This window comes from Bos indicus x Bos taurus, chromosome 27 (assembly GCF_003369695.1).
Source record: "Bos indicus x Bos taurus breed Angus x Brahman F1 hybrid chromosome 27, Bos_hybrid_MaternalHap_v2.0, whole genome shotgun sequence".
Lineage (NCBI taxonomy): Eukaryota > Metazoa > Chordata > Mammalia > Artiodactyla > Bovidae > Bos > Bos indicus x Bos taurus.
In genome coordinates, this window is record NC_040102.1 from 20,065,801 (window position 1) to 20,209,979 (window position 144,179).

Genomic DNA, 144,179 nt, shown 5'->3' on the forward strand with positions numbered 1-144,179 from the left:
GCTTGGTGGGCTGCCGTCTATGGGGTCACAGAGAGTCGGACACGACTGAAGCGACTTAGCAGCAGCAGCAGCAGCCGTGTTGGTATAATTATTTGAAGCCATTTAAATGGCTTACCTACAAAGCAAAGTTGATATTCCATTCACACGTAAACTTTCTGAAAGTTTTCCAGTACCGATGATAATTCTATAATGTATGACTCCTATTAGGCACTTTGAGAGGTTTTATGGCTCTGTGATTTATTTACTTATGTAAGTGTTGATGAGATTAATTTCTTGGCCTGTACTGATATAGCAGACGGCATAAGATCAATGGAGGTTTGGTAACCAGCAAAGATTTTCAAGGTTTATATGTGACATTTTTCAGAAAGACGTTATTTAGTTCACAAATATACATAGAAGCAAAGTACTACATTTCTTGATTTGAGAGCAAGTATATTTATTTTATGATAACATAAGAATGTAAGACAGGTCACTTTACAGTTAGTTTTTATAATAAGAACAACAGACTACAACTTAAGTTAAATGAAATTCTTAGTATGAAACGATTTTTAGCAGACCATTAACCTTTTATCATAGTCTCCTGTAAACAGTATGATACTAAAATTTTATGAATAGCTTCATCTTTCCAAAGAATAATTTGCAGAAGATACTGAGAACTGCATACATGTACTTAGTACAGTACTATTTTCAAAGCATTTAAAATTTCTTAAATTGATGTAAACAACAGTCCAGTGAGATATTTTTACCTCCCATTTTATAGATGATAAAGTTCAAGAGTGATAACATGGAGAATCACCATAGTTTACTACTCTTTCCCATTTCAATTGATCAGAATACTTTATTTATTTGCAGTTTAATATTATGCTGCAGTTTTAGATGAATATCATTGTGATAAGCAATAATGAGTAAAGTTTGCATAGGTAGTATTCCTTGGGAGAATGGCAGAATTATTAATAATCATTAATAATCTTAATGAGCTAATTCAGTTTTAATCTTTATTGATAGGACTGTTCTAAATATCAATTTTTCCATGTATGCAAGGTAACTTAGGTTATAATCAAAGATAAAAATAAGTTGCATTATTTCCATTATTATAATTTTCCATTAGTTCCATAAATTCTTTGCATATTTTCCATTATTTCTCCACTATTTTAGATAGTAAATAATATTGAGGACATTCAGTGTAAGGTAAAATCAAGCTGGGCATGTTAAATGAGAAGGTATTTTCATGTAGTCAATCACAACCTTCAAAGCAGGTGAAATTAAATTATACTATATGAAATCCTAACACTTATGAGTCATATATTTCTATATCAATATAATAAATAAGTCAGATAAAGAATATAAAAAGTCTACCAAATGCACTGTCAATGCTAACAGCATTTTCTTGGAAATAATAATAATACTTTTATAAATAGGCTGATGCAGAACTATCAATTTCACATTTAATAACGTACAAAACCAAAGTCAGTATTTCTTATTTTCCTGTGCAAAGCAAGGTAATAGTTGGAGTGTGTGCAATTTATATTTAATACATTCTAGAAAAGAAGATAAATTAACCTATCTTCCACATACAGTATATAAATTAAATCCATTGTTCTATTTTTGTATAGTATCCTTTTATAAACTACACTCTTTAAATTGAACAGATTTCCAATAAATAGTATTGAGTTATTTTCTCCATGTGAATATTGAATTTTGTTGTTTTTCAAAAGAAAGTTTTTCTTTTATTTTTAAAGACATTTAAAAATAATGAATTATATTTAAATTATTCATCATTACTGCCTGTTGGGCTCACTATTCCATGTGGTCCTTTCACAAGAAACAAAACATTAACTTCTACCTAATACATACATCAGTCTTCTAAACCATTTTATATTAGTCTTTATAGTATTCATTTTGACACTACAGACATATAATAACAATATGCAATAAGTTACAGTGCCATAAGATACTAATTTTATTACTGTTATTAACATGTACCATCTGCTGTCGGAGCTGCACCGTGTTTAAAACAATAATGGCAATAACAGTGACTACTGCTACAAGAACTACCACTGTTTCCACCATCAATGTATGACTTTTTGAGAAAAAAAGATCTACATTTTAAATTTCTTCACTGTACACATAAAAGAATACCAGATATTCTGTTGACCTTGGTAAATGAACAAAAACTTAAAAAAAAACTTTATATGATTCAAACAATAATGCTAATTAAGTACTTTTAAAAGTTAAAAGTACAATGTAAACCATCATATTGTACAGTAGCTTAATTTCTACTTGTGTTTCAAAATTATTTCAGTGTAATTAAAAACCTGGTAAGTAATGGAGATCTATTAATGATTCTAATGGCCCTAAGATAAATCTCAAAGAATATTCACTTTCTGAAAATAAGTTCACAGTCCAAAACCAAAGGGAATATGTTGCTGTTCATTTTTAAGTTATCTAGATCCCAGGAGTCATACATTATTCAAAAATGAGACAAATTTCTAATAAATTAAAAAAACATTTAAAATACATTCTTATATAGTCACTGGAAGAATCTATACATTTATGAAGGGAATGAAAAAGTGCAGAGTTCAGTAAGTCAACACAGAAGCTCAACATAACACGCAACGTCTGTAATTAGTAAGAAGATGCATTTTATGTGTCTTATGTTCAAGAATTCAGTTCAAATTATATAATTAAAAATTATAATTAGTATTTCACCTTTTCCTTCATTTCTACGAGTTCTGATTTCAGGTTTGCTTCCGCCCTCTGAAATGTTTGCTTCTTGCATTTTCAAGTAGATAATAATCCTTTAAACTCTGCTGTAGCAGTATCTAATTAAAAAAATATGTAATAACATAAAAGTAACATTTATTTAGGATGAAATTCGGACATGATGGCATTGATCAGTTATTATAATAATGACAAGAAACAGTAAGGGGCATAATAAAAACACCCAACAGATAATATAAGAATCAGACTTATAAACTATTTCCTTTAACTTAAAAGTTGAATGTTTTACTAATTTATCTAATCCTCAATCTTACAAAGTTCTAGAATCTATGTAGTCATTTTTAGCTATGGTTCTATATTCTACTACACAGAATCAATGATGTTAATGGGACATTATTTTAAGTTGGTTAGATACACTATCTATAGGAACATATAAATAGTACAATCCTACTGCTTTTTAAAAAAGTGTTTAGTTTAAGTTTTTATAGTAAGGGCGATATAAAGTTCCCAGAGATTAGGAAGACCTGACTTCTGTTAGCTCAATCATAACAGTTACCACCTTAGCTAAGTAAATAAGCCTGGTGGTGCTGCTGCTGCTAAGTCGCTTCAGTCGTGTCCGACTCTGTGCGACCCCATAGACTGCAGCCCACCAGGCTCCCCAGTCCCTGGGATTCTCCAAGCAAGAATACTGGAGTGGGTTGCCATTTCCTTCTCCAATACACGAAAGTGAAAAGTGAAAGTGAAGTCGCTCAGTCGTGTCCGACTCTTAGCGACCCCATGGACTGCAGCCTACCAAGCTCCTCTGTCCATGGCATTTTCCAGGCAAGAGTACTGGAGTGGGGTGCCATTGCCTTCTCCGAAGTAAATAAGCCTACTTATCACTAAACATTTTAGACCAGGAATCTCCTAATTGAGTTCCATAAAACATTAGGCTTCAAAGCTTTGCGAAATATCGAATACTGCTGTTTTCTTTCGAGAAGGCAATGGCACCCCACTCCAGTACTCTTGCCTGGAAAATCCCATGGACGGAGGAGCCTGGTAGGCTGCAGTCCATGGGGCTGCTAAGAGTTGGGAATGACTGAGCGACTTCACTTTCACTTTTCACTTTCATGCATTGGAGAAGGAAATGGCAACCCACTCCAGTGTTCTTGCCTGGAGAATCCCAGGGATGGCAGAGCCTGGTGGGTTGCCGTCTATGGGGTCACACAGAGTCGGACACGACTGAAGCGACTTAGCAGCAGCAGCAGCTGTTTTCTTTTAGGGAGACAAATCAATAGTGGCATGTTAAGATCTTAGTCCTATTTAAGTAATGTATTTAATCATGTTTATTATGATTGTTTATGTTTCTCATAGTTATTTCTAAATAGCTTTTGGTCTTTTAAGTAACATATACTGATATTCTATGCATATGGACCTCATTGGTAATGATGCTATAGACAAATACAAATGCTTTAAGCTTGAGAAAAATAGGAAAAAACAGATATTTGCAAGCATGTAAACGAGCAACACTTTCATTTCCGAGAACTAATCAGCACTCACAACTGACCAAAATTTTATAGTTGACTTTTTAAAGAAAAAAGAAAAAAACTGAAAGAAAAAAGGAAAACCAAATCTCTCATTTTGGAGATCATCAGCAAGTTTAAGGTATTTCTTTGGGTTGATACAAACTGAACAAATCTCCTGTATCTTTCTCAACTATTTCATTCTCTGGTGATAGTGCAGTAAATAATAGCTAAAATGGTTTCGTCATCACATAGAATGAGGTTCAAATCCTGTTTTGCAGCTGAGTAGCAAGTTATCTTGGGTAACTGACTCACCAAGTCTCTCTTTTCTCTGCTGTTAAATGGGATTTCTGTCTGTAAGGATGAAATGAGATACTGCATGTAGAAGAACACCTAGAATAGCGCCAGGCACCCAAAATAACTCAACAAAAATCAGTTGTTATTATTGTAGCAGATGTTTGGACTCATGATTCTAAAAAACAGTAAAAGATATCCCTTAGAGGCTGATGATCCTTGATTTTACAAATACAATCTGGATTCATTCTACTGTACCTGCTCAGATACAAAACTGCAGGTTAAACAGAAAACTTTTCAGTCAAGACACTCCATGAGAATTTCAGCTGGATGAGTATTCCAGTTCATTTTTAGATCACAACTTAATAGTGGCAAACTAATGCTTTGTTATAACAACTATTCTTGAATTATAGTCCAAAATGAAATCCTTAAAAGACTGACTCTGAAATTGAGTCAGTGACCTAAGATTTAAAAAGAAATTATAATTCCATTTCTTTTAGCTATTACCTAAATGTTATAATAGAAAAATAAATGACCCCTTTCTTTTATTGTTACTGAGCAAATTTTGACAAATAGAGGTGCTAACATACTTATCTGCTATGAAGTTCCTTCTTCAGACAGGATTTGAAAGTGGGATACTTCTGAACTGTTTTATAACCCTGTAGAACAGAGGATTAAAAGTAAAGTATAAATAAAATATGGGGTCATAGATATGCAATAAATAAAGTAAAAATAAAAATGCATAACACCTGATAGAGGAAGACAGTGCTAGGGGTTTATAGCATATACATAATTTATGTGTTAATTTGATCTTGCTACTCTAAAATATTTGAGGAAAAAAATGATTTTCACTTGACTTGTGCCACCAATGCGAATGTTAACAACTAACCACTAGGTGGCAGTTAAATACACAGTATCTTTATCAAGGCAGTTTGGACGAAAACATTGTCTATGATGAATCTTGATTTTTTGTACATATATTTTTTTCTCTTTTTAAATGTATAATACTCAGAGATATTCTTACCAAAGAAGGAAGACTGAATATTCTAGCTGAATAGAAAACAGTTTTTTTTTTTCTTTTTCTATTTGTGGCACCATTTCACTCTTTAAAATATATTTTTGAGATAAAAATCATTGAATTTCTTGAAATTATTTCACAGTGTGAGATGTGAACAGGAACAAACAGTTCAACAAACAAAAAAACACTTTTTACCTATTTTCCATATAAAAAGTACTGAATATGCAGTGACTTAAGAACCTCATGTTGCCTAGTGGAAATCTGCATCATATAAAATAAGAAATGGTGATATTTCTTTGTATATTAACAAGTCTTAAACAGCCAGTGTTCAGACTGAAGTAATAAAAATGTTTGGCAACACTTCCCCCCTCCCACCCCAAACTGGGATAAATACATTAAACTAATTGAATATGAAAACAAGTTTTTGAAATTTAAACTTATTTTGTATTTTAAAAAGTATGACCTTTTATCACCTCAAATTATTTTTGAAAGTAGGTAGGACTTTATGTTTTACTTTTCAAATATATAACATTTCATGTTTATATACTTAAATACTCATATAAACTATTTCTGAAACTTAGATGGATTTTTTTCCCCCCAGTTTTTAAAAGGAGAGCAATAGGCTTGAAATGTATAGGTTTACCCGGAATCCTCTATGGAGTCTGTCTTTCATAATTCCAATAAATTCTTTATAGCTTAATTGATCATCTTTGTCAACATCAAAAATCTTGAAGACTGTGTTCACTAAATGTGGTGAAAGTTTGAGGCCAGTGGCTACATAGACAGCACGCTTAAATTCATCTAGATAAATGACACAGAAAAGGGGTAAACCATTAATATTATTTTTATAATATGTGTTAGTTATCAACAAAGTTACAATGGAAGTTTTTTTTTTTCCCCATAAACGTGGGTCATGATCTTATGTTAATGCAACTCTTTTCATTAATCATCCTATCTTTCAGAGAGCAAAAAATTTTTGTGGTTTTGGTTAAAAGGGCCTGGTATCAACCACAGACACTTTAGAGGTTATTAAAGTGAATAAGTTCTCAAGGAACTTACATTTCAGATGGGAGATGAGACACCTGCCCAAATAATCAGTGCACAGGATCATGCAAAAAGCAGCAACAGAGCACCATGGAAATTTGGAAATATATGGTGAGTGTCCTGTAGTGTGGAGCCGGGGAAGGATAGAGAAGAGAGCCATCAGGGAAGCCTGCCAGTTTGTACATGAGCTGAGCCCTGAATAGAGGACTTCAGCTTGCAGTGATGAGAGGAAATGGCAGATGAAGACGTGGAAGACCACAGGTGGGGGCGGGGCTGTGGGGATGAACGGGAGCACAACGCACGTTCAGAGCATGCGCAGTCTGGACACACATAGGCTGGGACGCTCTGACTTTGAGGCTCTGACTTTGAAGAACCTGTGTGTTCTTCAACAGACAACTGGGGAACTGAAGAGTTTTCGGTGTGTCAAGAGTTGACAAATCTGTTTTATAGGAAGGTTATTCTGTGCGTTGTCCAGGAAACATGGAAGAGGAGAGTGGATAATGGCGGGAGTACCACTGATCTGGCTACAGCAATAGTTGTTTTTAAGTGGTAATAACCTGAATCAAGGTGCTAGAAGTTGCAACAGAAAAAGAAAAAAAAAAAGGCAGATCTATTCCTAGCACCTGCCAAGAATGATGTTTTTCATTTCCTAGTTCCACAAAGTAAAAGAGCAGCCTTCCATTCTGAACAAGGTAAGTAGGTAGACTCTTTTCCTCTTTTTAAGGTTGACTCTCTTCCCTTTTTAAGGTTGATTAGCAGATTTATTGGGCTTCCCTGGTGGCTCAGATGGTAAAGAATCCTCCTGCAATGCAAGATACCTGGTTTCAACCCCTGGGTTGGGAAGATCCCCTGGAGAAGGGAAAGGCTGCCTAATTCAGTATTCTTGCCTGGAGAATTCCATGGACAGAGGAGCCTGGCGGACTACTTGTCCAGATTTATCATGGCAATAAAACACTAGTGTGTTAAGGCAGGGCTCCCAAAGGTTTTGGTTTTAATTTTTGATAAAAAGGTTTTTTGGCTGCACTGCATATGAGATCCTAGTTCCCCAATCAGGGATCGAACCCATGTCCCCTGCAGTGAAAGCATGGAGCTTAACCACTGGCCTGCCAGGGAAGTTCCAGGTTTTGGTTTTAAAACACTAAAATGTGTTAAGAACATCGAGATCAGTCAAAGGGTGAAATACGAAAAATTTTCAGGTTTCTTTTTACTCAATGAAAAAGTGAATAAAGCTATGGAAGGGATTCACTGTGTTTTGGAGAGAGAATTGTCATGTAGGGGCTCCAGTGTACCCTCTCCCTGGAACTTGGTAATAAAATAATGAGACTGTCCTCTGAAATTAAACTGGGGGATTAGCACTTACTAGATATGACATAGGTAAAATCACTGTAAAGATATAACCAAAAAGTCTATGGCAAGAATATTTAAAAATGATATGACCACAAGGGAAGGGAAAATGGCCACAGAATCCTGGGAAAGGACTTGACTTGTAAAGCCTCCCCACAGGGAAGGAAGGAGCTGGCCCTGAGGACAACAGCATTCTGAATTCTAGGGCAGCTGTAGTTTTTGGTAAATTAAGTAAAACTGTCATTTTTATATAACATTCTTTTCTTTTCTTTTTTTTAACATTTTATTTATTTTTTGTATGATATTATACATGTTTTAATGCCATTCTCCCAAATCATCCACCCCGCCTTTATATAACATTCTTAAAACTTGGTTAATTTAAGTCCATCTCTAAGAGGTGGCATTGCTGACAAAATTCAGGTTTCTGAGCCAGCAGAGAGTATGGGTCAAGTCAGTAATACAAACAAATAATGTGAATGTCAACCTGTGATGATGTGTGTGGCATGGCTGGCTGGCCCTTGTATAGGGAGACACATACCCCTCTATGTTACTGAGCAGCCATGAGGTTTTTTCCTCTTTGAACCTTTACAAACATCATTAGCTTTTCCTCATAATGTGCGATGAAAGGCAATAATAAGTTTAATACCAAAATTTAGACTGTGCTTAGGGAAAATGAATTTCCCATTGAAGTATACACCAAACTTTCAGGCAAATGGATGATGAATATGACAGACATATCTGTTAACTTGTTGTCAAAGGTTGCTAAAGAATTGTGGTATGCTTTTAATTTTTGCAAGTTTATTACTTACCTTGTCCTATAGAACGACTTGCAAAATTATACATATTCAAAGCTATTGCAAAGTCTTCTAGGTTGTTCAAAAACTGGAAAAATGACCTGAATTCATCAAATGTAATGCCCTATATTGGGAAAAATACATGTAAATATATTTAGCATTGTCAAATTAATTAAAATAAATATCCACACTTACTAGAAATACAGTAAGCCTCAGCAATATATCTTCTAAGTAAATATTTCCAGGGTACTTTCTGAAACCTTCTTTCTTCAAATGGAATGTAAAATTCCACTCAATTTTTTCCCATGGGTAATGTTACTACTATTAGCAATGATAGGTGAAAACACTGTCATATCAGCACAGAATTTAAAAAAATGCTACAATAAAAATAAACTTAAAAGTTTCAATTTTATTTCAAGCCTGGGTTTTTTAAGCCTTAAAAGTAAATATGATCATTAAGAAAAAAAATTTACAAACTTTCTCCTGTACATGTATTATTTAAACATATTTTGGCATTAGGTCATTAATGCCTTTATAATGACAATGAAAAATAAAAATGTCCAAAACCCCACAGGAGTGTGTTTTTACTTGTTCGTGCTAGATAAGGCTGCCAGGACAGTGGAAGGAGGTACAATGCAAGTAGAGCTCTGGGAGGCCCAGCACGGGGCTTGGGGTAGGATCATGTATAGGATTCAGTAATGTTATTTACATAAAATGAAATTATTACCACTGTTATAGCTTCAGTTAAACAGGAGAGCTACTTAAGGTAAGCACAATGTATCTCTGATAATACAAATTTGGACATGAAGAGGTGTATTTAATTAATGTGTTGTTCTTAGCAAAATGAACAAAACTGAGAGAGAAAAATAAACTGAGAAAGGAGCAGAGGGCCAAGAGCTTAGGCTTAACAAATTCTGACCTTCCTGCTTAACAAATTCTGACCTTCCTGGGGTAGCAAGGGAGGGGAAACTTATATAAATAATATTTATATAATAGGTAAGTATGTATTAGGTTGGAAGGATAGACCTCATTGAGAAGTAATGTAGTGAGCCATGTATATATCTAAGAGAAGAGCTTCAGGGACTGTCTATCTCCTTTTCTAGTCCTCATGACCTTTGGTCCTCTTCATAATATTTACCATTATCTGAAAAGATATCATTTACTATTTTTCCTTTACTTCTTTGTTGTATCTCTCCAATGAAATGTATTCCATGAGAGAAGGATCTTGTTGATCTTATCACTTTATCCAAAGTGGCTAGAATAAGGCCTAGTAAAGAGTAGAATAAAACCTAGTAAATACTATAAATAATAGCTTAATATCTCCTAGACAAATGAGTGGAAATGAAAAAGCATTTTAGAAATGTAAAGTGCTATTGAAATACTATTAGTTGTTATTCTTTTGGAGAGATGGAAATGACAGGAGAAAGGAAAGGCAGAAGTAAGATGTGGTAGGAACAACACTGGCCGAGAGTCTTGGGTTTGAATCCTTGCCAAGTGTCTTAAGTGCCTGAGAGCCTTAGGTTTCCATTTTCTAAAAGAAAGTTGTCAATATCTGGAAGGCTGCTTTAAGGATTGATGAGATAATGCAGAAAAAAAAAAGAAAAAATCAGTGAGAATCAATGCTGGTTCACCTGCCATATTTTCCTTTTCTCATTGTAATGATTTGTTATGTCTAAGATGTGCTATGCTTAGTGGCTCAGTCATGTCTGACTCTTTGTGACTCCATGGACTGTAACCCACCAGGCTCCTCTGTCCATGGGATTCTCCAGGCAAAAATACTGGAGTGGGTTGCCTTGCCTTCCTCCAGGGGATCTTCCCGATCCAGGGATTGAACCCAGGTCTCCTGCACTGAAGGTGGATTCCTTACTGTCTGAGCCTCCAGGGAAGTCCAAGAAAACTGTATGTTTAAGATATCTCTATCAATTAAAAGTTTTCAGAAGCTTAATTTAACTTGAAACTTTGTTTTTTTATTTTTTTGGCTATCCCACGTAGCTTGCAAGATCAGAGTTCCCTGACCAGGCCATGGCAGTGAAAGCACTGAGTCCTAACCACTGGAATGCCAGGGAATTACCTAAAGAAAATTTCTTATTTTGAAATAATTTGATATAAAAAAATAGTTACAAAGAGTTCAAATGTAAAAATGTATATGTAAAAAACAGTACAGAGAGTTCCCTACACACTTCACCCTATAACTGAATTTTTTGAATTATTTTTATAATTTTCCACTGGATAAAAGAGAAAAAGCAGATACCTCAAGGCCCTAAATAATACACCAGTAGCTTGAGAAAATAGTACAGTTTCCAATATTTATTCTTAGGGAAGTGTCTATGAATTGGAAGAAATTTAGTTCAACATGTAAAACAGATTAAAAAAAAAAAAAACAACCCTAAGAGATTATATAAACTAATAGTCAAAAACATCAAGTCCTTTTTTCCTCATTCCATGGGGCCTGCAGAATTGTTAGCACCGTCACAGTGTATTCATTTTAAACAAAGTCAAACTGTTTGCAAGTTTTCCTTGGATAGATTAACTTGATCCTTCTACAAACACAAATAGAAGGCAATACATCCCAAACATCCCATGCGTTGAGAGGTGCTTGTAACACCAGTTCTATTCGGTTGCAGCGATGCATTCAAATACCACTAGATAATGTAACTGCTCAGAACTGCTGACAAAATATGTGCCACTAAACAAACAGACACTCAGTTGTCCCAGGTTCTTAACCATCATGCCGTCCAAACTCTTTGAAAAACCTCACTTCAGTACTGATAAAATCATTCACTCATCAATAGCTGTCTTCCAGTGACCTTTTATTAAGGGTATTAGGGAAATGAATAAAGTGTGACCGAAATGATGTCAATATAAACTATTTTATATGAGGTGATGCTTACATAGTAGCCAAAGCATATAGCTCAGCAGAATTCTCTTGAAAAATGATATTCATAATGTGAATAAAACGACTGTTGATAACATTAAAGGTTTTCAACATGTCTAAGAAAAATAAGGGTAAAAATAAAAATTTAATAATTTTTAAAAAAGAAAAATAAGGATATGTACCCAGAATTTTCAATTCATCAATTTTTAAAATTTAGCAGAGCACTTAAGACACATAGGAACAAAGAGTGGAATATATTCAAAGTATGTATGAATCCACAGGGGAGCAGAACTAACAGGACAATATATTTTACAGACCTATACAATTACAAGCTAATAACACACTGTTAACAAAATAAAAATGAGGATCAGATACCTTTTCTTCAGGTATACTGTAACGCACATTTTCCAAAAATACTGATGTATTTTCCACATTTGTATATCGTAAAAGAATATGAGCAAAGTCTTCTTCACTGATAGTATTCATCCCATTAGAGTAGGAAAGAAATTCTATTTCTAAAACTTCTGTTTGGAGGTTATCCATGAACCTATGACAAAAAATACATAAGCAATGAATAAGTGAAGAGTGATGGTAACAGATGGTACTTGCCTCTGAAGACTTTTGCTCCTTACTCTGTAAAATGGGCATAACAACAATACCTTGCAGGGTAGTGATCAGACTTAAAGGAGTTCATGTGTCCTGCCTAGTATTTACTATCATAAACACTGTATACATGCTTATTACTACTTATTGTTACTATGGCTTACTAAGACTAAGGAATTGGTAATATTCTTTCATCTGAACACACAGGGAATAATCCAGATATCTAGACTTTTTTTTTTTATCATTCAGTGACTTCCTATTATATTTATCAATATGACTACTGGTACACAGGCACTGATGGAAGTGGATATTTGTTGTTATAGAGAGTATCTTTAGCTAAAATGAAAGCAGCAAAGAGGTGAGTGTCACTGCATTAGATGACTCCTTTCTGACTTTAGCATGTTAACATTTTTCAATATGAGTATAAAAATTAAGCTCACCTATAAAAATCTTCAAAGTTGAGCTCAGCTTTTCCTTTCTTCCCAAAAAAGTGTACAAGAAGTGTAGTATCTGTTACTAAGTTTGTAATGTCATCAGCACGCTTAAAAAAAAATCACAATTTGAAAGTTAGTTACAGCAAAACAGAATAGGAATATCCAATATTCCCCAAAGAATGTAAATATATTAAAATTAGAGTAAAAAGCATAAAGATGTATCAACACATGCCATTACAATTAATAAGAAGTTCAAAATGTGAAAACAGAATTATAGATGAAATTGATGTTTATCTTCAAAAAGCTTAAAGCTCTGATTTTATAAGAAGTATTCAACCTCACATTGTGGTTTGAGTCTTTCAAGGCCCTTTATGTGACAATACAGATACTAACATGTTAGTTGCTGAGTTGTGTCTGACTGTTTGCAACCCCATGGACTGTAGCCCACCACACTCCTCTGTTCATGGGATTCTCCAGGGCAAGAAGACTGGAGTGGGTTGCCATGCGCTCCTCCAGAGGATCTTTTTGACCCAGGGATCGAACCCAGGTCTCCAGCATTGCAGGCAGATTCTTTACTGTCTGTCACCAGGGAAGCCCCTATGTGACACTAGGTTAGTACAATTTTTGAGTAGTGCTTGAAAGGCACTACTACTTTTACCCATAACTTTAGGTTGAGGAGATAGACTGATGTAATGGGAAGAGGACAGGATTTGAAATCAGAAGACCTGAGCTTACTGACTTTTTTGATCATCGTCTTCCTTACCTGTAAAATGGGAAAAACCCTATCTGTAATAACCATTGTGAGGATAAAACTAGAATGTGAGTGTAAATGAAATATATAAATGTCCTTATTGGTAGTCATAAGATGTTTTGGCAAAAGCATTAAAACCTTTGGAGGGGGAGAGAAGATATCTCCTGTTAATTACAGACATTCTTCTCTGATTGTGTATAATCAACTCTAGTCAGTTTATTATCCAAGGAACAGCTTAACTTAGTAGGGGGAGGAAATATCAAGATACTGAGAAGCATGCCTAAATGGAGCATAAGAGTGGAGGCTCAAGCTGATCAGAAGTCAGCAAGAAGGACTGGAGTATCCACCTGCAGGCCAGAGGGATGGGATGTGGAAGGGGTCAGGATGGCTAAGAAGAGGAGCAGGGGACAGGTTTTAGAACAAGTTGCTACTTTACAAATAAGCAGTAGTGTGATGAGCAAACAGGAGCAATGAACTCAAGAGTCAGATTTCTGAGCTTTAAATCCTGACTTTTCCCCTCATTGGTTAAGTGGCCTTGGGGAAGTTAATCTCACTGAGGATATTATTATCCTCAGGAATAACAACAGTACTTACCCTAAAGGGTTGTCATGAGGATTAGATAACCCCTGTTAATCAGCACTATCACTGGCATATTATAAATGCTCAACAAATGTTAGCAATTATTATTCATTTCTGTCAAATCTGTATATTCCAAGAAGTTAAAAAAGGACTAGACAAGACAGGAAATAATATTGGAACTTAATGCAAAAAAATATTTTTACATGGTATACTCTTACTTCTTTTGTGTTACTGAAACTACATATATTATACAGATCTAACTAACAAACTGCCTTACAATGAGAGGATATAGGAACACTAAAAGTTAGTGAACTCGGGTAACACAATTACGAATGTTTTCCTCTGGTGTTGTCATGTTCCTGACCTCGAGACATAATACACTGAAATGAGATGGCTTTGTTTCACACAGCTTCTAAATAATGACCTCATTCGGCCAGTTTTTCTCATGCCCATTGAGCAGAGCAAATCTTCATTTACAGTCTTTCATCATCAAAATCTTATTAGACTTAGGTTGCACTTATCCAGATAATCCAGATCCACAGAGGCATAAATAACAGTTGGACATTAGAGAGAAAAATTAGAAAATGGAAATGGTGAAAACCTTTTCCCCTCATTCAGTGAAACAGAGTACTGTTGGCAGTCATTGAAAACTATACCAGTGTCCTTGGTATCCTAACAGTGTTATATAACTTAAATCACAGGAGCACTGAGACAAAAATAGAGACTTTATCCCTTTGATTCTTGTGCTTATTGTTAAAATAAAATGAATTCAGGTGTTTTCATAACAAAGCAAAAAAAGAACCCTATGGGCCATTTACATGAAGAGCCATTATCTAACTCTGTTTTGACTAAAAATTACTTTAAATGACTTCATCAAAAATGAAATAAAAAACCTGCATAAAATACAAATATGTCAAATTATTAAAGAGTTTTAAGAAATTCTTTCAATGTATTTTTATTGATTACTATGTGATAATAATCTTATCAAGCTCTATTCAAGGGCTGGAAGAAATCTTCAAACTCTTGATATGTTAGTGAAGGTTTTAAATAACCTACTAAAACTTATTAAGGGTTAGTAATGTTTAAAGTAAATAAGAAAAAAATCTAAATTTCATCTGTAAAGCTCAAAACAGTTTGTATAATTCCAGTACTCACAGACTTTACTCAACAGTTGCACAATAGACATATTGTACTATGAATTTGTTATCTATTATTTTGGCTAGAAAGTGGTATAATTTTTCTGAAAGCGGCATATTCAGATTTTCATTATCACAGGGTTTTACTATCATTGAAAAAAAATCTATGGTTAGAAACAGCTCTGAAATAAGCATATGAGAGGCTAATCTCAAGTTTACCTACATTATGTAAAGAGACCTGCTTTACTCTCAATATTTACATTTTAAAAATAAAAGAAACAAAGAAATACAAATATATACAGATCTAAGCTTTCTTTCTGAACTAATTTGAATCCTGAAATACTGATACTATTAACAATTCATGTTAATAGTATGTTACAGTGGCATCAGTAATAACTGATAAGGAATTATAATGGGTTGGAATTTAACTACAGCTAATTCTCTATTATCCTCTCTAATGTTAGGAAGGTAGTAACACAGATAATCCCTCAATAATTATTTTACCTGAAAACACAAGTTTTGTTTTCTTTTCATTTTTCTTTATACTTCCCTCCATCCAATTTATTTTCATGATGTTTTAATTAAATTAGCCAGCTTATGATTATAGCTGTGGATTGATTACAGTCAATGGTGTGCTAGTAAACTAGCTTGCAAAGGGGGAAAAAAAGCCAGATTTGTGGTGTTTCCAATGTCTAATACACTCCTATCATGGCCACTTTGAAGGTACCAATGGGATGTCACAGAATGCTGAGTTGGGAAGAGATGTGCTGTAAAAGCCAGCCCCAGCACAAGTCTGAAAGAGCAATAAACATCTTTAAGAGATCCTATGCGAATCTTATATATAAGATCTTTGAGTATATGTATGAGCCAACTGGTCTTCTGATATTAAACCTCCCAAGATTTAAATTAAAGCAGATTGTGTCTAACTGTGAGAATTTCTTTCTAGCAGAGCTAAATGAGATTAAAGATAGGCTGGAGGCTGAGAGGCGAACAGTCCGTGCTGGAGAGACAGCAAGACAGAACTGCTAATTTGAAGCTGGGCACAGCTGGCTTGTAGGAACTCTAAGGACTAGTGTCCCCAGTTGCTCTTACTTTTAGGCACTGACTACTATGTGCCTACATAAATGATTATAGAATTAAGCACTTCTAAAATATGTGTAAGTGGAATATCCATTAGCACTTTATGACCCCAAATAGCTAGAATTTAAAAAGGTGATTTTTAAACATTAATAATTACTAGCCATAATCACATCATATTTATATATCACATACAGACCAAATATAGGGCAAAATGCTTTATTTACTTGTTTTAGGATTTTAAAATTGAGCACAAGTGGCAAAATTAGCATTTCTAAGTGTCTACCATGCTCTCGAGATGTCAGTTGAGTAACACTGTATATATGGGTAACAGAAGTCATATCTGATCCAGTTTACTTCTCTAGATATTTTTAAGTGTAATTTTTAAAAACAAAACTTTAGAAAAAGAAATGAGAAGCCAACTTTAAAGACAAAAAGATAATGAAAAATACATTTCTTAGTATTTACTGAAAAAGTCCTTTACGATAAGCCAGCCAGCCATCTCTAATAAAGTTCTTAAAAATTCTTAATAGGAAACATAGAACAGTATTCAACCTATAACACATAGCCCATCTTTTAAAATGAAAAATTCCTATTAATGGACAAAAAGAGAGTGGGGTGGTGGGAGCCGTCCGCCTGAGTGCAGCAAAAAGGTACATGTCTCTATGGAATTCAAAAACAATAATGAGTGATGTAATGGTCGGTCTGCTTTTAATTTTCCATGCACTGGCAATCCTAACCAATATCAAGGAAAAATGTTCCTCCCTTCCTGGACGGACTGCTCTTAGCACAATTCCCCCATGCCCACCCTTGGTAAGCTGCTCACTATGAATAGTGGGAAACTGGATTGTTTACATATATTGTAACTCTAAAGCATTAGATATCTTTTACTAAGTTCATGTAACATTGAAGTTTATAAGGTTAAAAGAGTCAGTGAAACTATAAATAGTATTTTCAAATGTCCTAAAAGTGATCCTAAAGTGAAAAATAATATTTCCTTTTAATTAGGTTGGAAAGTCAAGTTTTCTACAACAAGCAGGTAGATTTAGACAATTAAAGGTGACCTTGCAGCCCCTGCCAGCACAGCTGACATATTCAAATATACCAATTTACATATAGGAATTATTGCTTTCCTAGAGAAAAGGGAAAATACAAAATACATTTTTGGTTTCATCACTGTGACTCTAAAATGAAACAAGGACCAGATTAAGAAAGTGGCATGTGGTACAAGGACCTGGTTGAGGTCCGATTATACCTCTGCGAGGTCTGAGAAGAGTGCTTGGCTTGTGTTACGTCTCAGTGTATCCCAGTAGCTTCTGGAGACGAGTTCCTCAGCATCTGTTTTAAGTACCTGTGGAAGTTTTTAAGAAGCACAACTGAAATCTAAAGAACAGTCCCAAACAATGATAATTTATAGACTCTAATCTCTTCTAGCCAAACTTGAAAAGGAAAGAAAACACACTAGCTTACCTTTTTTGTTTTCTGCTGCACACAACAGTATTGTATTACATCGCCGGTAAACCCAGGCCATTTTCAAAGCGGTAACGTATATAACCACTATTTCTAAGTACAATGTGGCTTTGTCAAAAAATCACCTTCTTCACTCCTGGGCCCATGCCCTTCTACTGAGACACACATCACTTCTAAGAAAGTGTGAAATAAAAATTTTATTCACACCTGTGTGAAGTAAATTCATTTGGAGGAGATTTTGGCAATTTTATAGCAACCCAGGAAAATTCTGCTTAACTTAAAAATGAATTGTTAGCTAGCATATGTTAGTGCATCAAAGAATCAAAATGACCACATCCATACGTTAGAGAAAATTTAGATTAATCCAAAACTTGTCAGAAAGAAGTACGTGAGTTTCAGGCAAACCACTCAGAGCTAACCAAGGATTTGGTAAGTGTGTCTATGGTAAACAGATCAGGTACTTTCTGGTTTATCCCAGGGACACAGCACCAGCTTCCACCTCAGCACAGGCTAGTCTGAAGGTGATAATCAAGATGAAGAAGTGTTGTCTAATCTTCATATGAACTGTAGAACTTCAAGCTTAACTTGGACTATATAAACAAAAGTAATCAAATCTGGTCTCTGTCAGAATTTATCAGGGAAGATTTCACAGATTCTCAGGCTTGGTCTTCTTTGGGTTACTGTAAGAAGAAAAATGCTGCATAATGAACTTAGGGGTGAGTGGCTGACGATGAGAGAATTCTCATTTCTTGTGTGTGTTAATTTTCAAAAGTCCAGTGCCCCTAATGAAATTATAAGCATCTGGCAATTATTTCAAAGACCTATATTTTAATTCATAATTATGAACTAGAAAACACTGCCTACTGCCCATATTTTAATAAACTCTTAATAAAATGTTTCTAATAAGGTATCATTAAGCAGGAGTCACTTATATAACATAGATATATTTACTACCATAACAGTAAACATAGTAATATGGCAAGAGAGTGTGCTCATCACCCCCTTTAGTAACTAAATAAGCTTTCACCAAGTAAAATTAGCTGAGTGGAGAGCTAACACAGTTCTTTCTCTTTTCCATATATATAATAGAACTTCGATAAATGGTTACTAGATTAAATACTTTGCCAAGTTATCTAAATATTTTGACCGTGGATATATTTTTAAACTGTAACTAGAAAGTTGGTATACCATAAAGAAAAGGATTGTTAAACCAAAGAAACTAGAAAATAAGGCTTACTGCACAATTATTAGGAGGATAAAAGGAGATTTGTTCTATGAAGCCAGGCCTCTTCCCTACTTTGAAACACTGGTCACCATCACCCCTTCCAGCCATCACACACAGATTTTGATGACATTAAAAATATTTGCAACATATGAAGGGATAAAATTAGTTTGACAACCTATACTGACATGGATTGCTATAGGAAAAAATGTATGTTCTGAGAATAGAAAAGACAGGAGGAAGAAAGGAAGGAAAAGAGGAAGAGAGAGAGGAAGGAAGAAGCTAGAGTGTGAAGAATTCAGGTACTGGAACCCTAATCCCCAAGGTGATGGCATCAGGAGGAGGTGGGGCCTTTGGGAGGTGATTAGGTCATAAGGCCAGAGCCTGCAAGGATGGGATTGGTGTCCTTAGCAAAGGGGCCTGAAAGACCTCCCTTCTCCTTTCCACCACCTGAGGATGCAGTGAGAGAGGAAGGAAGAAGCTAGAGTGTGAAGAATTCAGGTACTGGAACCCTAATCCCCAGGGTGATGGCATCAGGAGGAGGTGGGGCCTTTGGGAGGTGATTAGGTCATGAGGCCAGAGCCTGCAAGGATGGGATTGGTGTCCTTAGCAAAGGGGCCTGAAAGACCTCCCTTCCCCTTTCCACCACCTGAGGATGCAGTGAGAAGGTGCCAGGAAGTATGCCCTCAGCAACTACCGCACTGAGGCTGCTGGCTTGCTGACCTTGGACCTCCAGCTCTCAGAACTATGAAAACATGATCATTCACCATAAGTCATCCACTTTATGGTATTTTTTATATTGCAGCTCAAGCAAACACAGAAGGAAAGAAGGAAAGAAACAAAATAAGGGAGAATGGGAGGACAGAAGAAAGGAAGAAAAAAGGTGGTTAGAGGGAAAAAAGACTGATTTAGAGATGAGAATATACCACTGTGGGAAGCAGAACAGTGGTGTCCTAAGGTTGTTCATGTCCAGATAGGCAAATAAACTATATATATAGTATATTTGAAAAAGGTTATACCCAGAGATTAGGCAAACTAGAGGGGAAAAAATCCCAAAACAGCAGCCCATAGAATTGGGCAGGAAACTGTCTTTGCTACTAGTGATATTTAAAAACACACAGAAACATAGAACACACAGGAACACACAGAAAACACACAGAAAAATAGAAACAAAGAAAAGAAAATTACATCTTTATAATTTGGGCCAATACAACAACTGTGCCCTGAGACACCATAATCTGAGAACTGTAATTTAAAGTCACACGGGACTGCAGGTCTCTGCAGTGTATCACAGAAATACACCCACACACAAGTCTTCCTGGAAAACACACACCCTTAACCCAGGCCTTCAAGAATCACCACAGACACATTCCAACAAATACATGCTCATAATTTGAGATCGTGTGTGTGTGCTAAGTCACTTCAGTCATATCAGACTCTTTGCAACACCATGGACTTGTAGCCTGCCAGGCTCCTCTGTCTGTAGGATTCTCCAGGCAAGAATACTGGAGTGGGTTGCCATGCCCTTCCATGAAAGAACATAAGTCATCACAAGTAGGAACTAGCAGAAAAAAACAAACAATAGAACCAGAGCTGCAGATTTCAGATGTTGAAATGATTAAATATGGAATACAAAATAAGCTTAATAAATTTAAAGAATATGAAGTTGCATGTGACAGGATTTTTTAGGAAAAACAGACTACTGAAAATTATTAGGCTGATTAGAAAAAGTAAAACTTCTAGAAATGAAAAATGAATCACTGAAATTTAACTGAACTGAATTATATACAGCTAGAGAGAAAATCTAGCTGTAAAGGTAATATGAATGAACTATACAGAATGCAGTGTGAAAAGAAACAATGTGGCAAATTAAAGAGGAGTTGACAGACATAAAACATGAATATCTATGAAAGCTCTAGAAAGTCACAGTTGAGAAAATGGGAGGGAGGAAACATTCAGAGAGACACTGGCAGTAAACATTCAAGAAATAATGAAAGCAAACAATCCTCATATTTGAGAAGCCCAATAAATTTCATGATAAGTAAAAGCAGAAAGATAGATTGTAAGAAAACTGTAGAATAGCAAAGGCAAAGAGAACATTAAAAGCACCCAGAAAGAAAACAGATTAACTACAAAAGAATAATTAGACCCAGAGCGGACTTTTTAATTTCAACAACAGAAGCCAGAAGACTAGAATGACATCACAATTTGCTGAGAACACATGTCAATCTATAATAATATACCTAGTAAAATTATCTTTCAAAATAATGGCATGTATACATATATCAAATAATTATACACCTGAAGCTAATATAATACTATATGCAAATTATGTCTCAATTAAAACAAACAAACAAATCCACAGAAACGGAAGAGACTGGTGTTTGCCAGAGGCAAGTGGCTGGAGGTGGCAGGGAACTGGGTGACGGTGGTGAAAAGGTGCAATCTACCAGGAATAAGGTAAGTCAGTCTTGGGGATGTAATCAACATACAGCCTGGCAACTACAGTTAACAATACTCTACAGTGTACAGGAAGCTGCTAAGACAATACATCTTAGTTTTCATCACAAGGGAAAAAAATTGTAACTATGTGATGGGACAGATGTCAACTAGACTTACTATGGTGATTATTTTGTGATAAATATATATATCAAATTATGTTATACATCGTAAACTGATACCATGTTATATGTCAATTATATCTCAATAAACTGGAAAAAAAATAAGGGCGGAATAAAGAGATTTCCTGAGAGAGGGTTTTAAAAAAATTATCAGAAGATCATCACTTGGGGATATACTTTGTGAGTATAAGATTATGAGATTTAAGAAGGGAGAAATTAAAGAGGTAATTACTGAGAAAAGAATAGCAAATATATAAGTAATTTGAAACAAACATGGCTGATACATATTTTAAAAGTCTAACTTGGTGGATTATAAAATACAAGGGTAGACATTATTGTTTTAAGTACACATGCCAGGAGCAGAAAGAATGGTACTAAAGAAATTTTAAACTCTATTTTTGAGAAAGAGAATAAAGATACAGTCCAATCTAAGACTTTATTATTTTAAGTATATTTACTAAATTATCAAGAATAACTACATAAAGAAAAGAAATACAATGAATGTCTTCTAAACTAAAAATAAATCCAGTTTGTATAAATACAAATGAAGAAAGGAGAAAAAAACAGTATACAGAATGGCTAAAGTAAATCCAAATAAGTTAGTCATCACAGTAATATAAACTGAATTTCCAATTAAAAAGCCCATGTTATCTACCCAGAAAAAAGAAACCAATAAAGTACACAAGATACACTTAAAAAAAGACATATCCAAAATATAAGGGAAAAAATAGGTTGAAAATGATAAACCAGGCTTCTAGTAATGAAAAGCGAGAAAACAATGCCAATCTTCTCACTGAGAACAATTGAAAAAACTAGACAAAATATAATACAGATGTACCTTAAAGCATCTTAAAGACACTATCTGCCTTTTGTACTATATTTTCAGGTACAAAAGCAATGGTGGGTAAAATTTCTGAAGCCTTAGTACAATGACAGCAGTGGGACCAAAGGCCAAAGTCATTACATTTTTCAGAAACTGTCACATTCTCAGTTTCATATACTCACATTAAAATAAAATTCACTTAAGAATATACTTGCTGAAGAATAGAACTCATAATTTTGTTAATTTGATCTTTGAGCACACATCTTTTTAACATTCAGTGTGAAGGGAAGCAAGCATAAAGCACTTCTGCTAATGAAGTACTATGGTTGTCTTGAGAAAAAACATCCAGGTGGTGATTTGTGTTGCAAGGTAAATTAACCACTTTTTTCATGAACCATCATTTTTACTTGAAAGAACACCTGGTAAAACAAACTATGGTTATTTAGACCTTGGTATATGGAAGACATCTTTTTGGAAAATGAACCCAGTGAGCCTGTCGCTTCAAGGGAAACAACTGATAGTATTTGTTGCCCAAACAATATACTGAACAGATTGAATACAGAAGCATCTAAGAGAAACTGGCTGTCTTCTATTAAGTCAAGTGTTAGAGATTTGAAACAAATGTAAAAATACTACTTTTCTCATTACATTTTTGAAGTTATTTTTCATAAAAAATGTTTAGGATAACGTGAGTTTTTATTATTTTTAAATATATGAATAACTACCTTAAAATTTCTGAGTTTTAATTTCTAATATGGTAAATATAGATAAATATATCCAAAATATGAACAAAACTTCTTTGGATTCTCAATAATCTTCAACAATGTAGAGGGGTCCTGAGACCAAAACATTTGAGCACTGTTGCTTATAGTAATTGGAGAAGGTGATGGCACACCCCACTCCAGTACTCTTGCCTGGAAAATCCCATGGACGGAGGAACCTGGTAGGCTGCAGTCCATGGGGTCTCAAAGAGTTGGACACGACTGAGTGACTTCACTTTCACTCTTCACTTTCATGCATTGGAAAAGGAAATGGCAACCCATTCCAGTGTTCTTGCCTAGAGAATCCCAGGGATGGGGGATCCTGGTGGGCTGCCGTCTATGGGGTTGCACAGAGTTGGACACGACTGAAGCGACTTAGCAGCTTATAGTAATAAAAATGAATGAACTAGAACCATTCATTAGATTCAATAACATAGATGAAGCTGACAATCATGATAATGAGTCAAAGAAGCAAGACACAAAAAAACTCATATAATATGATCTTATTTAATTGAAGATCAAAAGTGGGCAAAACCAAACTGTATCATTTAAGATACATAAAAAGGTTGTAAAATGACAAAGCAGTGACTGACATAAAGGTCATGATTGTGATTATCTTTTCCAGAAGGATTATGACTGGAGATATATGGAGGGGCTTCTTGGGGCATGTTTAATTTCTTGATCTATATTATATAGTAAACTTCTATTATTTTTTATTTGATATTTACATTCTATCAGCAGTAAATTTCCAAACTAAAATATATATTTAGAAAAAAATCAAGGAAAGCTTCATCATTACTAGAGGCAAAAATAGATAGTAAAAAACACAAAAAGGGAAAAGTCATATGTTAAAAATAAAAGGTAGTATATTTGACAACTAAAATAGATTTTTAACACAAACACATTTCTAGAGATCTAGGGATAGTATTTAATTAAAGATTTAATTTGCTAAGATGATTTAAGTGATCTAAATATATTCCTATAGAGGCAATAACAAGGCTTAGAAATATATAAAATAAAACTGGAATTACAGGTAGAAATTATTAAGTCTAACATAGGAATGTGTAATTTAACACACTATTTGACCAAACAAGTGGACAAAAAATTAGTAATGATAGAGATTTAAAACACATACTTAATATGTTTGATCATGCATATATTACAACCCTGTACCCCAAGTTGGAGAATATACATTATTTTCAAACAAAGATCATTTATGAATATTGGCACTGTTTTAGTTCATAAAACAAGTTCAATCCGTGTTAAAAAATTATAACTGGTACATTTTTGGACTCCAATGAAATCTGGATAATAATCTTTAAAAATTTGCCAAATGTAAGGCATGTCAAAGTCATGCCTTGACTTTGCATTATTGACTTCATGTTTGCCTTACTTGTTCTTCTGGATGTTTTACATTTCTTTTCACCATAATAAGATAATCAAGAGTTGACTATATAAGAAATATGAAAAGAAGTAGGGTTGTTTGGAACAAAGAAGGCTATAATGTAACTGTCTTCTAGAAAATAAAGGAGCATGTTCAATCTTACACTGTAGGAAGGGATAATCTGACAGAGTAGAGGCAAAATCTACCATAAGAATGATTGAATTTTGGAACTGGCTACTGCAGACACCACAGAACTTCAATCTGTAATAGTAAAATCCAGAGGTACTGCATTTCCTGAAAGAACCTATTCCTAAAGGTAGAATCTGAGGTTATAATTAGTTCCATGAACTACACTCAAATTAGATACTTTATCACTCCAGTTGATCTACAGTTCTGGAAACTAGCAAATAATTGCCAGCTAATTCATAACATTATACTATTTTTCTCTTAATGTCTAAGTAACTACAATTTGTTTATGTGGCTTAAACTAGAACCATATTAGTACCTGTTTCCTTTTAACAATACTACTCTGAAATGTATTATTTAAAAAAAATGCTTGTCTCTTATACGAAAATTATTTATGAGTTTAAAGGAAGTATATAAATTGCCACAGTTGGAAAAATGGCCCATGCAATGACAGATTAGAAAAATAAATAACAAAGTCATAATTATTATTAACAAATTTTAAGCTTCATAGGGCATGTGGCATTAGAATCTCTGAGATTTCCATCTTTCACATTCTATTTTTGAAATAATTAACAGGAATCTTTAAAAATTTTTAAGAGAACAGTAGGCTTTATTCCACGGAAAACAGTGAATTTTGCAGAAAAATTTTAAAGTATCTTGTAAGGAATCAAAACAACCAGTCAGTCATAAGATTCCCATGGACTTGGCTTGTTTTCCAACCCATTCTAGGTCCATTCCTTATGACTTAGATATTTTACATTTATTTTATGCTGCATCAGCCTTTAGTGTATACTTGAGTCTCAAAGAGAATTAGTTTTTATAGTTTGGAATTTTTATTAAATATCAATTTCAGGAGGCACACAGCTAGAGTCTACACTATAATGGAACCTTTCAGTAGGACAATACTGAGTAGCTCACTGTAAATTCGAGAGTTTCTCTCAGGTGGATTTGTATAATTTGAGGGCTCCGTCTAAGTGACTTAAGGATGCCAGGGAAAATCAAACGGACTGTGCCTTTTACATTTAGAAGAGACCATGGCCTATTCTCAGTTGTGTAGCAACTGGGCTAATCCATAAGCTATGACTTTCTGGGAGAAAGAAAAGAACGAAAGCGTAGCATGAGAATACATCTGGAAGATCATTTGCAAGAACTCCCAACTTTTTCAGGAAAAGACGAGTTTGAAGATCATAATCCTCTTTGAGAAACAACATGATACAGTGATATATTGAACATATCAAGTGCCATCTTGTACAAGACTTTTGTAGAGACCAAAGGCAGTAGGCAGGCATCAAAAGTTTTAGGAAGAAAAATGGGGAGAAATACTGAGAACTAGCACAAGTTTATCCATTAATATCTTTGGTATTAGAATTAAGACAAGACTGTACATCAGATGGAGAGATCTAGCTCTTAAAATACCTGTGTCCTGCAGGAGCATAGCCTGAGAATCTGCTCCATAAATTGTACTTAACTCTTCAAATACCACTGAAAAATATAAAAGGTCAATTACTCTACCAGAGTTTTGGGTTCTTGTTCACTCACCTTCACCTTATTTTAATCTAAAGCTAAAGAGAAAGAATTGCTCTGTAAATTTATAATTTTCTTAAAAATCCAGGAAGGAAATAAAAACTGGGGGCTTGGTTTCACATTATTATATTCAATCAATTCCTAAACAGTCTCGATAGTAGATCTGGCTTTATAAAAGAAATAGCATTGTCAAGTATAACAGGTGAGGGCTATTTACATAAAGAACATTTAAAGGGTTGTACATACACTATTAGTAGGAGAATGGTATCCATAAAGTTGAAGACGCTGACATAGAGCACAAAGGGCCAAATGAAGTGTCACATTTCAGAATGAACCCAAGTATAGCAAAAGAAAAAAAAGAAAAAGACGACAAAATAATCAATTAGGAAGGGCAAATCATTATGCTACATTCTCTATAGAGCACGCACACAGTACAAGTGGGATAAATGTTAAAGATGAGTAGCAAAGTTTTTTAAATCTCGTATAATTAAACATTAAGTGAACGTGTGCTCATTTCAACCACTTTCATTATAACTTTTTGATGGAACTATTGGTTTGAATTAAACATGGTACTCCGAAGTACGCAGTTTTCCTGAGACATGCTTCAGCAATTCCATGTGCGATGAGGGGCAGACCTGGATGCAGCAGCATGGCGGTGGGGATGGCATGAGACCTATGCTGGAATACAGTTCAGCGCCTATTAGTGCCATGGACCCAGGCAACTTAATGAACCTCTCTGAGATGGTTTTCTCTTCTGTGCAAAGGTGTGAAGACTTACCTGAGAGAAATGTAATGAGGACTAAATGAGAGTAACATGTATAATGGAGATAGTACAGACCTTAGCACATAGTAAGTGTCCCAAGAAATATTATGCTCATTTCTCTCTTCTGAAGGAGTTCATTTTGATATGTAAATATTTTAAAATTTAGTCTTGCCTAATTTTTGATTTGGGGATGTACTATTCAGTTTAAAATATTCTACTAATTAAAAGAGAATTTCATGTTTCACAATTAGCTAATCTTTTTGAGTATTTATTATATTTCAAACCCTGTTAAGTGGATACACAGTTTAACTCATTTAACCCCCATAATCATCATATGTGCTCATTACTCCTATTCTTGTACAAATGAAGAAACTGAGGCACAGAAAAATTTAAGGACCTAGTTCAAGGTCACAGAGGTAATGAATGGCAGAGCTAAAAGTCAAAACTTGAAAAATCTGACTCCTACAATGTCTAACATAATCTATATATTTTCACCATAAGCTAAATTTCAGTTGTTTCAAAACTCAAAAATCTCATCAGTTCAGATATGCATTGTTTAAAATGTGACAGTTCACATTGTTAAAATGTGACAGCTATTAACAATGTTACCACTAATTATTACTATTATTGTAAAACACAATAAAATATTTGAAGAGCACTGTATTGTCCTAGAGTGTTGCTTAGTTCAGAAGCTGCACTAAAGATTATTTCTGGATTGTTTTAAGAAATAGTTTGGATAGCTAAATTCTATAAGTGAGATTCCAGGAGCATTAATTGAACTGTAAGATAAACACCTCTGGGATACCTATGGAGATCAGTGTCTTTAGCAACATTCATTTCCATATAAGTAAGTGATAGAATACTTAAAAGTTATTTTTATCTGTTCTTTAAGTCTCCTTCCCCATGTATTTGCTAGATAATGTTTCACTGATCTACGTACGTTCATATAAAATAACCCAATTTAGGGTATACTGATATAATTTAGATTTCATAATTCAGATAGACTTTCCCTAAATAATCCAAGTTAATAAAGTTTTACCGTATTACTGTTATGAACTTATTTGCATTATATCATCGGTATTAAATTTACTTCACCTGGGATGCAATGAAGCTTTTGTGCTGACATGGTAGCTTTTCCCAATGTGGGTTGACTGCTATTATTATTCCCTTTCCTCTCTCCCTTTGTTACTCACTTAGGTATTTTAGTAAAGGTTACTGATTAGAATAGGATTGTTACTTTACTGGAAGATCCATAAGTCTTTTCTGGAATTAGTATAAATAAACAAACAATTAAGTGTGTATTCATTGAAACACTATCTACTTTATCATTGAGGTATACCAAAAGATTTATTAACATAATTCAACCTCCTAAATGATATTTTATCAACAACTTGCCTATCCAGTCAATCATTGGCAATCCATGAAAGTTAAAATAATTGTTTACTCTTTTAGTATATTATCAGTAGAGAGTGTCTTCTACAAGTGTCTTCCATAATTTAATCTATTGGGGAGGTTAAAAAAATACTGATAAATATACCATAGTCAAATATTCTGAGAAATAATACACATTCATAATCCTGATAATCTGCTTTTATTAATATAAATACACACTTTGTAAATCTACTGGGATGAAAATGACACCCATCTGCTACAGATAACCCATGTTTTAAAAAACCTAATATATATGGTTGTAACAGTGAAAAAAATAAAAAGTGTTGCAACTCTTTGAAGTTAATTATTTGATTTCCAGATAAACCAATTAAACTATTTCACAGGGCCACTAATTTGCAAATGGAACAATTATCAATTACATACTAGCAAAATTCACCATGTTTCTACTCTCTAAGTACCAGAGGAAGAAATATGATACAGTGGGTAGAAGTATGGGTTTGGAGTTGGCCAGCCATGGGTTCAAATCTTGGCTTTGGCATTTAATAGTTAGGGAATTTTGGACAAGATACTAACCTTTCCAAGTGTCAGTTTTCTCATCTATAACTATAGATAATAACAGAACTGTTTGGTAGATTAAAAGAGAAAATGCATGCAAAGCGTCTAATATAATGCCTCATACTAAAGTCTTAGTACCTGTCTGTTATTTTTATTAAGTGAACCTAGGATGTTGTCAGGCTGAAATATTTACTTGGGACAAGCAAAAAGAAAACTAGAAGGAAAATGGAGGGAAATGTTGCTTAACTCTACCTTCAAAGTGAAATGAAACATTACTCTTCCCAGAAGAAGAATCTATAATACATCTTTCTATGAATGCAAAGAAACATATTATTTCCTTGTTTTTGCTTCAATGTTCATATTATTATAGTACCACTAAATTTACTCACATGTATAATTAAATCTTTGCAATTCACCTTTAAATTTTTATATGCATAATGATCTGTATTAACCTATTATATGATATACCCTTCAAATCTCATGGATAACAACAATATGGATGAAAATGATTTAATGAACATGGTTATGGATACACATGTTTAATATCAATACTTGATATAAATATTGATATCAAAGCATATAAATACTGAAGTTTTTCCACATAAGAACTTTAGAAAGTTTTCAAGAAACAGACAGATCCAAAGTTACAGGCTTTAATTACTATTTCTCAACATGAATAAAATAATTCTTACCTAGAAAACCCACCTGAAACCATTATAAATTATTCTTACCAGCATTGCACGCTTTTCTTCATCTCCTTTAGTTTCTCTCTTTTCATTTTTTTTCCTGAATATTTCTTGAAGCTGAAAAGAAAACCAATCAAAAATCAAACACCTGATAAGAGTTTCTGGGAACCTATCTAATACCCCATGCAAGATATATTCTAAGAACAAAGAAAATAATTAGCTTCATATACACCAAGAACATTAAAACTAGTATGAATACATTTTCTGATACCAGTTTTTTTCCTAAGAAAAAGTTTTAGGTCCAGCATATAGTTTTACTTTATGATAGTATCTCCTACAGTTTAACTTTATTGCTAAGACACAAAGACATGGAGCCTGTGGCATATACATAAAAAGAGATGAAGCCTACTGAGGAATAAAGGACACTGGACCAGAAGTCAGGGGTCTAGGCTTGAGCCCATCTTCTGTCATAAACCAGTTTCATGGATGGGGGACAGGTCCTCACTGGGCTCCAATTTGCTCATACATGAACTGAAGATGGACTGAATGACCTCTAAGGTCTCTTTCAGGTAATGGTAGGAACATGGGCTCTGCATGTCTAACCTTTTGAGCAAGTTACTCTAATCATTTAAGGCTTGTTTTCTATATGGGGAATATGAATAATTTCTTACCTTAAAGCAATATTTTTTTTCCTCTAGCTTTACTGAGATATATTTTTTCCTCTAGCTTTACTGAGATACATTTTTTTCCTCTAGCTTTACTGAGATATTTTTTTCCTCTAGCTTTACTGAGATATAATTGATAGGTCTTATACAAATAATGTTGTGCAGAGTAGACATTACAAGTAATTACTTAGCACAAGCACATTGCCTGTTCCAGTATTCCTGCCTGGGAAATTTCATGAACAGAGGAGCCTGGTGGGCTACAGTCCATGGGGTCAGAAAAGAGTCAGACACAGCAACTGAGCACACATACTCTGTTATACATGGCATTATTTCCTGTTTAAAATCTTCTTTTACACATGGAAGCTTAATTTTATCTTTATCTCAGTTTTCTGGTGAGGTCCCTGTTCTTGTCTGTGTAATTTGAACCGCTATCTCAATTCTTTTACTTCACTTAGTATGGCTAGAGCTGAAATTCAAAATGTATTCTCTCCCAAGATATATAATAACAATTTAAAACTACAGTACAAACAGTAAATTATTTTATTAACACATATATTCCATACTTTATCTTAATGAAAAGTTTTTCTTTTTAGCAAGCATTATTAATATTCGCTTTATAAACAGGCAGGAGGATCATAGATTTTACAAATCTATTTTACAAGTCTACAAGTAACTCTGCCCAACTCCACCTCTGCTTTTAGGAACTCCTAGCTGTTGATGTGCGTGCGTGCTAAGTCACTTCAGTCATGTGCAACTCTGTGCGATGCTATGGACTGCAACATGCCAGACTCCTCTATCCATGGGATTCTCCAGGCAAGAATACTGGAGTGGGTTGCCATTTCCTCCTGCAGGGGATCTCACCAACCCAGGATTGAACCCTAGTCTCTTACATCTCCTGCATTGGCAGGTGGGTTCTTTACCACTAGCACCACCTTGGAAGCCCTTAGCCATTTACAAACAACAACAAACAATAAAACAGTATGGCCACTGCAGAGTAGACCATTGCTTTAAAGGAAGAGCAACTTTTTTAAGAGTGTAGAGTAGAAACAAACTGAAATTCTACAAGAATGTTTTACCTCCCACCTCCACAAACAGACAGGAGTCCCACACACATCTACACAGGCAGCTTCCAATGCACTGAGTTCCAAAAGGGAACCTTTAAGACAGTGGGGTGGAACTTGGCCGTGTTTCCATAGAAAGTCTGTTGAAGGCTGTTTCAATTACAAGGCCCATTCTTAAAGTCCTAAAGTACAGCTGAACACTATCATGACAGAGCTCTAGTGAACTAAGTCTGCCCATCTTAGGATGTTAGCAACGTCTCTCTACTGCAACGAAACTCCCCACCTCCGCACCATCGTGAGCAGCACTACAGTAAGGGATCCTTGGTGGGCCCAGCTCCCCAGACTTGCTCAGGGGCTGTACTTGGCCAAGGGCTACACAGAAGCCTTTTGACAGATCCCAGTAATTAGTTCCCTGCTTCCTTTTGAGCAGCTGCTAATTTGTTCTGGTGAGGATTTCCCTCTCGCCTCTTTCCTACCATGGGAAAGAATGATTTCATAATTTCTCTTCTGTGCTCCAGCCTCTGAAGAAAATACTAAGCTATCTAAGAGGTTTTCCAAGGGATTTTTATTGGCTTGTTACAAAGGAAAAACAGAAAATGAAATGGCTATTTATGTTATTTTCTGCTTCTCTTTTTGCTAAGAGAGTAGAGGTAAATATTGAGTTGCACAAAAAGGCTAAAGCTAGACCTTGTTACTGGGAGGAGTAAACCAATGTTAATCTCTGTTTTGGAGAAAATCAGAAAAGGCATTTTGCCACAGACATAGATATAGGATACATGGGTAAAAAGAGAGAAATTCCAGAAGGAGAGGGTGGTTAAGATGAGTGAGTAGCTGATGATGCTGCCAGACCAGCACCAACATGGGACCAGTCAGGTAAGAAAGCCTGAAAGACAAATACCAAGAACACGCTTATCAGCCCTTGGTCAAAGACAAGGGAAGGCAATGGGAGAATGGGCTAAGACTGGAATACAAGGCAGGAATGAGTGGAAGAGAAAAAAAATATTGTAAATCCTTTAAAGAAAAGGAAGGGAAGTTTCCACAGGCAGGCAAAGAGCTGCCTATGGCTGGGTGGCTGATATGACAGGGTCTGGGTGTGTGTAACAGCCCAGGATTGCCTGTCTCTCACTCCGTGGAAAATATACATTTCAAACCTCCAGAATATGTGTAAACAATTATAATCATCTTCATGTGTGTGTGTGCTCAGTCACTAAATCATGGATGACTCTCTTGAGATCCTATGGACTGTAACCACTAGGTTCCTCTGTCCATGGGATTTTTCAGGCAAGAATACCACAGTGAGTTGCCATTTCCTTCTCCAGGGGATCTTCCCACCCAGGGATCAAACCTGTGTCTCCTGCACTGACAGGTGGATTCTTTATCACTGAGCCACCTCAGAAGCCCTATAATCATCTTTATACACTGAATAGATTTATATAGTGTAAAAATAATTCAAAATAAAGTACATGAGTATAATATACTGTATTAAGGTAAAAGCATAATACTTTTACTCTTTTTTCAACAATGTGCTGTGCTTAGTCACTCAGTCGTGTCTGACTCTTTGCGACCCCATGAACTGTAGCCTGCCAGGCTCCTCTGTCCATGGGGATTCTCTAGGCAAGAATACTGGAGTGGGTTGCCCTCCTCCAGAGGATCTTCCCAACCCAGGGATCAGACCCAAGTCTCTGGCATTGCAGGTGGATTCTTTACTGTTTGAGCCACCAGCGGAGCCCTTTTTCTACAGCGGTATTCTAAATAATGCAAAAACATAAAAAATATAAGTAAGCAATATATGTATTGATAAAATGTAACCAATAATATACATACCACCAAAAACTCCTTTTTATCCACCATCTCATTGCCATCTGTGTCAAACATGTTGAAAGCTATTCTAAAACCTGCATGTGGCTCTGCCAGACAAAAACAGGGTATTTGTGAAATGGAAAAATGTTTTCAAAGTTCAAAATCCACATTAGTTGTAAACAACTCATATTCTGTGCAGAAATGCTTTAACCAAGAAATTAAAAGCAACATGTTACTATTAGTTAACTATAATAAAAGCTATAGGTAAGTATATATACTTCTGCTTCATATATTAGCACACTTAGTAACACAGTTGATAATACACTTGAAATCTACTTGTGTGATACTTGCTGCATATCATTAACAGTAAAATCTGATTACCTTCCTTCCAAAAATAAATATTCTTTCTTTTCCAAAGTCTGTCAGTTTGTTTGAAAAGAAAATATCATCTCAGTACATTTGAAATATTTTTAATATGTCAGCTAGTTAGAGCAGAAGAAAAAAAAAATACAACACAATGGCCCAGCCTAAAATCCTGGGGAAATTATAACAGAATGACCCACACACAAAAAAGTCAGGCATGAGAGATTACATACTTGGGGCTGAACTTCCAGAGGCTTCAAATACAGAAATATAAAATAAAAAGGACTTGAATAATTAATTCCTTATTTCCCCCAAATACAAGGAAAAACTGCTTTTCTGAGAAAGACTTTCATACACTATGAACTGCTGTAATTGTATGAAAATTATAATAAAATTCAATACCTCTTCTCCTTCCACTTCTAAAGCAAAAAGAAGAATGCTTGGACAGAAGAAAACTTGAACGCATCCTTCAAAGCAGATCTCAGTGTACATGCCTTTTTCAAAACATTTGACCTGTTTTGAGATGACTGGCAAAAAGTTTAAAAAGGGACCTCCCACAGGTACATTTGCCACTATGTGTTTTGAAATTGTGAACCCAGCAAAGCGAAGCACATAGACTTGCTTTCTTAACCAGTAATAGCTGTCTCTGAAAATAATGGAAATGAAAGCTTTTTATGCAAGTTCATTTTTTGCATGTATTTTAGGAATCTAAACTTACTTTCATTCTCACTCACTTGAGGAAGAAATAAAAAGTTACACCATTTCCAATGACCAAGGTTTAAGCTTTAAAAAGATCTTGAAGATACACACAGAAAGAAGTCCTCACAAGCATTGTTTGGAAGGGAAAATAAAGTCAAAGTAATAAAAAGTAAAGGTGGGGGGGGGTGGGAAACTATAGACAGCTAACATGGATTATCTAGCTCACTTCCTGTGTGCTTAGTCATTCAGTTGTGTCCGACTCTTTTCGACCCCATGGACTATAACCCGCCAGGCTCCTCTGCCCATGGAGATTCTCCAGGCAAGAATACGGGAGTGGGTTGCCATGCCCTCCCACAGCGGGGATCTTCCCAACCCAGGCATCGAACCCAGATTTCTCACATTGCAGGCAGATTCTTTACCATCTGACCCACCAGGAAAGCCCAAGAATACTGGATTGGGTAGCCTATCCCTTTTCCAAAGGATCTTCCCGACCCAGGAATTGAACGGGGGTCTCCTGCATTGCAAGCCGATTCTTTACCCACTGAGCTACCAGGGAAGACCCAACCAACACCCATAATTACAGAAAAGTTAGGGTCTTTGAGTGCTGTGACTTCATTTGGAATTCAGAACTCATCTTAGAAAAAGAGTTTAAATTGAAAAATTATAATTAAATAACACCCATAATGTTTTTTGGGTTTTTTTGTGTGTGTGTGTTAAGAGTCACAGCACTCAAATATCCTAACTTTTCTGTAGCAAGCAAAAACCACTATATGGGATTTTTTCTAACATGCTAAAACCAATCCTGTCCAAACTCAACATGTGATTTTCCTCACCAGTTTTGTTTTACTTGTACCTACCACTATGCTGGTTCAGAGACTTATAACTTCTAATTTTGCATCCAAAGTTGTTCTAGCTAACAAGATAACTTTGGAACAAGTCTCTGAGATACTCCTTGGCACCCACTCCTCTAATTTCCATGGTGGCATTCATCCTTGACTGGACTCAAAATCCATGGCTTTCCAGTCTGGAACGTCCTCAGGCAGTATTATAATTAACTGCACAATACTTACTTTTCTTCAGTCATTTTAAATGATTTTGAGCCAGGAGAAAAAAAGCAAGGAAAAAAAAAAAAGGCAGTAATTTTTGAAACAGACATGTGTGCACACATACACAACACATTTCCCAAACTTCCGGTGACAGAACTCCAACATAACATTATCCATCACTAAATTCAGAATAAAACAGTGGCTGTGTTATCTTCCAATCATAGAAGTACAGGAATTTTAAGACTGGTTTCTAATGATGCAGTTTTATTGATGTTCTTTTTTCCAACACATCTCCATAAATATCCACAATTGGAAATTCCAATAGTCACTTTCTTGTGTTCATTTGCCAGTTAGTTTCTGAGAGGCTACCATGCACCTGACACTGTTCTTAATACAGAAATGAATGAAAAAGATAAAATCTTTGCTATTGTGGACCCACACAGACAAAAACATGTAAACCAATAAACAAATACTTTCAAGTAGTTTCCATGCTATGAAGAAAATACAACACTGGACAGGGAGAAAAAGGGAGAGGTAGAAGAGGGAGCTATATTAAGGAGAGTGGTTAAGTAGGGCTTCCCTAAGCTTTCATGTTTCAAAGAAAACCTGAATTATTTTTATTATTCGGAGGATCTTGAGGAAAAGCATTGATGGTAGCAGGAACAGAAAGTACAAATGAGACTTCAGGGATTTAAAATGTCAGATAGATGGTTGGAGCACAGTGAACTACAGGGTGTAAGTTCCCCCATTAAATGCAATGAAACTTAACTGAACACTTTAGTAAACTCTTCATATATTTCAAAAGAATTGCTGCATATGAAAAGAACAGAACAATGAAGCTGGTGGAGGATGTATGATGGGTCTCCTGATAGACTCAGTAGTTAAAAGACTCATTCTTTCACACTAATCTTGCAGAAAATGTGATTTGAATGAATGTAGCAGAAAATTTACAAATTATTACCCGTCCTTACCTTTAGGCTCCCACATAGATTAAACCACAAGGATTGATGTAGGATATTAAATTCTTAATTTATGAGCATTTTATTACTATACCATAAGCCGTAATCATATTTATGGTTTTGACACTTGACAGTACTATTCTTAGCATTTTCCACTGGCATTTAGACATGAATTTTGCAAGACAGCGTGGATAGAACTAAACTGATTTTCAAAGTATGAGAATCTAAAAAAAGATTTATTTCCCAAGGTTATGCTTGAGAAAGAAAACTGCATCAGAAATAGATTTAAGGAGTACACTTACTTGTTAAAATACATAAAAGAAAAAGATACTCTGTGTAAGAAATCACACCTAGAAGAAAAATAGTATTAGTTATGCTGTATATAAAATATTTCTTTCATATTTATCAAGTAAAATATTATTCTTATAATAGCTGTAAGTAATAGTTACAAAAAATTCAGACTTTAAAGAAGATGCTAAATATTGTTTTAAATGAGACCAAACTATTACCATAAGATCAGAGCAAAAGAAGGAAAAAAATAAATTTTACTTTGTTTCATATGCCCTCTTAGAAACAAAATTCACATTAATGCTTCCAGATATATTGACACAAAAGCAAAATTATTAATAATATTTACATATAGCTGTAAATTTTAAACGTGTTGCTAGAGCTTTCAATATATGAATCTAATTAAAGATTAGAAGGTTGAAAATGGTTAACTCTGTGAAGTGCTTAATGACATCTTAGACCTCCTTAAATAAAACATTTAGATATTCTTGCTTAGAGATTTGACTGCTGTATTGCATTCAAAAAACACAACTCTATAGCTATTACTTTTCTGCCTTTAAGTTATCATTCATTATTCTTGACACATTTCATGCTTCTATTAAGTCTAAGAAATTTTAATTTTAATTAAATGGCTTACACTTTCTGCATATTGCATCCTGAGTTCTCTGTAATCTCATAATTATAAACTTTAAAAGGAGTTTGTTAAGTAAATAAAAATATACATTCTGTTACTCAAATTCTTGCTTTTGAATGATAACACCCAAAACTAGAATTAATGGCTTAATTGATTTTCCAAGCAGATCCTGAGAAAATTAAAATCAGGAATAAGGCAATAATACTTATCCAGATATGAGACAGTTCTCATGTTTGGTAAAACAGTATAAAAATGATCAGATCGTGAACCTTAAAACTCCACTTTACCTGATGCTCTTTGAGGCTATCCTCTTTGTTACAGAACAAAGAGAAGAGGAGGCACTGTCAGGCGGTCTGTCAGGAGAGGTGAAGGCACTGAGCTAGGAGGCCTGAAAGCATTCCCGTCTTTTGTTTATACTAGAATATTGTGACCTATAGACATAGTTCTGGTTGATTGCCATGAATGTTATGGGAGAAAGATTCTGGAATGGTCAATGTGTATAAAGATACAATACCTAGATTCCATAGGGATCCCTCAAAAAAAAAAAAAAAAAAAAAGAATTGGAAATGGGCTCTGTAGCTCCACAATCCAGTCTCATTGACTGTTGTTCTAACTGATGTGGGGGAATACACAAGAGATGCCAGTTAGTGAAAAGAAGTTCAATGCCTGCTGTACATCTTTTAATTGATAATCAACACAAGAGTCCCCTCAGTGAAGGATTACTTAACAGTAGGTATCTTGATCATGAGTACTACAGTAGACACTTGTTGGAAGTAAGGAGTTTTTGAGGTGGTGTCATCCACAGCAGAGAAAAACAAAGTGAGAAGCTCATGATAAAATTTAATAGAAATGGTCAAGGAGAAGAGAAAATACTACTAAACATGAACTGTAGATTCATGCTTTTAATTACAAAAATGGAGAATCATAGACTAATCTTTCAATTTGTTTTAAGGTCACCCAGAGTCAAAAATAAAATAACAGTAAATGCTAAGCATATAGTAAACTTGTGATCTTTAGAAAAAGAGGATAAGAAAGATGCCAACTAGGTTTCCTTTAAAAGTTCAATTTAAAAAATTCTAAGGGAAGTTCCTTTAAAAGCACCACAGTGTTTAGTTCCTATATCCTGATACATTACAGCTGGCTATTATAACTAAGTCTGTGTAATTCATGTTTCCATAAATGTTACATACCAATTAAATTTTGGTAAAACTAACATTTTCTTGCTGGGTTGTATTTTAAGCTGATAGAATTCTTTGTAAGTTAGTCTTCAACAGCTCTAAAAACTTAAAGATTCCTCTTCCACCTAATCTCTTTATTAAAAAACAAGACTATAACTCTTTACTTTACCTAACCCAATGGTTCTAAAACTTGGGTACATGGATTACCTTGATAATCCCATCACTATGACATAGATCTGCACTGTTCTACAGGGTAGCCACTGACCACACAGGGCTACTTAAATTTAGAAATAATTAAAAGTAAATAAAATTTAAAATTCAATTCCTCAGATACAGTAGCCCCATTTCAGGTTCTTCATAGCCACAACTGACTCAAGGCTATGGACTCTAGGGATATGGACATTCCAGCCACTGTAGACAGTTCTATGGGATAGCATTGAATACATTACCTTCCCTGAAAAAAATATACAAATCTGCACACAACTTAAGTAGGATTAGGACTTGCCTAAACCTATAGCTTCCAGATTTAAGCCTCCCTTTAACTAAAAAGAATTTCCTTCTTCCATCCATTTATCTTTCTTAGATTGTATTTGATCCAATTTTATTTTCCCATGAGAGGTATCAAGGAAATACTTTTTACATTCACCAATTTACCCCATTCTTCTGAGCTTTGAACTTTCTTGATCCTATCATTCCACTCTAAGATTTGAATGGCAATCTTTAACACAACTTCCAGAAAAAAATTTCTAAGAACTTTAAAGATATCGTAGCCCAGACTTCACAAAGATGTATAAACCCTAGTTATGAAAAGCCTACAATTAAAGATAAGGTGTCTCCTCCATCCAGAGTCCATGAGATCTAGGTACAAGCAATTTGAATTTCTAATTCTACTTAGATAAACATATATGATTTATAATTACTCTTTTAAAGTATTTATCTTCATGTTAAATATATTATTTTCAAACCAGTATTGGTTAAAAGTGATAGAAAAGAAAAAGGTAAGTTTATATAATTGCTTTATATTTTTATTTTGTATATTCTTGTATTTGAATATAAAAATATATATTTCTAAGAAACATTCCTTGCTAAGATTAAAAGAAATTATATTGATTAGTTTCTACTATAAATATTTATAAAAAGTACACTGTAAAAGAAAATTGCAATTACAGCTATATAATTTGATTGCAAGGACATACATGAATTAATGAGTTATATAGATGTGGGTAATACAGTAAGTTGAAACAATTGGATTTTGCAGTGAGTTTTGTCTTTAAAAAATGCTCAAATTGTACAGCCAAAAGATATATCCAATAAGCTTTTCATACTGATTAAATTTAAGAAAATCTGTAATCCCCTGGAAGTAAACGGAAAGAAGAAAAAATAGATTTGGAAATCAGTATTTCTGAACAATGCTTTCTGTAGGTAGATATAATACTTCTCAATATGGTTAAAAAAGGGTTTTTTTAAACTGTTAAAGTTCACTTTGTTGGAAGATATGAATAATGTATCATAAATAAAGTAACCTTAACCTCACTATCAAGAAACATTCATTATTAATATTTTGGTATTTTTCTTTTTAGTTTTTTTCTCTCTGTACACAGACACATATATAACTGTAAAATTATTTAAGCATGAGGAAAATATACATGTATAAATAGTATAAGCAATACAGTGTCAGTACTAAAATACATAAATACTAAAGTTAACTTACCTTTTTCTTTAAGATTTCGAAATAGCTTTGATGATCCTTTCCAAACTGGTGGTGTTTCTGATAGCATTTGATTTAATTCCTGTTACATAAAGTATCATTATACTGATTAACATAACACATATATAACATAATATATAACATAGTATATATCATTATACTGATAAACAGGTAAGCCACTATTTATAAAATAGACCAAAAATATTTAAATGCCAATGCAAAAAAAATTCTCTGCTTAGAAGACCTCAGATAATGGCTGTATTTATACTACTATCTCTGTGGTCCATTCAACAGTAAAACCCAATGACCAAAAGTGTAAAAGTAAAAATGAGTGATAAAGATGCTACATTAAATTCAATTAGAGCTACAAAAAATTTCAGATAAATGTATTAATTGGGGATATATAGTACTCTTGCCTGGAAAATCCCATGGACAGAGGAGCCTGGTAGGCTGCAGTCCATGAGGTTTGCTAAGAGTTTGCTAACAACTGAGCGACTTCACTTTCACTTTTCACTTTCATGCATTGGAGAAGGAAATGGCAACCCACTCCAGTGTTCTTGCCTGGAGAATCCCAGGGACAGAGGAGCCTGGTAGGAGGCCGTCTATGTGGTCACACAGAGTCGGACACGACTGAAGTGACTTAGCAGCAGCAGCTGCAGCAGGGCTTCCTTAGAGAAGGCAATGGTGACCCACTCTTGTACTCTTGCCTGGAAAATCCCATGGACAGAGGAGCCTGGTAGGCTGCAGTCCATGGGGTCACTAAGACAGAACTGAGCGACTTCACTTTCACTTTTCACTTTCATGCATTGGAGAAGGAAATGGCAACCCACTACAGTGTTCTTTCCTGGAGAATCCCAGGGACGGGGGAGCCTAGTGGGCTGCCGTCTATGGGGTCGCACAGAGTCGGACACGACTGAAGTGACTTAGCAGCAGCAGCAGCACCTCTTTAGGCTAAGTGGAATGACTAGATTTTTCTTTAGGGGAGAACCTTAACTACCTCCTAAAAAATCACTGGTAAGATAAGGCACAGACTGAATTTACACCAAAACCATTTTTTTTTTAACTTTGTGTTGTGGACATTATGAGAGAATAATATAATTACTTCCTACCTTTAGCAGCTATTAACACTTTACCAATTTTGTTTCACTTATTTCTCTTTTCCCACTTTTCTTTTGTGGGGGACTGCAGGGCTTCCTAGGTAGCGCCTGTGGTAATGAATCTACCTGCCAATGCAGGAGATGTAAAAGACGCAGGTTTGATTGCTGGGTAGGGAAGTTGCCCTGGAGTAGGGAATGGCAACACATTCCAGTTTTCTTGCCTGGAAAATCCCATGGACAGAGGAGCCTGGCTGGCTACAGTCCATGTGGTTGCAAAGAGTTGGACATGACTGGGCACCAGCACCACCACATATATATATATATATATATATATATATATATATTATAAATGTGTATATATGAAATCTAATTAAGATAAAACACTGAATTTAAGTTCTGGGGCCAGTTAGAAAAGGATGGTTCCGTGGAAGCCCTAGAAATGGTGCCCACCTAATGCAGGTCAGATATGATCAGCAGGTTTCACATACTGTCTGTTTTCTGTAGCCCATTTGGATTTAGGCAATTCTGGGGTAGATGAAGCAACTGGGCGACAGATTATACTGGGAAAGAATGAAGAGTATTTTATAGTGACTTAAAGAATGATGACATCAGATGAAGTGGGAAAACAGGCTATTGAGTTATTACGGTCACTGTTGAAATTTTTTCCTAATTTTAACCTAAATATTCAGTAAAGAATACACACTCCAATTGCTGATTAGTCAGCTTTTTTTTTTTTTTAATCAAGCAGAAGCGGGACTATTTTGCAAAATTTAAACATTTGACTCATGGCTCAGATACTAAAACAATTTTGTATTTATTGTGCATACTTGTGTTAAGAGCAACTAAGTGAAAATTATAAATAGGTTAATTGTGAAAAATTATTAAGGATTTGGTAAGATAACTTGAAATAATTTGAAATTAAAAAAAAAATTAGTCTGCTAAGTAACACAATGAAAAACAAACGAAACTCTAGCAAGTGCTTCTTTTCCAGATCTGATTTTTGCTACTTAAAAAGTGTGGTTCCCTAAAAGGCCCTGGCATCATTACCTTGCCAGACAGCTTGTTAGAAATGCACAATCTCAGATCCCATCCCAGACCTACCGAACCAGAATCTACTTTTAACAAGATCTATGAATGACTTTTATGTACACAAGTTTGAGAAACACTTTAGATGAATCCTTTCTGATGTGTGTCCTAAGTCACTTCAGTCGTGTCCAATTCTTTGCAACCCTGTGGACCATAGCCCATGTATATCAAAATGCTGTCCATGGGATTCTCAGGCAAGAATACTGGAGTGGGTTGCTGTGCCCTCCTCCAAGGGATCTTCCCCCCTTTCCCAATGTCGTTGTACCTTAAAAAGCCCTGTGACATTTATAAACCATCTTTTTCATTACTGAGCTGAGTTAGCAGACAAATAGGGAATCTCTGGGATGCCAAAGGCAGGAGAGGTATTTTTAGGGGATTTATAGAGTCCCTGAAGTCCATCTGTGAGTTCTTGCTCTCACTTCCTTCATACTGTTATTTCCGCACGGCAGGTAACAGATGCCACCAATGCTGAGTACTGTCTCACTAGGATAGCAATGGCACAGAGGTCAGAATTCACAACGACTAATGATGCTTAATGTTTAAACAACAGTAAATCCATAAAGATTTTTGTTAAAACAGGAGATTAAAAAGTATTTTGAGTATTCTTTATACACTTTCATTTATACTCTCTCTATTATATTGATATTACCTCTCTTTCTCCCTTTGAACTCTTTCCATGTATTAAACTCCATTTCTTCTACTCAGCAAAAATTTAAGACCAAAAAATCAGAGCTACCTTTTATTTGAGTTTCTTCTGTGTGCTTTTTTTTTTTTTCTGTGTGCTTAACAATAGCCTAATACACACTTCTTTTAATTCTAAAAATTCTCATTATGCATATATTACTGTGTCTTAAGATAAATAACTTACCCAGGATCACACAATTAATCAGTGACTGGCCAGATCCTTACTCACTCTAAGCAGTTTATTTTTGTAATAATTTAGTTCTGTCTGGTCTAGATCATCCAACTGACACATTGATCTTCTTTCATATCAATTTTAGGGACTTTTAAATTTTATTAAAATTTGTATTTCTGCTCAGGCTCGGACTCTCTCTCCCCACTCCCAGTGCCTATCTTAGTCTCTTAAAGGCAGTAGTATTGAAGACAGAGAATTTGATTGGCTTTTGTCCCTGGTTTCTGGGAGAAAGACTCCATATCCTTAGACCACACCAAAGTTTATGCTGAGGAGAAGAATCAGGATTGGGGCTGACCTTCAAAAACAACCCCATGACTCAAGGGTTGGGGGTGTGAGCTAGCCTGACCTCTGGGGAGGGAAGAAGAGAGGAGAAGAAACGGAGATTGAATTCATTTGTGTGGTCAATGATTTGATCAAGCGCAGCTATGCAATGAAACCGCCAATAAAAACTCTGGACACCAAGCTCAGAAGAGCTTTCAGGTTTGTAAACACATGGGTGTGCCAGGATGGGGCCATACCCTGATCCTCAGGAAGAAAGCACAGAAGCTGTGTTCGGAACCCTCCTACACCTTGTGTGTCTCTCCATTTGGCTGGCCTTGATTTGTTCCCTTATAATGATAATTATAAATTGGAAATCGAAGTACAGAATGTTTCTGAGTTCTATGAGTCGGTCTAACAAATTATTTAACTTGAGGGAAGTTGTGGGAACTATCTGAATTTGTAGCCACTTGGTCAGAAGTGTGGGTGGTCTGGGATCCCTTGAAAAGCAGCTGGCATCTGAAATGGGGGCAATCTTTTGGGGGATTGGGTCCTTAAATCTGTGGGGTCTGATGCTAACTCTGGACGGTGAGTATCAGAATTAAATTGCAGTACTGCAAGTAGGGACTAAATAAATATTTGCTGGATTGAATTCATTTACCTAGAATTACAGACCTTTGTTGGCAAAGTAATGTCTCTGCTTTTGAATATGCTATCTAGGTTGGTCATAACTTTCCTTCCAAGGAGTAAGCATCTTTTAATTTCATGGCTGCAGTCACCATCTGCAGTGATTTTGGAGCCCAGAAAAATAGTCTGACACTGTTTCCACTGTTTCCCCATCTATTTGCCATGAAGTGATGGGACCAGATGCCATGATCTTCGTTTTCTGAATGTTGAGCTTTAAGCCAACTTTTTCACTCTCCTCTTTCACTTTCATCAAGAAGCTTTTTAGTTCCTCTTCACTTTCTGCCATAAGGGTGGTGTCATCTGCATATCTGAGGTTATTGATATTTCTACCGGCCATCTGGATTCCAGGTTGTGCTTCTTCCAGCCCAGCGTTTCTCATAATGTACTCTGCATATAAGTTAAATAAACAGGGTGACAATATACAGCCTTGACGTACTCTTTTTCCAATTTGAACCAGTCTGTTGTTCCATGACCAACCTAGATAGCATATTAAAAAGCAGAGACATTACTTTGCCAACAAAGGTCCGTCTAGTCAAGGCTATGGTTTCTCCAGTAGTCATGTATGGATGTGAGAGTTGGACTGTGAAGAAAGCTGAGCGCCGAAGAATTGATGCTTTTGAACTGTGGTGTTGGAGAAGACTCTTGAGAGTCCCTTGGACTGCAAGGAGACCCAACCAGTCCATTCTAAAGGAGATCAGTCCTGGGTGTTCTTTGGAAGGAATGATGCTAAAGCTGAAACTCCAATACTTTGGCCATCTCATGCGAAGAGTTGACTCATTGGAAAAGACCCTGATGCTGGGAGGGATTGGGGACAGGAGGAGAAGGGGACGACAGAGGATGAGATGGCTGGATGGCATCACCGACTTGATGGACGTGAGTCTGAGTGAACTCTGGGAGTTGGTGATGGACAGGGAGGCCTGGCATGCTGCAATTCATGGGGTCGTAAAGAGTCGGACACGACTGAGCAACTGAACTGAACTGAACTGACAGATGCCTTTTAAAGGATTTATACAATTTTCTTGAGTACAATTTTTTAAGTAAATACTTAATATATATGTTATAGGAAAATTAGGAAGTGCAGAAAATAAAAACAGATTGTGATCCAGGGATTAACCATAATTAAAATTTTTATTTAATCTCATTTTAATTTCATTCTTTATCTATTTATTTTTTGTCATTCTTGTTGCAAATATTGAATAATTTTCTATGTAAAGTTTTGTAAGCATGATCATATTTTCCTGCCAAACATTCTTCATTTTCATTTTAATGGCTACAGAGCAGTTCTGAGTAACTTTTTATATTCTTAAAACCTGTGAACCCAGAAGAGATATTGCTTATGTGAATTATATTTAATTATATTTAATGCATGTGGAAATAGAAATGATACTTTTCTTATTGGTCACACCCCATAGCTTGTGGAATCTTAGTTTCCTGACCAGGGATTGAACTGCGACCTCAGCAGTGAAAGTGCTGAGTCGTAACCACTGTGGTGGTGGGAGTTTAGTCACTAAGTCGTGTTCGACTCTTTGTGACCCCATGGATTTAGCCTGTCAGGCTCATCTGTCCATTGGATTTCCCAGGCAAGAATATTAGAGTGGGTTGCCATTTCCTCCTCCAGGGAATCTTCCTGACCCAGGGATCAAACCCAGGTCTCCTGCATTGCAGGTGGATTCTTTACCAACTGAACTACCAAGGAAGCACCCTAAGCACTGTGCCACCAGGGAAACGATATATTCCCAAGAAATGATATATTTTTAAAACACAAAAATACATAAGCACATATTCTATTATCTCTCAGAGTGATGATGTCATCACTCATCATGAAGCCTCTAGAAAACGCCACTGTACCCTTGTGAGAGAATGAGAGTAACAGAACAAGCAACTTCTCCATTCATTATGAAGACAGTCTTGACTTTATGGATGCCCTGAAAAGGTCTTCGCATGTTAAGAAAAATCAGTTTATATTATTTTACAATGTGCTGCTTTATTCAACCCTATGTTTTTAGGCCTATTCATGTTGATAAACATAGGTCTTATGTATTATTCATTTTAGCTCTTCTTCATTTGTCCTTCATATGCCTACTTCACATTCTTTTATTAATCTTCTACTAATTGACATTTATATTGTTTCTGATTTTTTCAGGACTCCTGGTATAAGCATGCAAATGTTTCTCTTATATCTAGAAGTAGAATTTTTGATATGCATAAGATATTGCCAAATTTCTCTCAAAAGAGAAAATACCAACTTACATTCTCACCTGGTTCCTCCTTTCTATCCTTGATAATTACTGGTATTGTTAGATTTCTGGAAGCTGACTACTTGATGGGTGTAAAACAGTATCATATAATTGGTTTAATTTGCATATCCCTGATTACTGGTGAGGTTTGCATATCCCTGAATACATACATTTATTGGCCTCTCTGGCTATGTCCATCCATTATTTTCTTATTATCTTTTTTATGTTGATTTACAGGACTTCTATATAATTATAAGATACTTAGCCTTTTCTGTTCATAGGTTGCAAGCATATTCTCCCACATGTCATACCTCTTTTAACATTGTTGACACTGTCTTTTGTGTGCCAACATTTTTAATATTTAATTTAGCAAAATTTGCCAATAATCTCCTTTGAGTTTAGCTTTATGTATATTTATACATGTACATATCACAATGTATGCATCATAAACATATATATATGTGTGTGTATATATATATATATATACACACACACATATTTAATTGTGTGCATGCCTATGTATAGCAAGAGCTTTAACTTACCTGCTTGGAAAGTGACTTCCATGTTTTAGCAACTATAAAAAACAAACATAAAAAAGTGGATAATAAATACTTCATGTAATGTATATAAAAATCCAGTAACCATCTACATCATAACTCATGACACTGACTTTTATATCTAAAATGCAAAGTTTTTTTTAACCTCAAGATGTGGACCTATGTATGTTATACATTTTGTATTGGTCTCATGTACTATAAACTATTCATAATAATATCAGTGGAGTAGAAAACATATTTTCCATAATCATCATCTCACTTTGGAGATTTCTAGATTTAAAAAGTAAATTAACTTACTCCAAGTTAAATATCCTATGGGCTTAAAACACAAATAATGATATTCATTAAATGTTTTTAGAATATAAAATAATAGAGAAATTATAATTTTAAGGTGTTACCCGTGATCTCTGCTGTATTAATATCTCTGATTACAATTTGAAGGTTGGGTTTCTCTACAGTGAATGGGAAGGACAGGGCAAAGATAAAAAGAAATGAAGGAGAGAACAGGTGATGTTCTAGAAAGACTTGGCCTGTTCTCCACTCTTCTCTAAGAATGTTACAGTTGAATAAAATACTGGAGGTCACTTTCTCTTTCTGATTTCTCCTCACATCCCTGAAGACCTCAAACACTATAAGTCTTATAATATTAAAATAAGTGCAGTCAACAGTGCTGTTTCTTTGCTCAGATTTGAACACTGTGAATATATAATGCCTGTCCAAGAATTATCTCCAGGTTTGAATGTGATTAAGTCCTATAATACAGCTGTGTTAGCAACTAGTAAATATTAACTATTTCAGCTACAGCACAATAATGACAAGTAATATTTTTTCTCCATGGTCATGTGGGTTTTTTTATATAATTAACCATAGTTAATATAAATAATATATCAAATTCAAGATTATAAGATAGGCAGTTTTTGCTATGTACTTTTCTCTCTTTTAAGCAATGTAATAAGTCATTTTAAGATCACGAGGGAAGAACTATATTCTAAAATTTAGCAAACTGATTCCTATGAAGATAGTTTTCTTCTCTATGCAGTAACAACATCCTTTCTTTACCTAAGATAGTTAATATGGAACCCTGTAATCAAGTGATTAAAATCACAGGTCTATAAGGTAGACTTCAGCATTTAACCTTAATTATAATAATATACATTCACTGCGTAGACATCTTCATTTACATAGTGAACATAACAATGTAAATAATTTTATTATTCTGTTGCTTTTGAAATATAGCAGTAAGAAAGGAAGAAAAGTAAATGGTACAAAAGTACATGCATATGCTCTTATGCAATGTTCAGAAGGTATTTATCAGAAGAGGAAGTTAGACACTCTTGAGTTTTGTAGGGTTTATGAGATTTCCAGGGTAAATTATTCACAAAAGACATATTCATTCTGCCGGATATGTCATCATGTTCAGTATTACTGGCTTTTTAAAAAATAAAACTAAAGAGCCATTAAGATTGTTCTTCAAAGGATTCTCTGATTTTCTAAATTCTTTATTTCAAATGAAGTTACTGCATATATAAGGTAAAAAGAAACTTCATTCTTTTGGACATATTTTATTTCTTAGGCTATAGGTTGATGTTCATTATATTTTTAATACTTTTAAGTCTGAACTTTTTAAACAATAAATTCTTTAAAATTAAAAAGTACTTGAAGCTACATGAAAATAATTACTTATTTTAGCTCTAGATGGAAAATTTACCTTTTAGGTTCTATATAAGTAGGTAAAATAAATTTTCTTGATTTCAAACATAAAGTTATAATCAGTGATCTGATGTATATCTCAATTAACATTTATTTGAATTATAATTATTAAGCAAATGTTTACATGGCATAGCATTTTCCTGTTAATGTTGCCATAAAATTAAGGATTTTAAAAAATAATGGTTCTGAATTCAAGTGATAATGATGATGATAACAATGACACCTAGCAAAGCGTATTAAGTGCCTACTGTATATTGGTATTACACTAAACATAACTGATATCATTCAATCCTCAAAAAACTTCCTAAGACTTTGTTACTTTCACTTTTATAAATGAAGAAACAGAAGACTAAATAACTTACTCAGGTTCTCAAAGCTCATAAAAAAATGCCAAGGTCTAAACACAAGTCTGTCTAATTTTAATAGGCTACTTTGGTATGTATATGATTTAATATTCCATCTCTGAAGCATATTTTCTTTTTAGAGGTAAATATTTATTTTTAAAGTCCTATACTTTAAAAAAAAGTTTTTACAAATATCTTGATCTTTAGTTATCATTCTTAATTACAGCTTAGAAGTACTGATTAGAAATTAACTGATGTTGACAGAGAAGGAAAAATATCATATGACATATGACATCTCTTATATGTGGAATCTAAAAAGAAATGATACAAATGAACTACTTACAAAACAAAAAGAGACTCACAGACTTAGGGAATGAACTTATGGTTGCCTATACACACTGTTGTTCTATTTAAAATGGATAATCAACAAGGTCCTATGTATAACACATGGAACTCTGTTCAATGTTATATGTCAGCCTGGTTGGGAGGGGAGTTTGGGGGAGAATGGGTACATGTATATGTATGGCTGAGGCCCTTTACTATCCACCCCATCACAACATTGTGAATCAGTTATACCCCAATACAAAATAAAAAATAAATTAATTAAATATAAAAAATAAACTACTGTTAATCTGAGTTTCTTGCTTAAAGAAAACACCTGACAATATTTGTTGTCAATAATAACATCTGAGATTTCAAGTGAAAATTAAAATTTTGGAAAGCTTGTATACACCATGCATTTGACAGCTTTCCAACAAGCAAAGACTTTTCTGATAAGATTCTGATGGTATTAGTGAATGTGATTTTTTAAAAAACATTGTACAGTGAAATATGGCAATATTTGACAGATCGATGTAATTTAATGAATCAATATTTTCTAGCTGATAGTACAAAATTATATTAATGTAAAGAAAAAAGAGCCATTCAAATATGCAATGTAGGCCAATGGATTTTAACAAAACAGATGACAAAAATGTCAGAGTCCACATTGCAACTAAACTTTAAGAAACTACCAGCAGCCAAGTATTGATATAATACCAAAGAAGAATATCTATGATTATTTGAAAAGGCTTTTGTAATACCCTTCCCTTTTCCTCCTTCAATATCTGTTAGGCAGATTTTGTTCATTTGTGGATACTTTCTGAAAACAAACACTGCAACAAATTGAACACAAAGGCAGATATAAGAATCCAGATGTCTTCTATTAAGTCAGACATTAAAGTGACTTTGTAAGAATGTACATAATGCCAGAAAGTTTGAGAACCACTGCCTTAACACATGGAAAAGTGAGAAACAATCAATCTACATTTACACTGTAGGAACCATGACATATTCAGAAAAGACACAGGAAGAATTCTTGTCCAAGTCTAACTGCAAAGCCAGTTCTCTGAGTTCTTCTGTCCAGGCTGGATATAAGAACTGATTTGGCAGAATAAGAACCTTTATCAAGAATATTAAAAATAAGGTGGGTGTTTAGTCTGATGTACTGAGAAAGAGGGAACAAATGAAATTTCTGAAAAGAAAAGATACCAGAAGGGGTTTATAAGAAGTATTAGTCATTGTATCTTTTGATACATAGTATCACAACATCGTATCTTTTGAAGTATTACATTACTTGGTTAGTTGTTCTGAAAAACTTACACTGCTCCACAATTTTAAAAAATAGAGATAAGAAAAAATGTTATAACATTGTTGAGATAAACTTGAGAAATATACTTACTTTTGGGCTCATCTGTTGTAACAGCCATAATAAAATCATATGGAGTCATGAACAACTGCCCTTCACATTCTATAGAAGCAAACAAACGAAATCGCCTTTCCCGAGATGTAGCATAGAGGTCCAGGTCTTCGACTTCTGTTCTGCCAACAGCAACCTGAAGTTAAGAAAGCAAGTAAGTCTGGACTGTGTGAAGCGACACTTCCTTCTAGAAGATACATGTCTTCAATTACGTTGAGAGGGAATTAACAGAGCAAAAGAAAAAAGGTGAAAATACATAATCATAAACAAATATCCACATGAATAAAATGAATTAACACTCAGAAGATCCTACTATGAATATCATTCAGATTCTGAAGACTTTACACTGGCTCTTTGAACTCGTGATTTCTTTCTTTAGTTTCAGTCTCGGAGAACGTTAAATTTCTGAGCTAGTAGTTTCTTCAGAAGGAACACCAACACTTGCTGAATGCCTACTATGTACTCTCTATATAGGCCTACTTATTTAATTAGAACTCTTTTTACTGTAGTCTATTAATCTTCTAAAAGAAGAAAGGGAAACCCTGACAAGCTGTTCATGGCAACAACTAAGGAACCATTTAACAGCAGAGTTTAGATTTGTGCTAAAGTCGCTAACTCTAGATCACTAGGGTAGAGTTACCACCAATGATCACTCTGAATTCTACCCAAAGTTAAGATAAGCAGAATGAGGAGTGTGTGTGTATGGGGAGAAGGGAATCTCTTTTGTTTTCCTTAATTTTTAAAATCTTTCCTGGTAGATAGATAAACAATTTCTATTATTTATTTTCTTTGAACTGTAACAAAACTGTTAATATTTTTCTTCCTGATTCCAAAAGCAATGCATAGCTACTGTATATAATTCAGAAGACAGAATTTAAAAACTTGTAATTGTTTATGAATTTTTTGCCAAAAAATCAGGGTTATACTAAACTGTCTGGTTATCTGATTCTTTTTACTAATTAATATATCATTTTTCCATGGCACTAGTCTAGTTTTAGTAACAATGCAATATTACATAGTAAATGTTTGTTGCCTAACTAAATTAATGAATTCCACATGGTTGAATATTTAGGTAATTCATAGTACTTCACTACTATAAAACAATGTTATTAACATAATGGCCTGCCGTGAAAATATTTAGATGTATCTATAAATAGTTCCTTGGGATTAATTCCTGGGAGTAAACTTATTGGTCAAACAGTCATTTCATACACATTATCGAGATACTTCCAGGAAGCTTATGGCAATTTACATGGCTATCAACAATATAAAATTATACCTTCACACATTTCACACAAAACATTTTATATCAGAAAAAAATTCTTCTTTAGGATGACAAACTTAATCTCCTTATTGCCTCTTCTAAGTCATTCCAAACTGTGTACAAACTTAAAATTATTTAAACATCCACTATTTTGAGAAGTTGTATCAAAACAGACAATAAGAACTTTCAGTAAGGAAAATACATTTTATATTTCTAAGTTACACCTTATTAAAAAAAAGCCAGGCAAATTATTAATCTTTTCTACTACTCTGAAGACTAAGACTTTTAAAAACATAATGGAAATAGTCAAATACAAAAATTTTTAAATGCCTTTTTAAAATGGCCTGTACAACAGGTAGAATCTAGTCTCAGCCCTTAAAGAATATATGATCTATATAGGTGGACAAAATGCTAGTTGGAGGGACAAAAGGTACAAACATGGAAAAGAAAGTCAGAGTAAACAGAAGAAAAGCACAATAGACTGAGGTTAGTAAGAAGACTTCCCTGGTGGCTCAGACGGTAAAGAGTTTGCCTGCGATGTGGGAGACCAGGATTTGATCCCTGGATTGGGAAGATCACTTGGAGAGCATGGCAACCCACGTCAGTATTCTTGGCTGGAGAATCCCTTGGACAGAGAAGCCCTGGCAGGCTACAGTCCATGGGGTTCCAAAGAGTTGGACATGACTGAGCAACTAAGCACAGGAAGAACAACATATGAATTTTAATGTCAGGAAGAGATATGAGCATTCTAGGTTTACACAGCATATGTGAAGGTGGAAATCATCTTCCTGCAACAAAAGTTTTGCATTCATGGAAAAGTGTAGGTAAACTGTTAACAATTTCTGAGTGAAAGACTAAAGGACCGGGATTTAATCTGACAGAAAACAAAAATGGCCTTAGGAGATTCTTAAGTGAAGTAATGACAGAAAGTAAATGGTACTTTAGAAAGACAAAGCAACCTGGTAACAGAGATAAGATAGCTCAGCAGTATATTAATAGCAAAGTCAGATAATCCATATATTGGGAAGTTATCTGGGCTCTACCATGGGTAAGGAGGGCTTCCCTCATAGCTCAGTTGGTAAAGTCTGACAGCAATGCAGGAGACCTGGGTTCAATCCCTGGGTTGGGAAGATCCCCTGGAGAAGGAAATGGCAACCCACTCTGGTATTCTTGCCTGGAGAATCCCACGGACAGAGGAGCCTGGCAGGTTACAGTCTATGGGGTCGCAAGAGTCAGACACGACTGAGCGACTAAAGTGCACATAGGTAAGGAGTCACTCAATCACTCAGTGTCAATAATAAGCAATAATTTCCCTGAATACTCCTCAGGGATCCATCTACCATCTTAAGTCTGCTTCTACATCTGTATCTCAGGGGCTTTTTCTTCCTCTCTGGGCAGGGGAACCAATCTTGTCTGTGACCATAGTTTATTCTCCTGTTTTCTTCTCGCTAAGCCATTTCCTTGGGTTGAGGTGGCCCCCATCAACCATGACTCATCTCCAGTGAATTTCCTAAAGGACCACTCGATGTGGGGCACTCACTGCTTCTGCACCATAATCTGAAGTCATGCTTCAATCTAACACCCAGAACCACAATTTTTGCCTATTTCCTATAACCTAACATGAACTTTATGTGTGACTTCCGCCCTTACCTGGTGCTGCCACTACTGCTCATGAGGTGCCTGCTGCTTTCTCATCAAACTATCCCTCCTTAGGCCTGGTCCCAGCACACCAAGCCTGCCTGCCTGCTGCAGCTGGCAATTTGATCTACCTATGAACTAATGCTGACAAATCCTCCTTTTCCTTAACTTCTACCAACAATCAATTAACAAAGCCTGTTGTTCTCCCTCTGATTTCTCACATCCACCCACTGCTACTACGTTTGTTTAAGCAATCACTACTTCCCTAAAATTTTAGTCATGGCCTGTGGTTTTCGCCTCTATTCTATGAGAGAAAGAAAGAAAAAAACACGTGGAACTGTGGAACAATTTGTATTCTTTGAACACAAGAAACAGTTTCAGAAGTTAAAGGTTTTCATTAAAACATCACTGTATGTATGAGTTCTACCTCTTGTTGCCTTAGCAGAAGTACCCGTCATTTTTGATAATGGCACTAGGTGCCTACTGGTCTATTTATCACCTTAAAAGGAGGTGTGGGGAGGAGTTTGGGAACGGTTTGTGCCACAAATACATATATTTATAAATATATATTTCTATCCCTAAAAGGGATATATACACACACACACACACACACACACACATATTTGGTATACATATATATGGCATATATATATATATCCTAAAGGGGAAGAATATAATTTACATATAAAAAAGATAACCAGAGCCTGAGTGCTTAAAAGGGCCTCCAGCTACTGCAGTTGTGTGGGTCCCTCCATTGCCTCTGCTCAATTTAGTGTGATAAATCACATGGTGTAATAATACACATTGTTGTTGTTCAGTCACTAAGTTGTGTCCAACTCTTTGCCACCTCCTGGACTGCAGCATGACAGGGTTTCCTGTCCTTCACCATCTCCTGGAGCTTGCTCCAAACTCATGTCCATTGAGTCGGTGATGCAATCCAACCATCTCATCCTCTGCCACCTCCTTCTTCTCCTGCCCTCAATCTTTCCCAGCATCAGGATCTTTTCCAGTGAGTCAGTTCTTGGCATCAGGTGATGAAAGTATTGGAGCTTCAGCTTCAGCATCAGTCCTTCCAATGAATATTCAGGGTTGATTTCCTTTAGGATTGACTGGTTGGATCTCCTTGCAGTCCAAGGGACTCTCAAGAGTCTTCTCCAGCACCACAATTTGAAAGCAACAATTATTTGTCATTCAGCCTTCCTTATGGTCCAGCTCACATCTGTACATGACTACTGGAAAAACCATAGCTTTGACTAGACGGACCTTTGTTGGCAAAGTGATGTCTCTGCTTTTAATTACTCTGTCTAGGTTTGTCATAGCTTTTCTTCCAAAGAGCAAATGTCTTTTAATTTCATGGCTGCAGTCACCATCTGCAGTGATTTTGGAGCCCTAGAAAATAAAATCTGTCACTGTTTTCACTTTTCCCCCATCTTTTTGCCATGAAGTTGGCATTGCTCAAATGAACCATAGATTGGTAGTAAGCAAAAAACAATTTTCTCATGCCATCACAGTAAACTGGCCTGATCCTAGAGCATTCTAGTTATCATTAGCTGGTAGGACTGGGCTCATCTGGCTGGAGGATCTGATGGGATAGAGCAAAACAGAAAATCAATACTTGGGTCAGTTTTTATACTTTCTGTTCACTTCCACTGACTTGTCTCTTCATACTCAAATACCATAATGCTTTAATTGGTATAGCTTTTGATCATGTTTTTGACTTTAGGTAAAGCAAGACTCCATATGACTGTCAAGCCTTTAAAAATATTTTTGCTGACTGATATGCAATCTTTTCTTCTATGTGAGATTTGAAATTAATCTATGAGGTTCTGTTTTTAAAATTCCACTGATACTTTGGGAGTACACTGAGTTTTGGTGCAATTTAGGATGACTTGACTATAACAAAAAAGCAGCAGACTCACAGATATAGAGTACTAACTAGTGGTTAACAGTGGGGAGAGGGAAGGGAGGCACAGTAGAGAGGTGCTGGAGTGTGAGATACAAACTCTTGGATGTAAGACAGGTTACAAGGATGCACAATCCAACACAACACAAGGAACACAGCCAATATTTTGCTGTAACAGTAAATGGAGTGTAACCTTTAAAAATTGTATAAACTGAATTTTTTTCAAAACTGCCTTTTCATTTTACAGCTGCTGGGAAATTGCATTTTACACATTTTAGGAAATTATTTCATGGGATTTGCTTAACATTCTTTTCAAGTTTGCTGAAAATGTTTAGGGAATCTTCTTCTAGCTCTAAAAAAAATGCTATCTTTTATTTTACTGAGAAATTACAAAACATTCTACATTTGAGTTCTATAATCTCAGTGTTGTTACTTACAAAAATAGAACATATACATGTGTCTGTATATATATACATGGAAATAAAATTTTCAAACACACCTGTAAAATAACAGCTATAATTTAGTCATAAAAATAAATAATGATCATTTTCAGGTAACTGTGGATCCTCTAAGTCATGCCAACATAAGTAAGACAAGTGGTTTAAGAAACAATAGAAATGATAAAAGTTACATTTTTAATTACCTCATCTTCCCAAAAGAAATTAAAAAATACTGTGTCAATGCAATTATTTTCTCTGGAATTTCCAAGCTCAGACCTTTGCAACTAGTACTTGGATGTTACTTCTTAAGGTACTGAAACGAAGGCCTTCAGGCCACATCATTATCCTTCCTGTGAATAACAGAAAGCAAAGGTTCACTGCCAAGGCACGGGCTCATGTTACATCAGGTCAGCAATTTGAAAATTTACTCTGTAGTAAGGTCTGGTTTTCCCAAGGAGGTAAGATTAAACGCCAGATAAAGGATTCACTACTTAACAATTAGAGAAACTGATGCCTACAAGCTGATAATAACCTAAAAAGATAACTTGAAACAATTATATCAATTATCTAAACACCGTAAAACGCATTACCTTTTAGCAGCTGAGAAATGGAGACCCGAGAAGAAAGGATGGAAGAAGGAAAAATAAAAACCATTTGTACTGAGTAAAATTATTTCAATTACTCATGCTTAGTAGTTTATTTTTAAAACGTTTTATGAAATCAAATCAGTACTAATTTTTTAAAGTAAAGAATGATTAAAACATGCATTTAATTTCATGTTGGATGGTGATCATTTGGTATGAGGCCCTACCATATATTGGCAAATGTACCAACATTTTTATAAAACATTAAAAAGCAAATATCATTTGAATTTATATCTTTATTTTATATTTTCTGGGCAAGAATCTTATGAGATGTGCATGAGATTCTATTCACATCTATTTTTATTCTAGCTAAAATGATGTTCATGGAAGTATTACATTTGGCTTTCTCAAATGGCTTCAGGCTGATTTAAAAGCTTCTAAGAAGATAAAAGGGGTAACATTTTCTTTGCTTGTTGGGTGGTCGAAAGGTTAAACATCAAGTTCTCAGTGTGGGAAAATCCCAAAGTCCTCTAAGGGAAATGTTTTGATGCTTGGTAAATATGTCCATTTGGAAATATATACAACTAAAGATCAGTCAAGAAGCACTTCCCTGGCTGAGATCACATTGGGAAAAAAAAGTAACTGACCAATTATTTTAAAGTCTCCACTTGCACTGTTACATTAGCTTACATTACAGGATTCTTTATAAGTTTACAAAGTACCTTCACATATATCATCTCATTATTTGATAGGACGGTAGGCGAACGTATCTCTGAGGTGTTGGTAATCACAGTAGTTTGATATGTACACGTAGCCTCTTCCTAGGGCCTTGCTCCAGCAGTGACCTCCCCTGCCTTTCCTACCTCACTGTTTTCACCTCTTCCACTCCCACTGAGTGCTTCCCTTCAGCGCACACACATTTCTCCCATTTGGAAGCTTTCCGACCCACCTCTCCATCCAGCTTGTCACAGCAGATTTCCTCTGTTTCAGCAAGTTCTCCCCTTCACCACTCCACTAATACTGCTGGTCAAGGTCACTGATGACCTCCATGTTGCTAAATCCAGAGGCCAATTCTCAGTCAATTCAACTTACAGCATCTGACCCAGTTGATAACTCTCTTTTCCTTGCAACAATTTTCCTGTCTAAGTCCACCCATTCCTCATTTCCCTCCTATTACCCAGGCAGTTCCTTTTTGGTACTTTTGTTGATACTGCCCTAGGCCAGTCCTTGGACTTCCTCTCTTTTTTGAATCTATACTTACTTCCTTAATCATCTCATCTAGCCTTTACAGATTATAAATATACTGACAAATCCAAAATTTCCATCTCCAGCATTCTGTGATAATATAAATTCCATGAAGGCAGGAATTTTTGTCTGAGTGGTACACTTTTGCTTCCCCAGTGCCTAGAAGAGTTTCTGGCTTTGAGCAAGCTCTCAAATATTTGCTGAATAAATGAATGACTGAATATGGTTGTAAAACTTACTGTAATTGTTAAATAAGGATTCCCGTAAAAGTTAAAACATACTATTAAAAAACCCAGTTGATAACTCTCTTTTCCTTCCTCAGTGATCAATGCAAGCAAATAAAGGAAAACAACAGAATGGGAAAGACTAGAGATCTCTTCAGGAAAATTAGAGATACCAAGGGAACATTTCATGCAAAGATGGGCTCGATAAAGTACAGAAATGGTATGGACCTAACAGAAGCAGAAGATAGTAAGAAGAGGTGACAAGAATACATAGAAGAACTGTACAAAAAAGATCTTCACGACCCAGATAATCACGATGGTGTGATCACTGACCTACAGCCAGACATCCTGGAATGTGAAGTCAAGTGGGCCTTAGAAAGCATCACTATGAACAAAGCTAGTGGAGGTGATGGAATTCCAGTGGAGCTATTTCAAATCCTGAAAGATGATGCTGTGGAAGTGCTGAACTCAATATGCCAGCAAATTTGGAAAACTCAGCAGTGGCCACAGGACTGGAAAAGGTCAGTTTTCATTCCAATCCTAAAGAAAGGCAATGCCTTTCTTTGAATGCTCAAACTACCACACAATTGCACTCATCTCAAATGCTAGTAAAGTAATGCTCAAAATTCTCCAAGCCAGGCTTCAGCAATACATGAACCGTGAACTTCCAGATGTTCAAGCTGGTTTTAGAAAAGGCAGAGGAACCAGAGATCAAATTGCCAACATCTGCTGGATCATGGAAAAAGCAAGAGAGTTCCAGAAAAACATCTATTTCTGCTTTATTGACTATGCCAAAGCCTTTGACTGTGTGGATCACAAGAAACTGTGGAAAATTCTGAAAGAGATGGGAATACCAGACCACCTGACCTGCCTCTTGAGAAACCTATATGCAGGTCAAGAAGCAACAGTTAGAACTGGACATGGAACAACAGACTGGTTCCAAATAAGAAAAGGAGTACGTCAAGGCTGTAGACTGTCACCCTGCTTATTTAACTTCTATGCAGAGTATATCATGAGAAACGTTGGGCTGGAAGAAGCACAAGGTGGAATCATGATTGCCAGGAGAAATATCAATAACCTCAGATATGCAGATGACACCACCCTTATGGCAGAAAGTGAAGAGGAACTCAAAAGCCTCTTGTTGAAAGTGAAAGAGGAGAGTGAAAAAGTTGGCTTAAAGCTCAACATTCAGAAAAAGAAGATCATGGCTTCTGGTCCCATCACTTCATGGGAAATAGATGGGGAAACAGTGGAAACAGTGTCAGACTTTATATTTTTGGTCTCCAAAATCACTGCAGACGGTGACTGCAGCCATGAAATTAAAAGACGCTTACTCCTTGGAAGGAAAGTTATGACCAACCTAGATAGCATATTAAAAAGCAGAGATATTAGTTTGCCAACAAAGGTCCATCTAGTCAAGGCTATGGTTCTTCCAGTGGTCATGTATGGATGTGAGAGTTGGACTGTGAAGAAAGCTGCGTGCCGAAGAATTGATGCTTTTGAACTGTTGTGTTGGAGAAGAGTCTTGAGAGTCCCTTGGACTGCCAAGGGACAACAAGTCCATTCTAAAGGAGATCAGTCCTGGGTGTTCATTGGAAGGACTGATGCCGAAGCTGAAACTCCAATACTTTAGCCACTTCATGCAAAGAGTTGACCCATTGGAAAAGACCCTGATGCTGGGAGGGATTGGGGGCAGGGGAAAAGGGGACGACAGAGGATGAGATGGTTAAATGGCATCACCGGCTCGATGGACATGAGTTTGGGTAAACTCCGGGAGTTGGTGATGGACAGGGAGGCCTGGCGTGCTGTGATTCATGGGGTCGCAAAGAGTCGGACACGACTGAGCAACTGAACTGAACTGAACTGATTAAAACACCAATAATTACCTGATACTAACAGGAGTGGGGAAATTGATAAGAGGAAAACATGTTCAATGATGTATCTTTTTTTGGAATGGTAAATTTTCTTATACCAATTTATATCAAGTTTTAGATGTATGTATTAAAATATATACAGTTTGTTAAAGTGATATGTAACCACTTGGAGACTGGAAATAGGATGTATAACTTTCAAACCACTAGAGGAAGAGAAATGATATAGGAAGAAAGAGCAATCTAATGCCAGGTGATAAGGGGAAAGAGATAATAACACATATACATAATACAGCAAAAACTCATGCAAACATGTCCACAATTATAATAAGCAAGATTGGGTTAAACTCCTCCATTAAAATGAGAAACTCTCATATTGTGTTTTTAAAAAAAAACTATTAAATGTTCCTTACAAGAATAAAACAATACGAAGAGTGTTTGAAAATACACAGAATTAAGAACCAAAAGTGTTAAATGGGACAAAGAAAGATTCACCAAGAAGGTACTATACACATGAACAAAACAGCTTAAAATTATATGGTAAAAAAATTGTTAAAAGAATGCAATCTGATCAACTCACAATCATGGCTGAGATGTCAATACTTCTTTACTAGAAATGGATACATCAAGTGGAGAAACAAGAAAAAGGATCTGAATAATAAACAAAGAAGGTGCTTATTAACTTTGATTTCAGTAAACAGAGAATATATAAACTTTATTAGTCATCATGAAAACATCAGTAAGATAAAACTGTGAAAGTTATACAGGTTTAATGAAATATTCATATAGTAGAGGATTATACAGGAGTGAAAATAAACTAGAAGTACATGTGTCTAGATGGATACACTTCTTAAACATTAACTTAAAAGACAAATTATAAAAAGGTAGGTACTGTTTATATAAAATGTTTTATAGTTGCAAAATAAGTGTATACTATTCAGAGATACATCCATTTGCAATAAAACTATGGAAACTTATGGGAATGATAAAATGGTTATCTCTTTGGGGAAGAGAGGATCATGACAAGAGAAGGTACATATGTTGGTAGTTTTTTCTTTAAGCTGCTAGTACATACACAGCTAATATGCACTATAGCATTATTGTCTATTTAAAAGTTAGATATGTTCCATTTTAAAAAACAAATTCTTTCAAGGCTTATTCCCTGATGCACATGGGAAAATGCTAAAAAGACTAAAAGAAAAAAGGCCACTTCAGAAAATTTAAGATACACTATTAAATATTGATTGGATTAAAAAAAGAAAGAAAAACTGAGATTATAAGCTTTTTGAAAATAAATGACACTTAGGAATTTACAAAGAGCCCTCTGTATAATTTGGTCAATGCCATTACTGACATAAAAAAATTCATCTATGCATTTCCTATAAGAAAAATTAAGAATTTAAAATTAATGAACTAAGGGTTTATTTACATAGAAACTAAAAAAGAGGATAAGATAAATTTGATGAAAATAGAAGGGAACAGACAATAAAGATAAAAGCAGAAATAAAGTCCCCCAATAAAACAGTAAACACAAAAAGTGGCATTTGAAAAGATGTAATAAATCAGACAAACCTCTATCAAAGTCTGATTTAAAAAAAAAAAAACTGAAAATGAATAAACATTAAACTTGAATTATGACCTATCCATAGTTTGGAAGAGCATCCAAATATAAGAAGAGACCTATAATATATTGATATCTCAATATAATATCAGTTTAAAAGGCAAGAACAATACGTACAGTATGGTCACATTTTTGCTAAAAAGGAAATGATATGTGTTTAGTTTACAGGCCTGTAAAATACATTTTTAACAGCACTGAGTGCAGAAAAGCATTTGTGACCTATAAAGTAGAAAAAGGATTTAATATTTCGGCATATTCTAAAAATCAGTCAATAAAAAATAAAAGTTGGCAAAGGATATTAATGGGCAATCCCCAGGAAACTATAAACAAACAAAAAATTCTCCACCTCACTAACAATCAGAGAAGTAGAAATTATAACAATCATGGTAAATCATTTTTCATACTCAAATTTGGAAAACAAATTTGACAAAGTGAAAGGGGACACTGGAAGCCCATTACTTATTGCTGGCAAAAGTATATATTAGTATAACCGTTTTAAAGAACAAATTGATAGTTTCTATCAAAATATAATAGCTATGGACCCAGCAACTTAACATTTGCATGTACAAAGAACCCTGGATATTCACTGTAGCACAGTTAACAGTGGAAAAATAGAAACAATCAAAATTCCCATCAGTAGAGCAATGGTTAAATAAATTATGGCACATCACTAGAGTGGTCTGTGGTCATTTAAAAAGGATTCAATTAGGTAGATCTAGAAGTGGTTTTATGGTAAGAGCCACAAGACACATAGCAGAGTGAGAAAAAGCAAATTACGGAAGAATGGGTAAAAAATAAAAAGCTAAAATCAAAAAAAGCTCATTCTTAAACATAAATCATTTATATATCACATAAATACATACACATATACACATGCATACATAGACATATGTGTATAGACAGAAAAAATTGTGGAATGGTGCATTATTTCTTAAAAAGCAAACAGAACATATATTAGCTCCACTTTACAAAAGAGTTAGCTTAGCCCAGCATCTAGAGAGGACTTAATCAGGGCCACTCAGGCAGCAAATGAGTCTGAGACCAAAACTCAGGTTTCAGGACACGCAACTGAGTGTTCTTCCACATTACACAACTTGGTACACTGAAATACAAGGGCACCGATTTTACAATCCTCCAGGCCTATGTTCAAACGCCAGTTTCAATACTTCCTAATTAGGTAAGCTTGGGAAAAAGAGATTTCTAAACTTTAGCATTTTCACTGTAAAATGGACAAATTAAGACTAACTCTGCTAGCTTCCCCCAGTGGCTCAGTTCGTAAAGAATCCACCTGCAATGCAGGAGACCCAGGTTCGATCCCTGGATTTGGGAGATTCCCTGGAAAAGGAAATGGCAACCCACCCCAGCATTCTTGGCTGTAGAATCTCATGGACAGAGGAGCTTGGCGGCTACAGTCCATGGGGTAACAAAGAATCAGACACGACTGAGCGACTAAACAGCGAACGTTAACCACAAAGTGTAAACGTTACATGAAAATTAAATGAGAAGACTCCCATCTCCTCTGGTCAATAAAATCAGTTTATGCAGAGTATCCTATGTGTTAATCAGCAGGGTCCAGAAATGGTCTTTGACATCTCAGATCCACGCATATATTTGCCAGCTCAGTACTTCCCTGTCACTTTAAGTTGGGAGTTCTCTAAATACATCCATGGTGACCAAACAATTCCAATTGCCTGACATTTCCTTGTGGCTCCCATCTGCTTCATGTGCTACGACCTTTCTCTCAATCATCCTGACTCAGCTCCAAACATCTAGATTATGCAATATGTGCATATTGCATATGTGGTATTATGCAATACCACATATTCTACTGATTTCTTGAGAGTGATGGCTGACCCTCAATGACAAAACCTCTGGCTATGCAGAGAGCCATTGTCTTTGGGGCCTGATTACATAATCACTCCAGTTTTTCTAGGTTACAACTGAAAGAAACAAACACGCCATACCATTAATAGTCAGCTATTTTCCTTAAATAAGTCACCTTGAATTTACCTGCAGCTATAACAAAATAGCAGAGACTGGATGGCTTAGTGACAGAATTTACTTTGTCACAGTTCTGGAAGCTACAAGTCCAAGATCAAGGTGCCAGGACTGAGGTGGTATGATCTCTCTGGTTTGTAGATTGCCACGTTCTTTCTACATCCCCACATGGCCCTTCTGCAGGGTGTGGGCACAGAGAGAGACGGCAAGCTCTCTGGTGCCTCTGCTTACACTAGTCCTATAAGATCAGGAGTCCACTCTCCTGACCTCATTTAACCTTAATTACTCCCTTGGAGGTCTCACTTCCTAATACAGCCCTAATTGAGGGGTTAGGGCTTCAGCATATGAATTTTGGGGAGATACAGACCATTCAGTCCAGAACACCAACCACAGAGCAACCCACCTGCCTTGTCCTTTATTCACATATATAGTTCTTAAAAATGCTCTTTTATAGGCCATTCCCATCAAGTTGGCAATTTACTCTCTGGAAGAACTTGAATATTTGGAGACTTAACTATGTTCCCTCTCTTTTGGATAATTTATAAACAACCAAACAAAAAACATTAAATAAAATCAGTCTTGACTCCTCAACCTACCTGTACCCCAGTGGGGGTGAGGGTGGTGGATCCCTGCTTGCTAGTAACAACTTGAGATTCCCGGCCCAACTAACCTCGGCCTGTATGCATCCCAGCTGGGGGTTGGGGGTGGGGTGGGGGCAGGCATTTCCAGTCCAGGATTCCCTGTCTGCCAACACTGGCCCAGGGGTACCCCAGCAGAAGGCTTGCAGGCTGCCAGTCCCAGCTTGTGGTTCTTTCTATGCCAGCCTTGGCCCAGCAACTTGGACAAACTCTAGCAGTGAACACACCTCTTCCAACGAGGCCTGATTCCCAACCAAGGGAGGCCACCGCTGCTGCCCTTCCAACTTTGTTCCTTCCTTGGGTACCCTCTCTTAGCCCAAGGGTATTCTTTATAATCCTGATTCCTTCTTAGTAGCTAATCCCCGTAAATGGTTAATATTTCTTTATACTGAGTCTTAACTGTTCAAGTTACCATGTGGCTTTTGTTTCTGACTGTTGAAATTATTATTGAAAAGGATAAACAAGTTTTAAAATGATGTAGTTTGGGTAGTTTATTCCCATTACACTGGCATTAAATTTTTTGGAAGAACTTAAATGTTACCTGAATTTAATAGAAAGAAAAGCTGAGAAGGCATTATCTGGGACAAAGTTTATAAAACTACTGCCTTCATTTATAAAACAGATTTAAAAATTAAGTCTGGAGAAGATTAAGGGATGGGAACAAAATTAAAGCAACTACTAATAATAACCCAATAAAGTATTCAGTTCAGTTCAGTTCAATTGCTCAGTCATGTCCGACTCTTTGTGACCCATGGACTGCAGCACATCAGGCTTTCCTATTCATCACCAACTCCCGGAGCCTGCTCAAACTCACGTCCATCGAGTTGGTGATGCCATCCAACCATCTCATCCTCTATCGTTCCCTTCTCCTCCCGCCTTCAATCTTCCCCAGCGTCAGGGTCTTTTCAAATGAGTCAGCTCTTCATATCAGGTGGCCAAAGTATTGGAGTTTCAGCTTCAGCATCAGTCTTTTCAATGAATATTCAGAGCTGATTTCCTTTAGGATTGACTGGTTGGATCTCCTTGCAGTCCAAGGGACTCTCAAGAGTCTTCTCTCAACACCACAGTTCAAAAGCATCAATTCTTCAGCGCTCAGCTTTCTTTATAGTACAATTCTCACATCCATACATGACTACTGGAAAAACCATAGCTTTGGCTAGACAGACCTCTGCTGGCAAAGTAATGTCTCTGCTTTTGAATATGCTATCTAGGTTTGTCATAGCTTTTCTTCCAAGGAGTAAGTGTCTTTTAATTTCATGGGTACAGTCACCATCTGCAGTGATCTTGGAGCCCAAGAAAATAAAAGTCTCTCACTGTTTCCATTTTCTCCCCATCTGTTTGCCATGAAGTGATGGGACTTGATGCCATGATCTTAGTTTTCTGAATGTGGAGTTTTAAGCCAACTTTTTCACTCTCCTCTTTTACTTTCATCAAGAGGCTCTTTAGTTCTTCTTTGCTTTCTGCCGTAAGGGTGGTGTCATCTGCATATCTGAGGTTACTGATATTTCTCCTGGCAATCTTGATTCCACCTTGTGCTTCTTCCAGCCCAGCGTTTCTCATGATGTACTCTGCATAGAAGTTAAACAAGCAGGGTGACTATTATACAGCCTTGATGTACTCCTTTCGCAGTTTGGAACCAGTCCATTGTTCCATGTCCAGTTCTAACTTTCTAATAAAATATTAGAAAGAGTAAAATGATTTTGAGATTAAAAAACTATAGGTGACATAGACCTTACAGATTCAAATCAACCATCCCTACACCTAATTGGTAGAGTGTGTTTCAATATGGTTGTATTTCCCTATTGCTAGTGATATTAAGCATATTTTCATGTATTTATAGGTCTTTTGAATATCTTACTCTTGAATTGCCTATTCAGACCTTTTGTCCATTTTTCTATTGTGTTGTTTTTCTTATTAATCTGTAGATCATCACTATATATTCTGGATACTTACTTCATGGGAGTGCTATGTATCTTAAGTATCTTCTTCCATTTCAAGACTTCTTTGTATTTTCGTAGATATTTTTGTTTTAATGAAGTGAATGAGAAAAATGAGTGTTTTCCATCCGAAATTGTGTTCTTTGCCTTATTTTGAAAATCCTCCTCCTCCTAGGGTCAAAATTTCATTTTCATATATTTTTCTCTAAATATCTTAAAGTTTCACTTATCACCTTTAAGGCTGTAATCCACCTGGGTTATTATTGCAATGGGGTAGGCGTCTAAATTTACTTTTGCTTCCCACACAGAACACTTCAACTGTAATCAAGTCCTACCGTTTTGTGTATCACTGTTATCCAATATTTGAGATCATTTGGTTTAGCTCTCAAGATAATAATAATTATTGTTGTAATATGTACTCAATATTTAAGATTTACTTTATCTTTACCAATTTATTTACTGTTGCTTCTTAAATTTCACCCTTTTTTCATGTTCATTTCTTCCTGATAGTCAATCTTTAATAGTTCCTTCAATGATGATCAGAGATTGGTAAGCAATCTCAGACTTATGAAAAATGAATTTATTTTATTCTCATTCCTAAATGATAATTTATCTAGGTAAAGATATCTAATGGTAGTTATTTTCTCTTACCTCTTTGAAAATAGTTATCTCTTGACTTCTATCCATTGTCACAAATTAGTCTTCAATCAGGCCAACAGCCATGCCTTTCTAGGAAACTGGTTCTATCTTCCTTTATTTTTGATTTTCAGTTTCACTATAATCTGACCATTTTTATTTATCCTGCTCAGGACTGTTTATGCTTCCTGAATCTGAGGATTAATGTTTGTGTTCCTTCTAAGAACTGTTCAGGTATTCTCTCTTAGAATACTGCTTCTCATTCTCTCTGTTCTCTGAGCCTGTAATCCCTAATTGAGGAATTTTAGACCCTTTCAGTCTATCTTGCACATCTCTTAAACACGCCTTAGTATTTGCCATTTCTTTTTTAATTTTATTTTTGGCTGTGATGGGTCTTGGTCACTGCATGGGCTTTTCTCTAGTTGAGACAAGTAGGGGCTACTCTCTAGTTGTGACCTCACAGGCTTCTAATTGTGATAGCTTCTCCTGCTGCAGAGCATGGACCCTAGGGAACTCAGGCTTCAGTAGTTGCGGCCTACAGGCTGTAGAACACAGGCTCAGTAGTTGTGGCACACGGGCTTAGTTGCCCCACAGCATGTGGGATCTTCCTAGACCAGGGATCTAATCCATTTCTCCTGCATTGGCAGGTGGATTCTTTACCACTGGACTACCAGGGAAGTCCTGCCATTTCTTCAAAAGTGTGTTACATTCTGTGTAGTTCTTCAAAATTATCTTCCAGATTACTAATTGCCTCTTCAGTTATGTTTTATATGCTGCCTAATCTATCCAACCTCAAAGACCGTATTTTACATTGTGGGAAGTTCTATTTGATTCTTTATTATAATCTACCATTCTTCATACTGATTTCCCATTATGTCTTTAGTTAGTTAGTTCAGTCACTCAGTCGTGTCCGAGTCTTTGCGACCCCGTGAATCGCAGCACGCCAGGCCTCCCTGTCCATCACCAACTCCCAGAGTTCACCCAGACTCACATCCATCGGGTCAGTGATGCCATCCAGCCATCTCATCCTCTGTCGTCCCCTTCTCCTCCTGCCCCCAATCCCTCCCAGCATCAGAGTCTTTTCCAATGAGTCAACTCTTCGCATGAGGTGGCCAAAGTACTGGAGTTTCAGCTTTAGCATCATTCCTTCCAAAGAAATCCCAGGGCTGATCTCCTTCAGAATGGACTGGTTGGGTCTCCTTGCAGTCCAAGGGACTCTCAAGAGTCTTCTCTTTAATCATTCTGAATATCCTTAATTGACAGACTCAACCAAATGATCCTATTATTAAACTGTGAGGAATATAATCACTCAGTTTGCTGAGTTTATGAGTTTATCTTCCTAGAGGCCTTCTCTGTAGAAATTACAGGTGGCCGGTGTTTGGGGCATCTCCCTCAAAGAAGTTTTGCATTTTTTTCTGCCGGCTTTATCAGTTTGTTTTTTTTTTTCACCCAGGGTAATAGAAGTGCTAACTCTAAACCCATATGAGGCAGTGTTGTTGTTTATTTGCTAAGTCATGTCCAACTCTTTTTTTTTTTTTTAATTAATTTTTTTTTTTTAATTTTATTTTACATGTCCAACTCTTTTGCAAACCCATGAACTGTAGCTCACCAGGTTCCTCTGTTCAGGGATTTCCCAGACAAGAATACTGGATTGGGTTGCTATTTCCTTCTCACAGGGATCTTCCCAACCCAGGGATTGAACTCACATCTCCTGCATTCTCAGGTGGATTCTTTACCACTGAGCCACCTGGGAAGCCCCATGAGGTAGTGTGGGACCATTTTTATACTTTCTCAGGAGAGTCCTTTTTTCCACTTAGAGCCCATGCAGACATCTTCAGACTTCCCTGTCACTGCTTAGTACCGGGAGGGAGAGGAGGGGTCTGGGGAATCACTTGTTCATCATTTGTTCTGTTGCTGTAGGCTCTGGCTTTAGGGAGATGGAATTTCAGTTCCAACTTTCCAAGGTCTTGTCTCCTCCCCACGAAGGCCTTAAAATCCAAACCCCCAGGATTCTATGAATACTGACTCACTGCTCTCTCACTGAAGCCACAGCTCACACTATTCTAGCTCCTAGTTTCCTCTTTACTTCTGCCCTGGCAATTTCCTTTAGTTTCTTAAAAGGGCAAAATGGTATTTAAAAGGATGTTTAAAATATTTTGATGACAGATTATGGAGCATGCTGTATGGATAAAACCAAGGTCTAAACCATTTATTTTATTAAGTGAACATCCCATAATTTATTTAGGAGCATTTTCTTTTCACTTAAAAGCTGTTCTCCCAACACAATATATTTCACAACCGACAAAGACCAATATATACCAACTGCTCATTCTCTAGTTTTTCTTTAGAAAGAGGACTCGTGTTTAGCTGGGCCAAAGAGCACACAGAACAAGGTCATATCTCTCAGGCTTTGTTGCAGTTGGATAGGCCGTTTGATTAAGTTTTTGCTAATGTAAATAAAACCGTTTTTGAGACTTCCTGGAAAGTCAACTTAAAAGCTGCTGACTCAGCCAGACAAGGCACAGGAGTGTAAAGGCAAGGTCATCATTCTGACTTCTTTCTCCTGACCTCAAGCCAACTGCTCCTCATGGCACTTTGCTTTTACTTATTTCAACCTATGTTATTTCCATAATCACTTTAATCCCTGAGTTTAAAGCTGTGGCACAGGGCAATCAGTAGTAATGTACAGATGTGAGAGGTGGACCATAAAGAAGGCTGTTCAGTTCAGTCGCTCAGTCATATCCAACTCTTTGCGACCCCATGAATTGCAGCACACTAGGCCTCCCTGTCCATCACCAACTCCCGGAGTTCCCCCAAACTCATGTGCATTGAGTTGGTGATGCCATCCAGCCATCTCATCCTCTGTCGTCCCCTTCTCCTCTTGCCCCCAATCCCTCCCAGCATCAGGGTCTTTTCTAATGAGTCAACTCTTTGCATGAGGTGGCCAAAATATTGCAATTTCAGCTTCAGCATCAGTCCTTCCAAAGAACACCCAGGACTGATCTCCTTTAGAATGGACTGGTTGGATCTCCTTGAAGTCCAAGGGACTCTCAAGAGTCTTCTCTAACACCACAGTTCAAAAGCATCAATTCTTTGGCGCTCAGCTTTCTTCACAGTCCAACTCTCACATCCATATACAACCAAAGGAAAAACCATAGCCTTGACTAGACGGACCTTTGTTGGCAAAGTAATGTCTCTGCTTTTGAATATGCTATCTAGGTTGGTCATAACTTTCCTTCCAAGGAGTAAGCGTCTTTTAATTTTATGGCTGCAGTCACCATCTGCAGTGATTTTGGAGCCCCAAAAAATAAAGTCTGACACTGTTTCCACTGTTTCCCCATCTATTTGCCATGAAGTGATGGGACCAGATGCCATGATCTTTGTTTTCTGAATGTTGAGCTTTAAGCCAACTTTTTCACTCTCCACTTTCACTTTCATCAAGAGGCTTTTGAGTTTCTCTTCACTTTCTGCCATAAGGGTGGTGTCATCTGCATATCTGTCGTTATTGATATCTCTTCTGGCTATCTTGATTCCAGCTTGTGCTTTTTCCAGTCCAGCGTTTCTCATGATGTACTCTGCATAGAAGTTAAATAAACAGGGTGACAATATACAGCCTTGACGTACTCCTTTTCCTATTTGGAACCAGTCTGTTGTTCCATGTCCAGTTCTAACTGTTGCTTCCTGACCTGCATATAGGTTTCTCAAGAGGCAGGTGAGGTGGTCTGGTATTCCCATCTCTTTCAGAATTTTCCACAGTTTCTTGTGATCCACATAGTCAAAGGCTTTGGCATAGTCAATAAAGCAGAAATAGATGTTTTTCTGGGACTCTCTTGCTTTTTCCATGATCCAGCGGATGTTGGCAATTTGATCTCTGGTTCTTCTGCCTTTTCTAAAACCAGCTTGAACATCTGGAAGTTCACGGTTCACGTATTGCTGAAGCCTGGCTTGGAGAATTTTGAGCATTACTTTACTAGCGTGTGAGATGAGTGCAATTGTGCGGTAGTTTGAGCATTCTTTGGCATTGCCTTTCTTTGGGATTGGAATGAAAACTGACCTTTTCCAGCCCTGTGGCCACTGCTGAGTTTTCCAAATTTGCTGGCATATTGAGTGCAGCACTTTCACAGCATCATCTTTCAGGATGTGAAATAGCTCCACTGGAATTCCATCACCTCCACTAGCTTTGTTCGTAGTGATGCTTTCTAAGGCCCACTTGATTTCACATTCCAGGATGTCTGGCTCTAGGTGAGTGATCACACCATCATGATTATCTTGGTCGTGAAGATCTTTTTTGTACAGTTCTTCTATGTATTCTTGCCACCTCTTCTTAATATCTTCTGCTTCTGTTAGGTCCATACCATTTCTGTCCTTTTTCGAGCCTATCTTTGCATGAAATGTTCCCTTGGTATCTCTAATTTTCTTGAAGAGATCTCTAGTCTTTCCCATTCTGTTGTTTTCCTCTATTTCTTTGCTGAGCAGCCAAGAATTGATGCTTTTGAACTGTGGTGTTGGAGAAGACTCTTGAGGGTCCCTTGGACTGCAAGGAGATCCAACCAGTCCATCCTAAAGGATATCAACTGCAAATATTCATTGGAAGGACTGATGCTGAAGCTCCAACACTTTGGCCACCTGATGTGAAGAGCCAACACACTGGAAGAGACCTCATTGCTGGGAAAGACTTAAGGCAAAAGGAGAAGGGGGTAACAGAGGATGAGATGGTTGGATGGCATCACCGATTCAATGGACATGAGTTTGAGCAGACTCTGGGAGATAGTGAAGGACAGGGAAGCCAGCCATGCTGCAGTCCATGAGGCTGCAAAGAGTCAGACACCACTTAGCAACTGAACGACTACAACAGGGCAATCACAAGCAGCCTTGGGCAGAGATCACTGTAGAGGGAGGAAAGGAGGGAAAGAAAGGGGAGGAAGATCTGTACTTTCCCAGGTAGAAGCTAAACATTAAATGAAGATCAAATTGCTTCTGACTAGTATGTGATACTGTGAGTGAATCAGGAGTTACACCAGAGTGTCTCCACCCATTTTTCTAGGTAAGGTAACTGTCCCATCTGTCCCCCAGTAACTTTTTTTTCCAAAGGAATAAAACTTCCTAGGGAGTCACTGTACCCACCTACAATTAACAGAGCACAGCTGCAGGTACCTGAATTACATATGCATTGAAGAATGCCACTTTCTCTACAGATTTTAAGAGAATCTAAGCCCTGAATAAAACATATCACCGAAACATGGAAGAGTCATGTTTCTAGAATTTTTCTATCAGCTGATCATCAAACAATGCACCCCCTATAATCCCAGCAACTTCTGCCCTTATAAATCTTGACATTTAGATCACTCCACTCTGGTTCATTTTTCCATATCCTCCCAGTTTTCACCATTCTACTGAAGATCAATGTTCAACTCGATCTATGGCTTCAGCCAAGTTTCAAATCCTGAGAGATGAGGGGTGTGGGGAGGGATGTGGGGAGAAGACACAAGTGCTATTCTCTTATAATTTGCCAGCAGGTGGCAGGCTCCTTGAGAAATTTGCCTCCTTGTCTACAGTTTTATAAAACCTTTTAAGTAACTACCATAATGACTCAGGATAAATTCTAGATTTTAATTATTTGGTGATATATAGGTGCAAAATTTTTGAAAGTTAAATACTTAGTTCATGATAGCACTTTTGAGTAATAAACTTTAGAATATTTGAATTGCTATCTTTTGTTGGCTTCCACGACCTTCCTGGCTTTCTTTAATCTGTCTGGGTCTCAGCTTTTTGCAGAGTTCCATTTCTCTGTTGGTCTTGTAAATTGCTGATGCTCACCAGGGCTCTCTCCTTAAGTGCTTTTCTCTTGTTATGTGTATTCCGAATAATGTCATACATTCTTATGACTTTCAACACTTGACAACTCCCAAGTCAGTATCTATAGTACAGATTTCTCTTCAGTGCTTCTGACCTATGTATTGAGCTGGAAACATCCCTTCAGCTGTCCAAAGATCCTTTGATCCACTATGCAAGTTAGAAATTCATCATCCATGTACACTACCCCTAACCTGTCTTTTTGTTATTTCTCTTGAGGACCTAGTCTCAGTGAACTACTGCACTACCCACCCAAGTCACCCAAAACAAAAACTTGAATCTCATCCTAGACCCTTCCATCTCTCTCATTCCTGAAGACCAAGCAACTGCCAAATCCTGTTGACCGCCTAATCTCTCTCCCATCCAGCAACTTCTAAGTGCCTCACTGTCATTTTCCTAGTAAAGCCACAACCATCTCTTGTCTAAAGAAATGTCACTGGTAAAAACTGCTTGCCATGGAAATTCCTAGGTGGTCTAGTGGTTAGATCCCATGCTCTCTCTACTGAGGCCCTCAGTCAGAGAACTACCATCCCACAAGCCTCAAAGCACAGCAAAAATGAAACAACATAAACTGCTTGATGTGTATTTTCTTTTTAACCAAGAATGTGGAGAACCATACCCTCTAACATTCTCTCCTAAGAGGCAATAGCATCTCACCTGGCCACCCTGTGACAAATAAATCTACCAGATCCTGAAAGTGAAAAAGTGAAGGTGTTAGTGGACTCTTTGTGACCCTGTGGACTGTATGTAGGCCATCAGGCCCCTCTGTCCATGGAAGTCTCCAGGCAAGGTACTGGAGTGGGTTGCCATGCCCTTCTCTAGGGGATCGTCCCACCCGAGGGATCAAACCCAGGTTTCCTGCATTGCAGGCAGATTCTTTACCATCTGAGCCACCTGGGAAACCCAGATTCTACCAAGAAAACAAAAGAGAGGTTCACCTAGTTTAACTTCCTATACAACTAGGTTATTCTACACAGAATTTACCTATCTTCAGCTTCCCATCTATGTGACTCCTCTCATAAAATTCTGCTACATTTACACATCTGGCAAGTTCTTCAATATTCTGAGAAAGAAGAAGCATTACCTCAAGTATCAAAATGTGTTGCCTTAAAAAGAGGTTGGAAAAGGTATACAGCAAAAGAAACTTAAAAATACATGATCACTGGTCTTTATTATAGAAATACACAAAAGAGATAAAAAATAAAAAAATATCGTTCTCTTTTCTTCTTAAGATGAACAAATCATAAAATAGGTCATGCCTTACAAATAATATGTAAAATAGTAGGTTAAGGTATGTTAAGCAACCTAGCAGATTTAAAAAATTCTGACCCTGAAACAGAAAGGCAGTTTTAGAACAAAAATTTTTCCACTGATAAAAAATAGTGTTTTAAGGTTAACTGTAGGGTTCTAAACAAAATCTTGTCAACATCTCTCTATAACATATAACATTCAAGTCCATATTTACAGAAAAATTTTGGCAAGCCAAGCTTGCGCAATTAAAATAAATACAATGTCATGTGGTCTGGTCTCCCAAAGCCTGGAATTTTGACCCTGGCTGAAGTCTTCCCAATTCTAATGCTATAAATAACTACTTTAGTTGAACAAAATGTGAAACTATTAATTCTCACAGAATGGGGTTGTGTCTTTTCAAATGTGTATGTCCTGGGCAAATATTTAGTGTGGGTTTATTTGCTCAACAAATATTTACTATGTGCCTACTAGGACTAGAGGGCTTCCCTGCAGGCTCAGTGGTAAAGAATCTGTGTGCCAATGCAGGAGACACAATAGATGTGGGTTCAGTCCCTGAGTCGGGAAGATCCCTGCAGGAAGAAATGGCAACCCACTCCAGTATTCTTGCCTGGAGAATCCCATGGACAGAGGAGCCTGGCAGGCTACAGTTCATGGGGTGGCAAAGAGTTGGACATGACTGAGGGACTAAAACAAGAAACCAGGAATAGGCTCCATACCAGGCAATGAAGATAAAAGGTGATCAAGACCAACACTATGCTGCTCCTTAAAAGACTAAGACAGCAGGAAAGAGAGTTAACAAAAAACTGCAAAAAGTCATCATCTGGGAATACAGGATAAGCAGGGGTATTTGAACAAATCTATCAGGGAAGGCCTTCTGGAGGAAGTTCAGAGGCAATGTCTTTAAAACAAACATCTTCAAGGTAACAGAACTGTATGTCTGTACGTTACTGTTGTTCACTCCCATCAGTTATATTATTCTCATAACAGCTACAGGTTAATTTATATGCTAGGTTTATGTTCAGTATAAAATGAAGCTTAAAAGAGGCTTTATAAATCAAAGTTTCTTAGCTATAGTATGAAACATCAAAAGGAATCACTTCTACCACTTCAGGGAAATCAAATATAAGCATAATAAACGAAGAGACAACTCTAGTTGAAACTATTTCTGACACATGGCAGATTGAACTCATGACTTTCAGCCCCTTCCTCCTCTAACCACATTAAGATCACAATAAATGAATCTCTCAAAAGGTGTAAACACACAAGGACTGAAAAAGCAAAAAAGGAAAGGAGACTTAAACACTCAAGAGAATTCATCAGACTTGTACAATTGAAGGCCTGGAGGAGTGATAATTGACCTAGAGAAGCAGAGGCACTCCCTGGGTGCCTTGGAGGAGGAGGCCAAACAGAAGTTGGCTGATTGTCAGCACAGACCCCAGAAAGGATGAGGCCCAGGGAACACGCGTTGTCGTGGAAGCAGAGCAAGCAGTGGGGCTGAAAAGAGAGGATGAGATAACAGGATGGAAGCCCATCCCTGGACATTCCCCCAGCACACATGCTCTCACACGAACATGCACTTGTGCCTGAATCCAGAAGACAACTGCTCGTCCCAACTCACCTATTCTTTACAGAAGTGCAATGACACCAGAGAAAAAGACTTTTAAAATACTGACATTTGGATGCCACCCTAATGAAAAGCCCAGATTACCAAATGAAAAGTTATGCTCAGGTACAAAGAGCTTCTCAAATTCAGACAGGCAACAACCACAAGTAAGCAAGGAAAACCTCCAAAAAGGAAGTGAGAGCTTAGAAAATCAAACGAAAAAAAAAAAAAAAAAATCTGGAAGAAACAACACAATGCATGGAGTAGTAGACAATTTTTTAAAATCCTATAATTAATATTCTTATGATACAAAGAGAACTTTAGCAGCCATAAAACAAAACAGAATGCTGAAACACATGAACAGCAGAGAACACAAAATAGTTCTTTGAATTAAAAAATTAGGATAGTTGAAATAAAACATTTAAAAGGCAGGTTGGGAGATCAAAGATACTTCCCATATCAAATAAACAGATTAAAAAGCTAGAATGTAAGTAAGATTAGAATTTCAATTAGATTAGGATCTGTCAGGAAGTGTAACTTCAAACTGACACAGATTCCAGAAAAAGAAAACAGAGAAGAAACTGTCCAAGAAATAATACAAGAAAAGTACAAAGAACTTCCAGATGTGAATTTCCTTACTGAAAGGATCCTTAAGTATAAGGCACAGTAAACAAAAAAATGCCCACACCAAAGCTCATTATCCTGAAATTTTCAAACACCAGGGATAAAAAGATTATAAAAGTTTTCAGAGGATAGGAAAAATAAAATGCAAAAGGAATAAGGGTAAGACACAACTTCAGTATTATTTGATTTTTAAAACAATGTACAAGAATTTTTATAAACAGCAAGCAATAATAATGTAGGTAAATAAATACAGACAATAAATAAGTAAACAAATGAATAAAATAAAAATACAAATTTGCTGAATGCTCACTACATGCTAGGAGTACCATTCTAACTCCTTTAAATATATTAACTCATTTAACTGTCACAACTCTATGAGACAGACTATTAATTTCACAGATGAGGATACAGGCATTGAGTTTCAGTAATGACACAACTAGGAAGTGATAAAACCAGAGTCCCAGCTCTCTGAGTGTGGGCTTTCAAAAACTGCATGACACTCTCTCAACTTTAAAAGTAAAACTGATTTGTTAGAAAGAAGAAAATACCATTTGAATCTTCAATGTTCCCAGATAACTGAGGTTGATTAAAAGGCTTCCCTTGTGGCTCAACTGGTAAAGAAACCCCCTGCAATGTGGGAGACCTGGGTTCAATCCCTCGGTTGGGAAGATCCCCTGGAGAAGGGAAAGGCTAGCCACTCCAGTATTCTGGCCTGGAGAATTCCCTGGACTGTATAGTCCATGGGGTCGCAAAGCCTCCGACACGACTAAGCGCCTTTCACTTTCACTTTCACTTTCACTTGGTTAAACAGGACACAAGCTTAACGTGTTTGTGACGCGGTGAAGGGGGTGAAGGTTGAGGGTATTTGTTAGTATTTTAGGCATTCACTGTATAAATATACTTTACGCTATGTATTTGTGATTTGCTACTAGAAGGTCCTTAACATAGATTCCCTGCTCTACATCAACAATCTCCACCAAAAGAACTGATGAACTTACATCAGATCACCATCACCGATTTGGGCAAAGAATAAAGAGTATATAAATTATATGAAAGTTCAAAACAGAATAGCTGTCTCTTCCCCCAATTATTGTCATCTAAGCCCTTCACACTCTTCCTGTCTTGCAAGAGTTTTCCTAAATGACTTCCTAGTCATGCATGATTCTTGATACACTAGTAAGACAAAAACTTCCTGCCCCTCTTTTCACTCTTGCCTTATACTCACCTTTACCTTATATTGTCAACCACATGATGATACCTGAACAGTTTCCTCTGAAGTTTCTCTACAAGAGTTAATCCTCTTTCAGTTTCCTACTTTTACTGTCCTATCCATCTTCTTGCTTATTGATCGTACTTAAGAGTATCTGGCTTTACTAGGGGAGGAGGGAGAGAAATATACTTCTTGAATAATTGTTGTTGTTTTTTAATCTGGTGACATCTTCACTCGTTCTTTCTGACATATAAGGAGGCTACACAGTTTGGGCATTTCCGCTCTTGGGACTCATAAACCTCCTTACAATAATGCAGTGGCCTCTGGGATCTCAGACCACGCCTTTGATGCGCTGGCTCCTAAGGTGCTGAACCTCCTTGATCATGCGCTGAGGCCGGCTCTGCCTGGGAGTACGTTCTCTCGCGTACGCAGCCCTTTCTGCCATGACTTTCAGCCTGTCTTGCCCTTGGCTTCTGCTGGGTCAGGGTTTTTTTAATTTTGTCGTGGGTTTGGGCTTTGGTGGCTAGGTGGCGGCTGCAGCAACCTAAAGGTCCTGATGCGATGCGTCAAGACATGTGATGCACCAGGTGTGTCTTCCCCACGCTGGGTGAACAGACTCGGCTGCCCGAGTCTGGGCTGCCCGGCCTAGAAGGTTTCGGTCTCGCTCACAGGACGTCCCTGATCGGCGGCCCCAGAGTCACACCGCGACAACCCCCAACGTCCGGTCTCACGCGCGCCCCGCGCGGCCGTCACCCCGTCTCTCCCGGCGCTCAGGTGTTAACACCTGGCGGTCCTCACCCCGGGAGTCACCTGCCGGCCCGCCCAGGCGCGCGCAGGCGCTCCCACGCACGTACCGTCTCCTTGGCAGCGGCGACCGGGATGGGGAACAGCCCCCCGCCGCCGGGCGGGTCCTCTGGCTCTGCGGCCGCGCTGTCCGAGGGGAGCCAGGGGCCCGCCGCCCGCGCGGAGTCGGCCCTGGGGTCCCCGTACAGCTGGTAGCACACCAGGCCGACCAGACCCCCGCCGGCCGCGGCCGCGAAGCTCAGCTCCCGCCAGCGCCGCCGCCGCCTCCAAGCCGCCTCCGCCACAGCCCCCTCGTCCTCCTCCCGGCAGGAGAAGGGCCGGCCCGGAGGGCCCGGGGCTGTCCCCGCAGGCCGCCCCCACGGCCCATGGGCGGGATGATGAGGCGAGCACGGAGGCGGCAGCCGAGGCGGCGGCCACAGGAGCCTCCGCAGCGCAGCCATAGCGGGAGCTGCCGGCGCCTCAGCCAGGAGGGGGCGGGTGAGGGGGTGGAGGGGGGCCCGAAACCTCGCGAGAAGTCGGTGCGCCGAGCCTCGTCGCTGGCCGAGAGCGACCCTAAGATTGCCGCCCCTCACTGGAGTCACCTGTCGGAGCGCCTTCGGCTAAAGGGTGTAGAGGAGGGGGATCTCTGGCTGCGAAAAAGCCCTGGGAGGAGGCACAACCGGCTGCTCCTCGGCTCTGCATTCCCGGCCCAACCCCGCGGTCATAAATATCTTGCGCCTGCCTCCGAAGACACCTGACTGCGCGAAAACCCAACACCGCAGGCGACAGCCCGGGTCGGCGGGGCTGGGCCGAGCCCTCGGTTGCCAGGGTGTCCCGGCGCCCCTCCGCTGACTGGGTCCTCCGCCTCTGCTTCTCGGGGGTGGGTCTCCGTCAGCCTCGCGCCCCGCTAAGAAAGTCACAACCCCTAACGGTATTCTCATCTTCGGATAGACCGTGAATAATTTGCAATTGTATCTTCGGGCGTTGCGACAGAAAATGGCACATAAAAATTTGGCTCAAGTCATAAAACTATTAAGTCAAAGAATTTTTTTTATTACGTGACAGTTTCTGATATTTTGATGGGAGAAGGCTGATACTGTTTGAGGGGAGAAGGCTAATACTTTTTTTTTTTTTTTTTGAAGGAGGGGGTACAACTGCTTTACGTTAGTGTTGCATTAGTTTCTGCTGCGCAACAAAGTGAATCAGCTATACTTAAACATGTATCCCTTTTGAGCTTCCCTCCCAGCCGCCCCTTCCCATCCCACCCATCTAGGTGATCAGAGCACAGAGCTGAACTTCCTGTGCTGTACAGCAGCTTCCCACTAACTATGTGGATGGTCTTAGAGTCTTGTCACTCAGAGTTAAGTCAGAAAGAGAAAAACAAATAGAGTATATTAACCAGTATATGTGGAGTTTAGAAAAATGGTACAGATAAACCCATTTCCAGGGCAGGCATAGAGAAGCAGAGTAGAGAACACATACATGGGAGGCGTGGAGAAGGAGAGACCAATGATTGGGGAGATTAGGATTGGCATACCTGCTGTTTTTTAGTTATCCTCCATGTGTTTGAAAAACATTGCCATACCTGCGGTGACTTCATTCTATACAACAGAGCTGTCTTGAAAGATACTTTTGGGAGGAAGCTGTTGATATAAAATAAATAATGGGTAAGCACATTGTGTCATTTTTGTTATTTCTGTACTTGTTTGCTACACTTTATGAGAACGTGTTTATGACATTTTTATCAGTTTCCTACTACGTATGTTTTTATCAGTTTCCTATGTATGTACGTATTGGGGAATATTCTGGAACCGCTGGAGACTCCCTTACTGGAAATTTTCATCCTGAAGTGCAATGGTGGGCCAGTCACCAAAGAATGAAATTCAGCACGTGGGACAGAGATAACGACAACTACGAAGGGAACTGTGCGAAAGAGGATCAGTCTGGCTGGTGGTTTAACAGGTTTGATGTTTCATAAACACAGTTGTAATTGCATTGATGATATCTGACTGCTGCTGCTGCTGCTAAGTCGCTTCAGTTGTGTCCGACTCTGTGCGACTCCATAGACGGCAGCCCACCAGGCTCCCCCGTCCTTGGGATTCTCCAGGCAAGAACACTGGAGTGGGTTGCCATTTCCTTCTCCAATGCATTAAAGTGAAAAGTGAACTGAAGTCGCTCAGTCGTGTCCGACTCTTTACGACTCCATGGACTGTAGCCTATCAGGCTCCTCTGTCCATGGGATTTTCCAGGTAAGAGTGCTGGAGTGGATTGCCATTTCCTTCTCCAGAGGATCTTCCCCACCCAGGGATTGAACCTGGGTCTCCCGCATTGCAGGCAGACGCTTTACTGTCTGAGCCACCAGGGAATGTTTAGAGGAATCCTTCAAATACTCTGAATCTATAAAGCAGAAGTAGATGTTTTTCTGGAACTCTCTTGCATTTTGGATGATCAAACAGATGTTGGCATTAGCCTGTATTAAAATAAGTAATTGAGGTGTGTCTGATAGATTACTTATAGGCAAGGGCTTTGTTAGGAATGGCAATTTCAGAATCTGGGCCAGAAAATCTAATTTTGTTTGCCTCTGAAAACCCTTAGTCTTTACAAGAATTGCCAGGATCTAAACCCCTTGTGGATGTTTCCCTGGTGGCTCAGTGGTAAAGAATCCGTCTGCAATGCAGACACCGTAGGAGAACTGGATGTTCAGTCCTTGGGTTGGAAAGATTTCCTGGAGAAGGGCATGGCAACTGACTTCAGGATTCTTGCCTGGTGAATACTATGGACAGAGGAGCCAGGCTGGCTACAGTTCATAGGGTCACAAAGGGTCAGACATGACTGAAGCGACAGCACACACTTTGAGCTGTAGTCACAAGGGGTTTGAGTGCGTGCTGTTGCTTCAGTCATGTCTGACTCTTTGTGACCCTATGGACTGTAGCCAGCTTGGCTCCTCTGTCCATAGTATTCTCCAGGCAAGAATCCTGAAGTCAGTTGCCATGCCCTTCTCCAGGAAATCTTTCCAACCCAAGGATTGAACATCCAGTTCTCCTACAGTGTCTGCATTGCAGACGGATTCTTTAGGATTCTTTACCACTGAGCCACCAGGGAAACATCCACAAGGGGTTTAGATCCTGGCAATTCTTATGAAGATTAGGGATTTTCAGAGGCAAACAAAATGAGATTTTTCTGGTCCAGATTCTGAAATTGCCATTCCTAACAAAGCCCTTGCCTATAAGTAATCTATCAGATACACCTCAATTACTTATTTTAATATAGGCTAATGCCAACATCTGTTGGATCATCCAAAATGCAAGAGAGTTTCAGAAAAACATCTACTTCTGCTTTATTGACTACACCAAAGCCTTTGATTGTGTGGATCACAACAAACTGTGGAAAATTCTTAGAGATGGGAATACCAGACCACCTGACCTGCTTCCTGAGAAATCTGTATACAGGTCAAGAAGCAACAGTTAGAACTGGACATGAAACAACAGACTGGTTCCAAACAGGAAAAGGAGTCCATCAAGGCTGCATATTGTCACCCTGCTTATTTAACTTATATGCAGAATACATCATGTGAAATGCTGGGTTGGATGAAGCAAAAGCTGGAATCAAGATTGCCAGGAGAAATATCAATAACCTCAGATATGCAGATGACACCACCGTTATGACAGAAAGTGAAGAAGAACTGAAGAGCCTCTTGATGAAAATGAAAGAGGAGAGTGAAAAAGTTGGCTTAAAGCTCAACTTTCAGAAAACTAAGATCATGGCATCCAGTCCCATCACTTCATGGCAAATAGATGGGGAAACAATGGAAACAGTGACAGACTTGATTTGCAGGGGAGGGGGGAGGCTCCAAAATCACTGTCGATGGTGACTGCAGCCATGAAATTAAAAGACGCTTGTTCCTTGGGAGAAAAGCTATGACCAACCTAGACAGTATATTAAAAAGCAGAGACATTATTTTGCCAACAAAGGTCTGTCTAGTCAAAGCTTTGGTTTTTCCAGTAGTCATATATGGGTGTGACAGTTGGACCATGAAGAAGGCTGAGCACAAAAGAACTGATGCTTTTGAACTGTGGTGTTGGAGAAGACTCTTGAGAGTCCCTTGGACTCCAAAGAGATCCAACCAATCAATCCTAAAGGAAATCAGTCCTGAGTATTCATTGGAAGGACTGATGCTGAAGCTGAAACTCCAATACTTTGGCCACCTGATGCGAAGAACTGACTCACTAGAAATACTTTGGCCACCTGATGCTGGGAAAGATTGAAGGCAGGAGGAGAAGGGGATGACAGAGGATGAGATGGTTGGCTGGCATCAGTGACTCGATGGACATGAGTTTGAGTAAGCTCTGGGAGTTGGTGATGGACAGGAAAGCCTGGAGTGCTGCAGTCCATAGGATTGCAAAGAGTCGGACATGACTGAGCGACTGAACTGAACTGAACTGAATGGAATTGTTCTTTCTTAAAGCCACTAAAAGTGATAAACAGAAAAGTCCTCTATTACATGAAACAAATGTGTCTATTTCAGGATGCTGTGTCTGTGTTTCTTTTACTTTCAGCCTGTTGGGTTTATGTATTCAGTACCGTAAGGAAAACTCTGTGCTGGGTCCTTGTTTTATCACCAAGATTCCTTCAATTTCTGCTTCCTCTGAATTCTGAAAATTTCAACAAAAGCATTTATTCTCTGCATATATAATCCAGTTCTTCTTCTGGCATTGTTTACTTTGAGCTAAATACAATTTGTGGATTTTCTCATAAATTTCTCACATGGCCTAATAGCAGAGTTCTTGGACAGACTGATGAATTTTTATTAGATGCATATTAAAAGCCAAGTAGGTATAAAAAGAATTAGGGAGGTAATACAATAAGGTATTACAGATAAGAAACATGACAGAAATTCTCTACCTAACATGATTTCAGATATATATATCTAACTCTATATAATTTCTCTCTAGTTAAAAAAAATTTATAGAGTTCCTGAAAGCCATTTCTTTGGCTCAAAATCAAGTTCTGCTGTGAGAGTTGCTGGGTTTAGTAGGTTCTCCAAATACTCAGAAGGCTTTGGGTAAAAGGTCTCTCTGCATGCAGAAGTTATTCTATTTATAGCTTTCCTTCCTACCTCCCTCCTAAAAGCTGTGGTGGTGCTGATTTAGTCACTAAGTTGTGTCTGACTCTTTGTGACCCCATGGACGGTAGCCCACCAGGCTCCTCTGTCCATGGGGATTCTCCAGGCAAGAATACTGGAGTGGGTTGCCATTTCTGCCTCCAGGGGACCCTCCCAACCCAGGGATGGTACCTGTATCTCCTGTGGCTCCTGAATTGTTAAGCAGATTCTTTATCACCCAGCCACCTGGGAAGCCTTCTTTGGAGACTCTTTTCCTACAAAATAATGGAATATAGGTGATCACCTTCTGAACCCATGAGCCTAATTAACCAAAATGCTCCAAGCTTATTAGTAAACCGAATAGAAATACTTTCTTCATAGCATTTTTCATATGTCATTTCCCTTCTCAACCCATGCTGCTGTGCTGTGCTTGTTCTCTCAGTCATGTCAGACTCTTTTTGACCCCATGGACCGCAGCCCGCCAGGCTCCTCTGACCATGGGGATTCTCCAGGCAAGAATACTGGAGTGGGTTGCCATGCCCTCCGCCAGGGGATCTTCCCAACCCAGGGATGGAACCCAAGTCTCCCACATTGTAGGCAGATTCTTTTACCGTCTGAGCCACCAGGGAAGCCCTTCAAAACCCATAATTGCCCTACAGTTGCTTTTTTCTTTCCAATTACAATTCCATCCCATGACCCAATTATTTTCACCTTTTAATACTTTTAAAATTGCAAACAAAATGAGTGACTTTTAAATTTTGAAAATGTGATATTTAAGTGTAATATGTGTCATGCCTAAGAAGAAATGTCCTGTTTAATAAAAACTCCTATTAAAAAAAATCCTGCTTGTCTAGTTTTCTTCATTCTGAGCACTAGAATCTTGACTGGTTGGAAGAGGAGCAATTATATCTGAGATCCTACATCAGGGCAGATGAGCCCCGCCCCCACCCTCAGGCCTACTCAATTCTGACAGAGGGAGGCCACCAGCCAAAGGCTGCACCAAGCCACTGCTCTCTTGGGAAAGTGGTCCTCATCTTCAGTGCTGTTTTCCTTGGGGGAATAATTGGCAAAGTCAAAAGAGAAAGTGATGGGAAAGTACGTTCTGTGGAGTTGCAGCCTTTTCTTGGTCATTTGTCTTCAGAGAGCCAGCCTCTGGGAGCCTAGAACTTTATTCCCCAGCATCCAGAGCCATGGAAACCCATTTATGGAGGGTGCTAAGGATTCTTTTTCTATTTTGACCAGCTTCCACTGCCAAAGACAGGTTGATAATGGTTTGCACTCTGACCTCTCCCCTTGGTCAAAGTAAAGCCTCCTAGCTCCATGAAACCAGATCATCTACTTAGTCCAACTGCTTGCACATAGTAGGACTTCAACAAATGTTTATTAAATGAAGAAGGGAATTTATTATTGTTGTGAGGGGTAGGGGGAGAGGCTAAGATAGGAAGGTGAATTAGGAGACAAGAAAATAAAGTAGGTCATCTGATGCTAAAAAAGTTGATAAAGTAAGCAACACATCCTAAAATATAATTAATGCAAATAGAAGGATAAAAGGAGAAAGCAAGAGGTTGGCATGGAAAGGTTGTGGTCATGACGAAGGGCAGATTCAGAAACAAATTTTGTGATTTGAAGCCATCCTCTTACATACTGTAATTTGGCACAATCTAGCAACATTTAGTGGAGAAGGCAATGGCACCCCACTCTAGTACTCTTGCCTGGAAAATCCCATGGATGGAGGAGTCTGGTGGGCTGCAGTCCATGGGGTCGATAGGAGTCGGACACAACTGAGCGACTTCACTTTCACTTTTCAATTTCATGCATTGGAGAAGGAAATGGCAACCCACTCCAGTGTTCTTGCCTGGAGAATCCCAGGGACGGGGGAGCCTGGTGGGCTGCCGTCTGTGGGGTCTCACAGAGTCGGATACGACTGAAGCGACTTAGCAGCAGCAGCAGCAACATTTAGAGCTTTAAAGCAGTAAGCTTCTACTTGGTTCTTTTCTGTACTCTGAGAAATTCCAGCCCGCTCCATGGACAAAGTTCAGTGACTTGACCTTGATACTTTCCTTTTGTTCTTACATGTCTCACTGGTGACACCACCAAGCTGTCAGTGGTATACATTTAAATACCTAACATCAAGACCAGTAATAATATTATTTTGACCATTACATTTGACCTATCTGATTTGTGTAATTTCTGGTTTTATATAAGTTCCATGATCTTTGCTGATAGTGTATCACCGTTCAATTCTTATTGTCTTTATCCTCCATTTGGTGGCAGGGACATCTTTTTTTATGTCTTTTGGAAACAAGGACTAGTAAAGCTGGCTGCCTGAAACATGTGAGCCCTTTCTCAATAGTCCAGTTCTCATGCCTGATAGTAATTAAAGTTTTCAAGCCCACAAAAAGCTGTCTTCTAGTGAAGAATGGCCTCTGAGTAATATATCCATCATCCATTATGCAAGCATGACACTTGGGTAAGAAAACAAATACCATCTTTTTAAAAGTATTGGCTGTAACTACTAGAGTTTAGCATATGCATATGCTATGACCCATTAATTTCACTCCTATATGAAATATTCAACAGCAATGAGTATTTATGTGCATCAAAAGACATATAGAGGAATATTTGTAATTGGCCAGAAACTACAAAGTATTCATAAGTTCATCAACAATGTCCTGAATTTTTAAAAATTGTGATATAGTCACAAAATTGACTGCTGTATAGCAGTGAAAATTACTAAAATGCAGCTCCATGTAATTACATGGTTCAAAGAAGGCAGGCACAACAGAACTGTGTTATTCTATTTATAATGTTCAAACACAACAACATATAAACATATACATGTGGTGTCAGAAATCACGATGGTGGTTTCTTTGGGCACAGGGTAGTGACTGACAGTGGAAGAAGGGGGGTCCTAGAGTTCTGTTCATGTTCCGTTCCTTGATGTGGGTGCTGGTTAAACAAGGATATTCCCTCTGCGAAAATTCCTAGAACTATCCAGTTACAATGGCTAATTGTATATCATTTTAATGCATATAATACTTCAACAAAAAGTTTATATATTAAGTCAGTGCAAACTTAACTGTGGTTTTGAACTGTGAATTTTAAATCATTATCAGTTCAGTTCAGTTCAGTCGCTCAGTCGTGTCCGACTCTTTATAACCAGGCTCAAACACACCTTTATTAATCAAAACGGGAACCATTACAATCAACACATTTTTGCCAATGAGAAAATAAATTAGTTTATCCCTGTACTGTAAAAATCCATGCTTCAAGATTCGACAAACTCTTGGAATATTTCTGCCTCCTGCTGGTTGTGGAAGCATTTCTTTTGCAAAAAGTTGTCGAGATGCTTGAAAAAATGGCAGTCGGTTGGCAAGAGGTCAGGTGAATATGGTGGATGGGGCAAAATTTAATAACCCAATTTATTCAACTTTTGAAGCTCTGGTTGTGCAATGTGCGGTCAGTCATTTTTGTGGAGAAGATTGGGCCCTTGCTGTTGATCAATGCTGGCTGTAGGTGTTGCAGTTTTCAGCGCAGCTTATCAATTTGCTGAGCATACTTCTCAGATGTAATGGATTCATGGGGATTCAGAAAGCTTTAGCAGATCAGATGGGCAGCAGACAACCAAACAGTGACCATGACCATTTTTTGGTGCAAGTTTGGCTGTAGAAAGTGCTCTGGAGCTTCTTCTTGGTCCAACCACTGAACTGGCCATCACTGGTTATCCACTTTTCATTGCATGTCACAATTGATCGAGAAATATTTTGTTGTTGCTATGTAGACTGAGCAAAGACAGTGCTTCAAAACAATGATTTTTTGATTTTCAGTCAGCTCATGAGGCACCTGCTTATTGAGCTTGATCTTTCCAATTTGCTCCAAATGCTAAATGACTGTAAAATGGTTGTTGTTGAGTTCTTTGGTAACCTCTTGTGTAGTTTTAAGAGGATCAGTTTCAATGATCCTCTCAATTGGTTGTTGTCAACTTCCCATGGCCCACCACTAGGCTCCTCATCTTCGAGGCTCTTGTCTCCTTTGCAAAATTTCTTGAACCACCACTGCACTGTATGTTCATTGGCAGTTCTTGGGTCAAATGTGTCATTAATGTTGTGAGTTGTCTCTGATGCTTTATGACCCCTTTTGAACTCAAATTTTAAAAATTGCTCAAATTTGCTTTTTGTCTAACATCATTTCCATAGTCTAAAATAAATATAAAATACCCTGCAAGTAGAAGTTATTAACAAAAAAGCATAAAGTGAGAAATGCACATTAAAATGATGTCTAACATAACCATATGTGTTTAAGAATGTATTCCAATATCAAATGGCAAAGTTTAACAGTGAAAAACTGCAATTACTTTTGCACCAATCTAATAAAAAAATAGATTTTCTTCCTAATGCTCTTGAATGATATGCTACTTACTATGGTGTGTTAAAACTTGCTTAGTTATGTACTATGTGACTTAAAAGAAATTGAGATTATAAAGCATTAAGAGGAAAAATTGATTGAAGAATTGGAAACTAACAGAAAAGGTAGATAATCTTGATACAGCCTAAAGAGATTTTTTTTAGCATCTATAATGATATCTTCTGTTTAATTGTTTTAAACTTTTCAGTTTGTAAGGAAGTATAGCTAAATAACAGTGCTGTGATAGTTTCAGGTGTGTAGCAGAGCGACTCAGCTATACATATGCATGTATCCATTCTCCCCCAAACTCCCATCCCATCCATAGCCTAAAGAGATTGAATGAAGGAGCATCTTAAAAAGTGTTCTAATAAAAACAAAAAGTGTTTTAGTACCTGAAAATCCTTAAGAAGCTGCTCATGAACTATTTTCCTTATCTAGTAAGGAAAGGTATTTTAAGAAACAATCTAGTGTTTTATCTTCTTTGACTTCCAGCACTCTCTCCTGTGAGATGTCCATATGGACAGGCTCAGTAGGTACCTGGTGGTAGGGCCTAGTGCAACCAGCATATACCCTCATCTCTGGCTCGAACCCCAGACTGTCAGGTGTTGGATGGGAAATTGTTTTAAGGGCAGATAACCAAACAGAAGGGCAGCCTTCAGAACAGATGGAAAGCTCAGCACCAAGAGGGAACCATTAGAGAAATCAAGCATAGCATAAGGTAAGTCTGTGTATGTACGTGCAGAAGCTTAGCGGGACAGCAAACCAGTCTCATTTCTTGCCAGCTCCAGTTGATCTTTACATGTTCCCCAGAACACTGTGCTGAGCAACATTTTCAAAACAGGTCCAGAATTTCCAGTAAATAACACTAGAGTGTCTCTAGTTGAAAACAGGAGGACATCTGGATCCTGCCTACTTAAAGCTCTCTTTAAACACCCACAGTCAGGCCTGAAGCATCTCGGTACAACCTTCGGACTTAAAATCCATGAAAATGTGCACACATTTAATTTTTTTCTGATGAGTGAAAAAATTAAATAATTTTCTCTGGGTCACGCAACCAGAACTCGAGCCTTTATATTCTGCTCTCCACCTACATAGTTTCTGTATTGCAATCAGAAACTAAGAATTTAAGACAATTTCTCTTAAGATGCACTAATTTGTGAACAGTAGAATAGAAATTGCATTTGCTCAAATAAGAGATATTCTTTATGTAGAAAATCCACATCCAACTGGGGAAAAGTGGTACCATGAGATAAAAGTGGTACTGTAAGTATGTAAGTAAGTGAGGTAATCAGGTAGGCTCTACAAACCCACATAGTAAGAGTTCAAGGACATTTATTCTAACATACTGCTGTGACCATGTCACAGTCTAATTTCATCAGTCTCTATGAATCTTAGTTCAGAGCCTAAAGAGAAAACGTTCATTTTGTCTAGCCTAGAGGGGCTTTATATTTTAGTTAGTTCCTTACTCTAATACTGATCTGCTGTGCCTGGAATGAAAGAGGTGGAGTCACATGTAGGAACGGTTTTTGGAAAATGCAGGAATTGCTTTTCTTAGACAGCTCAGTGTGCAGGCTCCTGTGCTGTACTGGTAAAAGTTTAACCGCTGGTTCTGGGGTAGAAGGCAGGAGAGCCCTGATTTGTAGTGTTTACAGATTTCCACAGTATAAATACTCCCACCATGGCTGATTTCAAGCTACCAACATGACATTACCAGTGGTAGAGTTGTAAGAAGATGCACAGTAGCACCACATTATATAGAATTTGCGTGATACACATATCAAAGAGGTAATAGGAATAGTAAAACAATTGGGGAGTGATGAGTTTCTAGCACTTACTGCTTTTGATTTTAATATAATTTATCTACTTATAAATTTATATAACATTTTAAAATAATGCCTCTTACAACTTGGCTCACTAAATGCCTGAAAATGTAACAATCAGTTCTTTTGAGCTTGAGCAAGCAGGCTGCAGAACACTACTACCGGGTATTTAAAGATTACTATATCCATTAAGGGGGGCTTCCCAGGTGGCTCAGAGGTTAAAGCATCTGCCTGCAATGCGGGAGACCTGGGTTCAATCCCTGGGTCAGGAAGATCCCCTGGAGAAGGAAATGGCAACCCACTCCAGTATTCTTGCCTGGAGAATCCCATGGACGGAGGAGCATGGTGGGCTACAGTCCACGGGGTCACAAAGAGTCAGATACAACTGAACGACTTCACTCACTTCACTCACTATATCCATTAGGGAGTCTGGGAGATCTTGAAGATCAGTGTTTGACACCAGAAAGAAACAGAACAGGAAGGATGTACTGTGTAGAACAGGGAACTCTACTCAGCGCACTGTGGTGACTTGAATGGGAAAGAAATCCAAAAGGGAGGGGATATATGTACATGTATGGCTGATGCATTTTGCTGTACAGTAGAAACTAACACAACATTGTAAAGCAAGTATACTCCAATAAAAATTAATTAAAGTAATTTGAAGGATGTAAATAAAAATACGAACACAGTATGGGGAAAAATAGAAGGACACAAAACTAACCCCAAAAAAATCAGGATTAAGAATTTGCCTTTACCACAAATGGCAAGTGAATTTACCCATCCTTTAATCAAGAAGAGGGTTAGAGACTTCCCTGGCAATCCAGCAGTTAAGATTCCACACTTCCACATGCAGGGGCCGTGTGTTCAACCCCTGGTTCCTGCCTGCTGTGAGGTGTGGCCAAAAAATAAAACTAAAATTAAAAAAAAAAGAAGAGGGTTAACAACCTTCTCTTTCTTCTTGGGGTTGTTAATTGTTTTCAAGCAACCTGCATATAGATATTACTATGGAATTATTTTTATTCTTTCCTATTAGTTCTGTTTGTTTTTCCAAAGAGTTGGAGTTAAAGAATCATCTCAGGTATGGATGAGTACAACTGACTACTTAGAACCAAATAAAGACTATTTTTGTTTTGAATTTGCAGCTACTTAGATGAAAAGCATTGCATTAACTGCTGATACCAAATAGGGACAAACTTCATTCGATATTGACAGGTTGTTAGGTCTTGCTGTATGCTAATATTAATCTTTAGGTTTGAATAAAATATGTTATCTCAAATTTAAAACACCACAATATAATATACCTAAACAATACTTGAATTTATTATGTTTAAAATTCAAGGGTTTTGTTCACAAGAAGGTATTCACTCTTAAACCAAAGTAATAATCAAGTGGTTTTGGTCACTATGTAGTATCTTTTTATGTTAGAATAAATCAGTTTGCCTCAAACACTAGAGATTAATCTAAAAACAAAATGTCTCAAAATATGGGTGTTCATAAATTTCTTGGCAACTGAAGCATATCAAAATTCTTGTGCTTTGAAAATGATTGTTTTTTTTTTTTTTTTTCAGGATTGTCTCAAATCTTGTGTTCAGGAACCTGTAAACCTCAGACCACCACATCAAGGGAAATAAAGCAAACCTTTCACATGGTGACAAGACTTTATAGAACATCACTACACAAGTTGCTCTAAGATCATCATGCAGGTGCAGGGGGCTCCTTGAACAAATTATTCAAGAATAAGGAGGTCTGTTCCTTCATCCTTCCAGTGTTATACAAGAAAACAATGTTTGATTAGAATTTCATTGTGTGCAGTATTTGTTTCAGGGCATATGCTTTGATCAAAATCTATGTAATGGAAGCCTGTGTTCTATGATATCGAGAATTAATCATTGAACTCTTGACTATGGTTAAATATAATAATTACACTCACTTACTTATTAAACACCTATGAGCCTGTGAAGAGTTTGTCTCTAAAGTGAATTTTAAATAAAGAGGAACATCAAACAGTGATAAAACCAACATATGAAACTCAAGGTCATTATACAAACCAGGTGCTTTCTCAAAGTGAGAATGAATCAAATTAAGAAAGAGAAACAGCCAGAAGTTGAACAGATGTAGTAATTCATCATTTTAGTCTCTTAAAAGTAGAAACAAATGAGAAATAAATTTCAGAACACGGTGTGAAGATTCCTTTTTTCTCATTTCTCATGTAGGTTAAAATTAAATTTCCTTCTAATCTTTCTCTGATAATTGTGTCTGATTGATATAACATCCAAGTGGAAGAGGCCACCAGGCAGTCAGAGATGTGAAACTGGAGAGAGATTTTAAAAGTGGTACCACTATGCAGCTTTGTGTTGAAACTTAGAGTTTTAAATGTTATTTTAATTAAAAATAACATACTTTAAAAGAAAGTTTATATATACTGTAAGTGGATTATGTTAGAGTCAAAAATTATAAAATTATGTGATATTTACATAATAATGGTAGCTTGCAGATACATCTAAAGAAATAGTGTGTTGTGTTTAAGAGCACTTCAGAAGTTGGAAATGCATGTATAAATATCTTTATGTACACATTTGTTTTGCTAAAATATCAGTATTTGAGTCTCATAACTAGAATCACTCATCGTCTTTACTCTCTAGTTTTAAGGGATGAAGAACTGAAGTAATTCAAAAAAATAGGTTTGTGAAAATCAGTTTATAAAGCAAAGTTACTAAATTCTATCTTCCAGTTAAATTTTACCTTGAAATTTGGATAGAGAATCATAAAATGTTAGGTTGAATGGGGCCATGGGGATAATCTAGTACAAAACCTGTGTTTTAGAGGAGGAAACTGAATGGATTGTGTCTTATCAGGAGGAATGCTGTAGTCTGAATTCTGTTTGCTTCCCCTCTTTAACAGGACTCTGCTGGATTCAACTTCTTCCTGAATGCTTCTCCCATTCCAAGACTGGTTTAGTCTACCCTGCCACCTGCTTTCAATGAAATACCTTGAACTTTTCCATCATAACTGACCCCTCCCCGCCCCCCACCCCACACACAGTATAATGTTCTCCTTTACTTGTTTGTTTATCAGCCAATTAGAATGTGGGGGACCAGGGCTCGATCCCTGGGTCGGGAAGATTCCCTGGAGAAGGAAATGGCAACCCGCTCCAGTACTTTTGCCTAGAAAATCCCATGGACGGAGGAGCCTGGTGCAGGCTACTGTCCATGGGGTCTCAAAGAGTAGGACACAACTGAGCAACTTCACTTTTACTTTTCAGACTGTAAGGTACAGGAAGATGATGTGGAGATGGTGTTTTGCCATTTAGCAAACACAGACAGTGCTTATTGCATAGTGAGAACTTGTGCATTTTTTGAATGAAAGGCAAATAATTGTTTTCATAAAATTATGTAGAAGGCATGGAAATTCAACATGAACAGAAATTTCTAAGGATGTTAAAGATATACATTAAATTGTTCAAAGTTCAGAAACCCGCTATTGAACTACTAGGTTAAAATGATTCCCCTGAATCATATCACATATCACAATCATAACAGCTCACTGAAATACAATATATTATATTGATAACTTTGAGGAACTTGTAGTGGGTCTGAGTTTACTGAAGTCAGTCGTGAAAGGCTGTTGTCTTAACCTTTCATCTCTTATTTTTAAAAAAATACACATAAAGGTTATTTGCTGTTGTGATTGTGTCTTTTTTCTTGTGTATTTTGGTTCATGCAGTTTTATGGGTGATACACTTCTCAAAGAAGAACTGCTCTTTGAAATTTCCTGGCCATCCAGTGGTTGGGGCTCTGCGCTTCCACTTCAGGGGCACAGGTTCGACCTCTGGTGGGTGAACTAAGATCTGGCCTGCCCCGCGACTAGGTCAAAAAAGTCAAATGAAAAAGGAGCTGCTCAGACTACTCTAGAATCCAGTTCCTTGCTGTTTCACTTACTTGGCTCGGCTCCTTGTCCTTGAACTCGTTTCACCATTTTATTGCCAGCGAGAAACGTACAGCCTTGTTTGTAGGAACGGCTTCAGTCAAACACTTTCAGCGTCAACACTTTCACGATGTCCTGACAGCTGCACTGAATCGGCTGAAGCTGCGTTTTATTCCCTATCAGGATTATTGACATTTTCACAACTTTTCCTGGATTTTTTTTTTCTTTGCCAAGGACCTCCTCAGAATGGTGCTGTTCTTCTGTTTTCATATTTGGAAATGAGATTCCCATGAGGAATTTACCAACAGCATACCAGGAGCTGGAGAAGTGAAACTTGGCAGAATTCCTTCCTCTCTGTCAAGGTCCCTCTTGGCCTTATCAAGGGTCTGGCAGTGACTGTGCCCACACTGTCCCCTAGTGGCTGGCCCCACAGTGGGCCCCTCAGGGCCAGGCATCTCCTGTGCCCTGGTGACTGACAGCTCTTTCTCTCAGAATATGGCTTTTATGCCCAGGGGCGATCTTTCAAAGATCTATTTTCTCTTGTGTGCAAGAGAAATATATTTATTGCTCTTGCGTTTTCTGACAGTTTTACATCTTTGAGTAAACATTCTCTGACTTAGAACCTTTCTAAGGGGAAATAGAAAAATAAGTTCAAACATCATTGTGTGTACTATAGGTTTCTGAAAAAGTCTTAGAGTACCTGTTGATCAACCAACAGATATTTCTCAAGCTTAAAAGTTTACCAGATACTGTTGTGGGCACTTGTTATACATTCATGAACAAAACAAAGATCCCTGCCCGATGGAGTATATGTTCTAGTATCAGAAAGTATGAGAAGAGCACTATAATGGACTTTTCCTTAGAGTAACATTCAAACCAGGTTACTTGTAAACGTGATGTATTCAATAACTGTACTATTGTGAGCTGTGTTTTTGCATCCAGTGATGTAATTGATATTTGTTTCACCTTCTCTAACTTGCAGTCAGGGTAAGCTGTTAGTGACCACAAGGTGTTATAGCTGGTACCCGCCCCAGGCACTCCTTGCCATACAAATGTGTTACTCGGCTCCCATATGCTAATTTTCTCACTCTAGGGTGGCCATTATGGAGAGATTGGTATGTCTTCCTAAGTTCAGTTCAGTCTCTCAGTCGTGTCCGACTCTTTGTGACCCCGTGGACTGCAGCATGCCAGGCTTCCCTGTCCATCACCAACTCCTGAGCCTACTCAAATTCATGTCCATTGCATCGGTGATGCCATCCAATCATCTCATCCTCTGTTGTCCCCTTCTCCCCCTTTCCCAGCATCAGGGTCTTTTCCAACGAGTCGGTTCTTTGCATCAGGTGGCCAAAGTATTGGAGTTTCAGCTTCAGCATCAGTCCTTCCAATGACTATTCAGGACTGATTTCCTTTAGGATGGACTGGTTAGTCTCCTTGCAGTCCAAGGCCTCAAGAGTCTTCTCCAACACCACAGTTCAAAAGCATCAATTCTTCAGCTCTCAGCTTTCTTTATAGTCCAACTCTCACATCCATATATGACTACAGGAAAAACCATAGCTTTGACTAGATGAACCTTTGTTGGTAAAGGTTTTTACCTTCTCTGATTTTTACTATGCTGTCTAGGTTGGTCACAGCTTTTCTTCCAAGGAGCAAGCATCTTTTAATTTCATGGATGTAGTCACCATCTGCAGTGATTTTGGAGCCCAAGAAAATAAAGTCTCTCACTGTTTCCATTGTTTCCCCATCTATTTGCCATAAAGTGATGGGACCGGATGCCACCTTAGTTTTTTGAATGTTGAGTTTTAAACCAACATTTTCACTCTTCTCTTTCACTTTCATCAAGAAGCTCTTTAGTTCTTCACTTTCTGCCATAAGGGTGGTGTCATCTGCATATCTGTCGTTATTGATATTTCTCCTGGCAATCTTGATTCCAGATTGTGCTTCATCTAGCCCAGCATTTCTCATGATGTATCTGCATATAAGTTAAATTAGCAGGGTGACGATATACAGCCTTGACGTACTCCTTTCCCAATTTGGAACCAGTCTGTTGTTCCATGTCCAGTTCTAACTGTTGCTTCTTGACCTGTGTACAAGTTTCTCAGGAGGCAGGTCAGGGGATCTGGTATTCCTGTCTCTTTAGAGGCAAAAAGCTATGTCTTCCTAAACTCTGTGCCAAAATGCAAGTGACCTTCCAGTCTTCCCTCCTGGCCACTTTTCCCAATGCTCTGCCCACCAGGGGTGGACACTCACGGCCCCCCTTCTTCAGCATCACTTGCCTGAAGAACTCCTGGGCAAGCGTTGCCTGGGGCCAGGCTCTGGTTCACATTAACAGGCCTAGTTATCTCAGGCCTCTATGGTTGAAAAAATGGATAAATAAAGCTTTAGTACTCTTATCTCATTACTGTGCTTAAAAGACATGAAATTGCAAAATAATTTAAGAAATTACTTTTTCATTTTCTGACTTTTAAAAGAAATGAGTGCATGTATGCCTGCTCAGGCATGTCCAGTTCTGCAACCTTGTGGACTGCAGCCTGCCAGGCTCCTCTGTCTATGGGATTCTCCAGGCAAGAATACTGGAGTGTGTTCCCATTTCCTTCTCCACTGGATCTTCCTGACTCACACCCAGGGATTGAACCCGCATCTCCTCCATTGGCAGGTGGGTTCTTTACTACTGAGCCACATAGGAAGCCCAAAGGAAATATAATAATTTATATTATTAATGTTGTAAAAGATTAAACACTTGCATCTCCATTCTTGTAATGATGTCTTTTATTTCTAACTAATTCTAGGGAGAAACAATGAACAAACTCATTAATTGTTTAAATTTATTGATTTCCTAAATTTTATAAATAGATTTTCTTATTTGGAAAGGTGTCATTCAAAAAAATCAGATGTCAATTCTATACCCTCCCAAAATATACTTTATTTTTAATATTTATGATTTAATTTTATTACAATAAAATATCCTTTAGTGTTTATATGGCATTATGTTTCAGTAGGCTGAAGCACATTTATATAATTTAAAATACTGTTTCTTTATTTGTTTTTTAGAAAAGTATTTATTTTTATTTATTTATTTGTCTGTGCCTTAGTTGTGGCATGTGGGACTTTTGTTGTGGCATGTGGGACTTTTGTTGTGGCACTGGAACCCTGAGTTGCAGATTGAGAACTCTTAGTCACTAGGATTCAGTTCCCTGACCAGGAATCGAACCCAGGACCCCTCCATTGGTTGCGCAGAGTCTTAGCCACTGGACCACCAGGGAAGCTACTTGTTTCTTTACTTAGAAAATGGAGAAAGGAAAACAAAGAGGCTTAGTGGCATCTGTGGATACATTCATAGTAGTTCAATTCAGTTTAGTTGCTTAGTCATGTCTGACTCTGTGTAAACCAACTCTCTGTAAACTCTCTGTAAAAAACTGCAGGGGGCTCCTGGTTCCATGTCAAGCCTCCCTGTCCATCACCAACTCCCGGAGCTTGCTCAACTCATGTCCATCGAGTTGGTGATGACATGCAACCATCTCATCCTCTATTGACCCTTCTCCTCTTGCCCTCAATCTTGCCCAGCATCAGGGTCTTTTCCAATGAGTTAGTTCTTCATATCAGGTGGCCAGAGTATTGGAGTTTCAGCTTCAGCACCAGTCCTTCCAATGAATATTCAGGATTGACTTCCTTTTGGATGGACTGGTTGGATGTCCTTTTAATCCAAGGGACTCTCAAGAATCTTCTCCAACACCACGGTTCAAAAGCATCAATTCTTTTGTGCTCAGCCTTCTTTATGGATGTGTCCAACACTCACATCCATACATGACTACTGGAAAAACCATAGCTTTGACTAGACGGACCTTTGTTGGCAAAGTAATGTCTCTGCTTTTTAGTAGGCTGTCTAGGTTTGTCACAGCTTTTCTTCCAAGGATCAAGCAGCATCTTTTAATTTCATGGCTGCAGTCACCATCTGCAGTGATTTTGGAGCCCAAGAAAATTAAGTCTCTCACTGTTTCCTTTGTTTCCCCATCTATTTGCCATGAAGTAATGGGACTGGATGCCAAGATCTTCAATTTTTGAATGTTGAATTTTAAGAAATCTTTTTCACTCTCTTCTTTCACTTTCATCAAGAGGCTTTTTAGTTCCTCTTGGCTTTCTGCCATAAAGGTGGCATCATCTGCATATCTGAGGTTATTGTTATTTCTCCCGGCAATCTTGATTCCAGCTTGTGCTTCATCCAGCCTGGGATTTTGCATGATGTACAACCAGTCTATCCTAAAGGAGATCAGTCCTGGGTGTTCATTGGAAAGACTGATGTTGAAGCTGAAACTCAAATACTTTGGCTACCTGATGCAAAGAGTGGACTCATTTGGAAAGACCCTGATGCTGGGTAAGATTGAGGGCAGGAGAAGGGGATGACAGAGGATGAGATGGTTGGATGGCATCACCGGCTTAATGGACATGGGTTTGGGTAGACTCCGGCAGTTGGTGATGGATAGGGAGGCCTGGTGTGCTGTGGTTCATGGGGTCACAAAGAGTCGGACACGACTGAGTGACTGAAATGAACTGAACTGAACTCTCCATAGAAGTTAAATATGCAGGGTGACAATACACAGTCTTGACATACTCCTTTCCCATTCTGGAACCAGTCTGTTGTTCCATGTCCAGTTCTAACTGTTGCTTCTTGACCTGCATACAGGTTTCTCAGAAGGCAGGTCAGGTGGTCTGGTATTCCCATCTCTTGAAGAATTTTCCAGTTTGTGGTAATCCCACAATCAAAGGCTTTAGTGTAGTCAATTAAACAGAAGCAGGTGTTTTTCTGGAATTCTCTTGCTTTTTCTATAATCCAAAGGATGTTGGCAATTTGACCTCTTGTTCCTCTGCCTTTTCTAAAACCAGCTTGAACATCTCCAAGTTCTTGGTTCACGTACTGTTGAAGCCTAGCTTGGAGAATTTTGAGCATTACTTTACTAGCGTGTGAGATGAGGGCAATTGTGTGGTAGTTTGAACATTCTTTGGCATTGCATTTCTTTGGGATTGGAATGAAAACTGACCTCTGCCAGTCTGCTGGCTACAGTTGAGTTTTCCAAATTTGCTGACATATTGAGTGCAGCACTTTCACAGCATCATCATTTAGGATTTGAAATGTCTCAGCTGGAATCCCATCACCTCCATTAGCTCTGTTTGTAGTGATGCTTCCTAAGGCCCACTTGACTTTGCACTCCAGGATGTCTGTCTCTAAGTGAGTGATCACACCATTGTGGTTATCTGGGTCATTAACATCTTTTTTGTATAGTTCTTCTTTGTATTCTTGCTACCTCATCTTAAAATCTCCTGCTTCTGTTAGGTCCAAACCATTTCTGTCCTTTATTTTGCCCATCTTTGCATGAAATATTCCTTTGGTATCTCTAATTTTCTTGAAGAGATCTCTAGTCTTTCCCATTCTATTGTTTTCTCTATTTCTTTGCATTGATCACTGAGGAAGGCTTTCTTATCTCTCCTTGCTGTTCTTTGGAACTCTGAATTCAGATGGATGTATCTTTTCTTTTCTCCTTTGTCTTTCATTTCTCTTCTTTTCTCAGTTATTTTTAAGCCCTCTTCAGACAACCATTTTGCCTTTTTGCATTTCTTCTTCTTGGGGAAGGTTTTGATCACTGCCTCCTTGTTGTCCATGTGTAGAGTCATCTCTTGTGTTGTTGGAAGAGGGTGTTTGCTATGACCAGTGTGTTCTCTTGGCAAAACTCTGTTAGCCTTTGCCCTGCTTAATTTTGTACTCCAAGGCCAAACTTGCCTCTTACTCCAGGTATCTCTTGACTTCCTAATTTTGCATTCCAGTCCCCTCTGATGTAAAGGATGTCACCTTTTGGTGTTAGTTCTAGAAGGTCTTGTAGGTCTTCATACACCCATTCAACTTCAGCCTTTTCAACATTACTAGTTGGTACATCAGAGAAGGCAATGGCACCCTACTCCAGTACTCTTGCCTGAAGAATCCCATGAATGGAGGAGCCTGATAGGCTGCGGTCCATGGGGTCGCTAAGAGTTGGACACGACTGAGCGACTCCATTTTCACTTTTCACTTTCATGCATTGGAGAAGGAAATGGCAACCCACTCCAGTGTTCTTGCCTGGAGAATCCCAGGGACGGGGGAGCCTGATGGGCTGCCGTCTATGCGGTCGCACGGAGTCGGACGAGACTGAAGCGGCAGCAGCAGTTGGTACATAGACTTGGATTACTGTGGTATTGAGTGGTTTGCCTTGGAAATGAACAGTGGTCATTCTGTCATTTGATTGCACCTAAGTACTACATTTTGGACTGTTTTATTTACTATAAGTGCTACTCCATTTCTTCTAACATTCATAGTAAGGAGGTAATAAAGCAATAAAAAAAATAACCATAACTGTTCTTCCTAATCCACTATTTAGTTGCTGCTCCTGGGAGTAACCAAATAAAGTATTGTATATGAGCAGTGGTATCAATTTTTTTGAAAAAGGTATGTACTTCAGTTTTGCTGGAGAATCAGCTTCTATTGCTCTTTGGGCATTTGAAGCATTATTTGGTGTTGGAAATGGATGTGAAATATTTAACTAAAAATTACGATGTTTTCCCATTAACTATGTGACAGTTGCAAGATGAAGATGTTTGGTTGAGGTAACTTGGCAAATTCCTTCCAACAGAAGAAAAATAGAAATTACTTTCATACTGTAATTTTGTGATGTATTCAAATGATGACTGAAGACCTTATAAAAGACAAATAAATGATGTAGAGTCATCCAGATGCTGTGGCTACTTCCAAAACATCTTGTATTAGGAGCATATTTCCTTCCAAGCCCTCTCAAAATACTATTGGTGAAAACTTTCATTGATGGAAGCATAAATATCATTTTTTCTGTGCTCCAAATAAGGACCACTATCCCATAAGTCATCTTTCTCTTCTTGCAGCTTTGAGCAGAACATTGAATTTCAAGTGGCCCCAAACCCAGGGAAGATAGATACGGATTATCTTCATTCTCAAATTACTTAGATGTTGTGTAACTAATGGAACTTCATATGCATTTATCCACATAGTTCCTATAATACTTCTTCACGTTAGACACTATATACTCTATCTTAATTTTATAGAGGAAAAACTGAGCTCCAGGGAGGTAATGTAATTTTCCCAGGGTCTTGTAACTATCGAGTGGCAAATATCTTGCCTGTATCTAGCCAGGTGAACAGGAAAAAAAAAAAACACAAGGCCAAAATCAAACTGTATTTGTTGTTTATTATTCTTGCTCTTTGTGGTGGAGAAACTGAGAAATGGGGTTGGATTACAATAGTTGACGTTCCTGAACTAAAGAGGCAATGACAAATATATTCAATTTGTGTCAAATTTTCATTCTGCCTAAATTTGACCCCCCAAGTTATATGACTTTGTGGTAAGTTAATACTCTTTTTTTCTGTGAATGTTCAATACTATGCACAGGAAGATATCCAACCCCATTCTGCTCAAGGTTTGAAATTTTGTGCAGACTGAGACCTTTCTATGCATATAGTTCAAATTCAGGAATTCTGATTTATCTCAATTACTTTACATAATAGCTGTTGAATTTAGATATTCTCTCCTATAACCAAAGTACTTCTAATATTTGTTATGAACTTTCAAATTTTACCTTAATAATAATGTCATACTTACAGAAAAGTTACAAGAGTACTGCAAAGAATTTCGCATACCCCTATATTCACTTTCTTTAACTGTTAACATTTCACTCACCTGCTTTATCTTTTATTTTCTCTTTTTTTGTATATAGTTGTATATACACTTTTCCTGAACTATTTGAGAATAATTTTGCAGCTATCATGTATCTTTATCCATAAAGTTTTATTTTGTATTTCCTAAGACTTTTCTTTATATATTCACAGTAAAACTGTCAAAATGAAGAAAATTAGCATCGATACAATACTATTGTTTCATTCACAGTTCATAGTAACCGTTTCCCCATTGTCTCAATAAAGTCCCTTATGGTGGTTTATTTGTTTCTCTGTTTTAGGCTCCATATCAGGATTATCATTAGATTCAGTTTTCACGCCTCTTTAGTCTCCTTTCATCTGGAGCAGGTTCTCAACCTTTGTCTTCTTGACAAAGCATTTTGGAGGAGTGTAGGCCAGTTGTTTTGTAGACTGTTCCTTATTTGGGGTTTAGCTTATGTCTCTTCATGATTAGATTCAGGATGCATTTTTTACAGTGACATCAAATAAGTGACAAAGTATTCTTCCCAGGATGTCAAGAAGCTCATGGTATTGGTTTGTCTCATTATTCTTGTTTACATTTATTATGTGGTAAAAATAGTTGTTGCTGATGTTTAGTCACTCAAATGTGTCCAACTCTTTTGTGATTCCGTAGACTGTAGCTCGTCAGGCTCCTCTGTCCATGGGATTTCCCAGGCAAGAATACTGGAGTGGATTGCCTTTTCCTTCTCCAGGGGATCTTCCCAACCCAGGGGTTGAGCATCTCTTGCATTGGAGGCAGATTTTTTACTGCTGAGCCACTGGAGAAGTCCCGGTTAAGACAGGGTTTACTACATTAATCCATATAATGTTATTATTTTCTCTTTATGGTCAAGAAACAATTTGTAAGAGGATATTTGAGACTACATAGATAGCCTCTTCCAGGATTTGAAATAGCTCCACTGGAATTCCATCACCTCCACTAGCTTTGTTCATAGTGATGCTTTCTAAGGCCCACTTGACTTCACATTCCAAGATGTCTGCTCTAGGTGTGTGATCACATCACCGTGATTATCTGGGTTGTGAAGATCTTTTTTGTGCAGTTCTGTGGATTCTTGCCACCTCTTCTTAATATCTTCTGCTTCTGTTAGGTCCATACCATTTCTGTCCTTTATCGAGCCCATCTTTGCATGAAATGTTCCCTTGGTATCTCTAATTTTCTTGAAGAGATCTCTAGTCTTTCCCATTCTGTTGTTTTCCTCTATTTCTTTGCATTGATCACTCAGGAAGGCTTTCTTTGCCTTGATCACTCCTTGCTATTCTTTGGAACTCTGCATTCCAATGGGTATATCTTTCCTTTTCTCCTTTGCCTTTCTCTTCTTTTCACAGCTATTTGTAAGACCTCCTCAGACAGCCGTTTTGCCCTTTTGCATTTCTTTTTCTCAGGGATGGTCTTGATCCCTGCCTCCTGTACAATGTCAAGAACCTCTGTCCATAGTTCTTCAGGCACTCTATCAGATCTAATCCCTTGAATCTATTGGTCACTTCCACTGTATAATCATAAGGAATTTGATTTAGGTCATACCTGAATGGTCTAGTGGTTTCCCCCACTTTCTTCAATTTAAGTCTGAATTTGGCAGTAAGGAGTTCATGATCTGAGCCACAGTCAGCTCCTGGTCTTGTTTTTGCTGACTGTATAGAGCTTCTCCATCTTTGGCTGCAAAGAATATAATCAATGTGATTTCAGTGTTGACCATCTGGTGATGTCCATATGTAGAGTCTTCTCTTGTGTTGTTGGAAGAGGGTGTTTGCTATGACCAGTGCATTCTCTTGGCAAAACTCTATTAGCCTTTGCCTTGCTTCATTCCATATTCCAAGGCCAAATTTGCCTGTTACCCCAGGTGTTTCTTGACTTCCTACTTTTACTTTCCAGTCCTCTATAATGAAAAGAACATCTTTCTTGGGTGTTAGTTCTAAAAGGTTTTGCAGGTCTTCATAGAGCCGTTCAACTTCAGCTTCTTCAGCGTTACTGGTTGGGGCACAGACTTGGATTACTGTGATATTGAATGGTTTGTCTTGGAAGCGAACAGAGATCATTCTGTTGTTTTTGAGACTGTATCCAAGTACTGCATATTGGACTCTTTTGTTGACAATGATGGCTACACCATTTTTTCTAAGGGATTCCTGCCCACAGTAGTAGATATAATGGTCATCTGAGTTAAATTTCAAATCCTGGAAGATGATGATGTGAAAGTGCTGCACTCAATATGCCAGCAAATTTGGAAAACTCAGCAGTGGCCACAGGACTGGAAAAGGTCAGTTTTCATTCCAATCCCAAAGAAAGGCAATGCCAAAGAATGCTCAAACTACTGCACAATTGCACTCATCTCACACACTAGTAAAGTAATGCTCAAAATTCTCCAAGCCAGGCTTCAGCAATATGTGGACTGTGAACTTCCAGATGTTCAAGCTGGTTTTAGAAAAGGCAGAGGAACCAGAGATCAAATTGCCAACATCCGCTGGATCATGGAAAAAGCAAGAGAGTTCCAGAAAAACATCTATTTCTGCTTTATTGACTATGCCAAAGCCTTTGACTGTGTGGATCACAATAAACTGTGGAAAATTCTGAAAGAGATGGGAATAACCAGACCACCTGACCTGCCTCTTGAGAAACCTATATGCAGGTCTGGAAGCAACAGTTAGAACTGGACATAGAACAACAGACTGTTTCCAATTAGGAAAAGGAGTATGTCAAGGCTGCATATTGTCACCCTGCTTATTTAACTTATATGCAGAGTATATCATGAGAAACGCCAGGCTGGAAGAAGCACAAGCTGGAATCAAGATTGCTGGGAGAAATATCAATAACCTCAGATATGCAGATGACACCACCCTTATGGCAGAACGTGAAGAGGAACTCAAAAGCCTCTTGATGAAAGTGAAAGTGGAGAGTGAAAAAGTTGGCTTAAAGTGCAACATTCAGAAAACAAAGATCATGGCATCTGGTCCCATCACTTCATGGGAAATAGATGGGGAATCTGTGGAAACAGTGTCAGACTTTATTTTGGGGGGGCTCCAAAATCATTTCAGGTGGTGGTTGCAGCCATGAAATTAAAAGACGCTTACTCCTTGGAAGGAAAGTTATGACCAACCTAGATGACATATTCAAAAGCAGAGACATTACTTTGCCAACAAAGGTCCGTCTAGTCAAGGCTATGGTTTTTCCAGTGGTCATGTATGGATGTGAAAGTTGGACTGTGAAGAAAGCTGAGCACCGAAGAATTGATGCTTTTGAACTGTGGTGTTAGAGAAGACTCTTGAGAGTCCCTTGGACTGCAAGGGGATCCAACCAGTCCATCCTAAAGGAGATCAGCCCTGGGTGTTCTTTGGAAGCACTGATGCTGAAGCTGAAACTCCAATACTTTGGCCACCTCATTCGAAGAGTTGACTCATTGGAAAAGACTCTGATGCTGGGAGGGATTGGGGGCAGGAGGAGAAGGGGACGCCAGAGGATGAGATGGCTGGATGGCATCACCGACTCGATGGACATGAATTTGGGTGAACTCTGGGAGTTGGTGATGGACAGGGAGGCCTGGAGTGCTGCAATTCATGGGGTCGCAAAGAGTCGGACACGACTGAGCAACTGAACTGAACTGAGATAGCCTCGTCTTCATCAAGCTTATAATACAATTGTCTAACCCCAAACACTGAAAAAAACAATCTTTTATAACTTAAATTCAGTATCAATGCATATTTTCATTTTTAGACTTTGATTGTACAGCACAAGAATTGTATTTGAAAGTTACTTAGTTCTTTAAAAAAACATTATTATTCCCTTCATTGTGGTTAAGGTTATTCACTTGAATTTAGTTAGGTTCATTTGTTCCTGGTTTTAATCCATCCTCCCTTCCTCCATTCTTATTTATTTATTTAAAAAGATCTAAAACATTAACGTTTTTCTACAAGTCAAAACTCTATAAAAAGTTTTCAAAGATAATCATTCTCCATCTCTTCTGCTCCATTCATATCCAACTAAGGTAAACAATTAACAACATAACTAATTTCATTAGCTTCTGATTTATCCAACCTGTATTTATTTGGGGGGAAAAAAAGCATATATAAAAAGCTTTTTATTTTCTTTCTTTCTTCGAGAAAGGATAGCACATTATATATAAAGCATGCTAAAACTTTGCTCTTTTACAAATGATACTATTTTCTGGGCCCATTCCATGTTAGTTTATAGAGGTCTATCTCATTCTTTTTTGATCACGGAAAAAGGCTTTCTTATCTCTCCTTGCTATTCTTTGGAACTCTGCATTCAAACGGGTATATTTTTCCTTTTTTCCTTTGCTTTTCACTTCCCTTCTTTCATTATGAGAAACGCTGGGCTGGAGGAAGCACAAGCTGGAATCAAGATTGCCGGGAGAAATATCAATAACCTCAGATATGCAGATGACACCACCCTTATGGCAGAAAGGGAAGAAAAACTGGACATGGTTTGGCCATGCGTTTGGGTGAACTCCGGGGGTTAGTGATGGACAGGGAGGCCTGGTGTGCTGGGGTTCATGGGGTCACAAAGAGTCGGACATGACTGAGAGAGTGAACTGAACTGATCTCATTATTTTATTCCAACTATATAATGCTCCATTGTGTGAGTGTATCATAATTATTCCATTCATTTTCCCATGTGTAGAAATTTATGTTGCTGCCAATACCTTGTAATTACAAATAATAAACAATGCTGGGCAAATGTACTTGTAACTTATTGAGAGTATAAGCCATGACTTATACTCTTAAATCAGCTCTTCTCTTTTTCTCAAGTTAGATACATGTAGAACTATTCAAAGACATTACTTCCTTTCTTATGTGCAAAAGATTTCTTTTCCATTGATTCATAACACTGTGCTTGCTGCAAAACTACATCAGAATAGTATAGCCTGGAAAACTGTAAGGACATTTTGTGGAAGTAGAAATTGTACCACGTATTTGTATAACAGCAAGGCAAGTGTGGTCTCTAGGAAGTATAGGTAAAGTTGATTAGATTGCAGTGTATACTTAAAAGCTGAATAATGCACTCTTGTAAAACACTCTTCAAAATTATTTAACTTCCCATGATATCATCACAGCATGTGCAGAAAAAATCTTTAGTGTTATCTTTTCCTGTCACATGACTAGTGCAAACAAAAGAAATCCTTATCTTTTTGTTTCTATTCTGGCCCTTCATAAAATGGCATTAAGCACCATTCAAAATTTACACAGTAAGGACTTAGTTTGAGGAAAAAAGATTCATTTTGTATTTCAAATAAATTATACTTGCTAAATTGTAAAGCAAAAATTTTTCTCAACAACTGTAGGTTTCTAGCATTTTACACGTGTAGAAAATATTTTAGTTTTAAAACCACTTTCCAAGATATTTTTACATGTAAGTCTCATAGCAAACCTTGGCATAGAGAATTATGTAGGAGTTCTTATTGTACAATAAGAGTTCTATAAGTACAATATATTATACTTATTTTGCAAAAGAGGAAAGAGGCATTTAGAGAGTTTAAGGAAATTTCTGTGGGTTGTAAGATTCTGAACTAAACCCTGAACTAGAATCCAGGACATTTTTTTTTTTCTTTAAAAAGTGAAATCTGCCTATTTCATAGCATTATTGTGGTGACCAAATAAGGTCATAGACTTGAAAATTTTAAAGTTGTACAGAGGTAGTAATTTTATTATTAAAGTTTTGGGGCTTTTGCAACTATGGGTAAAATTTCTCTATATTTTACAATTTTATATACATATATATTTATATATATATATGAAATACAAGAGACTTAACAGTTGGAGAGATATAAATTCCACAGCAAGACTCAAAGTGTTCATGTGGGGAAATATTTCACAGACTGAACTGGTACCTCTAGGAGCAAATGATGATGTTATATATCCACTGTGGAATAATTAACAGCATTATATATTGTACAGAAGTTAGACCTTGAAACAAACCTCATTAAAGGTACTTGATCTTAGTTTTAAACCTTTAAGTATCTTCTTTAAAAGTGATCAATGTATGTACTGGCTACTTTAGTTATCCTGCTATGAGATTCATATAACTTTGATCTAACTTTCTTTGATTTAACTCTGCAATTAAGAAGATTTGGTTCAAAGTAAAAGCTCATTGGTTGATGTTTTCCACTGATGTGATAATGTTTACACAGATGTGCTTTGAAATCTTGATTATGGTGGATTTGGGGGTCCTACCACAAGACAGATTGCTGTTATTTGAAAGGTGAAATAATATGACACTTACCTGGTACAACCTTTAAAACAGACTTAGCTGTGTACATTTCTAAAGTGATGTATTTGTTTATTGTTTTAAGCCAGTGTTTTTGTTTTATTTCATATCTATCAACAGTAAATCACTTGCTTTAAGGACTCTTTTATAACTTGGTTGCACAAGGGTCAGTACTTAGGGCCGTAGTGATGAAAAGGTGTAACTTTACCTACTCTAAAGCACCTGCCAATTAATTAGCAAAAATCCCTTCACAGCAAATAAAATAAAAAATCCCATCCATCTGCACTCCCAAGTTGAGGCCTTTGTTAAGCAGACCGTGAAATGGGGCTGAAAAACTCATTTTCAGGGAGTTCCTAAAACTTTTATGCTTAGAGGAAGTATAAAAACCTGCCAAATGATTCTCAACACTTTGGCCACTGAAAAACTGTAACATAAAGATCTTAAATTTAACTAGTGGTACAAAACCAAAGTTTGAAGTTTTAAATGCATGTGTATCCAGCTCCTTCACCTCAATGACTTTGGATCTGACAAATATGCACTGGGCAGTTCCACACGCAATTTTCTGGGTCTCAAAAACACATCAAGAAGCAACACCATTTTCCATTTATTTGTTTTTATAATTCAAATGTGAACAATCAAAAAAATATAGTCTGAAAGCAAATGCAACTAAGAATAGGGAGGTGCTCTTAGACTGGATAAAGATCCCAGAGGTCACCTGTCATTTATGACCCTATTACAGACATTCATTTTCTGTTTGTGGTATCCATAAGAATATGGACCATCTCTTTTCAGCCTACTTGGATTTATTCTTAATCCCTAGATTCACAATTAGATTATGTTATTATATAAAGTTGCTTAAAAGTTTACAAACTTAGCGCACAATTTTAAATTTCCATGCTGATAGAAGGTTATATCATGTGTTATCTGAGTAAAGATAAACATTAAAGAGAACCTGGGTAGGGGGCGGTGTGTGTGTGTTCCTAACCTAACCTTGATTATGTAAAGAAAATCCCCCATCTAAATGATAAAAGAAACGAGTAATGCTTGTACATTTTATTAGTGTTTTAAAATTAGTGAGTTAAACTGTCAAAGCTTTGATTTTCCTTTCATGTGTGTCTGGGCAGGTCTAAGCCTCGGGTAACGCCCTTTTTCCTTCTCCTTCTCTTACCTTTTTTTTTTTTTGCACCTGTCCACTGCAGGCTCCCAGCAGCTCCCAAGGGGTCCAATTCTCTCCTTTCCTTTTCCTCCTTCTACCCATCCCCTCCTCCCTGCTTCCCCCCTCCCAGTTTCCCCCCTCCCCCGCACCCCTCCTTTCCCTTCTTCAATCTACCTGCCAAGTTGGGCTCCTTTCAGCAGCGATCTATCACTGCAAAGGAGCTCACATCAAAGGCGATTGCACGGCCGCAGCCGCACGGCATCACGGTTGTTCCAGAGACGACCGCAAAGAGGGGCCTTGACTGCGCCTCCCCGAAGTTGCTGGCCAGCTCTGGCCAATGGTGGGAATGATTTTTTTTTTTTTTTTTTTGCGACTGCCACTGATAGAGAGCCGTCAAGGGCTCCTTCTGGTCACTTCCGAAGAGCAAAAACGTGTTGAGAGGAGGCCGGTTTAAGATTTCAAACGGAAACCTCCCCAGCGCGCTTGAAAGGACTTGATTAGCATATGTCAAGAGGACCCGCATATATACTGTGTGTATGTACACAGGACTCTGATCTGATCAGTTTGCGGAGTTGGAGCCCCAGCCCCGAGCCCCAGCCTTAGTATTGGCAGCGGCAGCCTATAGATGTTTCTGCAAGGCCAGCAGCCGGCTCCCACCTACCCCGGCAGAGAAGATCGCTCCAAGACAGTGAAAGCGTCCCTGCTTTCAGTGCAAAGTCCATCCTGCGACCTCACGGGAGTAACTGGGCCTTAACTTTTTTTTTTTTTTTTTGGCGCTTGTTTGGCCATCATTTTTTCTCATCCACCTCCCCATCCCCGCTACTGCTTTGCTTGTGGGGTGGGGGTGTCTTTTGTTTTCCGGATCGTCCGCCTCGCCCTCTGGCCGCTCCATGGCTCCCTTAGCCGAAGTCGGGGGCTTCCTGGGCGGCCTGGAGGGCCTGGGACAGCAGGTGGGCTCGCACTTCCTGCTGCCTCCTGCCGGGGAGCGGCCGCCTCTGCTGGGCGAGCGCCGAAGCGCGGCGGAGCGAGGCGCCCGCGGCGGCCCGGGGGCGGCGGAGCTGGCGCACCTGCACGGCTTCCTGCGCCGCCGGCAGCTCTACTGCCGCACCGGCTTCCACCTGCAGATCCTGCCCGACGGCAGCGTGCAGGGCACCCGGCAGGACCACAGCCTCTTCGGTACGTACGGGCGCCCGCATCCCGTGCTCCTCCCTGCTCGCCTGCTGAGCGACTCCGGCTTGCGCGGGGCCGGGAGCCCGAGAGACCCTTTGGGTGCCAAGTGCAGGCTGGGACTTACGGGACCCCAGGATTTTGCCTGTCCGCCGGCCTCTGCGATCGCCGGCAGGCCTGCTGCTCAAGACGCTGGAGGGGGCGGGAGGGGAGAGGGGGGTGCTCTTCCCACATCTGGCTGCCTGGGACGCAGAGCCCTGGACTCGGAGCCACATCTTTCCCGCACTTCTTACCTCGCAGTTTATTTCTTTTTTTAAATCCCTATTATTTTCTCCTGCGCCCCCCACGTTCCCCCCAGTACCTGTCCACTTAACAAAAGTTAACAACAGAAAGCCTTCCGCTTCTTTCGACCTGCCTTACAGCCAGGCAGTTGATGATGCTTTTATGGTTACTGCTCAAAAATAGGAAGCGAGCTTTTACTTGTCTACCTAGAGCACCACACATGTTGAGCAGGTAACAGATTAACTCTCCATGGGCACCTTCGCTCCTGTCAGGCTCACCTGCCTGCTGTTCTCTGCGCTGTTAAAGTTTGGTGAGAAACAAACGAAAAGCTTATCGGGCTACAGAGCATGCCCAGTCCCTTAATCAAGATCCTCTTTAGAAATTATGAAATCCTGAAGCAAAGATCTTGGTATTGACCATAGGTAAGAGGAAGTAGGGAAGAGAAAGAAGACATGGGTGAGAACACAAAGAAACATGTTTCTGAATACCTCCAACAGTGACTGGGAGCAGAAGGAGTTAAGGAAAAAACACAAAACCCGAATATTGTTAAGGCAGATTGCTAAGAGACTAGATTGGGAAACCATAAAGTTTCTACTGTAATTCCTCCTTACTTAGCTGTGTGACTAGCACGTGCTTTAACCAGTGAGCCTGAGTTTTCTTTCCTTGTCTGTACAATGATGGGGTTAAATCAGGTAATTCTTTTTAAGATGCTCTCCTGCTCTAAAAGCCCAGGATCTTTCCTCTACTGTGGAAGTGTTCATCATATTCGAGTTAACTGGCTAACACTCTTGAAGGATTTTGATCACCCAACTTGGAACTTCACTAGATAGAATCATTATACCTCTTTTTAAAGACTCCGTTTACCTGTCAGCAGCAATGTGAAAGGGCCTGCCTAACACAGGGTCAGCTTTCCTTCTCCCTTCCTTAGCAGTGGAATTCTCTGAGAGTCTTATCTCTGAAGGGCCCTCTCTTGTTCTCATCCCTTGTTCTTATTTGGCTTTCTCTTTTTGACTTGAAGTCCTCATTAAAACTTTGGAAAAGTGTAAATCTCAGTTTGAGGGGGCATTTGTAACCCTAGATGTGGAAATGAGCATGTGGTGGTCATTTGGTAGCACTTAAAGGCTTAGAAAATTAACTTTTTAAACCCCACATGTTTGCAACTTCCACTGATCTTTTCCAAATTCCCATTGACTATGAGTCCAGAGTGTCATGACCCAGTGGCCAACCTTGGGGTCACTTTCAGAAAGTGGTTTCTAAATTGAAGAGGCTGAAATTCCACATCTAAAGAACTTTGCTGACACCAGGTGGCTCAGTTCCCTCATCTTGAGTAATTACTGCACTTCACTTGTTACAGGAAAACCCTCCAGCTACCAGAAAGATTTAGAAATGAGGGCAAATGTGTTAATGTCTATAAGTAGAACACGTAGAAGTTAAGCTTAGGTAATAGTCAGGCTCCCCCACCCCCCACCCCCTCTGATACACAGTGGTGGTGGTGGTGAGGTTACTAAGTTCAACTCTTGTGACCTCATGGACTGTAGCCTTCGAGACTCCTCTGTTCATTAGATTTTCCAGGCAAGAATACTGGAATGGGGTTGCCATTTCCTTCTCCAGGGCATGTTCTTGACCCAGGGATGGAACCCATGTCTCCTGCTTGGCAGGTGGATTCTTTACTGCTGAGCCACCAGGGAGGTCCATGTGATACATGGTATAACTTTGGAAATTCTACTTTTAAGATACTTGTAATTTAACTATGATCTCCCCAAAGTCAAGTAGTTCTTCTACTTTGTGTCTTTTTATAAGACTGACTCTATGGGAAGAGATTAGTAAATATTTGTCGACTTGATAACATTCATCAAACTGGTATTTTATTCCATTCTTTAAGATACAGATGTTGCCTATCAAAACGACCATCTTAGTGGAAATTTTGTTTTTGCTAAAATTTTGTATGCTTATTTAGTAATTGCAAAAATATGACTTGGACTGATTTTTGTACTGGGTTAAGTCACTCTGTGGTGCAGGGGTACTTATAGGAACAAAATATTTACTGTTACACAAAGGAAGGATAACCCAGATTAGTATGGTTGCTTAAATGAGTAACAACCTCTAGAGTGCATTACAGTGCATCCTAGTGGCATTTGATAGCTAAAGCACCATAATTTACTACAAGGAAGTGTAGATGAGAAGGAAGTATATATTCAGCATGCATGTGTAATATTAAATGAACTTCCCAGGAAGCTCAGTGGTAAAGAGTCCACCTGCTAATGCAGAAGTGAGTTCAATCCCTGGGTCAGGAAGATCTTCTGGAAAAGGAAATGGTAACCCACTCCAGTATTTTTGCCTGGGAAATCCCATGGACAGAGGAGACTGGCAGGCTGCAGGCTATGGGGTCACAGAAGAGTCAGGCATGACTTAGCAACTAAACAACAACATCAACAGCAATATTATATGATTCTCTTTGTCTTTGCCTTCTTTTCTTAGTTCTTCAATGATTAACTATGAAATTATTTATTCTCTCTAAAATTTATTTCTTTGTCATCAAAGTAAGAATTCTGAAAATGCTTAAGGTGTACTATTTGAGATGTTAAAGTAGATAACATTTTTGATTATTTATACTAATTTGACCATGATTAACTAAAAAATTCACAATACTGTGTTTTAAAATTTTAAAACCACATCAATAGAATAAAAACAAAAAGTCCCAGTGAGGCTTAAAAAATTCCCTATCTGAGTTAGCTCTGTATTTATAATAGAGTTTTTCTGCACAGTAGTGTAGTAGAAAGATTTTACCTAATACGTAAACATGGAATCATTACTCAAAAAAAAAGTTTAGCCTGAGATCAAACATATTCCTTTAAAGGCTTTTCCTTTCTTCTCCCCTATTCTCCATAGATTTGTCTGATGTGGTTGCATTGTGGGTTGACTCACCTGTTTATTATGATTTTTTAAAAGGCTGGCTTTGAAAATGATACCAGAAAGACAAAGTACCTCCAAGTCTTTTTATGGGACACTGGGCATTAGAAAATCTATCTAAAATCTGTGATTACCTCTAAAGGAAAGTTTTTCATGTCTACTCTTTGTTCAGGAATTAGCTTAGTTGCCACCTCATATTATAAATAAGAAAGACTTGTCAAATCTCATTTAAGAATCAAATGATTACAAATTACTGTGTGGTATACTATTTCCTTGTGGAGAAAAAGGATCAGAATTTAAAAGTGTGGCTAAAATCTTTAAGAGGAACATGAAAAGCACATAACCTTTTTCCCATCAGCTCCCATGAGACACCACAAAATTATTTCGACCTTGTTATATGTATATGAGACTTTTCATATCGTTTAATGAAGTTGAAGGTATTGAATATAATTATTCTAAGAATATATGTAATTGCTTGTCTTTCTACAATTAACATGTTTTTGGACAAGATAGCAGCATTATTTTAAGATTAGACTTAAAGTGCATGTGGTTTATGATTTAGTTGTGAGAAAAATGAATACATTATAAGATCTGTTTTATAATTAATATATATGGAAACGAAACTTTTATTATACTTGAAAACTAGTTCTACTATGCAGTCTAATCAGTTAATCAGTTCCTTTGAAAGACAAGAGTGTCTTAATGTAAATCAGATACCTGAAGAGAGTTAAGTTACAAGTGAGCCACAGTGCACTTTCAATTTGAATGTAATATTCATTACAACTTCAAGTAATTATACATTGTAAGTATATCCTGGATGAAATTCCATCAATGTGTCTTCTTCTACCAGTCATGTTTAGGGTCTTTATTTTTGTTTCTAATAGGGATCACTAATGAGCTTGGTAGTAAGTTTAATTTTCCTCTACTTCCTACCTCTCTATCAGTTATCATAATGGCTATCCTCTGGGGTCTGTGTCTTCCTACTATATATCTTTTCTCCTCTCGGCCTTGGGCAAGCTGCTTACAGGAAATTTGGCAGTATATTGTTGCTGTTAGATCCTTGTTAGGTCTAATGTTCTACATGATCTCCTAATAGTTTGAAAGAGCTCCTTTGAGCTCTTAAGAATCTATGTTTAGAGCTTAAGCATCTATGTTTCTGCCAATGAATGAATTAGGATCTGGGCAGAACAGAGCCCTTCATATAAGCAAATAGCCAGATTTTGTATTTTCCCTTGGCCTTAGTAATATCATGTGTCCAAACAGAAACTTGTAGTACAATAAATCAAGAAATGACTTAAGAGCAAGAGTTAGGCTAAATGGTACACATTTATACTGTCGTGGATCTTAAGACAAGGTGAAGGGGTGAAGGTAGAAAGCTATTGAGGAAGGCAGTTCCAAGCATAGAAAGTCTGCTATATACTTTTTCAGCAAAGAGTCTAAAGAGAAGAACAAGACAAAGACACTAGTCCACAGGTTAGTGTGTGCCAAGGAAAAGAATGATGCAGAGGGAAGCATTAAGGGTTGTATTTGTTGTTGTTGTTTTTAACTATAGTGTATTAATAGTGTTGAGTGGAGAGTTTTTTTGTACTAATTTACCTGTTTGTTGTTGTTTAGTTGCTCAATTCTGGAAAGTTTCTGAAAGTGAAATCTATTTGCATGTTAAATTCTTGGTATTTAGCTATCACATTTCATGAATTATAAAATCATTTAACTTTTTGAACCATAAAGCTTATCTTTAAGAATCATGGGATGGGAAACAGCATATTATATAATCTGTAATTTTTGAAACTACTTTCTTGAAGCAGTGTTCCAAAGTATAAACACTGAATTAGGGCTCAGAAGATATGACTCCAAGTATCTGTTCTGTTAATTACAAATATCATTATCTTTAGGCAAACCTCAGTTTCTTTGTATGTAAAATGGAATAATAATATCTTCCATACTTATTTTAGGAGGTTGTTTTTGAGGACCAGATGGGAAAGTAAAAGTAGAAGCCCTTTATAAACTACTAAATACTAATGCATCCATATAAAGTATATTGGCTGCTGCTAGAAAAAAAGTTACTTAGTTCATACTAAGCAAAAGCAAAGCAAAACAATTAACAGGACGTGGTTATAATTAGTGGAATCAAGGAGAACCAAGAACATCTCTATTATATACTAATTATGGTAGTAATAGCTTCCATTTATTGGTTGCCTAAAAATGTTAGTCCTTACCACTCTCCTGTAAGGAAGCATTTCACTCTTTTATGTATGAAGACATTGAAGTTCAAAAAAGACAAATGACTTATGTACTCAGTAAGTTACTAAACTGGATTCAAACCCTGGTTAGTTTTGTTTAAGGTGTTATACCTTTAACGCTATATCACAATGAACGGTTTTTTCTTTTTTTAGTTTTTTTATCTATAAAATGGGAGTTTCATCATAATGACAATTGTACAGCACTTTTCAGTTTATGAAGGACTTCCACACATAGTATTATATTTAGCAATTTGATCTACTACTCTTTGGAAGATTTTCATTAGTTGTATGTTCTTTAATAAATGCAAATCATTGTTTTGTTTATAAATTCAGGTATCCTGGAATTCATCAGTGTGGCAGTGGGACTTGTCAGTATTAGAGGTGTGGACAGTGGTCTTTACCTTGGAATGAATGACAAAGGAGAACTATATGGATCAGTACGTATTTTTTTTAAATTACTGTAATTCATTAAATAATGACTATCCATTTTTTTAAGTAAAATAGCTACCAGTAATGCATATCAGAAGAAATATATAAATATACGTACTTAAGTAGAAATGAAAAATCTTTATCTTGATAAATTTCCATTTGTTTAGACTGTAGTATAGCATTAATCGGAGAAGGCAATGGCATCCCACTCCAGTACTTTTGCCTGGAAAATCCCATGGACGGAGGAGCCTGGTAGGCTGCAGTCCATGGGGTCGCTAGAGTCAGACACGACTGAGCGACTTCACTTTCACTTTTCACTTTCATGCATTGGAGAAGGAAATGGCAACCCACTCCAGTGTTCTTGCCTGGAGAATCCCAGGGACGGGGAAGCCTGGTGGGCTGCCGTCTCTGGGGTCGCACAGAGTTGGACACGACTGAAGTGATTTAGCAGCACAGCAGTAGCATAGCATTAATAACTCACTTCTACTTCTTAAACCCTAAACCTTTATTGCTTTTAGTTCACTAGTTCTTTCTGCCCATTATCCTGGGACCAGAGATAGGAAAATGAGAGCAGTTTCTTCTTGCCTTGTTAGATTCTTTACATTCATTTAATATAAATTTTCTCTACCCATTACTACCTTCGTAGGTAGGTAAGTATACATCACTGACTTGCTGACCTTTGCAATATAGGAAATGATTTAATGAAATCTTAGGATACTGTAAACAACAATAGACAATGGCAACACACTAGTTGGGCCATATCTGATGTCTTCATAATTATAGTAGCTGTGCTCTTGGAGTTGCATTGGGAAGTTTTTAAGCTCATCACTGGGGATAAGTGCACACATTTGTAAGTCTACCATAAATATTTTAAATATGGAAATACTTTAAAAATTTTAAACTTTTCAGGTTAATATTTCATCAGTGTAAGATTTTTTTCTTTTCTTTTTTAAACAACAAAACATCAACAACACAAGAATTAGAATAACAGGATAATATAAAGTTCAATCTGCAGTATGATGTAGATCTTTATCTTTCACTGGTAACATTATTTATTTGTTCACAGTTGCTTATAATTGATATAAGTTTAAGAAAATTGTTACAGTGTAAATGTGTGCCACTCCCTCCCATCATCTCACACGAAATTCCTTCTTAACGTCTCAATTTCTGTAGCTATTTCCAAAGAGAATTTAGCTTTTATGGTTTATCAGATGACACTATTGGGTACTTTTTTTTTTCTTAAAATCTCAACTGAGACCACAATGTACAGTTAGAATCTTTATATACACTGAGGAAAATGGGTTATCATATTTCAGTAAATGGTATTCCACTTAATATCTATCCTTTTAAAGGTAAAACTTGCCCTTCCTGGGCTTTCTGTCAGTTCAGAAGAAAGACAGAGAATGCATTTTGTAATCTCATAAGAGTAGAATCACAACTGAAAGAGAAAAACATGCACGTGGTGGCTCAGATGGCAAAGAATCTGCCTGCAATGCAGGAGACCTGGGCTCCATCCTTGGGCCAGGAAGATCTCCTGGAGAAGAGAATGGATAGCCACTCCAGTGTTCTTGCCTGGAGAATTCCATGGACACAGGAGCCTGCTGGGTTACAGTCCATGGGGTTGCAAAGAGTCAGACACAACTGAGCGACTAACACTTTCACTTCAGTCTTCCCTCTTCATGTATGTGTCAGATTTAAAAAAAAGCAACTGCAGTCAGTGTCTTGGGACAATATGCAGTCCATCTTGAAATGACAAGAAATTACCAGGCTTTTACTACATTTGGTGCATTTACCGAATAGCAATATCCAGACACAAGTTAATCATGGGTATTGTATAATTAAATAATTAACTCCTAAAGGGAGGATATATGATTTGGAGTGGTGATCTTGAATTAGGAATTTGAATGTTAGCAATGTTGAATTTAGCAATTTGAATGTTAGCAACATCTTGAAATGTTTCAAGATGATAGTAGAGATTTGCTGTGTAGAACTTTGGCATCTAATGATGGAACAAGATAAACTACAAGTCTGTTTGGTGGTTAAGGTATGGGAATTGAGATAAAATGAAGCATGGCCAAATTTAGAATATTTATTAAGTATTGGGTTGGTCAAAAAGTTCATTTGTGTTTTCTGTAACAGCTTATGGAAAAAACAAAATGAACTTTTTGGCCAACCCAATATTTGGAAATAAAATTGAAAATTGACATTCAACTTAAAGTTCTTTGAATTAAATAAACTGCTGGATGGAGTCACCTGGGAGAAAGAGTTCCAGGTAACATGAGAACTAAAACAGAACAAAGCAGAAACAGTTTATCCTTTTTCCTTCTTTGACAAGGATATAGTTATAGACAAAGAAATAAAAATATAAAAGTTGAGATTTTTCTAAGGAAACTTTCTTAAAAATATCATTTTTAATGGTAGCCATCTTCTCTCTTGTAGGAGAAACTGACTTCTGAATGCATCTTTAGGGAGCAATTTGAAGAGAACTGGTATAATACCTATTCATCGAACATATATAAACACGGAGACACTGGCCGCAGGTATTTTGTGGCACTTAACAAAGATGGAACTCCAAGAGATGGTGCCAGGTCCAAAAGACACCAGAAATTTACACATTTCCTGCCTAGACCAGTGGATCCAGAAAGAGTTCCTGAACTGTACAAGGACCTACTTATGTACAGTTGAAGGGGGTTGGTGTCTTTACTGAAGAACCAAACTACAACTATTATTTCTTGTTTCTGTTCTCATCATAAAATAGGAACCCAGGACAACATTCAGAATGTTATGGAGTCTGTTTTCCACTGGGATACTGACTTTGGAAAGAATATTGAGAACAAGAAACAAAAAATATTTTCACTTGAAGTAGGTCAAGATCTCTTTTTACAAGTGGATTTAGTTTCCTCGGGTACACGGCTCAGTCCTCACTCATAGATTGAAGCTGAAAATCTGTTCAACTGTGATCCTGGGAATTCAGCCTAGTTTGCTGCTGGTGCCTCACCTCTCTGGAGTATGTTTACTTTGAAGGTTACATTACACATAGATACTTCATGTTGAAGAGATGGATTGACATAGTTGGCCAAGATTATTGCTATATAAATTCTAAGAACCTTCTAGGATTTTGCAGGTGATGACATTATATGTAAAAAGTTAGGGTGAAACATGGACTAGGAAACAGGCCACAGCAAGATGGACTGTTTTTTTTTAAAGGATGGACCTATTTATACATTTTCAGTTGGCAAATATTTATTATATATATTTATTTATTAAAGAGTATATTTTTTACTGGTATATGAAGATAATACGAAGAGGAAAAAAAAAACAACCAAAATTTCTTTATCGTGCCATTCCTTTCTTGTGATGTCTTTGGCCGTCAAGAAGACTTCGTTATTGCTACACATTAAGCATAGAATAAGATCCTGAATTTCTTTTAAAAAATGAAGTATAGCACAGATTATATATTTTTTGCAATCAGTTGCCTTTGAAATGTAACATTGGTTTCTTTGGCCTAGAAAAATTCTGTATCAGTTTGTATTGAATTCAACACACATTCAAAAAGGGAATTAAACACTGATATTTTAATGTTTTGGTGTCATTCCTTTTGAGGTGAAGTTATTCTATGTATATAACATATTTTTATGGTGACATAATTCTAAGTTCCTGAGAAAAATGTTGTATTTAGCAAACTTCTAATGTTGAAAATTACTGGACATTATAAATCAGCTATGCTTACTTATTTTCTTGACTTAGTGTGGCAAAGCTCATTTCTTTTCATTCACTGTGATCATAGACGGGGCTTCCCTGGTGGCTCAGATGGTAAAGCATCTGCCTGCAATGTGGGAGACCCAGGCTCGATCCCTGGGTTGGGAAGATTCTCTGGAGAAGGAAATGGCAACCCACTCCAGTACTCTTGCCTGGAAAATCCCATGGACGGAGGAGCCTGGTAGGCCACAGTCCATGGGGTCATAAAGAGTCAGGCACGACTGAGCAGCTTCACTTTCACATGATCATAGAAAGAATGAGTCTTAGTGGAACCACGGTTAATAATAAGGGCTCCATCTACCTATCTGAGTGTGCCATCTTTTCCATTATATCTCCTAATTTGTCATTTTGCAATAGTCATTAAGCCTACTATATACAGAAGGAAGTGGAGTCACTCAGTCGTGTCCAACTCTTTGCGACCCCATGGACTGTAGCCTATAAGGTTCCTCTGTCCATGGAATTTTCCAGGCAAGAGTACTGGAGTGGGTTGCAAGATACTGTTAAAAACTAAGGAAAATACAGTAATCAAGACAGAAGTGGGTCCTGCTTCATGAAGCTTGTCATCTAGTAGGGGAAACTGACACAATAATGGTGAATTGTGATGTACTCTATGAAAAAAACAAGGTTCAGACAGAAAAAAAGAGAGGATAAGTTTAGATAGGATGGGTCAGAGGCTTCTCTAAAGAGCTGACATTTCTTAAAGGATAAGGCTAAGATGGGGCTTCCCTGGTGGTTCAAATGGTAAAGAATCTGCCTGCAGTGCAGGAGACCTGGGTTTGATTCCTGGGTCAGGAAGATCCCTTGGAGAAGGGAATAGCTACCCATTCCAGTAATCTTGCCTGGAGAATCCCATGGACAGAGAAGCCTGGCAAGTTACAGTCCGTGGAATTGCAGTCAGATATAACTGAGTGACTCACACTTTCACTACATTACTTTCAAGAGAAGATTAAAAGCCGTGATGGAAGAGGAAATAGTGAGTTTGGAGTCCTTTAAGCAAGAAGGAACTTTGTGGCTGCTGCTGAGTAACCAACTGGGAGAGTGGCACACACAAACTTATAAAACCACACAGATACAGTCCTGTAGTTTTTATTTGCTCCTACCCAGCTGTTGTCAGTGTTGCCACCCTCTCACATGGCAGTCATCACTGGGGATGGGGTAATAATCACGGAAACAGCTCCCACCAGTTAGAACACAGAAGCCTTGTAAAACAGACTGCTGGGCTCCAACCCCACCGTTTCTGATGCATGTGTCTGAAAGGGATCCTAAAAACATGCATTTTAAACAGGGTCCCAGGAAACATTGATGCAGTTGGTCCAGAAACCCATACTTTAAAAACCACTAGCCTAGACCAGGGTTTTTCAAACTTTAGTGTACATGCAAAAACACCTGAGTTAAAGGTGTTAACACCTTTTGTTAAAGGACAGATCTGTTAAACTAGGTCTGGGTTAGGGGATGGAGAGCTGAATTGTATTTCTAACAATATCCCAGCTGATGCTCAATATGGTTATACCACATATCACGCTTTGAATGCAAGACTGACTGTTGCTTTAGTGTTCTCTAGAGTTATTCCTATTGGTTCATCCTCTCATGACTTGAATACATTAATGGTGGTGTGTGGCGTGATGGTAGGAAGTTCCTCACATACCTTTAATAAAGCTATATAGGAATGTGTGTGTGTGTGTGGCTGGAGGAGTAATGTGTGCACTTGTGTGCGTACAGTGTAAGAGGCAGCAATATAGCTTAAAATCTATTGCTTTCATAAATGTAAAAAATGATGGTTTAGCAGTAATATTTTCATAATAGTCATAATAAAACAATTCCCATTTATTTTTATTTGTCAGTAAAAGTAATAAACTAATTTTGGTTTACTGCTGTACATCTATATTGAATGCATGTGATCCAAAGCAAGCATTATGCAAGTATTTCAAATCATTAAAACAATGCCGGTGTCTAAACTTACAGCTGTGGAGGAAGTCTTATAAATTTAGAGAGAATCCATTGATCAAAGATGGCCCACAATGAATATCCTTACTCAATCAAAATTTCTTCTTTTTTTAGATATAACAAGAATATAAGTTTAACTTTTTTATGGTGGTAACTACCTGTAGAAATTTGGGATATGAATTATGATTGAAGCAATGATTTTACAAACCTTCAGATAACTAAAAAGTCACTATATCTTGCATTCTAATTCTACTTATATATTGGCATGTCTTCCTATGTCAGAAAAACAATTTGTATTTACTGAATTTACACTACTTGAAGAAGTGATCTATTTGATATCTTAATAGGTTTCACTTGATTTCACCTGATATTCCTAAATGGAAGTAGAGTGTGAGCATATTAATTCATACATGGAAGGATAAGAATAATTTGGTTTGTTATCAAGTTAATATTTTGAAAATAATTTTATTCTCAGGATGCTTGGGGAAAATTTTGCCCATTAGTCATCCTCTTGCTTCTTTATTTTAAATGTTTTATTGTGTGTGTGTGCTCGCGCTAGTCACTCAGTCATGTCTGACCCTTTGTGACCCCATGGACTGTAGTCCACCAGGCTCCTTTATCCGTTGAATGAGCCAGGCAGCAATATTGGAGTGAACACTGGAAGAATACATTTCCTGCTCCAAAATGTTCTATTAGAAGTCACTTACTAATTTCCATTTTCCATTCTTTCTTGCTTGAAATGTTAATTATCATTTGCAAAATTTACCTGCAGTAATGATAAAAGAACATATGTAAATCAACTTTCATTAACATCTACTTGCTAAAATAGAACAGATTGATCTCTTTCCTACTTGAGTATTCCCCACAGGTCCCAGCCATTGCCCTGCATGACTAGATATAACTAATACTTGGAGACCAAGCTTCTTCTCTTTAAGAACAGTGTTTCTTAGAAGAAGCAGTGTAGGCCCCTTGCCGTGGGATGGCTTCCAGTTGAGCAGCACACTTCTGTGAAGGGCAGTACTTTATTCTGATGCTACCACTTCCATTTAACAGTGGAGATCTCACTTGCCCATCATTCCTGGAGAGTGTGTGGGAATCAGATATAATCGAATTCATGGTGGTGACAAAAGGGCTTGCTATTTTCTCTTTGGGTTGCTCTGTTTTAATGCTGCTGCTGCTAAGTCACTTCAGTTGTGTCCGACTCTGTGCAACCCCATAGATGGCAGCCCACCAGGCTCCCCTGCCCCTGGGATTCTCCAGGCAAGAACACTGGAGTGGGTTGCCATTTCCTTCTCCAGTGCATGAAATTGAAAAGTGAAAGTGAAGCTGCTCAGCTGTGTCCGACTCTTAGCGACCCCGTGGACCACAGCCTACCAGGCTCCTCCGTCCATGGGATTCTCCAGGCAAGAGTACTGGAGTGAGGTGTCATTGCCTTTTCCGTCTGTTTTAATGATGGACCAGTAAGTGGCTGGCAACTGATCTGTACTCAGAAATGAAAACACTATTTGACAGACATTACACATTTGTCATTTCCTTGGGGCATGCCAATAATTCCATGCCATCAGATCACTGGAGAGTCCACTGGAGAGTCATGTCTGGGTTATATAGGATGAGAGGTTAGAGAGTTGCCTGTGTAATCTTTAAGAAACTTGCCTTTCAGGAGGCCATGTGATCTGTTACGATACTGCAGCATCATATCCCACTGTGTCAGTATCCATACCTTTCTTAGCATCCTGTTTAGTGATGTGGGTTTCAAGGACAAACATTGTGTTCTGTTCAGCACATAATTAATTTTTTTCAAAACAACAACATTCCCAGAAAAGTTACTGCTTTGGCAAATGGTCTTTGAATTTAGTTTTTCTGTTAAATTGTTTTACCATTTTTAGTCATAAACTGATAAGGAAAGGAAGAGCCTCAAATACAGTTATTTCTCACTGTTATCCAGTATGCCATCTATAAAATGAATACATTTTCTATTTGAATAAAATGAAGACACCTGTTTAAAATTTACCATATGAGATGATAAAACAGTGTTGAAGAATTTATGGTATAGTAGGATGATAAAGGTATAATTTTGGCCAAATGAAGCAAATTATATTGATGATTAAAATGAACAGGGATCTAAAAGAATGCATTTGCTACATCAGTGACCACAGATTACTAAAAGGTTGATTCAATGTCCATCTCTATTTTGGACCAGTCAAACCAGGGTACAAGGGGTAAGTGGTATATGGGATTAGTCCCAATTTCTCCAACACCCTATATAGTCCCACTTTCTCTAATATCCTATATAATTTGGTATAGACCTACTGCACTTCCATATGATTCCACATTTGCAACAGTGTTGTTCCAGAGGTTCTCATTTGGCAGGTCCAATTTTAGGGACCCTACTCTTTAACCTTTTGAAAGCTCTTTCCATCCCTAGAACTTAATAAATCTCTTGCAATTACACACTCAGGGAGAGGAAATACCACTCCAGGAAAACTTTTCTGGCCTCCTGTGTCCAGCTGGGCTTCCCAGGTGGCTCAGTGGGTAAAGATCTGCCTACAACACAGGAGACGCAGGCAGTTGTGGGTTCAATCCCTGGGTTGGGAATATCCCCTGGAGGAGAATATAGCAACCCACTTCAGTATTCTTGCCTGGACAACTCCATGTAGAGAGGAGCCTGATGAGCTACAGTCCATGGGGTCGCAAAGAGTCGGACAAGACTGAAGCAACTGAGCATACACGCTGTGTCCAGCCATTACACAACTCAGCAGCCTCAGCTACTTCTCCTCTCTACCCTTCAATAGTCAAAACAATTTCTCTCCTTGCATTCAAATTTCCAGAATTAATGTTATCTTTGATCCTGTATCTAAAAGTACCTGAGATTCTTGAATATTATCCTTTGTTCAAAATAAGTCACAGAGTTTAAAGTCTCTCCAGGTCGATCTAATGTTTTAATGGACTTGACGTTAAGGACTTTGGAGCAATTTGTCCTTCCCTTTGAGAAACTGGGCCTGATCTCCAGACTTTAGTGCCAGGGTTCTTAAATTAAGAAAGATCAGAAGAAATCAAAGGAGATGCTTTGGAAAGTGTCCTTTGTTTCTCATGTGCTGGGAGCTTATCCTCAGGATTTACGAAGTCCTTGTCTCAGTGTTCCCTCTCTTGGCTGGGCTCCCAGTGATCGTGAAGTGGCTTGTTGCTATCTGTGCAGAGGGTTTGCCAAGGTTGTTGCCATGGCTGCCGTGCCCGTAAGTTTAGCTGATTCTTCTGTCCTATTGATCTCCTGAGTCTTAGCAACTTGCCAGCGTTTCTCTTGTGAACTGGGGGATGTGATTCCAAATCTAATGGCCCTTTCTCTTAGCTCACAGGGAAATTGTTGTGTAGACAGTGGGCCCAATGAAAATTCATATCTTTTCATTAGACCATTCTCCAGAAATTTCCCATGAAATTCATGCTTCCATAAAAAGCTTTTGGGAATTAGGAATATAATCTGGGACAGACTCAAGATGCCTGTTTCTTTGCATTTTGGCATAAAGATAATCATCTGGACTTTTAGGTTCACCTGTCCTCTTGGTCAGGATAGTCCCTATTTGAAGTTCTTTCTTTTTAGTCTCCTTGATCCCTTCCTTATCAGTTTTGCACGGCGAGATTACTCTATTATTCCTTGCAAATCACCTCATCTTGGTTTCCAAGCCTTCCCTACCCACAGAAACAAAGCACTAATTTCAAAGGGTTGTCCACCTTTTCCTCTCACATAGTATATTCACCACCTCTTGAATTGTGGTAAAATGTGCGTAACACTAAATTTACCTTTTTGAAAGTTAAAAAATGCACAATTCCATGACATTAAGTACGTTCGTATTGTTTGTGCAACCATCCCCACCATTCAACTCCAGAATCCAGCTGAAACTCTGATTCATTGAACACTAACTCCCCATTCTCTTCTCTTAGCCTCTGGCAACTACCATTTACTTTCTGCTTTTATGAACTCAACTGCTCTAAGAACCTCATATAAGTGGAACCATATATTATTCATCCTTTTGTAACTGGTTTATTTTACTTAACATAATGTTTTCAAGGTTCATCTATGTTGTACCAGGTGCCAGATTTTTAAGGCTGAATAATAATTAATTGTATGTATATATCATATTTAGTTTACACATTCTTCTGATCATAGACACTTGGATTGTTTCCACCCTTTGTCTATCTTGCAAAACTGCTATGAATGTGGGTGTACAAATATTTATTCAAGCCCTACTTTCATATATTGATCATCCTTTAAACAATCTTTGCAAGTGTTCTTTAAAAATTTTTATTGCAGTATAATTTATATAAAATAATTCCATGAATTATTTTATGTTTTATGGCTTTTGACATATATATACACCTGTGTGACCCCCACTACACTCATGATATGGAATATTTTCATCAGGCCAGAGTGTTTCTTGTTGCCCATTTGCTCAAGGAAGCCACTGATTTGCTTACTGTCACTACAGATTAGCTTTCATTTTCTAGAATTTACCATTGATGGTATCACTGATGGAGACATTCACTGTGAACTCTTAAATGTTTTTGAGATTTACCCACATTGTATCTATCATACGCATCTTTCTCCTTATTGCCGAGTAGTAATTCATTGCAAGGCTATAACATAGTTTTGTTTTTCTATTTGAGAGGTGATGGACATCTTGTTGTTTCCAGGGCTATAATGAATAAAACTGGTATAAACATATATTTTTCATTCTCTGGGATAAATGTCTAGAGTGAAATTGCTGATTTATATTTTTAATACAAAGCCAATCAGTGACCCAAAGTGACTGTACAATATTACTTTTAAAAGAGCGTCATGTAGGAGTTCCAGAAGTTCCAGAAGTTTAAGTTTCTTCATTCGGGTTTTTCCATAACCTTATGGAATACATGCTCATTCGCAGTTGGTCTGATTAGTCTTCCAAGTTTTAGAAATTTCAGTGATATATCAGGTTTTCAATTTGCAGATTATTTGCATCTAAATGCACTTTAATTTCATAGTAACTTATGACATGGGCCATATTTTCAGCTCATTTGTCATCTATGTATCTTTTTCAGTAAAGCAATAGTTCAAACGTTTTGCCCAAACTTATTGTTATTTATATTATTATTGAGTTGTAAGAGTTCCTTATATCTTCTAGCTACAAGTCCTTTTTCAATATATATTTTGCAAATATTTTCTCTCAGCCTGCGGTTTACCTTTTCTTTCATTACCAGGGTCTTTTCATGAGCAAAGGTTTTAAATTTTAATGACATTAAATTTATGAAAAATTTTTTGTTCATGCTGTTTATTTATTTTTTGTTCATGCTGTTTAGTAGCAAAGAAATCTGTCAGACTCAAAGTTACTAAAGATTTCTCCTGCGTTCTTCTTTAAATTTTTCATAGCTTAAACTCTTACATTTAGAGCTATGATCCATTTTGAGATTATTTTAGCCTGTGAAATTTTTAGAATTTTATTCATTTTGTTTGATGAAAGACTATCTAATTCTTCAAGAATATAAAAACAGACGTGTTTTGCTGCGAACACTTTGTAGAGACGAAGTGGAAGTGGAAGTTTAATGAAATAAAGAAAAAAAAAGAATAAATCAGTTCAGTGATGGAAGGGTAAAGTATCCAAGAATCAGACATTCTGTGGAGGGTTACTTTCCTTCCATTAAGAGGCCCATAAAAAGGCACCAACTGATATCCATTGGAGGAGTCAGCAGAAGCCATGTTTTCCCCACCCAGGTCATAGGTTTTTGCTGCTAGATCCTCACTGTCTCCCTTCCTTTTGGCCTGAGATGGCACGGCAGAACAGGGGCCTTGAAGGAGCCCAACGTGAGTCCTCATTTACAGAACCCCATCATCCTAACCCTCGGCTCTTCGTCCTCCTCATCTTCGGCATCACGTCATCGTCGTAAAGTCGTCATAAAGCAAATCTGAGCCGCTGTCCCTGCAAGGCCCGCTAGTGCTAGTGCAGCGTCCTGTCAGGGCCGCGAGGACCTTCACTCCATCCTCTTCTGCTTCCGCTTTAGTGGCTGAAACCTGCTTCCTAACGATTTCAGCATATTCTTTGTCTTCTCCTTTACTGTCCTCCCTTTCTTGGACAGAACCGAAGCATCCACCTTGGTTGTGGAGAAAGTGTCGGGCTCATGAAGCAACTGGGACTACGCTTAACAGGACAGTCCTGAGAGTTTGAGGGCAGTTCTCCACTCCAGGGGGCCATCTACAGGCGGATGAAGAGGTGAAAAGTATCCATCTCCATCCTCTTAAATGTTGCGATGCCTCACTTTGGTCAAGAACCTGAAGGTAGGTGGTGACTGTGGTTAGTCACTGGGAAGCTTACTGTGCGCCTTGAAGTAGCCGTCTTCAGAGGGAGTGTGAGGCTGTCGGAGGAGGGCAACCTCCCAGGTGTAGAGGTCAGATTCACTCCTCGGGGTGATGTGGCACCTTCCTCAGCTTTCTCCTGTGGGGATTTCCGCTCGAGCCGCAGGGCCTTCTGGCAATGGGTCATCACGGCGGCGGCGGCAGCGCCGGGCGCCCGGTCCTCACTCCCCGGCCAGGCAGATCAGGAGCCTCTGGACCGTGAGCCAGGCCACTCTGGGATCCTGTCTTCACAGCCCCACGGCCCGCACCAGGCCCCAGAGGCCTCTGGGTCGGCCGGTAGGGCCGCAGGCCCGGTGGAGGGAAGGGTGGAGAGAATTCGAGAAATTCCCTGGGGGTCCGGGTTTCCCCCCTACCCCCACCCCGGAAGGGGCCTCAGCTTGGGGGTCGCGAGAGAGTTGGCGCAAGCGGAGGAAGGCGGCGGAAGGCCAGTGAGGAAACGCCAGAATTTGATACATATCAAATACATTTTGTGTACATTTCAGGTAAAGAAAGATACTTGAGAACTTATTTACTTGCTACTTAACTTAGCATAAACTGAGAGTATTAATCCCAGGAATAAGTTTCAGATACAGATTTAACGACAGTGCATTGTGTAGATTCATAAAAATGTCCTGAGATTGTACCATGCTCTGGGGCAGCGGTCCCCAACCTTTTTGGCATCAGAGACTGGTTTCATCGAAGAAAGATTTTTCTGTCGTGGAGGGTGGGGGATGATTAGGGGATAATTCAAATAGGGTAAATTTTTTGTGTGCACTTTATTTCTATTATTACATCAGTTCCACCTCAGGTCATCAGGAGGGAGGTTGGGGACTGCAGCGCTGGGTCTCCCACTCTATGCCTGAGATTCATTCAGAAAATGTAATTCAGGTGGGTTCTTTAGACTGAGATGGAGTTTTTATTAGAGAATAGGATGTTTGTTAGGCATTGTTTGCAACCCCCCTGGACTGTAATTCACAAGGCTCCTCTGTCCATGGGATTTCCTAGGCAAGCATACTGGAGTGGGTTGCAATTTTCTTCTCCAGGGGATCTTCCGGTACCAGGGATTGAACTTGTCTCCTGCATTAGCAGGAGGATTCTTTACTGCTGAGCCCCCAGGGAAGTAACAATGCAAACTCTCAATGATGCTGTGAGAAACAAACAGGTAGTAATGTGTCCTCTGGCCGCCAAGAAATCTTTAATCTGTACAAATTCCAGGGGAAATTTTTTAAACTAAAACCCTCACCAAACAAACTGTAAATGACAAGCAACATTTTAATTTCATCTAATATTATTAACTTTAACATTTCTCAATGAATACTTACCATGTGTTCTTAGTTCTTAAAACACCACAGTTGCCCTTGGGTAAAACAAATGTGGGAACAAAAGGCAAAGGAATAAGACTGGGCAGGAGATGTTGAGAATAAGTCTGAGCAGAAGTGTTGTCAGACTTGGCTGTTTTGTTTGAGTGCTGAAGCTAAAATGGCCTGACTCACTGTTGTGGGTTCGCTGATGCTTTATGCTCATGCTTGGATCTGTTGCTGGATGGCGGTCACCACAGGAAGTGGGGCTGTTTGTTTCTGAAAGGGCTGACAACACCTAGGCAGCTGGAGCCATAAATTCTTCCTTACAGAGGCCTGTCGAGGATTAATCTGCATTGTCCATCACGGCCTACTTGTTGCTCAAATCCACATTTTCATGGAAGTGATATGACTGGTGTATATCCATGTCATTGGACTACCTTACGCCTGCTGTGCTGTGTGTGGGTTCCTATGCAGGTAAAACAAACTCTTGGTTAGTGATGCTGGCTGAGACTCTGAGGGCAGGAAAGGCAAGCTATACCAAAAAAAGGTCTGTTCCTATCTGAATCAATCACAGGTCTTTTAAAGGTGGAAGGGGCTCACTATGGGCAAATTGCCATCAAATGGACAGATGGTCTCCTTAAGGAATGGTGCCATGATATGGGCTTTGTTAGTCTTTGTTGCTTGCAGATTGGACATTTACAGATAGCAGTAGCTTGATTCATTATGGAAAGTGGGAGCCCCTGCTTCTGGGTGACACCTAACCTCTGTCTCTGTCACCAGCACCACTTCCTAATTAATATGTTAATACGTGTTAATACGCTAGGACACCAGCGAGAGCTTGCTGTCACCAGTTGACTGTTATTCTATCTACTTCATTGTTTAATGCCACTTCCATGCTGGGAACTCTTGGATTTATTTTTTCCATATGCCTTATTTTTGAAACTCTTGGACTGATGTTAACTTTTAATACCAAGATTTTCTCATTTTATATGCACTCCCATTTACCATACACTATATTTCTTTCTGCCAGATGTGTTTTTGATCTTCCAATCATTTTTCTTCTATGATTTTGATCAGCTAGCCAGACTACCTGTGAGTCCTAATCTCTGCAAACTTCTTTTGCCTAATGTTGTAGTCTCTGAAAACTTCTTTTGTCATAGTCAGAAGGTGACCAGAGATGCACTGTCTCAAACTCTGCCAATTGGGAGAACCTCCCCTGAATTCGGCTATAGTAGCTTGCATCCATACTCTGAGCTGACCCATCTTGTAAACCAAGCTTGGGCATTTTCATCCTCAATCAGCTCGTCCTCAGAGATCCCCTTTCTGGGCCATGAGATTATGCTGAGGAAGCAGTGCTATTGCAACAGTGGTGGATGACCAGAGTCTGGGCTATTTGAGTTTATGGCGAAGTGGGGATTTGGCTCATGAATTCTTATGTCCCACGGTTAGGCTTTGTACCATGCCAAGAATGGCATTTCAGAGGACATGTATCTATTGCAAATTGTGTGACCTTGCTCCAGTATTTCAGGGGGCAGTGCTATAATTTTCCCACTTGGCCTTCTCCTAGATTTCATATGGTGTTTTCCCCCAGCACTGATATCTTTAATAAAAGAGGGGCTCTTGGTTCAAGGGGCCAGGTACAGCTTGGACCTAACTATAGGCATTCCTGCTTAGTTGGTCATATTCTTAGTTGCTCTGTGGCATCTATGATTTGATTTGATTTGAACTCTGTTACTTTTTAACAGCATTTTTGAAGAGCTGTGAACCAGGGTCAGAATGAAATGCCTTCATAGTGCAGCATCTCCAGCTGAACTGTCATGGGAGACACCTGAAATGGATTCTAGAAAGGATTGTTTCTACTCTGTGGTTCCTGAGGTTGCTCTCTATTGCTCTCAGTAAATTAGAAATGGTTCTATCCATAATGAACATCCTGATGGGGTGGGTGTTTAAGAGGATTGGAGTAGAAAGAAGGATATAAAAGAGAGAGTAAAGAGGTGGCAGAAAGTCCTCTGATAAGCTGTTTGCTCAAGCATGCAAATGATGATGTTTCTTTTGTATTTTCACTTCTAAGAGAGGTAAGGCTGCGTCCATGTCTTCTGGTTTATTAACACATTAATAAATGTAAAGTAAAAATATAGAAATGGTGAAACATAGATGCCTTTCCTTGTAAGATGAGGAAAATATGTACTATAGGTAGTATGTAGTACTTTATGTTCTATTTATTTAATCTAAGTAAAAACATTAGAATTTTTAGAGCTTAAAGATAGCTTTCATCTAGGTCAATCTCTCCTTTTTATAAATGAGGAAAATCTTTTATCTTATTGACTCTTTTCAGTAAAGTCATGAAACATTTCATTGTTCGTAAGTTGGTAAATGTATCCATATGCTTTCATAAGGTTCTTTTGTGATTTTGGCCAGCAATGATGAAATTAGTATGTTTTGATCTTTGTGCAAGTTGTTCAGAAGGAACTTAAAAGAAGTATTTAGGAAAATCCAAGTGCTGAAACATTTAAGATATGCTTTATGGTCTCAGTTTTGTGTGATTGTCAGCCAGGAAGTTTTCTGATTAAGACGGCTTGCCAATATCCTGCCAGATACATTATTTATTACACTAATGGGGATTTCCTATTTGAGACGTTAAAGACAAAATGCTACTAATATTATTTCCCTTAAAATAATTAACATATATCAATTGATGCAGGCTAATAAATTAAAATGAAGAACAAGACAGTGGTCCAAAAAGACATAAGTATTTTTTAGTATATACATACTGAAATAAACTATATTTCTTTGGATTAGAGATTTTTCATTCATTATTAATAGTGAAAATTGAAGCTGGATACTAATGAATTGTGTTTTTTTTTGGATATAAATCTTTTTAAGAATAAAATAACTTTCAGTGAAGACTAAATTATGTTGGATTAAAATGGCATTAGGATTCAGAAATTATGTGTACAGATTTTAGAATTTTGAGGGGCTCAGCAGTAAAGAATCTGCCTTCCAAGCAGGAGATGCAGGTTCTTTGCCTAGATCAGGAAGATCCCCTGGAGAAGGAAATGGCAACCCACTCTAGTATTCTTACCTGGGAAATCCCACAGACAGGGGAGCCTGGTGGTCTACAGTCTATGTGGTAACAAAAAAGTTGAACACGACTTAGCGACTAAACAAGTTCCCCCAAAACTATAAAGAAACGTCTACATACTCATGTGTGTGTGTGTTCTTAACAGTAGTACCTAAAAAAGGAGATGGGTTCCAAGCATTGAGTAAAGAATAAATACATGTAGTAAATTAGCATTCTAAATTACACCTCATTTTCGTCAGACAGCAAAAACATGAAACAAATTTTAATAACTACACATTTGTAATTTGTTTGTAAAATTAAAATACATTTAAAAATTACAGTTTGGAATAACTGCTATGAAGGAAAAGAACAAGGTGCTGTATGAAAGACCAGGGGGCATTTTCTTTAGTTGAGACAATCATAAAAGAGCTTCTGAAGGGTAAATAATTAGGTGGACAGAGAATTTGTGTGTGGGAGGAAGGGTGTGTGTGGACAGCAATCCATGAAAAAGACCTTGTAACTGGGGGTGTGAGATGTTTAAGAAACTAAAAGGCCATGATGACCAGAGTGCAGTTAGTAAATACAGGTTAGCATGAGATGAGATCGAAGAGGTTGGCATGGTTGGGCCATACTGAGTTGTTTGAACTGTATTTTAGTGAAATGTAGGAGACGGTCATAAAAGGATTTTAAATAGGAGAGTGACACCATTTCATCTATATCTTTAAAAGACCCTGTGGGCTAAAATATGGGCATTGCATTGGATTGGATCGGGGTAAGAGAGGAGGAAGGTTAACTTAAGGAGACAGTTGCATTAGTCCAGGTGTGAGCTGGCATACCTTGGACTGAGGTGTTGGCAGTGCAAATGGAGAGTGATGGATGGATTCAGGGTGTTTTGAGGGTACGTATCAGTCAGGCTCAGTAATATACTGAATGTGGAGATGAGGAGGTGAGAGAGACATATGTCAAAATATGCCCAGATTTGAGGCTTAAACAAATGGATAGGGGGAGGTGAGTGTCATTTATTGAAATCATGTAAGTCTGGAGGAGTAACAGTTTTCAGAGAAAATAAAAAGCTCAAGTCATGTTAGTGTGAGATAAGAGATCAACAGAAAGTTGTGTACTGACAGACACTGGTCTACTAGTGACTGTCTCCTATGGATTGAGTGCATTTTTCCTGAATTGAAAGGTATGCCTTTGGAGTATTCCTTTGAGGTCATCCATGATTTTGGATTGCTATGGAAACAAAGAGTCTGCTTATGTCCACTGGGTTCCAATAAAAAATGGACAAGTAAATGATCTTCTTGCTGCTATTCTCTTACCTTCTGAAATTGCTGCTATCAAAATTGAGTCTCACACTTAAAAGATTAAACCTGAGTCTCAGGGAAACACCCTGACTGACTTTTATGCAAAGGCAGCAGCAACAGAGTCTATAAAGGATATGAGACATGAGGATAAAGTCCAGTCTACTTGTGCATAAAATGACCCCCTGTTACCAAACTTTTGCCATCTTGGTGTCCTTGGGATATGGCAGCATCCTGTTCTGGATCAGAGAAATCACAATGGACAAATGCAGGTTGTAAATTCAATGAACTGTCAGGGTTACAGGAAACCCAGGATGTCTGCTTGGTTCTTCCTGGCTCCCTGGCAAAACCCGTCTTTCATTCCTTTACCCACCACGGTACAGTTAAGATAACTCAAATTAAGAATAAGTATCTGTAGAGACTCTGTAACATTGTGAAGACAATTTACCATAATCCTGGGAAAACTACTTTTTTTTTCCTGAAGCCTCAAACCCTTTTTTCTCTCAACCCTTTGAGCATCTGCATCTGGACTTTATTCAACTGCCACCTCATATGGGTTATCTTACAGTCTTGTTACTGTATGTATGTTTTATGGGTGAGCTGAAGCCTTCCCTTGCCACAAGAATGATGCCTTCACAGTGGCAAGGGAACTGTTAGAAACATATTTTCCACTTGAGGTATACCTTTCACGATCACCAGTGATTGGGCTTCCCATTTCACTAGGCAAAGCATACAAGCCTTCACAAAAGCCTCACAAACTTCTTAGAATTATCACTGTTCCTGTCACCCTCATTAGGCGAGGCAGAAGGAACTAATGAGATCCTCACACTCAAGGTCTCTTGTTGACTGTTCACAGCACCCATTTCAGGAAATATGCACTCAATCCACAGGAGATAGTCACTGGTAGACTAGGCACTGTCTACCTTTCTGCTGATAGAGACATACAACTTTCTGCTGATCTCTTGTTATCCTATACTAATATGACCAGCTACTTAAGTCTTTAATGTCCTGCTAAAACCCACTGTAGACAGGTTAAAGAAACTTTCCTAGATTCTAATTAAAAGGATCCTATTGGTCACAGTCTGGAACCTACTGACTGGGTGTTCTGGAAACATCACAAGAGGAATATAGCTTTTGAATCTTGTTGCAAAAGCTCTTACTACATACTCCTGACCCCGATACTGCTGCAAAACTAGAAAGCATTGTACAATGGACACACATCTCACAGCTACAGAAAGCTCCACCTGACATCTGGTTTGGTTTAAATTCTGGAAGTCTCCAAATCAAATTGATGGAGAAGAGAAGTAGCTGTCGCAAAAGCAGACTGCTTCCACCTAAGACACTGAATTGAGACTACATACTCTTTATTCTTTCCTTTAACTTGGCCTTGAAAGATAGCACCATCATCCATATCTCCCAGGACATTGCTAAGAAGGGTAACCTCTTAGACTACTGGACTTACCAAAAACTTTGAGCAGGCTAGGATACTAAGTGAAAGTTGCTTAGTCATGTCCAACTATTTGGGACCCCATGGACTGTACAGTCCATGGAATTCTCCAGGCCAGAATACTGGAGTGGGTAGCCGTTCCCTTCTCCAGGGATCTTCCCAACCCAGGGATCAGACCCAGGTCTTCCACATTGCAGGCGGATTCTTTACCAGTTGAGCCGCAAGGGAAGCCCTAGGATACTGACACCTTTAGGATACTAAAGGTCCCCTGTAATCAATTTTTATTCTATTTCCAATCATCGTAAACTACAATCAACCACCCTTAGAGGTCATTTACAGTCCGACTCTCACAGCCAGAACATCCAATGCCTTGTTTTACTGATTATAACTGTATTGCCCAGTTACACACAAATCCATATGCAAATCATTTGCACCCCCATGTTCTTGGGAGTGTTTAGTGGCTAAGTCATGTCCACTTCTTTGCCACCCCGTGGACTGCAGCATGCTAGGCTTCGCTGTCCTTCACTAGCTCCCAGAGTTTGCTCAAATTCATGTCCATTGAGTTGGTGATGCCATCCAACCATCTCATCCTCTGTCGTCCCCTTCTCCCACCCTCAATCTTTCCCAGCATCAAGGTCTTTTCCAGTGAGTTGGCTCCTCATGTCAAATGGTCAAAGTATTGGAGCTTAAGCTTCACATCAGGCCTTCCAATCAATATTCAGGATTGATTTCCTTTAGGATTGATTGGTTTGATCTCCTTGCTATCCGTGGGACTCTCAAGAGTCTTCTCCAGCACCAAATTCAAAAGCATCAATTCTTTGTCTGTCAGCCTTTATGGTCCAACACTCACATCTGTGCATGAGAACTGGAAAAACCATATCTTTCACTATATGGATGTTTGTCAGCAAAGTGATGTCTCTGCTTTTTAATATACTGTCTAGGTTTGTCATAGCTATTCTTCCGAGGAGCAGGCATCTTTTAATTTCATTGATGCAGTCACCATCCACAGTGATTTTGGAGCCCCCCAAAATAAACTCTGTCACTGTTTCCAAATTTTCCCCATCTGTCTGACATGCAGTGATGGGACTGAAAAGTGATGCTTTTTCATTCTCCTCTTTCACCCTCATCAAGAGGCTCTTTAGTTCCTCTTCACTTTCTGCCATTATAGAGTGATATCAGCTGCATATCTGACATTGTTGATATTTCTCCCAGCAGTCTTGATTCAAGCTTGTAATTCACACAGCCTGGCATTTTGCACAATGTAGTCTGCATAGAAGTTAAATAAGCAGGGTGACAATATACAGCCTTTTCATACTCCTTTCCTAATTTTGAACCACTTTGTTGTTCCCTGTAAGGTTCTAACTGTTGCTTCTTGACCTATACGCAGGTTTCTTAGGAGACAGCTAAGGTGGTCTGGTATTCCCATCTCTTTAAGAATTTTCCACAGTTTGTTTTGATACACACAGTCAAAGGCTTTATCATAGTCAATGAAACAGAAGTAGATGTTTTTCTGGAATTCTGTTGCTTTCTCTATGACCCAACAAATGTTGGCAATTTGATCTCTCATTCCTCTGCCTTTTCTAAACCTGACTGGTTCATCTGGAAGTTCTTGGTTCATGTATTGCTGAAGCCTACCTTGAAGGATTTTGAGCATTACCTTGCTAGCCTGTGAAATGAGAGCAATTGAACATTCTTTGGCATTGCCCTTCTTTGAGATTGGAATGAAAAAACTGATCTTTTCCAGTCCTGTGGCTACTGCTGAGTTTTCCAAATTTGCTGACATGTTGAGTGCAGCACTTTCACAGCATCATCTTTTAGGATTCGAAATGGCTCAGCTGGGACTCCATCACCTACAGTAGCTTTGTTCATAGTGATGCTTCCTAAGGTCTACTTGACTTCATACTCCAGTATGTCTGGCTCTAGGTGAGTGGCCACACCATTGTGGCTATCTGGGTCATTAAGACCTTTTTTGTATAGTTCTTCTGTGTATTCTTATCACCGCTTCTTAATCTCTTCTGCTTCTGTTAGGTCCATACCATTTCTGTCCTTTATTGTGCCTGTCTTTGCATGAAATGTTCTAGGGATAATCTAAATCAGATCTGTCCCTCATCACAAAAAGATCTCACCAGCAGATTCATCTATGCCAATAACTTAAGACAGCTTTTTATTTCAAGATAGGAGATTTACTTCCCAAATGCACTGAAAACCTAACTGATCCCTGGCTTGAGTGGGCACATGCAACAATCCCTGAAGTAAATTCATTACCAGTGCTGCTTCAGCAGAATGGTTTGTGCCCTGACAGGATTTACCTTTGTGATGGATGTCATTCTCCTTGAGCCTTTGAAGGTCTGTATAGCTGGAACAAAACCAAGAAATGTACTCTTGGGTTATCTAACTGTACCCCTAATTGTCCACAACCAAATGGAGACATCTCATAAACAGATTTAAAAAGAAATTTGAGTAAAACTACAGCTATTTTAAATCTTATAGCGCGTAGACAACTTTTAAAGCTTAAGCTCCATCTGAGTTTTCTCATGCTGGTTAGTACCAGAACTCAAACTACACAAGGAAGGTTTTTTTTTTTTTTTGCATAAAATGATCATAAAAATCTCTTACCAGAAAGAGAGAACACAGCATATATATTACCTTTCCTTTAATATCCTTCTAAGTACCTTTTTTTGTAAGGTAGTTCTACACTATCTGGGATTTTGTTTCTTTTTGTTCACTAGGAAAACTTGCATTTAAATTTTGACTCTACTACTTATTATCTCTATGTCCTTGGGCAAGACAGTTAACTAGAGGTGAGGATAATATGAACATCATAGGGTGTTGTGAGATTAAATAAAATAATGTATTTTAACCTGCACAGGAAGTGGTACATTGATACTTTTAATTAACCTTAGTCTTCTTTTTCTCTTAATATTTGATACCAGAGAAGAATTTCCCTTATACATATTTTCCCTCAAATTTAGGTGCAGAAGAATCATGAGGAAATTGTGAAAAAGACAAACTTCTGAGGCTTACCAATTCTTTTCTGGATTTTGAAAGTAGCAGGATAACCAGTCTCCCTAACTCCTGTATTTTCCCTTCCAATTTATTTAAAACCATCATCCTTACTACATTCACATATAATCATATCATTCCTGCACCATATGTAGAAACTTTAAATAAGAACATTGCTATGAATAATAGTCAAACTCTCTAGTAGATCTTTAATTCCCTTTATACTTTCTATCTGGACTTCCCAAATGGAGCTAGTCGTAAAGAACCCCCTGCCAATGCAGGAGACATAAGAGATGTGAGTTTGATCTCTGGGTTGGGGTGATCCCCTGGAGGAGGGCATGGTAACCCACTCTAGTATTCTTTCCTGGAGAATCCCATGGACAGAGGAGCCTGGTGGGCTACAGTCCATGGGGTCGCAGAGTCGGACACGACTGAGGCAACTTAGCACAGCACACAGCATGTACTTTCTACTTACCTTACTCTTCGAAACTTCCTTCTCACCACATCCACCTTCCTGTGCTTCTGTAGGATTTTGCACATGTTTTTATTACTGCGTTTACCATCTACTTATGTAATTCTGATGAATTTAAGCATTTGTTCCACAGTCTGTAGTAACTGTAGGTGACAACAGTACCTCAAACACCATCGACATGAAATTATCACTTATTGAATGAATACCTTACCATGATCAGAAAACTTGGTTTTACTCTCTTTTATTTGAATTTCAGTTGAAAACCACACAGCTTTATGTCCATTTTAATAATGAGGAAACAGATTCATAAAAGTTAGGATCCCTAGGACATCCCTGGTGGTCCAGTGGCTAAGACTCCCACATTCCTGGGGTTCAGTCCCTGGTTGGAGAACTAGATCCCACATGCCATACCTAAGAGTTCACATGCTGCAACTAGGACCTGGCACAGCCAAATAAATAAATATAAATAAATATTTTTTAAAAGATTAAAAGCCCCTCTCAGGTCACGGAGTACTAGAGCCTTTAATAAAATATTGTCATCCAGTTCCTTCAGGGTTTGCTTTGCTCTAATTAACTACTCTATATCTTCAAAAACACTATGTATTTGCATATTTTGGAAAAAGAAAATTTAAATACCCAAATCAGGCTGTCAATGCTTTATAATTCCACATAATATTTCTTTGATTCCACATTATAAATATATGTGGGGCTTTCCTGGTGGCTCAGATGGTAAAAAATCTGCCTGCAATGCAGGAGACACGGGTTTGATCCCTGGGTTGGGAAGATCTGGAGGAGGGCATGGCAACCCACTCCAGTATTCTTGCCGTGAGAACTCCATGGACAGAGGAGCCTGGCGGGCTACACTCCATGGGGTCACAGAGTCGGAAACGACTGAGCAACTAACACTTACACATATGCAGTGAATTCTTTCCTTTGGTTGAATGTAAAATTGTATGATAGTAAAATATTTAATTATTATTTTTCATTATGGTCAGCCTTTAAATAACCCAACCTCTTTTTCCAGTATCTTAGAGAAAGCTTATCATTCCAGTAGGGTCAGCTTAGTAAAATCAACATGTTTAATCTTCATGTGTAATAGTTGGCTGAAAGCCAATGGAATCAAAAGGGCAGGTGTGAGCAACGAAGAAAACAGGCAAGTGTAGACGAGCACAGGATAAAACATCTCTTTAATAGATGCAGGAGAACATGTACTCTGTTCTGTAGGGAACGAACAATTCTGACGGGCTGAATAAGTCGCTGAATGCTTCTCCCACTCATTTGATTGTGACCTTAGCTATTTTACTTCATTTCTCTAAGTCTTGAAAAATAAAAGTAACTATGTCTGACAAGTTTGTTGGGAGTTTAGCTGAAATATTATACATAGAGCCGTACAATCTACATTGTACAGCTGTACAGTATCTGGTGTATAGCAAGTTAGCAACAAATTGTAACAATTATAACTGTTACGGTACATAGTAAGTTTTTTTTTTTAGGTTAAGTAGGGTAATTGCTCATGATCAATACTAGAGTGTTGAAATAACACCCCCAAATCAAAGCTATTTTGCTACCTAAGGAATATTTATTTAGAATTTTAGTGTTATCCTGTGGGAGACCTGGGTTCGATCCCTGGGTTGGGAAGATGCCTTGGAGAAGAGAAAGGCTACCCACCCACTCCAGTATTCTGGCCTAGAGAATTCCATGGACTGTGTAATCCATGGGGTTGCAAAGAGTCAGACACGACTGAGGGACTTTCACTTTCTTTCACTTTAAGTTAAAACTAGGAGGAAGATATTGGCCAGAATGTATAAAATGTGTTGGCTAACCCAATCAAGTGGCAAGGTGAATGAGATGCAATGATTAATTTGGACAATATCAGTTCACACCCTTAAGGGATTTGACCACTCAGATATCACTGAAAAAGTGGGATTCTATTAGCATTGAGGAAATAGCTGTTGGGTAGTCAACTAATGGTGTCTACCAAAGTTGTCTCTACGTCTTTTCTCTACTTCATCTTTCACTCTTTAATCCACTCCAGTCTCACATCTGTCCCTCTTGCTCTTGAAGTCACATCCTAAACTGATTGTGGATACCCATGTCCTCAAATTTAACCAATATTTTTAGCTCTCATCTTATTTGGGTGCTCAAAAACACACAACACAATGGCTTCCTCCTTCTAGAAATGCTCTTTTCTTGTTCTGTGTGATAAAAAACTTTACTGATTTTCTTACCGAGCATCTTCTTTCCTCTCTTTAGATAACTTTTCCTCTTCCACTTGACTTAATATGATCTGGAACTTTTTTCTCCATACTGTCTATATGCCAATAACTCCAAATCATATCTCTGACCTACACTTAGAGACATATATATTTCATTGTTTACTTGACCCAGCCATTTGATTGTCTCCATGGCATCACAAAATTAACACTTTATCCTTCTGATAACTGATTTGCTCTAGGAAGGGCATGGAGCTCTGCTTGTTGGGCTGATTTAGCTGTGCTAGGCTTCTCAAGTATTTGAAACTGGGTAGTGACAGCATAGATAGCTTGGAAATTCCCTTTTTCATTTTTACAGTGTGACCTACCAACAAACAAAATTAGACCAGGATTAGTCAAAGGGGTATTCCATAAATCAGGACACAGTATCACTAAATGGGACATTATTACCTCATGGTTGTAGGGTTCACCTTGGTCAGGCAGGGGTAGCAGTGTAGCAGCATTAGTGGCATTAAGAACATAGCAGCGTTTAAGATGAAGATTAGATGGTTTTGCAGACGGATTTCAGAGGATATTAGTCAGCTTGCAGAGAAATGCTGAGTGAATTCAGAAGACTTTGGAAAGTGAGTATGTGGAGTTTATAAATAAATATCATTTCATAGGGTTAAAACTGCTGAGGCCTCTACTCAGCTTGCAACTGCAGCGATAGCCTTAAGGCAGTTGGGACAGGAAAGAGCAATTGAATCAAGCTGTATGCGTAGTAGGCAGTAGGTTTCTGTGTATTGCCTTCCTGTGAGCATCCCCAGGGCTTGGTTAGCTTTTTTGTGCACAAATTAAGGTGAAATAGCACGAACAGAATGAAAAAGCAAAAAGATAGGAGACTGAAAGATGAACTCGCCAGGTTGGTAGGTGCCTAATGTGCTACTGGAGATCAGTGGGGAAATAACTCTAGAAAGAATGAAGAGACGGAGCCAAAGCAAAAACAACACCCAGCTGTGGATGTGACTGGTGATAGAAGTAAAGTCGGATTCTGTAAAGAGCAATACTGCATAGGAACCTGGAAGGTTAGGTCCATGAATCAAGGCAAATTGGACCTGGTCAAGCATAAGATGGCAAGAGTGAATGTCGACATTTTAGGAATCAGCAAACTAAAATGGACTACAATGGGTGAATTTAACTCAGATGACCATTATATCTACTACTGTGGGCAAGAATCCCTTAGAAGAAATGGAGTAGCCATCAGAGTCAACAGAAGAGTTTGAAATGCAGTACTTGAATGCAATCTCAAAAATGACAGAATGATCTCTGTTCGATTCCAAGGCAAATCATTCAATATCATGGTAATCCAAGTCTATGCTCCAACCAGTAATGCTGAATAAGCTGAAGTTGAACAGTTCTATGAAGACCTACAAGACCTTCTAGAACTAACACCCCCAAAAGATGTCCTTCTCATTATAGGGGACTGGAATGCAAAAGTAGGAAGCCAAGAAACACCTGGAGTAACAGGCAAATTTGGCCTTGGAGTACAGAATGAAGCAGGGTGAAGGCTAATAGAGTTTTGCCGAGAGAATGTGCTGGTCATAGCAAACACCCTCTTCCAGTAACACAAGAGAAGACTGTACACATGGACATCATGAGATGGTCAACACTGAAATCAGATTGATTATATTCTTTGCAGCCAAAGATGGAGAAGCTGTATACAGTCAACAAAAACAAGACCAAGAGCTAACTGTGGCTCAGATCATGAACTCCTTATTGCCAAATTCAGAATTAAATTCAAGAAAATAGGGAAAACCACTAAACCATTCAGGTAGACCTAAATGAAATCCCGTATGATTATACAGTGGAAGTGAGAAATAGATTCAAGGGATTAGATCTGATAGAATGCCTGATGAACTATGGGCAGAGGTTTGTGACATTTACAGGAGACAGGGATCAAGACCATCCCCATGGAAAAGAAATGCAAAAAAGCAAGATGGCTGTCTGGGGAGGCCTTACAAATAGCTGTGAAAAGAGAAGCAAAAAGCAAAGGGGAAAAGGAAAGGTATACCCATTTGAATGCAGAGTTTCATAGAATAGCAAGGAGAGATAAGAAAGCCTTTCTTAGTGATCAGTGCAAAAAATAGAGGAAAACAGTAGAATGGGAAAGACTAGAGATCTCTTCAAGAAAATTAGAGCTACCAAGGGAACATTTCATGAAAAGATGGGCTCAATAAAGGACAGAAATGGTATGGACCTAACAGAAGCAGAAGATATTTAGAAGAGGTGGCAAGAATACACAGAAGAACTGTACAAAAAAGATCTTCATGACCCAGATAATCACGATGGTATGATCATTCACCTAGAGCCAGACATCATGGAATGCGAAGTCAAGTGGTTCTTAGGAAGCATCACTATGAACAAAGCTAGTGGAGGTGATGGCATTCCAGTTGAGCTATTTCAAATCCTAAAAGGTGATGCTGTGAAAGTGCCACACTCAATATGCCAGCAAGTTTGGAAAACTCAGCAGTGGCCACAGGACTGGAAAAGGTCAGTTTTCATTCCAATCCCAAAGAAAGGCAATGCCAAAGAATGCTCAAACTAACACACAGTTGCACTCATCACATGCTAGTTTGTTCAAAATTCTCCAAGCCAGGCTTCAACAGTATGTGAACCATGAACTTCCAGATGTTCAAGCTGGTTTTGGAAAGGGAGAGTAACCAGAGATCAAATTGCCAACTAATATTAATCAAGGCTATGGTTTTTCCAGTAGTCATGTATGGATGTTAGAGTTGGAGTATAAAGAAAGCTGAATGCTGAAGAATTGATGCTTTTAAACTGTGGTGTTGGAGAAGACTCTTGAGAGTCCCTTGGACTGCAAGAAGATCCAGCCAGTCCATCCTAAAGGAATTTAGTCCTAAGTGTTCATTGGAAAGACTGATACTGAAGCTGAAACTCCAATACTTTGGCCACCCGATGTGAAGAATTGACTCTTTGGAAAAGACCTTGATGCTAGGAAAGATTGAAGGCAGGAGAAGAAGGGGACAACAGAGGATGAGATGGTTGGATGGCATCACTGACTCAATGGACATGAGTCTGAGTAAATTCCGGGAGTTGGTGATGGACAGGGAGGCCTGGCGTTCTGTGATTCATGGGGTCGCAAAGAGTTGGACACGATGGAACGACTAAAGTGAACTGAACTAAAGTGAAAGGCTTTGAATAGTTGAGTAGCCTTAGGGTAGATATTTCTTTTGGTCTTATAAAGGCATACTCATGTTTATCCTCCCAAGTAAGGGGTTCAGGGACTGAAATTTTAGTAAGTTCTTAGAGTGGGGAAGCGGCAGAGAAAATTAGTAACACAAACTGTACAATAACCAGTTAGTTAGGCCTTGGAATCCACAGAGCTGTTGCTTAGTTGAGGGCCTAAGGAGTTCTCAGATTAGTTGAATTATTTTTGGAGATATCTAGATTCCTTCAGCTTTCAGATTATGCCCTAGGTCACATCTAAAAATGATTGCAGTTTTTCCTTAGAGGCTTTATGTCCTTTTACAGCTAACTGTTGCAATATGGAATAGATGGATTGCAGTAGATGGAGTCCTTTATGGATGCCTCTTTGGTAACTGAGCACCACAAGGGGTCATCTACCTACTGCAGAAGGGTGCATTTCCTGGGGGACTGGAAGGTACTTACATCTTGGTGGAGCTCTTGGGATAAATAAGAAGGTTTAAGATGAACCCTTGAGGCATGACTGTCCAGTTGTATTGTTGATCTTTGCAAGTAAAGGCAAATAGATGTTGGCTGTTAGGGTCCATAGAAAGTGAAAGTGAAGTTGCTCAGTCATTTCCAACTCTTTGTGACCCCATGGACTGTAGCCTACCAGGCTCCTCCATCCACGGAATTTTCCAGGCAAGAGTACTGGAGTAGGCTGCCATTGCCTTCTCCAGAGGATCTTCCCAACCCAGGGATTGAACCCCGGTCTCCCACATTGCAGGCAGACACTTCACTGTCTGAGCCACCAGGGAAGTCCTATAGGGA

General features: G+C 38.1%; 2 protein-coding genes across 5 annotated transcripts; one reads left to right on the plus strand and one right to left on the minus strand.

Moving 5' to 3' along the window:
- Positions 1-415: 415 nt before the first annotated feature.
- On the minus strand, positions 416-78,411 carry MICU3 (mitochondrial calcium uptake family member 3). Of its 4 annotated transcripts, XM_027529594.1 has the most exons (16): positions 77,985-78,411; positions 50,573-50,726; positions 46,784-46,815; positions 39,964-40,042; positions 36,455-36,502; positions 33,110-33,192; positions 29,605-29,676; positions 26,410-26,448; positions 17,428-17,523; positions 12,636-12,736; positions 11,968-12,139; positions 8,733-8,841; positions 6,179-6,336; positions 5,108-5,176; positions 4,539-4,577; positions 416-2,822 (listed from the first exon to the last, which is right to left on the minus strand). In XM_027529594.1, exons 1-14 carry the CDS (start codon positions 78,372-78,374, stop codon positions 5,108-5,110), a joined length of 1,602 nt encoding a protein of 533 aa, XP_027385395.1. In that variant the 5' UTR covers positions 78,375-78,411; the 3' UTR covers positions 416-2,822; positions 4,539-4,577. The 4 variants fall into 4 exon arrangements, with proteins under 4 accessions (XP_027385395.1, XP_027385394.1, XP_027385397.1 ...); XM_027529593.1 differs by lacking the exon at positions 4,539-4,577 and having other exon boundaries at positions 77,985-78,410; XM_027529596.1 differs by lacking the exons at positions 4,539-4,577; positions 36,455-36,502.
- Positions 78,412-108,681: 30,270 nt separating this feature from the next.
- On the plus strand, positions 108,682-118,872 carry FGF20 (fibroblast growth factor 20). The gene is made up of 3 exons (XM_027530021.1): positions 108,682-109,454; positions 115,211-115,314; positions 117,746-118,872. Exons 1-3 carry the CDS (start codon positions 109,169-109,171, stop codon positions 117,989-117,991), a joined length of 636 nt encoding a protein of 211 aa, XP_027385822.1. The 5' UTR covers positions 108,682-109,168; the 3' UTR covers positions 117,992-118,872.
- The last annotated feature ends 25,307 nt before the right edge of the window (positions 118,873-144,179 follow it).

Coding starts and splice junctions, on each gene's coding strand:
- MICU3 (XM_027529594.1), bottom strand. CDS start 78,374: ATGGCTGCGCTGCGGAGGCTCCTGTGGCCGCCGCCTCGGCTGCCGCCT. Junction 36,503..39,963: donor TCGAAATCTTAAAGAAAAAG/GTAAGTTAACTT, acceptor TTTTTCTTCTAG/GTGTGATTTCTTACACAGAG. Junction 12,140..12,635: donor AACTTTGAAGATTTTTATAG/GTGAGCTTAATT, acceptor TTTTTGTCATAG/GTTCATGGATAACCTCCAAA.
- FGF20 (XM_027530021.1), top strand. CDS start 109,169: ATGGCTCCCTTAGCCGAAGTCGGGGGCTTCCTGGGCGGCCTGGAGGGC. Junction 109,455..115,210: donor GCAGGACCACAGCCTCTTCG/GTACGTACGGGC, acceptor TTATAAATTCAG/GTATCCTGGAATTCATCAGT. Junction 115,315..117,745: donor AAGGAGAACTATATGGATCA/GTACGTATTTTT, acceptor TCTCTCTTGTAG/GAGAAACTGACTTCTGAATG.